The sequence below is a fragment of the Lithobates pipiens genome, unplaced genomic scaffold, assembly GCF_037356315.1.
Source record: "Lithobates pipiens isolate NorthernLeopardFrog02 unplaced genomic scaffold, aLitPip1_a1.2 Scaffold_13, whole genome shotgun sequence".
In the NCBI taxonomy this organism is placed as follows: Eukaryota; Metazoa; Chordata; class Amphibia; order Anura; family Ranidae; genus Lithobates; species Lithobates pipiens.
In genome coordinates this window covers 484,893,345-485,037,523 of record NW_027507718.1, presented here as the reverse complement: position 1 = coordinate 485,037,523, position 144,179 = coordinate 484,893,345, and the positions used below count along the sequence as shown (strand labels likewise).

Below are 144,179 nucleotides of genomic sequence, written 5' to 3'. Positions count from 1 at the left end.
TCGGTGGCGATGGAGTGTAGATTGCCGGAGGACAAATTGGTGGCCTTGAGACATGAGGTGAGTATGGCCAGTGGCAGGCGTAAGCTTCGCTTGAAGGAAGTGCAGTCCTTGCTGGGCAAATTGAATTTTGCTTGCAGGATTATCCCTGTAGATGATTGGCGGCTGCCACGGCGGGGGTGTGCATGCCGAATCACTTCATGCGATTGAGGAGGGAGTTACAGGAGGACTTGAAGATTTGGGATTCCTTTTTGGCAGCCTTCAATGGGAGGGCCATTTGGCAGGTTGGGTCGGTCAGCAATGTGGATCTGGTCTTGTTCACGGACACGGCTGGATCGGGTGGCTATGGCGCGTACTGCCAGGGTAAGTGGAGCGCGGGTCCGTGGCCGGAGAGTTGGAGGGAGGCGGTTTCCTCAAAAATTTAGTTTTGCTGGAATTATTCCCCATGATTTTAGCTGTTGAGTTGTGGGGGGATGTATTGGGGAACAGGAAGGTGCGGTTCAATTGTGACAACATGGGGGTGGTGATGGCTATTAATAACATCTCGGCCTCTTCTCCCCCGGTGATAAGATTGTTGCGGCACTTGGTGCTTGGCATAAATGCGTTTATATATGCTGTGCATATCCCTGGGGTCGACAATGGCTTAGCGGATGCTTTGTCTCGTTTCCAGTGGGACACGTTTCGCAAACTGGCACCGGAAGCGAATCAGGCATTGGAGTCGCCGCAGGATTGATCAGACAGTCTCTCAGCGCGGGAACGTGGAAGGCTTATCAGAAAGTATGGCAAGAATGGTTGGTCCTGGTGAATGAGGTAGGAGGTGCAGGGTGCCCGGACGGGATGGAGATGCTGGTGTTACTTTTTGTATGTAGTAATCATGCCAGAGGCGTGTCTGGGGCAGCCATGGGACGGAAGATGGCTGCGTTGGCGTTCTAGTTTCAGATGGAAGGTAGGGTGGATGTCACAAAGTCTTTTTTGGTCCGCAGGGCTCTGCGGGGTTACAGAAGGGGTTCCCACAAACGGGACTCCAGGCGCCCTGTGTCTTTTTTTTGCGGTGCTGGGGTCAGTTTTAATGGTGTTGGGGGGGTCTGTTCATCTGGGTTTGAGGTCATACTGTTTCGGGCGACATTTGTGTTAGCGTTCTTTGTGGCCTTTCGGATTGGGGAGCTGGTCTCTCCGTCACGGCGGGTAGCAGGTGGACTGCGGAGGAGTGACATACAGTGCTCTGAAAGGAAGGTAAGGATCTGGATCTGGAAGTCGAAGATGGACCAGGACGGAAAAGGGCCTGGGTGGAGTTGTTTCAAGGGGTGGATAGGCAGCTTTGTCCAGTTACGGCTCTGCATACGTTTTTGGCACTTCGCCCGCCTGGGAAGGGGGCGTTGTTGGTACATCAGGATGGCTGCCTGTCCAGGTTTCAATTCTCTGCCGTTTTTAAAAAGTGTCTGCAGGCGGCTGGTCTTTCTTCAGGTGAGTATGCATCCCACTCTTTTAGGATAGGGGCGGCTACTGAAGCAGCTCGGTGGGGACTTCCGTTGGAAGTTATTAAGAAGATCGGTAGGTGGGAATCGGCTAGGTACCAGTTATATGTTAGGCCACAACTATTGTAATGATGTGCTGTTCTATGTTTTGGTGTTTTTGTTTAGTAGTACCACTGATGGGTTTGAATGTTTTTCTTTTGGTTATGTCTTTTCAGATCCCCCACGATGTCTCGTTTGGATAATGGGACATTCTTTTGTTTTTTGGGGGGCCAGGAGGGCGGATGTCAGGCCTGACGGTAGACAACTCAGGGTGACCAGGGAGGAAGGCACAGTCAGGTGGATAGGGATTCCGGGGATGATGTGGCATAAGGTAGTCCTCGAGGTGCATCGTTTTGCTGCATTGGACAGGTCCCTGGATATTCTGGTGCTCCATGTTGGGGGCAATGATCTGGGGGTCCGGCCCATGCGCCAGGTGATCAAAGATATCCAGTGGGATTTCTTGAGGCTCCGTACCGCTTTCCCGGATATGACGGTGGTGTGGTCCGATATAGTGGCCCGCATGACTTGGAGAGGGGCTCGGTCCTGGGAAAAGCTAAATAAAACCAGGATTAAGGTGAACAAGGAGGTGGGACGGTTCGTTGCCCGGAATGGAGGGGTGGTCATTCATCATTGGGAGCTGGAGGTGGACACCTGGAGGGACTTGAGGGGTGACGGGGTTCATTTGAACCCTGTTGGCATTGATCTTTGGGCCTTAGGGCTGGAAGATGGAGTACACCGGGCTTTGTTGGCTTGGCGGCGGTCACAAGTCTAAGGTTTCACACTTGTTCCACGGTGGCGTTGGGTCCTTGACGACTGCTATATATATATATATGGAAATATATATGTAGAATTGCATGGGTCATTTGAAAAGGTTGGGACCCATGCCAGAGATGGAGTCATTATGTTTGGGCTGGTGTCAGTCCAGATTAATGGCTAACATGTGTTGGGGGTCTGTGGTCAGTTAGTGAGTCCTCGAGGCGAGTTGGCGGCTGGGGACAGATGCTGACGAAGAGGGGATCACAGGCTCAAAATAATAAGGGGTCGTCAGGGACCAGCTGAAAATCACTTAGTGTCTTTGGGTAACTGGAAGATGTTACAAGTTTTTGTATTGTTGAAAAATATTTAAAATAAAGTTTAGTTTTTTATTGTTATTTAATAAAGTCCGTTGAGGCCATTTTCATCCAAGCAGGTGTCCGAGTATTTATTTTAAGGTAATAGTTAAGGTCTACATGTATTGGTGGGGAAGTAAGTTATCTGGCTACCCTAGTCAAGGAACTGTTACATTTTGTGTTAGGAACTGTTAAAGACCATTACGGTAGGAGACATCATTTCTACACATGCAGATGTGGCATCTTGCTGGATGCCTTTCCTGCATGGCTGTCCTCCTGTTAAAGTCTCAGAGTCTGCTAATTAATTTTACAACTACCTAAGGGGGTCCTGGCCCTAACCCTCTCTCCCAATGTTTTGTTAAGATAAATAAATCTCTTTTGCATTCAAGAAGTGTCTGGGACCCAATGACAGCTGTCTCTGACCCTGGAGGTTCTCATTTGAGCGAAGGAGGCTGGGGACCTTGTTACATGTTTTTTTTCAAATTTTTTATAATTATGGAAGTTGTTGCACATTATGTATATGTTGGTGCACTGTATATTCACGGAAGCCACTTTATGTATATTATTGATTGAGTTAATTATTTATTACATGTAACAATATTCAATATCAAGATTTAGCATATACTCTTATGCCCTGTATACACGGTCGGACTTTCCGACAGAAAAGGTCTGATCGGATTATGTTGTCGGAAAATCCGATTGTGTGTGGGCTCTATCGGACTTTTTCCGTCTGAAATAGTTTGAGAGCTGGATCTAAAATTTTCCGACAATAAAATCCAATCTGACTTTTTCCGATCGTTTGTAGAGAATTCTGACAGACAAAGTGCCGCGCATGCTCAGATTAAATTATGAGACCAAAGCTATTGGCCACTACATAGTCCCGTCGTACGCAACAAACGTCACCTTGTTCCGAAGTATTGGATTTTCTGACAACTTTGTCCGACCGTGTGTATGCAACACAACTTTTGGACAAAATCCATCGGAAAAAATTGATTTTGTGGTCGGAATGTCCGACCCTGTGTACAGAGCATTAAACAATTTTTGGTTTCATAAATTAGAAATCGTAAATCTTGTTAAAGCGGAGTTCCACCCAAAAATGGAACTTCCGCTTTAAAGTGGTTGTAAACCCTTACAAACCACTTTGACCTACAGGTAAGCCTAAATTAAGGCTTACCTGTAGATCCAAGAAATATCTCCTAAACCTATATGGCTTAGGAGATATTTACTAAAAGACAGTCATAGCTGTCTACGGCGCATGTGCCTTAGACAGTGGCGAGCAGGCGCACTATCGCTGTTAGCGGCATTCCGCTGCTAACGGACGTCATCGCTGCTCTGGCGCTGTGAATGGCCGGAGCAGTGATACCCGGTAGAAGATGGATGCTCCGGACCACAGGGGACAGCGGTGACATCGCTGGCTCCTGTGTCAGGTAAGTGACACATAATGGGCTACTATGCGATACATAGTAGCCCATTATGCTTTACCTTTGCAGGGAGACAAAGAGGAAGTAAACCCAACCACTTAACAACCGGCCCATAGCCGAATGAGGGCTACAGGGCGGTTGTTTAACTCTGGGAGGACGTCATATGACGTCCTCCCAGAATTCCGCTCTCGCGTGCCCCCTGGGGCGGGCAACCGAGAGCATCCGTGAATGCCGGGTCCACAGGACCCGGCGCATCACAGATCACGGTAAACGGCTGCTCATCACGGCCGTTTACCACGTGATCACTCCGTCAAATGACGGAGTGATCACTTGTAAACAAACCGGTGTCATGTTATGACACTGGTTCCTCCCTCTCCCTCTCTGTGCCGATCAGTACAGCGGAGGGGGAAGAGATCGGTGTCAGCAGCGCTGTGGGCTGCATCTGCAGTGCCCACATCGCTGCTCACCGAAAATTAACCCCATCATACCCTGCCATTACTATGCAATACTCTGCAATACTCTGCAATACCCTGCAACAACACTCTGCAATACCCTGCAACACTCTGCAATACCCTGCAACACTCTGCAATGCTCTGCAACACCCGCCAATACCCTGCAATGCTCTGCAAACCCACCAATACCCTGCAACACTCTGCAATGCTCTGCAACACCCGTCAATACCCTGCAACACTCTGCAATACCCTGCAACACTCTGCAATACCCTGCAACACCCGCCAATACCCTGCAACACTCTGCAATGCTCTGCAACACCCGCCAATGCTCTGCAACACCCGCCAATACCCTGCAACACTCTGCAATGCTCTGCAACACCCGCCAATACCCTGCAATGCTCTACAACACCCGCCAATACCCTGCAACACTCTGCAATGCTCTGCAACACCCGCCAATACCCTGCAACACTCTGCATTACCCTGCAACACTCTGCAAGGCTCTGCAACACCCGCCAATACCCTGCAACACTCTGCAATGCTCTGCAACACCCGCCAATACCCTGCAACACTCTGCAATGCTCTGCAACACCCGCCAATACCCTGCAACACTCTGCAATGCTCTGCAACACCCGCCAATACCCTGCAACACTCTGCAATACCCTGCAACACTCTGCAATGCTCTGCAACACCCGCCAATACCCTGCAACACTCTGCAATGCTCTGCAACACCCGCCAATACCCTGCAATGCTCTGCAACGCAATACTCTGCAACACCACACTCTGAGATACCCAGCCATACTCGGAGATACCCAGCCATACTCGGAGATACCCCGCCATACTTGGAGATACCCAGCCATACCCAGCCATAGTCGGTGATACCCTGCAATACCCAGCCATAGACACCCCCCCTCCCGCCGCCCTCCGGTGCTTCTACCGACTCGCCAATACGATCAAAGCCAGAATCTTTTTTTTTTTTCTTTTTTTTTCAGGCTTCCCAGCTTAGAGGTGAGATGCGGGGTCTTATTGACCCCATATCTCACCGTAAAGAGGACCTGTCATGCCATATTCCTATTACAAGGGATGTTTACATTCCTTGTAATAGGAATAAAAGTGATAAAAAAAAAAATTTTGGGGGAAAAAAATGTCAAACTAAAATAAATAAAGTAAAATGAACAATAATTTTTTTTTTTTTTTTTTTTTTAAAGCGCCCCTGTCCCCATGTGCTCGCATGCAGAAGCGAACGCATACGTAAGTCCGGCCCACATATGAAAACGGTGTTCAAACCACACATGTGAGGTATCGCTGCGAACGTTAGAGCGAGAGCAATAATTCTAGCCCTAGATCTCCTCTGTAACTCAAAACATATAACCAGTAAAAAAAAATTAAATCGTCGCCTATGGGGATTTTTAAGTAGCGACGTTTGGCGCCATTCCACGAGCGTGTGCAATTTTGAAGAGTGACATGTTAGGTATCTATTTACTCAGCGTAACTTCATCTTTCACATTATGCAAAAATTGGGCTAACTACTGTTTTTTTTTTTTTTTTTAAGCACAAAATTGTTTTTTTTTACAAAAAAAAGCATTCGAAAAATTGCTGCGCACATACCGTGCGAGATAAAAAGTTGCAACGACCACCATTGTATTCTCCAGGGTGTTTGCTAAGTAAGATTCTATGTAATTTTCTAGCAAATAAATGATGATTTTTACATGTAGGAGAGAAATGTCAGAATTGTCCTGGGTGCTCCAGAACGCCTGATGGTGCTCCCTGCATGTTGGGCCTCTGTATGTGGCCACACTGTGTAAAAGTCTCACACATGCGGTATTGCCGTACTCGGGAGTAATAACAGAGTAATAGCAGAATATGTTTTGGGGTGTAATTTGTGGTAAGCAAATGCTGTGTGTGAGAAATAAACTGATAATATGACAATTTTGTGGAAAAAAAAAAAAGTAAAAAAAAATCTTGATTTGCAAAGAATTGTGGGAAAAAATGACAACTTCAAAAAACTCATCATGCCTCTTGCTAAATACCTTGGAATGTCTTCTTTCCAAAAAGGGGTAATTTGGGGGGTATTTGTAATTTTTTGGCATGTTAGGGTCTCAAGAAATGAAATAGGCCGTCAGTACTTCAGGTGTGATCAATTTTCAGATATTGGCACCATAGCTTGTGGACTCTATAACTTTCACACAGACCAAATAATATCCACCAATTTGTACTTATTTTTACCAAAGATATGTAGTAGTATAAATTTTGGCCAAAATGTATGAAGAAAAATTACTAATCTGCTACATTTTATAACAGAAAAGAAAAAATTTTTTTTTTACACAATTTTCTGTATTTTTTCTTTTATAGCACAAAAAATAAAAAACCGAGTGGTGATTAAATACCACCAAAAGAAAGCTCTATTTGTGTGAAAAAAAGGACAAAAATTTCATATAGGTCCAGTGTTGCATGACTGAGTAATTGTCATTCAAAATGTGAGAGCACCGAAAGCTGAAAATTGGTCTGGTTATTAAGGGTGTTTAAGTGACCAGTGGTCAAGTGGTTAAGGGAGGTGACTCCCTGACATGCCACATTTGGCATGTCATTTTTTTTGGGGGGGGAGTGGGTACCCTCTTTTTAGAGGGTCCCAACTCCCACTTCCTCCCAGTGTACAGCGGCACCGGAAGGGAGATCACATCTCCCCCCTTCTTGGCAATCATTAGGGACACGTCACAGGTCCCAGATGATTGCCCGTCAGCCAGAAGGTTTTGCTTTGTGGCCTCAGCAAAAATGAATTACTGATTGGCCAACGTACATATATAAACGTCCTGTCATCAAGTAGTTATTACAAGATCACAGCTACATCCATGAATTCGGTCATGTATTTTTCAGCCTCTGATCTTCCGTTTTGATCACTTTTACAGTGCTGGAAAAGGCCGCCCCTCCCTCCCTCCACTGCTCATGGTGGTTAGCGGGCTCTCCTGTTCCTCCGGGGAGCACAGGGCCACAGGAAGCAGCTAGGACAGCTTTCCACAGAGAAGATGGAGGGACATCCATTCCTTGATCTCCTCTGTTACAAATGAAACTGGAAGCAACATTTTTGTCACTTCCAAGTGGTCAGCATGCTGCATTTAGTAGGCGGTATCTCTGTCAAACACAACCCATTTAAGTGTATGGTACTGCGTCGCAACCACCCTGCACCCAACATATTGCCTCCATAATGTCTGTCGAACCCTGAAAAGTGATGCACTGCGGATCACTTTTCAGAGGGGTGGAAAGGGCTGCTGTAAGTATGAACGAGCCCTAATGGGGACACTGACAGCAATAAAAGCCGACAAGGGTTCTAACCCCATCACCACTCTAAATTCCAAATAGTCTTTGGTTTTTAAGTCTCTTTTTAATTTTATGATTCTTTAATAAAAGGTGACATTTATAGTCAGACCGACTGTCACTCATTTAGGATTTGACGCTCAGATCAAAGGCTGGAAATTGATGCCTTATTACCGTATTTGTTGTTTAGTTTAATGCCTTTAAATGTTTATGTTGTCTCAGGCAGGTGATCCATCACAAACTGGCAGCTTTGTATCCTCTTTGCCTCTGGAGAAGATCCATTTTCGTAAATTCCTGTCACACAAGCAGAGATGGACCTGCAAGACGGAGAGGCCACCAAGCTTTTCCTATGACCACTCTACCAGTCCGTCATGGTGATAAATCAAAGGGTGGCAGGAACTTTCCTTGACGAAATCTTGTTGAGAAAGACATTTGTTCAGTCATTCAGAAAGGACGGTGGCAAATTGCAAGACGGATGAGGTCATCCATCACTGAAGACTCCTAACCAACAAGGAGAAGTGGATGCTAGCTGGAAAGCTTTGGTTTCAAGGTGATAACAGACATGAGCTTCTTTAAAGAGCCAGTTCAACCAGCTCTACAGAGGTCCTGGGCTGGTAGGACATCATTGGAGTCATCAGAATTCCTCCAAAACCTCTACCAGACGTAAAACAAGTAAATACTTTTGTAAGGTCGGGTTCACACCATTGCGAATTGGATCCCCTCATTCAATTCGCAATAGCAGGAGATTTTGACTGGCTCCCTATGGAGTCGGTTCACATATCTCCACAGCGGGACCGGTGCGTTTTGCACAAAAATGCTGTGCGTCTTTTGGTCCGTTTCAGGTCCAAATTCAGCCCAAAATTCAGGCCGAAATCGGACCTGTAGCGGTGAACGAGCACGCACCGGACCCCTGCTGTGATACGGATGCGGCGATGGTGTGAACCAAGCCCAAAAAAGATGTTATTCTCTAATATATATCTTACGTGAATCTAAACCCAATCACTAAGGCTGCATTCATACCTGGACGTTTTGAATCGCAGCAATTTTGCCCGCAATTTCAAAACGCTCTGCTAAAATGACAAATCACACAGCTCAAAATTCATTCATTTTAATTGCACCTAAAAACGCGGGGTGGTTCTGCGTCAATCGGCACGCAATAATAGCTGCTGCAATCGTGGCAAACCGCATTGCGCAAAGCTTGTCACCCGAAAGTAGCTCCTGATCCTTTTTGGTTGACAATTTTGACGCCATACAGTTTGCCGCAACTGCAGCGTGATTTACTGAATGACGATTGCAGCTGAAGCACACCGCTTTTTTAGGTGCCATTAAAATGTATGGCATCTGAAATTTTCGTTGTGCAATTTGTCATTTTTGCAGAGCGTTTTTGAAATCCCGGGCAGAATCTCTACGATTCTGCCAACAATTCAAAGTGCCCAGGCGTGAATTCAGCTCAAAGGGCCATTAACACATTAAACCCAGGTTCTCACCGGAGCAGCTTTGAAAATACACTACTTAAGCACATTTCAAACCCACACATCCATGCGATTTGCACTATAGATTAATTGCAGCTTGCGACTTCATTTAACGGAAGTCTATGAAGTCGCAATGAAATCAGTAAAAAATTGTGCAGGAACCTTTTTCATAATCGCTGCGACATGATTCACAGCAATAAGGAATGATTCCACTGCCGGCATGCAGGATGGGACTTGTCGCACTTGTGTGAACGAGGGCTTAGGTTATTTTCACACCTATCAGTTTTGCAGTGCGTCTTCAGTTTTGCAGAAACGCACTACATTCCATTTAATACTCTTTCCTATGGGTCACGTCCACATCAGTGCATTTTCAACCAGTGCATTTTTTAGAAAGGATCAGAGACTTTTTTGCCTTCAGCAGGTTGCGTACTTTGTTCTATAGACTTCAATGGAAACGCAGCAGAAATACACCAAAAACAAAGTGCTTGCGATTTTGATGTGTTTTCACTGCGTTTTTGCTGCTGGTTTCTCCCACATGACAACACAAACCTCCCAAAAACACAAAACGCATCAAAAAGGCTTGTCAAAAAAACTACCAGGAAAACGCATCAACCACAACCTGCATAGGTGTAAACTTAGCCTAATGTCATTTCAAAAGTGGGTTTCAAACTTTTTAATATGTAGCTTTCATTAAAAGAATACCTGTTGATCCTGCCATAAAGGTTGGGGCACTTTCTGTTATGGGGGGACAACTGTCCCCATTTGTGACCCCGTCTTGGAACCTTGCCACCCTGCGTAAACTACAAGAAACCATGAAACATATTGTGCAGATATAGACCACCATTGTCAAAAGCCGCTCATAACCAATGACATTCAGCCCATTCTGCAATGGTTGCATGTAGGCAGGAAGTGGCTGAAAGAGGTTGGAGGAGCCGAGCACCACTGAGATAAAAAAAATTGTGAAAACTATATTTTTCTTTGCAAAAAAATAAGGCACCAGCAGTGTATTATACACTGTGCTTTGCAAATTAAAGGGGTTGTAAAGGTTCGTTTTTTTTTTTTTCTAAATAGGTTCCTTTAAGCTAGTGCATTGTTGGTTTACTTACCTTTTCCTTCGATTTCCCTTCTAAATGTTTTTTTTCTTTGTTTTCTTTGTCTGAATTTCTCACTTCCTGTTCCTCCCCAGTAAGCTGTTCAGTAAGCTGTTCAGGCTGACTAAACACCGCTCGGGTGATGGTGTGAAGTTTACTGAGAAGAAACAGGAAGTGAGAAATTCAGACAAAGAAAAAAAACATTTAGAAGGGAAATCGAAGGAAAAGGTAAATGAACCAACAATGCACTAGCTTAAAGGAACCTATTTAGAAAATAAAAACAAATCTTTACAACCCCTTTAAAGGCTAGGTTCACACTACTGCAGCTGCGACTTGATTCAATTTTCAGTGTGATTATTTAATGCGACTTGGTTGCATTTTGGATGTGGTTTGTATATTCAATGGGGCCAAAATCACACCAATGTGGTACAAGACAGGACCCTTTTCCAAAATTGCACTACATGGCTCTGCCTTAATGTAAACAGCCACCATTGAAAATAATGTGATTTCCATTGTCATGCAATTCTGTGCAGCTCAAGTCGCATCTGAAATCGCATTAGTGTGAACCAGGCATAACTGTCATCCAGTAAGGGTTCTTTCAGACAGGCAGTAAGAATATTGCTCCCTAGGAAAGTGATTTACGGTGGATCATTTTTAGAAGGCAGTATAGCAGGCGGCTGACAGACATTCAGGAGGCACTACTGCCACCTCCTCTACCCCAAAGCACCTTGTCCCCATGTTGATGGGGAAACGACCTCTTCCCCACAACCCTGGGCTGTGGTTGTGGGGGTCTGCAGGCAGGGGGCTTATCGGAATCTGGAAGCTCCCAGATCCCCCCCCCCCCAATGTGAATGAGTAGGGGTATATTGTACCCTATACTCATTCACCAAAGAAAGTGTCAAAAAGAAATAAAAACTCTGTTTCTGACAAATTCTTTGTCAAAAGGATAAAAATATAAAAAAATGTCCCCCGATGTAGATCCATCGTCAATCACACCGCCCGCCGGCCGCTGCCACCACTGTACCAGAAAAAAGAAAAATCCACGCTCCGCCTGCAACAAAGGCTAACCGCTGTGTGCCTGCTCCACCATCGACAGTTCTTAAAGAGGAAGTAAACCCTAATGAGTTTACTTCCTCTTTCATTCCCTGCAAAGGTAAAGCATAATGGACTACTATGCATCGGCTAATATCTCCTAAACCGTGTAGGTTTAGGAGATATTTCTTGGACCTACAGGTAAGCCTTAATCTAGGCTTACCGGTAGGTCAAAGTTGGTTGTAAGAGTTTACAACCACTTTAAATAGGTAAGGGGCGCCCCTATGTGACGTCACCGACCCAGCATGCACCAATCAGTGACATCACAGGGGGGCGATGCCCTGTGACATCACAGGGGGGCGATTGCATAGATACATGTCCCCCAGGGCAGTACCCGGACCCTCATACCCTTTTTATGGCCAATAACTTGCATATAAGCCTTCAAAAAGGGCACTTTTGACTTTTCAAGTTCAGGTCCCATAGACTTTAAAGAGGAAATAAAGCCTGGAAAAAAAAATACACCCTGCAAGGCAAAGGCATAATGAGCTAGTATGTATAGCATACTAGCTCTTTAGGAATAACTTACCTGAGATCGAAGCCCCCGAAGCGACCCTTGTCTACGTCCTCCGTCACTGCCATGATACCCGGAGTGACTTACGGGTATCACGGCTCCAGCGCTATGACTGGCCGGAGCCGCGATGATGCCACTCCGGTGCATACGCATGGGAGCCGTCAGTGACGGCGTGTTCGCCCTCACCTGTGGCGCGCTCAGTGCCTGTCTTTTTTTAAATATCTCCTAAACCTTGCACCTACAGGTAAACCTTAATCTAGGTTAAAGTGGTCCCAGAGGGTTTACAACCACGTTAATAGAGTTTGCGGCTCGGGTCTGAACTTTTTCCATTTTAGGGAGTTCTGGGAACCGAACCGAACTATACTAAATACTAAAGGCAGAGTTACACGTGGATATCATATATTTTCCAGCGCGGCGGATGACTAATGCAAGCAGTCATTCCAAAATGTTCAGTACTTCCATACCTCCCAACTTTCTGAGATGGGAATGAGGGACACCTATCAGCAAAAGTATGCAGGCATAGGACACACCTTTTGCCACACCCCTTTAAAGGAGAATTGTAAAAACAAGATTGGTTAAACCCACAAGTGCTTTTTTTTACCACTAGTTAGTAAGGTTGAATAAAGACACCAGTCCATCCAGTTCAACCTGTGAGTTTCTACAATTGTCCCTGTACATTGTACACTCACATCGGTCCCTACCCTCAAGGAGCCCTCAATCCAAGGTCCCCATTCATATACTAGGGCCATTTTTGGACAGAAGCCAATTAACCTACCTGTATGTCTTTGGAGTGTGGGAGAAAACCGGAGTACCCGGAGGAAACCCATGCACAGGGAGAACATGCAAACTCCAGGCAGGTAGTTTCATGGTTAGGACTACTATTCCTTTATATTGGCATTTGGAATTTACAAATGCAGCAATTTAGAAATCAGATGAAAGGTTTCGCACTTGGAAACACTTTTTGATAGATAAAAAGTGCATTTTATATACATCTATATAGATCAGACCAAAATGAGGGGCAAATGAGGGTGAATGAGGAACAGAGGGACATTGTTCCAAATCAGGGACAGTCCATCGAAATCAGGGACAGTTAGGCGGTATGAGTCCTTGGGTTAGGTGATAAAAACAAGATTTGGTTGGTTTTTGCCATAAGTAATGCTGACATTTTCCATCCACTGCCTGAATATATTGTGCAGCATTATCGTGTGTGTATGACTTTCAATGATGAGCAGATTGTTTCAGCAAAGCTTACAATCATTCTTCTTTCTGTAATTAGTGCCAACCGGACGTTTGTCACTGATCCCTGGTAATTCCTTCCATTTTAATCAGAGGTGTCCTGTAGGCAGTCCCCATGCTTTGCCTTTCACTCAATGACCTCAGGTCAGCAGATAATCCGGGTTTTCTTTTAGTGTAATGTATGAATATAGTACCTTCTCTTGTCCCCCTTCCCCAATGATCAACATGAAGTTAAACATTTTGAAACTTTTGAGGCCCTGCAATGTCATGACTATATGTGTCTGCTGATCTTTGCTCTGAGTTTGGTGAGAAGAGCACCCAGGCACCTGCACACATCACAGCACCCTGCCTTAGATCTTCTTTCAAGATTATTATATGAAAGAACACATCCCGGGCATCCCTTTAGATTGCCTTTCTTCTGGCCACTGGGTGCTGCAGGATTTAGCTGTGCAATCTGCTTATCAGTTGCTTGAGCATGTACATCAAAAGGCATGCTGGGAATGTGTTCATTTATACAAAGCGGGGGAGGAGGAGGAGAAAGGATTGATGATGATTGACAAAAAATGAAGGTGGACTTAAAGGGGTTGTAAAGTCAGAAGGTTTTTTTATCTTAATGCAGCGGCGGAACTTGCAACTGGGCTAGGGTTGCCACCTTTTCTTCAAGCCAACACAAGCCAACACTTTAGTGGCCTGGGACACCTTAGTGTGACCCTAGGGAAGTAGTAATGCGGTGCGCAAAGCGTGCCACATCGAACAGTGGGTGTGGTCAAATTGCTCTTGCTAACATCATCACCCTGCCCCCCAGCTATGCCAAACCTTCCCCAGACAGCTGCCCACAGCTCCCAGACAGCAACAGATTTGTGAGTGACTATCTCGGTTACTTGGGGAGCCACAACCCGCCTGAAACCCAGACACATGATTCAAAACTTGGACTGTCCGGGTGAATCCCCGACAGGTGGCAAAACTAGACTGGGCCCTGCCGTTCTGCTGCTGTGGGGGGGCCCCAGGACCCAGCATCTCCCCCTGCACCTCTGACTGTCCATTTAGAATGAAGTTGGGGAGGTGGGAGGTGACAATCAGCAGCTCTGCCCGTGGCCGGTGGGATCTCCCTGGGACTTGTAGTTCTCTTCCTGAGTCTATACAGTGGAGAGGGGAGGGGCCTCTGACCCAAGAATCTATCAGTTTCACTCTTCAGTGTACAAGAGAGTCGCCCCTGCTCTTGCATTGTTACTAATACATACTCGGGTCAGAGGCCCCTCCCCTCTCCACTGTATACACTGGGGAAGAGAACTACTAGTCCCAGGGAGATTCTGCCGCCCGTGGACACCATAGAGCTGCTGATCGTCACCTCCCACCAGAGATGTGCTGGGGGTTGGAGGTGCAGACAGTGGAGACCAGCCAGGTACAGGGGAACCTCTGGGGGGGGGGGGGGGTCAGCGGTCTGGCGACCCTAATGTAAAAGGAGGTCCCTCTGGGGATACTGATGTAAGGGAGAGCTCTCTGGGGAGACTGATGTAAGGGGGGGCTCTCTGGGGACACTGATGTAAGGGGGGACTCTCTTGGGACCCTGGTGTAAGAAAGGGGCCATCTGGGGATACTGATGTAAAGGGGGGCTCTCTGGGAACACTGATGTAAGGAGGGCTCTCTTGGGACCCTGATATAAGGAAGGGGGTGAAAGGGGGGGCTCTCTTGGGACCCTGATGTAAGGAAGGAGCCCTCTGGGGACACTGATGTAAAGGGGGCTCTCTGGGGACACCGATGTAGGTGGAGGCTCTCTGCGGACCCTGATGTAAGGAGGGGCTCTCTGGGGACCCCGATGTAAGGAAAGGGCTCTCTGTGAACCCTGATGTAAGGAGGGGTTCTCTGGGGACCTTGATGTAAGGGGGGGCTCTCTGGTGACCCTGATGTAAGGGGGGGCTCTCTCGGGGCCCTGATGTAAGGAGGGGATCCCTGGGGACCTTGATATAAAGGGGGCTCTAGGGACCTTAAAGAAATTAGGGAGGCACTCTGGGGACCCTGATGTAAGGGGAGGCTCTTTGGGGACCCTGATGTAAGGGGAGGCTCTCTGGGGACCCTGATGTAAGTAGGGAGGCTCTCTGGGGACCCTGATGTAAGGGGAGGCTCCCTGGGGACCCTGATGTAATGAGGGGGGGGGTTCTGGGGACCCTGGTGTAAGTGAAGGATCTGCACTCAGGTATGTAACGATAATATATATATATATATATATATATATATATATATATATATATATATATATATATATATATACACACACACACACACACATGTATATTACATACATGTGTATGCCCGCCAAAGTGTATGACTCTTTACTTCGCTGCCCGAGATCTTTTGTAGACTCAGCAATGCCCCTGGTGGGGGCCCTTCATGGTTTCTTGCACCGGGGCCGTGAAGATTCTAGTTACGCCTCTGTTTTAATGCATTCTATGCATTAAGATAAAAAGCCTTCTGTGTGCAGCAGTCCCCCCCACCCCCTCTAATACCTACCTGAGGTCCCTCTCTGTCTAACGATATTCGCGAGTGTCTCAGCTGTCTGAGATTCTCCCTCCTGATTGTCAGAGACACAGCAGCAGTGCCATTGGCTGCTGCTGTCAATCAAAGTCAGCTAGCCAATCAGGAGAGAGAGGGGACAGGGCCTAGTCTGGGTTTCCATGTCTGAATGGACACAGAGAGCTGCGACTTGGCTCGGGTGCCCCCATAGCAAGATGCTTGTTGTGGGGGGCACTGAACAGGAGGGAGGGGCCAGTATCACAGAAGAGGGACCCGAGAAGAGGAGGATCTGTGCACATCTACTGCAACAGAGCAGGTAAGTATAACATGTGTGTTATTTTTAAAGGAAAAAGATAAGCTGCTGCAACTTCAAATGCTTATGGAGCGCTACTCCCGTAGGAGCCGCAGGGATACTGTCCAGATCCTCCCCACAAGCTTTGCCCCGCAGCCAGGCATACAGGCTTATCCATACATTTCTGTACAAGTTGAGGACTAAGTATTTTTTCTGGACAAGCTATATTACAGTCCGTGCTTGTAGCAAACAGTAGACGTAGAGTAGAAGTAGTAGTGGTTACTGGAAACTCCTTTCTTACAGCCACAAGAGCAGAGCCCATTTAAACAGAGGATAAGATGGACAAAGCTTTTCAGGACACCAGCCGGAGCCCCCTTTTCTAGACCCACAGCTGACTTTCTAGCAGCAGAGGGGTGGCAACAGCACAAAGGTCCCCAAGATCTCTCAGAAACATCTGTACTAACACAAGGCCCAAGGACAGCTGGTTGCCTTTTTCCAACTTACAAGCGACACCTTACTCTGGTGATACCAGACTCGATCTTCGGTGGACAGCCCCCCACAGTCATCTCTCTTTCTAGCTCCAGGGTCTCAGCATCCAGGCCTTCAGGTCACTCACCTCAGGCCTCATGACAACAGACATAACAGCATTGTCTGGAAGGGCAGTGTGCCCTCTAGATTGGACTAATCCTCTCCAGGAAAAGACCCAGAGCTCAGTGTGCTCACAGAATGTATACAGTTTCCTAGTATGATTTCAGAGCCTGTCTCTCTTGGATTGGCCAGGGCTGTATCAATATTTATGCTGCCATCTGCAAGCTACACACCTATCATCCAGAAACTTCTCAAGCTCTCTGGATGCAGAGGGAGCTATCGGGCTGGCAGCAGCTCAAAATACTGAGCAGACCTGCCTAACAGTGAGCAACTAAATTTACCTTACCAAACCAATTAAAGTCTCAATTACTACAGTAAGGCCGCATACACACGGGCGGATTGTCTGCCCAACTTAGTCCGCTGAACCGTGTTTCAGCGGACAATCCGCTCGTGTGTGGGCTTCAGCGGACTTTTTCAGCGGACAGTCTGACGGACTTTGTCTTTAGGAATTTCCGTAATTTTGTCCGTCCAAACTTGGTTTTGTCCGTCCAAACTTGGTTTCAGCGGACAGTCCGCTCGTGTGTAGGCAAGTTGGACGGACTAAGTATGGCGCATGCTCAGAAAGGATTTACACGGCCGAAGGTTGCATTGCAGTGTATTGGACGTCGTTTTTCTAGTCCCGTCGTACGTGCTGTACACGTCATCGTGCAAGTTTTCAGCGGACTGTCTGTTCATCGTGTGTGGTCAAGTCCGTTCATTCAAAATTTGGACGGACTGTCTGTCGGATTGTCTGACGAACTTAGTTGGGCAGACAATCCGCCCGTGTGTACGCGGCCTAAGGCAACTAAATATACCTATCCAGAACATAGCTTTACAAAATACAGTGGGCCGCACCAAATCTTTCTATCTAATCCTGGCACCTACCTAGGAAGGGACTACACTTATAAATTGTGGAGCTGCAAGTTTGCAGGGAATTTTGAGTTATCAGTTTTAAAGAGAGGGCTTGCTACAAGCGTGGGAAAAAAGGTAAGGCTGGAGTACAGTTTTAAGTCAGGAGTACTTTAATTTACCACCTTATTAGGACCCACCCTTATAAGAAAATATAGTGCATGCTTATTATGTCAGTTACAGTATACCACAGGGGTCAGAGAAGTGCACACTAGGATTATTTTACAGCTCATTCTCATTGAATCCTATTCAGGTTAGTGTGTGAAGCGGGAAGCCTGCACACAGGACAATGCTTGATATACCCCAGTAGGGGGTCTTGGGGAAGGTAAGTATGAGCACTGGAAGGAATGGGCTGCCAAGAAAATCTGATCAGGTAATGTACCGGTGTGGGCGGGGCTTACGTGTGGCTATGGCGCATAGGGAGCAGGCAACACAAGTCTTCCTTAAAACTTTCTTACTGTGCAACAGATGAAAATAATGTTTCACTTCTTTCCATTAACAACTTTATCAACTAAGAACTTATCCACATCAAACATAGGGCAATTCTGTAGTGCAGTAGGCATATAGTGATGACATTTCATAGGTTGCCAGAGACTTGAGAAGAAAGCTCCATTGGCCCACAAGTACAAAAGCTTGTACTTGTGGGACAAGAAGTTCCTTCTTCCTATCACCAGTTACAAACAGAAGGTGCCTGGTAAACGGCAGTTGTCTGGTTGTGTGGTCCTCTGGATGGAAGACAGCAAGGGGGAGTCCGCTGATATTCTGAGATGCACATTAGGGAGTTGTAAATTAATGTGCCTTTTAAGTTTCCATGTTATTATAGGTGGACATGTTTAGCTACCCATTCACTGTGAGGTTGCATTCACCTAAGGTTGCAAGATGGTGAAGAGTCCCCCATCAGTAAAGGGTAGAGTTAGCTCAACCTCTGGTGTCCCACAATCTACAGTAGGACCTGCTTGGCCCGGTGTTGGTGGCCCTCTATTCTCTTCAGTCAATATCAGTCAGAAAGACCGAGATTTGTTGTTTACACCCAGGGTAAAGTCATAACACAAGCTCCAGGATTTAGCAGCTTTCACACGTCATTGCGTCAGCGCTGCTCAATCCTGGAAGAATGCTCACCCCTGCAGAAAGAAGAGGAAACTGTCGTGATGTCACTGAACAGGCTAAAGAAAGAGAAATTACTCCCAAAGAAGTGTGGGACTTTAAAGGCGACTAAAAGACAAATAATAGGAGTTACATAAAAGCGTAAAGTTTATTACATGCTTAAAAATGTATAACTACAATAATGGTTAAAAAGTAGTATTTAAAAAGTAACGGTTGGGTATGTAATGTACAGATACATGCAACATGTGAACATATCTCCTCTTCAACTGACGTGTTTCAGGAAGAGTTCCATCCTTTCATCAGGGGTAATTTAGAAGAGAGATGACAAAATCGTTTCATTAACATTAAGCAATTTCTAGTGCAGCTGTTTACAGTAAAAAAACTGAGTTCATTCTTGCTAACAGGTGGAGATCGTCCACATACCCCCCAGGAGTGGGGTCCCCGGGCGACTCACGCTGAGATCCCCCAACAAACCGTCAATCACATCAGAAGAATAAATATGGGGAATCTGTATGTGCCACTATGAAGACTAACAGAGGAGGCATCTCCATCCAGTAGAGGCAATGGTGCGCAATCTATAGTAGGACCTGCTTGGCCCAGTGTTAGTGGCCCTCTACAGTATAAAAATAGAGTTAATTCCTGCTAACAGGTGGAGATTGTCTGCATACCCCCATGAGTGGGGCCCCTGGTAACTCACGCTGTGATCCCCCAACAAACATTCAATCACATCAGAAGAATAAATATGGGGAATATCTATGTGCCACTATGAAGCCTCACAGAGGAGGCAACTCCATTCAGTATGTAACTCCTATTATTTATAAATACAAAAAACAACCTGCGCTTAGTGAAATGGTGTTCCAAAATATATGAATTGGACAGCTGCACTAAATACTAATAGATCCAAAAAAAACATATAAAGCTGTGTTGCGCTGTCACTGATATAGTGATAATGGATCAACTCAGTAAACCTAATTAAAGTGCGAAGTGATTATTTACAATTCATAATATATTTCATAATTAATATATTATATAATTTGCAAATATGCAAAATTAAAGTGCAAAGAAATGAAGATGTATGAAAAAACTGTATGAAAAAAAGTCATAAAAAAGTCCATCTAGTGATAGTCCAAACTGTGCCGAAATGATTCCTTATATCCTCCAGAGGTAATCCTCCAGTGCTCCCCTTTCAGGTCAATAAATACAGTGGTGTGAAAAAGTGTTTGCCCCCTTCCTCATTTCCTGTTCCTTTGCATGTTTGACACACTTAAGTGTTTCGGAACATCAAACCAATTTAAACAATAGTCAAGGACAACACAAGTAAACACAAAATGTAATTTGTAAATGAAGGTGTTTATTATTAAAGGTGAAAAAAAATCCAAACCATCATGGCCCTGTGTGAAAAAGTGATTGCCCCCCTTGTTAAAACATACTATAACTGTGGTTGTCCACACCTAAGTTCAATTTCTCTAGCCACACCCAGGCCTGATTATTGCCACACCTGTTCACAATCAAGGCATCACTTAAATAGGAGCTGCTTGACACAGTAAGGTCCACCAGAAGATCCTTAAAAGCTACACATCATGCCGAGACCCAAAGAAATTCAGGAAAAATTGAGAAAGAAAGTAATTGAGATCTATCAGTCTGGAAAGGGTTATAAAGCCATTTCCAAAGCTTTGGGAATCCTGCGAACCACAGTGAGAGCCATTATCCACAAATGGCGAAGACATGGAACAGTGGTGAACCTTCCCAGGAGTGGCCGGCCGCCCAAAATTACCCCAAGAGCGCAGCGACGACTCATCCAAGAGGTCACAAAAGACCCCACAACAACGTCCAAGGAACTGCAGGCCTCACTTGCCTCAGTTAAGGTCAGCGTTCATGCCTCCACCATCAGGGAAAGACTGGGCAAAAATGGCCTGCATGGCAGAGTTCCAAGGAGAAAACCACTGCTGAGCAAAAAGAACATCAAAGCTCGTCTCAATTTCTCCACAACACATCTTGATGATCCCCAAGACTTTTGGGACAACATTCTGTGGACCGATGAGACAAAAGTGGAACTCTTTGGAAGGTGTGTGTCCAAGTATATCTGGCGTAGAAGGAACACTGCATTTCATAAAAAGAACATTATACCAACAGTAAAATATGGTGGTGGTAGTGTGATGGTCTGGGGCTGTTTTGCTGCTTCAGGACCTGGAAGACTTGCCGTGATAAAAGGAACTATGAATTCTGCTGTCTACCAAGAGATCCTGAAGGAGAATGTCCGACCATCTGTTCGTGTACTCAAGCTGAAACCAACTTGGGTTCTGCAGCAGGACAATGATCCTAAACACACCAGCAAGTCCACCACCGAATGGCTGAAGAAAAACAAAATGAAGACTTTGGAGTGGCCTAGCCAAAGTCCTGACCTGAATCCTATTGAGATGTTGTGGTATGACCTTAAAAAGGCCGTTCATGCTCGAAAACCCTCTAATGTAACTGAATTAGGACAATTCTGCAAAGATGAGTGGGCCAAAATTCCTCCAGGACGCTGTAAAAGCCTCATTGCACGTTATCGCAAACGCTTGGTTGCAGTTGTTGCTGCTAAGGGTGGCCCAACCAGTTATTAGGTTTAGGGGGCAATCACTTTTTCACACAGGGCCATGATGGTTTGGATTTTTTTTCACCTTTAATAATAAACACCTTAATTTACAAATTGCATTTTGTGTTTACTTGTGTTGTCCTTGACTATTGTTTAAATTGGTTTGATGTTCCGAAACACTTAAGTGTGACAAACATGCAAAGGAACAGGAAATGAGGAAGGGGGCAAACACTTTTTCACACCACTGTATAGCCTCTTACGGAAACATTGGACCTAATACAGGTCGATAGTTGCCTTAGAGAGCTTCGCAACTCACTCTAGGTTTAGGCTACTCCAGCTTTATTCAACCTCCCTTTTGATGGAATTAATGGGAAGCACCACACAGACTTCTCAGCAATGTAAAGACCAGATAAACGGCATGGTAACAAGAAGAGGAAAGACTCATTGCGTAACAGCCAATAAAATGCACGTGTTTTCTATTTAAATCCTACTTTCAGCAGTGAGGATAAAACAAGCATGGGAGAAAAATAATCTGTCCTATGCCCTTGTGTTGCCATCACCACTATTTCCTATGTCTTGCCTGAGGTACATTTTGTCCTGTCAAACGTTTTCTATGAGACAAGGGAGCTTGAGAGTAGGAGGTCTTGAGAGGACCGAGAGAAGGCGTTTGGCTTTATCCATAATCCCGAGGTCCATTCCTCGTACATGGCGGCCATATTCTCAGAGCCCAGCCCCAGTCTAATGGCCAGAACCATACAACCTAAGACATAAAGCAATTAATATAAATTTCATATCCCATCATGGATCCTATCTACTTTCTTTTCATGCCAATAACCTTTCAAATAAAATATTGTAAAAACTAAAGCCGCGTACACACGGGGCGGACTGTCTGGCCAACTTAGTCCGTCAGACAATCCGACGGACAGTCCGTCATACTTTAGAATGAACGGACTTGACCACACACACCACTTTTTGAGCGGACTAATACGGCGTACTAAGTCCGCCATACTATCCGCCCTACTTTTGAAATGAACGGACTCGCCCACACACGCGGAGGAAAGTCCGCTCATTTCGAGCGCGTCTCCAGGTAGGCGGGGCCCGCGAAGGAGACGTCGCTGGCCCCGCCGCCTGGTATGGACTTAAAGGGGAACCCCAACGCCGAAAAAAATCGGCGTGGGGGTCCCCCCCAAGTCAACAACAGACCCTTGTCCGAGCACGCTACCCGGCCGGCCAGGAAAGGGGGGCGAGCGAGCGCCCCCCCTCCTGAGCCGTACCAGGCCGCGTGCCCTCAACATGGGGGGGTGCCTTGGGGAAGGGGGGGCCGCGCGGCCCCCCCACCCCAAAGCACCTTTTCCCCATGTTGATGAGGACAAGGGCCTCTTCCCGACAACCCTGGCCGTTGGTTGTCGGGGTCTGCGGGCGGGGGGCTTATCGGAATCCGGGAGCCCCCTTTAATAAGGGGGCCCCCGGATACCGGCCCCCAACCCTATGTGAATGAGTATGGGGTACAATGTACCCCTACCCATTCACCTGTAAAATAAAAGTACAAAAAAAAACACAACACACGAGATAAAATACTTTATTGCACAGCTCCGGGGGTCTTCCGTCTTCGGGGGTCTTCTCGCCGGACTCCTCCGCTATCTTCTTGTAGCTCTTTTGCTAGCGGAGGAGTCCGGCTTTCTTCCTCGCCGTCGGCCTATTCTCCCGACTTCGGTGGTCTTGTCCCCCTCTTCGGTTCTTCTGCCGGGCCACCGCGCCTTCTTATAGCTCTTTTACAGGCGGTGGCCCGGTCTTCTGTCGCCGCCGCCGCCTTCCGTTCTTCTTCTTTTTCTTCTTCTCCAGGAGATGTTGCCTCGACGATCTCTCCGGCCGGAATGCCAGGGACGCACTGCGCGGCCACTTATATAGGGACAAGGGGCGGTGTCACATGGCTTTATGTCACATGGGTTGGTCACATGGGTTGATGTCACATGGGGACTATGACATCGTAAGGGGGCGGGGTCACCATGTGACACCAACCCATGTGACATAAAGTCATGTGACACCGCCCCTTGTCCCTATATATGTGGCCGCACAGTGCGTCCCTGGCATTCCGGCTGGAGAGATCGTCGAGGCAACATCTCCTGGAGAAGAAGAAGAAGAAGAAGAAGAACGGAAGGCGGCGGCCTGCTGTAAGTAGGATTTTAAATAAACACTTATTCGTTATTGAATGTAGCACAATGAGTCTTTCCTCTTCTTGGTGCCATGCCATTTATCTGGTATTTATATTGCTGAGGAGAAGTCTGTGTGGTGCTTACCTTTAATTCCATCAAAAGGGTGATTGAATAACGCTGGAGTAGCCTAAACCTAGAGTGAGGGGCAAAGCATACTAAGGCGACTTTCGACATGTAATAGGTCTAATCTTCCAGTAAGAGGCTATATTTATTGACCAGAAAGGGGAGCACTGGGTGATTACAACTGGAGGATATATGGAATCATTTTGGCACGGTTTAGACTATCACTATATGGACTTTTTTAGGATTTTTTTCATACAGTTTTTTTGCACTTTCATTTTGCATGTTTGCACATTATATAATATATTTGGCTGTTATTTGCCATTAGAGTCCCACACGTTTTGGGGGGCAATTTCTTTTTCTATCCAATAGGGGGATATTGGCAACAACCTAATGGTTTTCTCTGGTGGATCCTCTGGACAGGCTAAAGTATGGTGGTCCTACACACACTCCAATACTGTCTCTGGCTACCTCCTCAGCGCTTTCCTGAACGAATGCCTACCCCTGCCAGAAGAAGAAGAAGAGAAAGGTGCCCTAATGTAACCAGACCAACCAAAAGACTATAGGAAATAGGCATGTGTAGGGTTTTTTCTTTTTTTAGTTAAAAAGACTAGGGAGTACATCAGGGTTAAGGCTGGAGTTCCACTTGAATTTTCTCATACAGTGTAGAAAGAAAAATTGCACAAAGCTGACTGCAAGAATCAGATTTCTGATCTAAATTTACCGCTTGTATCAGAGCAGATAGCAATCGCTGTGGAAGCTGTTGTTCATATTGTGCAAGCCAAATTATCCATGTGTTCCAAAGCAGCTGGGTTACTGCTAAGTTGGGTCATTCTTCACCAGGATTTAGGAATGCGGGTAGATATGTATAAATACGGCAGTTCATCAGGTCATATGAATTCCTCTCTCTTATTTACGGTGGAGAGATGATAGAAGGCTCATAACATCCTAGGCAGAAGCCCAGGGACACCTTACAAGGCAGTAGCACAGCTGAATCATTACCAGGATGGAGAGGATGGTGGGATGATGACAGCTGGATCCTGTGTATAGAGCTGGCTGCTCACTCCGGGGCCAGGAAGGTTCAAGTTCAATGACCATGGACTTTGTAAAGTGAGTAAAGCACTCAATATCCATAAGGGTAATGAAGACTTGGCTTATACAGGTGACTCTGTAAAATCGGAATTGGAAAACTTTATTCCTGTCCGGGGCTAGCTGCAAATTCTTCTGGGCATCTTGTTGCAGATATCTGGTAGGGTCTGTCTTTGACTTTTAGCTTAGTTACAAATAACATATAAAAGGACAGCCTCTGATGACAGGTACAGATGTGCCAATAGCTGTGCCCATCTCACTGCCAGTCCGTGTGTTTACAACACTGCTGGAAACAGTGGGTCTCATGAATTATAGTTGTGTGAAAAAGTAAGTACGCCTCATGGGAATTGCTGACTTTGTCAACATATTTGAACAGGTAAACATTAGAGCTTTATTCAAATAGTTTGGTAATTCAGTTGTTTGTGAAAAACTCAAGGGAAATAAGCTGAGGATGTCACACATTTCTTTGTGGTGGTCCCTGGAGAACATTAAGGCTCCATTCAAACTTGTACGACTCCTAAGTTGCAACAACTTTGACATAACTTTGGATGGGTGCGACTTGGATACGACTTTGACTTTGACCAGTGATAATGGACAACTGTTGCATTGTATAACATTCAGGTATGACTTTCATGCAAATTTTGAGGGTTAACATTGAAGTCTACGGCCTCAAGTTACATGAAAGTCGGACCAAAGTAGTGCATGAACTACTTTTGAAGTCGCTGCAACATTAAGTCGCACGTATATGAATGGGTATAATATATACACTATATTGTACCTTACATATTCCTACACTATATTGTACTTTACATACTATATATAGTGCAGGAATATGTCATGGACAATACAGTAAAACATTGGTTTGAGAGTAACTTGAGAGCATTTTGAGCACACAAGCAAAATGTTTTAATAAATTTTGACTTGATAAACAAGTGATGTCTTGATATAGGAGTAGTGTCACGTCACAACTGTGTATAAAAGAGAAGAGAGACACCTCGAAGTGTAGCAATATGGTTAAATTTAATGAAGGTACAACATTTAGCAACTCACATGGTTAATGATTAAAACAGGCACATCTAAGTATGCAGGCTAGCGATGACCCAACGGTTCGCCCGGCGGTCGTTTCGCGGCGAATTTCGGCTGTTCGCGGTCCGCGCCGTTCGGCAGACTATTGGCGCCGTTCGCCAGGCGGACTTCCGTGTTTACTGTGTAAAAGAACTTTGACCTATGATGACACATCCATCATGGGGTACAGGACAGCCAATTGAGACATTACAGCACATGGACACTTGGACATTCCCCCTAACTTATAAATAGACCCGATCCGGCGGCCATTTTACATTGTTTCTTCTGTCACTATAGGGAGAGGTTGCTGTGTGGAGCAGGGAGAGATTGCAGTGACCCAAATCGCTAGCTATTTGGTACACAAAAGTTCTTTTCAGGACTGGTAAAGGTGTTAGGTGTATATAGGTTTGCTGTGCTACTGATTGTTGCAGCAGCCTGAGTGTCTTTTGTCAGTTTAGAGAAAGGGACAGGACGGTGTGTCTGCTGTAGGGACAGTCAGTTTAGTCATCATCATTAGCTGTTACTATCAGGTCCACAAAAGTGCTACTCCAGTTATTGTTCCAGTAGCCTCTGTTTTGTCAGTTTATGGGACAGGCAGGAAGCAGTGTGTGAGGCAGTGAGGGTCAGTTTAATCAGTAGCTGTTACTATATTAGGTCCACAAAGGTTCTTTTCAGGACTGGTATGGTAATAGGCTTGTACACTTATAATATTCTTTCTTCCAAATATAGAAAGAATATTATACTTGACTGCTGCCCTTCTGCTGCAGTCTGCTAATCATTCACAACCTACTTGTTCCACAAAGGTCCTTATAAGGACTGGTAATAACCTGGTGTAGGGTGCTACAGTACATAGGGTTGAGTGAGGTACAGTCTGCCATTCTTTAAGGACTGGTATAGGTCCACAGTACATAGGGTTGAGGTGCACTACTGCTGACCGTTGCCCTATATTGCAGCAGTCCTTCATCGGTATAGGGACTGACGTACAGTCTGCTAATCACTCACACACAACCTACATGTTCCACAAAGGTCCTTATAAGGACTGGTAACTTGGTCTGTCTAGGGTGCTACAGTACATAGGGTTGAGTGAGGTACAGTCTGCCATTCTATAAGGACTGGTATAGGTCCACAGTACATAGGGTTGAGGTGCACTACTGCTGACCGTTGCCCTATACTGCAGCAGTCCTTCATCGGTATAGGGACTGACGTACAGTCTGCTAATCACTCACACACAACCTACTTGTTCCACAAAGGTCCTTATAAGGACTGGTAACTTGGTCTGTCTAGGGTGCTACAGTACATAGGGTTGAGTGAGGTACAGTCTGCCATTCTATAAGGACTGGTATAGGTCCACAGTACATAGGATTGAGGTGCACTACTGCTGACCGTTGCCCTATACTGCAGCAGTCCTTCATCGGTATAGGGACTGACGTACAGTCTGCTAATCACTCACACACAACCTACTTGTTCCACAAAGGTCCTTATAAGGACTGGTAAGGTATAGGGTACTACAGTACATAGGGTTGAGTGAGGTACAGTCTGCTATTCTATAAGGACTGGTATAGGTCCACAATACATAGGGTTGAGGTGCACTACTGCTGACCGCTGCCCTATACTGCAGCAGTCCTTTATCGGTATAGGGACTGAGAGTTTTGTCACAGTTTTTAAATTTAACACATTTAAAAAATGACAGGCAGAGGAAGAGGCAGGCCCTTCCGCAGGGGTGGTAGGGGTAGGGCAGGAGCAACAGGCTTGAGCCAAAGTGGGAAGTTGCAGAAGGTGCGTTCAATTACTTTAAAGGACACACCAGACTTGGTTGAGTGGCTCACTCAGCCTTACTCTTCTGCACCCTCCTCATCCTCTTGATCTGCACCCTCTTCTTCACTCTCTGCTATGTGCACCCCCAAAGACACTACCACCAACAACACCACCACCACCACCACCACATACCTTCCGCTTGAGTCACAGGAATTATTTTCCGATCAATATCAAGACATTTCTGATGCGCAGCCACTCTTGGTATTGGATCAGGAAGAGGAGGCAGCAACAACCGCTACTCAGCAGTCTGACGACAGTACCCAGATCAGCCCAAGGAGTAGGTTGGTCCCCGGTGTTGCTGCCTACTCCGAGATCTCTACTTATAGCGGTGGGGAAGGTGACGTCGATGATGACGTGTCTAGTGATGTCACGTGGGTGCCCACAAGAGAGGAAAAAGAGGGGAGTTCAGAGGGAGATATGGACCAGCAGATAGGGAGGAGAAGCAGGAATAACTTACATTGCACAGGAGGGACAAAGCAGACTGCAAATTTATCAGGAGCGAGTCATCGACCATGTATGGTCACATCTGGCGCTCCCAGGACACCGGCACATGGCTCCGCAGTGTGGCCTTTTTTTAACGTGTCCGCTGCTGACAATAGCGTTGCCATCTGCAATCTTTGCAGTCAACGCATTAGTCGCGGTAAGCCCAACACTCACCTAGGGACGACCGCCTTAAGAAGGCACATGAGCAGCCATCACCGAGCCCAGTGGGAGCAACGGAGCACACAAAGCCACACTCCAGGCTCTCACCGTCCAGCCTCGTCTTCTACTTCTCCTTCTCCTCTCTCCTCACAATTGTCCTCCACTCCACCTTCCATCACGCCAAGCTCACTTTTTTCTGCAAAAAGGCAGGCTTCCGTGGGCCTAATGTTCGAGCGTAAAAAAATTATGACGCCAGATAACCCTCTTGCCCAACGGTTGACGGCTGGCTTGTCAGAACTCATAGCCCGCCAACTACTGCCCTATAAACTGGTGGACTCGGAGGCCTTTTGCAAATTTGTGGCCATTGGAACACCACAATGGAAGGTCCCAGGAAGGAAGTATTTCTCAGAGAAGGGCATCCCAGAGCTATATGGCCATGTTCAGCGGCAAGTGAATGTATCTCTGGCACACAGTGTCGGTGCCAAGATACATCTGACCACAGACACGTGGTCTAGCAAACACGGGCAGGGAAGGTATATCACTTTTACTGCCCACTGGGTGAACCTTCTGATGGCCGTCAAGCATGTACCCCGTGGCACCCGTGTAGATTTGGTTTTACCGCCACGGATTGCATGCAGGCCTGACTCTTCTTCTCCTCCTCCTCCTACTCCATCCTCCTCCTCGGCTGACTCCTCCTTTTCCACTGCTAGCGTCTCTTCCGCTGCGCCGTCCAAGCTCCCCAGAATCTATTCGACATGCTAGGTGAGACGTTGCCGTGCTGCGTCTGTTGTGCCTGGAAGCCAAGAGCCACATTGGCCCGGCACTCCTTTCAGCTTTGCGTTCACAGGCAGATCAGTGGCTTACACCGCTCAATTTGACAGTTGGTAAAGTGGTGTGTGACAACGGTGCCAATCTGCTTAGCGCATTGAAACAGGGCAAAATCACGCACGTGCCATGCATGGCACACGTCTTAAACTTGGTCATGCAGCGATTCCTTGTCAAATACCCTGGGGTCCAGGACATCTTGCGGCAGGCAAGGAAAATCTAGGCCCATTTCAGAAGATCTTACACGGCCATGGCTCGCCTTGCTGACATTCAGCGGCGACACAATCTGCCGGTCAGACGTCTTATTTGTGATTGCCCGACGCGATGGAACTCAACCTTCTATATGCTTGATAGGCTGCTCCAGCAGAAACGTGCAGTTAACGTCTACCTGTATGAACTCTGCGGCAGAACCGGTTCTGGGGAGCTGGGTTTTTTTCACCGCGCCAGTGGCTGCTCAGGCGCGACACATGCAGACTTCTGCGCCCATTTGAGGAGATCATCAAACTGGTCAGTCGCAGCCATGGCGCCATCAGTGACATGGTACCTTATGCCTTCTTTATGGAGCGTGCATTGCGTCGTGTCATTGATCAAGCTGTGGAGGAGCAGGAGCGGGAAGATGAGGAAGTCGCAATGCTGGATGAATTCCCAGGGGGGGCTACTCTATCTGGGACAAGTGAACAACAGGAGTCTGAAGAGGAGTCAGAGGAGGATGGTGCCGGGGCGGATGAGGAGGAGCAAGAAGAGCATGCTTTAAACCTTTCTGGGATCCCTGTTGTGCGTGGATGGGGAGAGGAGAATGAAGAGGATGACATTATCCTGGATGATGACTTAGACCCCCGGTACAAACACAAAATGGCGGAAATGTTACCGCCTTCACAGAGGGCTGGCAGAATGGAGCACTTCCAGGCCTTGCTTCGAGAAATGCTGCATTCTGCCTTTGCGTGCACTGGCAGAGGAGCAATTCCCACTCCCAGAGAAGGAGTTGCGGGTACCAATCCAACAGCGCCTGCAAGAAGAGGCCGGTTTGAAGATGTGTTGGTGACTTCGGATATGAGGTCATTCTTTCAGCCGACAGGTGTCATCCGGATCCAGCATCAGGGAACGCCTAGACCGTCAGGTGTCCGACTACATTGGGTTAACGGCCGATGTGGACGCTCTGAGGAGTGATGAACCCCTGGACTACTGGGTGGGCAGGCTTGACCTCTGGCCAGAGCTTGCCCAATTTGCAATCGAACTGTTGGCTTGCCCCTCATCCAGTGTCCTGTCCGTAAGGACGTTCAGCGCAGCAGGGGGGATCGTGACCGATAAGCGTACTCGCCTAGCTCACGACAGTGTTAACTACCTCACATTTCTAAAAACGAATGAGGCATGGATCTCGGAGGAATTCAACACATGTGACCAGTAGACCATGTATATGTCTATAAACAATTTTTTTAATCGAGCACAGAGACCTTCTTTCTTCATTTGGCTCACTTCCTTGTCCATAAAAAGCACACCGTACTATATGCCTGTAACCTCCTCTTTGAAGAGGTTGAGCGGTGTCATATTTCTACTGGGGCTGCTTATTATGAGGGGCTCCCACCATCCCTGTGCTGTGCTGACATCCTCCTGGGGCTGTACCTCTGCTGTGCATATTATGAGGGGCTCCCACCATCCCTGTGCTGTGCTGACTTCCTCCTGGGGCTGTACCTCTGCTGTGCATATTTTGAGGTGCTCCCACCATCCCTGTGCTATGCTCATTATGAGGGGCTCCCACCATCCCTGTGCTGACTTTCTCCTGGGGCTGCTTATTATGAGGGGCTCCCACCATCCCTGTGCTATGCTGACATCCTCCTGGGGCTGCTTATTATGAGGGGCTCCCACCATCCCTGTGCTATGCTGACATCCTCCTGGGGCTGCTTATTATGAGGGGCTCCCACCATCCCTGTGCTATGCTCATTATGAGGGGCTCCCACCATCCCTGTGCTATGCTCATTATGAGGGGCTCCCACCATCCCTGTGCTATGCTGACTTCCTCCTGGGGCTGCTTACGGTGCAGGTGTCAGTGCTGTATATCACGGTGCTGATGTCAGTACTCTCTTTCATGGTGCTGCTGTCAGTGCTGTATATCACGGTGCTTGTGTTAGTGCTTTATGTCACGCTGCTGATGTCAGTGCTCTCTATCACGGTGCTGTTGTCAGATGACTCTATCACGGTGCAGGTGTCACTGCTGTATGTCACGCTGCTGATGTCAGTGCTCTCTGTCATGGTGCTGCTGTCAGTGCTGTATATCACGGTGCTGGTGTGAGTGCTTTATGTCACGCTGCTGATGTCAGTGCTCTCTATCATGGTGCTGCTGTCAGTGCTGTATATCACAGTGCTGGTGTGAGTGCTTTATGTCACGCTGCTGATGTCAGTGCTCTCTATCACGGTGCTGTTGTCAGTTCTCTCTATCACAGTGCAGGTGTCATTGCTGTATGTCACGCTGCTGATGTCAGTGCTTTCTATCACGGTGCTGGTGTCAGATGACTCTATCACGGTGCAGGTGTCATTGCTGTTTGTCACGCTGCTGATGTCAGTGCTCTCTATCACGGTACTGGTGTCAGATGACTCTATCACGGTGCAGGTGTCATTGCTGTATGTCACGCTGCTGGTGATCATCTCCTGCACCCTCTTCTTTGCCTACCCTGGTCCCTGACCTTCCCTCTCCTCCATTGCCTTCATGCTCTCCACAGTCCTGAATTGTCACAACAATTTCCCATATAAAAAAAGAATGCTTGTAGTTGTCGATCCCAGATTCACCTCATACATGTGTTATGTCATTGGCCATGTGGTGGGACTATGTTTGCACAGCAATTAATTATTTTGTGGCTGCAAATTTGACCTGTAGGTTTGCGAAGTTCGCCTCCCATTGAAGTCAATGGGGCCCGCCGCGAACGTTCCGGTTCGCAAACTATCGGCCGCGTTCGCGAAACGTCCCGTCGGAAGTTCGTCCATCACTAATGCAGGCATCCGAGGGAAACATAGACCATCCTCCTTCATTCAATGTAACCATTTTGCTAGACTTAGAGGCGCCTCTCTTCTCTTTTATATTCTGTAGTTCCTGCTGGATCCTGCTTCTAATCCCTTGTGGAGGCTTCCATTAGGACATTTTATAGTTACACAACCTATCACATTGCTAGACTCTTTTTATGTGGACTATAAACTGAAAGACCTATAAATACATGGTTGTGGAACTAATCATCTGAGTTTCCATTGTTTCTTATGGGGAAATTCACTTTGATATACAAGTGCTTTGGATTACAAGCATGTTTCCGGAACTAATTATGCTTGCAATCCAAGGTTTTACTGTATAGTGTATATAGTGCAGGAATATGCAATGGACAATATACAGCTAGACAATATGAGGGACACCTATCAGCAAAAGTATCCAGGCATAGAACACACTCCTTGCCACACCCCCTTAAAGGAGAATTGTACAAAAAAAAAAAAGAATGGTTACAACCACAAGTGATTTTTTTACCACTACTATTCCTTAATATTGGCTTTTGGAATTTACAAATGCAGCAATTAGAAATCAGATGAAAGATTTAGCTCTGGGAAACACTTTTTGATAGATAAAAAGTGCATTTTATATACAACTATATATATCAGACCAAAATGAGGGACAAATGAGGAGGAAAGAGGGACAGAGGGACATTGCTCCAAATCAGGGACGGTTGGAAATGTGTTATGGACAATATAGTGTATATAGTGCAGGATTGTGGAAAAGAAAAACCTTGGATAAAAACGTGGCCACACACAAGGACAAAACGGGGCAAAACTGTAACTATAGCAAACCATTCTAGATCTAAGCTAAATGAATAAGGCCTTCACCCTTCACCATTAAAAATTGGCAGCATTGTCAAACTGCACTCTCTATAATGGGTGGACCTCATTCAGCCTCTAGAAATCTCAATGTCTATACCTTCAATAATGATATATTAAATATCATGAATATAAGTCTCCCTGAAAAGCTCCACAGAAATATCCTTCCGAATCCACCAAGAATCAGTTCAGCAGCAATCCATCAATCCTGTACATATCACCCAGCACTGGTCATATATAGAGGTGCTCTCATGTCAATGTACATGGTCTGAGGAAAAGAAAATGAGTGCATGCTAATACTGCTCTTACTAGATTTGTCAGTAGAAAGCAGATACTTTATTCCTGTTGATATATCAATTTACTGCCAGCTAACATGACACAGCATGGAGTAATAGATCATTGGAGAAATAAATAGCTTAAAAATATAGCATATCCATAGACAGCCAGGCAGTGCTGTTTGTGACTTGACTAGAGTCCTGATGTGTTTCTTATCAATGGCATAAGATATTGTGGCTCTACTATAGCATACCTCCCAACTTGATTTTGAGGGACTGTCCCTGATTTGGAGCAATGTCCCTCTGTCCCTCACTCCTCCTTATTTGTCCCTCATTTTGGTCTGAGCTATATGGTTGTGTATAAAATGCACTTTTTATCTATCAAAAAGTGTTTTCCAGCACTAAACCTTTCATCTGATATCTAAATTGCTGCATTTGTAAATTCCATAAGCCAATATAAAGGAATAGTAGTGGTAAAAAAAAGCACTTGTGGATTTAACCAATCTTGTTTTTTTGTACAATTCTCCTTTAAGGGGGCGTTGCAAGGGGTGTGTCCTATGCCTGCATACTTTTGCTGATAGGTGTCCCTCATTCCCATCTCAAAAAGTTGGGAGGTATGCTATAGTCAAAAAATAACGTTATCTCTCCATATTTCAATCACATCGGATCCTCAGGTAATGATTCTGGACCCTCAGGTCAGCCACACCAGAGCAGGAAGTTAAAGGGCAATACAAAATAACTTGCAAACCAAGATAATGGGAGAGAAAAGCTGCCAGGGACTCTAATCTTAAATCAGAGGTACAAAGGAACCCCTTCAGTCACTATAGAGGGTGACTGACTGCACTGTTACTAAGGGAACCCCTATGAGTTCACAGCTTTCATTCAGGACTAGTTTTGCTTGATGTTACACTTAGTGCAGGGCTAACCACCCGATGTAAAGCTGATTCTCACAATCTTCACTGATCCATTTAGACTTGTACATTGTTTTCATCTGATATTGCTGATGCCCAGGGGCGGACTGACCATTCGGCCACTCGGGCACTGCCCAAGGGCCCCAGGCCACTAGGGGGCCCCATCAGGGTTGTCAGCCTCAGTAAAACCAGGGACAGTATGTAAAAATCTGTGGTTTTTTTACATCTGTCTCTGAAATGTCCCTTGCCGACATCCTTTTGGTCTAAAAATCCTGAGATTATAGCTGCCCCACCTCTCCAGTACCTTCTCAGCAAATAGAAACATGTCTGTGTATACTGTGTGTACATGTATATGTATACTGTGTGTACATGTATGTGTATACTGTGTGATTGTATACTGTGTGTGTGTATACTGTGTGGTCCCATAATCTCTAATTGCCTGGGGGCCCCATAATCTCCTATTGCCCGGGGGCCCCATGAGTTGTCAATCCGCCCTTGCTGATGCCCCTCAGGCTCACATATTTCCTGCTGCTGTCTGCTTGTCCCCCCTCCCCGGTCAATACTGTACTGTAGTTGGGAACTAGTATGGGCGTGCCTGATGTCACCTGACATAGTGACAGCTGCCTGCTGATCTGGAACAGCAACAGGTAGCGGGGAAAAGAGCAGCGGGACACAGCGGGCAGTGACAGGAATGTCTGCTCTCCCTCTCGTGTCCCTCAGTCAACACTTGGGCAGTGAGGAAAAGTCGGGCATGGGCAGCAGAAGAAGATTGCAACAAAGCACTCCCACTCTGAGAGCATGTCACCGAACCGGAGAAGAGGAGGAGGTGGGTGGAGCTAAGAACTCGGCACGGAGGGGAAGAAAGTTAAATCCTCCTCTGCTGTGAATGCTGGGGCCGCTTCAGCCTCCTTCTGTGTCTGCTAGATGCCAGGCGGCAGCGGCTAGCAACCAGTTTGGGATTTGGGCAATATAGCTGATAGGGCACATGCTCTCGATTGTGAGAGCCAATGTGTACCTGTGTCAGCTCAGTGGCATCCAGGGAAAGATGCGGGGACGCAGGCACCCGCTACCCAAAAGAACAAAAAAGGCATTTCTGTCACTGAAACCGGCCCACTGAGAAATTAGCAGACCAGGAAACTCCCGGTAGTCCCGATGGCCAGTACATGCCTGCTTACAGGTCCCCTCCTTCCCCCCGTCCCTGTGACTGGACAAGGAAAAAAGGGGGCAGCAAAGTGATAAGCTCATCGCTCTGTCACTCTGCACTCCTCTCCTATCAGTATACTTATTACACTGCATAATAATAGCTTACAGTGCCTTAAAAATGTATTCATATCCCTTTTTCAAAATTTTATCATGGTACAACCAAAAACCTAAATGTATTTTATTGGGATTTTATGGATAGACCAACACAAAGTGGCACATAATTGTGAAGTGGAAGGAAAATGATGAATGGTTTTCAAAAATGTTTACAAATAAATATCTTAAAAAGTGTGGCGTGCATTTTTATTTAGCCATCCTCAATACTTTGTAGAACCTTTCACTGCAATTACAGCTGCAAGTCTTTTTGGCTGTCTCTACTAGATTTACACATCTAGAGAGTGACATTTTTGCTTATTCTTCTTTGCAAAATAGCTCAAGATCTGTCAGATTGGATGGAGAGCGTCTGTGAAGAGCAATTTTCAAGTCTTGCCACATATTCTTAATGGCCCAAACTTTGACTGGGCCATTCTAACACATGAATATGCCAATAGCATTGTAGCTCTGGCTGTATGTTTAGGATCGTTGTCCTGCTGGAAGGTGAACCTCCACCCCAGTCTCAAGTCTTTTGCAGACTCTAAAGCCGTGTACACACGACCAGACTTATGTCCGACAGACTTTCGAAGGAGTTCTGACGGAGTTCCGGCAGAGTTCTGACGGACTTTCTGAATGAGCGGACTTGGCCACACACAATCACACCAAACTCCGACGGATTCGAACGTGATGACGTACGACTCGACTCGAATAAGGAAGTTCATAGCCAGTAGCCAATAGCTGCACTAGCGTCGGTTTTAGTCCGTCGGAATAGCATACACACGAGCAAATTTCTCGGTAGGAACTGGGTCCAGCAGAGTTCTGTCGGAAGAATTTGAAGCATGTTCCATTTCTAAAGTCTGTCAGACTTTTGCGAATCAAAAGTCCGTTGCAGCCCACACACGATCGAATGGTCTGCCGGAATCATTCTGTCAGACTTTGGATGTTGAAAAGTCCGGTCGTGTGTACGGGGCATAACAGGTTTTCTAAGATTGCTATGTATTTGGGTCCATCCAACTTCCCATCAACTCTGACCAGATTCCCTGTCCCTGCTGAAGAAAAGCATGCCCACAATATGATGCTGCCACCACCATGTTTTAATGATGGGGATGGTGTGTTCAGGGTGATGTGCAGTGTTAGATTTCCAACACACATAGCGTTTTGCTTTTAGGCAAAAAAGTTACATTTTTGATCTCACCTTCTTCTACACATGGCTTCTCATCAACTGCAAACAGAACTTCTTATGGCTTTCTTTTCAACAATGTCTTTCTTCTTGTCACTCTTCCATAAAGGTCAGATTTGTGGAGAGCATGACTAATAGTTGTCCTGTGGAAAGATTCTCCCACCTGAGCTGTGGATCTCTGCAGCTCTTCAAAAGTTACCATGGGCCTCTTGGCTGCTTCTCTGATAAACGCTCTCCTTGCCCTGCCTGCCAGTTTAGGTGGATGGCTATGTCTTGGTCTTGGTAGGTTTGCAGCTGTGCCATACTCTTTCAATTTTCAGATGATGGAGTGAACAGTGCTCCGTGAGATGTTCAAAGCTTGGGATATTTTTTTTATAACCTAACCCTGCTTTAAACTTCTCCACAACTTCATCTCTGACCTGTCTGGTGAGTTCCTTGGCCTTCATGATGCTGTTTGTTCACCAAGGTTCTCTAACAAACCTCTGAGGGCTTCACAGAACAGATGTATTTATACTGAGAATGAATTAAACACAGGTGACTTCTGAAGGCCTTTTGGTTCCACTAGATTTTGGTTAGGGGTATCCGAGTAAAGGGGGCTGAATACAAATGCACGCCACACTTTTCAGATATTTAATTGTAAATATGTAAAAACCATTTATCATTTTCCTTCCACTTTACAATTATGTGCCACTTTGTGTTGGTCTATCCCATAAAATCCCATAAAATACATTTACGGTTGGTTGTAACGTGACAAAATGTGGAAAATTTCAAGGGGTATGAATACATTTTTAAGGCACTGTAGCTTCTTTTGCTACTTTTCCCTCACCCTCTGTGAGCTCTGCTATACTTTAAACTGCAAGAGGCTCATATTAAGTTAAATTCAGGTACTTTCACTGCCTGCATCTAAAAAAAAATCTGCAGCTGAATGTTCTTGGTGCTTGTGTTTTAAATAACAGCGACTGATTCACCACCAGAGAAAGTTTAGTGAAAGTCACATTCACTGTTTTATAAATATGTTCCTTAGTCCCTAGCGGTCTTTAAAGGAGAAGTAAACCCATACATAAAACAGTTTCATTTCCAGCACATGCCGGAAATGTAACACTCCCATTGGTTGTGCTCTCAACCAAACTGTCAAACCACCCAATGGCTGGTGTCATAACTGATCACATGTGCAACAACATGGCATTTGTAGATTAAACAGAGGCAAAGATGGCAGCTTCCTTGGCTGAAAACGATAGGGGGGTTTTACTTACAATTGAAGGCTGGGCTCACCTATGTGCGTGTGCCTTTGTGTGTGCACATGGCAGTTACTAGATATGTGTGATTTGTTTTGTTGCAAATTGAAATTTGGACAAAATTTGCTTGATTCAGAGATTCAGATGTATCATAGTAGTAACAAATTTCAACAAATCCGAAAAAAATATATAACAAAAACAACAAATTAATTTGTATTCATTATTTTCAATGGGATAACAGGATATACGATAGTTTGAGTGTTTACATTTGAAGTATCCGAATAACATAATGACATACCGAATAGTCCAAATGAAGTCTAGTGAGCGTAGCGTGAATATTCTAATAAGATTCTTTTTGGATTGGGGTTGAATTTAAGAGACCATTCTTTTAATTTGCATGTGTCCGGCCCAACAAAGTCAGTTGGGAATAAAGAAATGAATTCAACTCAATAACATAAGAAATTAATATGTAATTTGTATTGGACCTGCATGATTAATCGTTAAAAAATCGTGATCTCGATTCAACTCCCAACACGATCTTAATCCAGCATTTCCACGATTCATGTAAGGAGTGCAGAGCAGTTCTCTGTTCACAACTGTAAAAAATTTAAAAAAAGAGCAGCCGGCAAAATTTATCACAACATTGCTCAGCGTTGAGAGATAAAAAGAAACATTGTATCATTTGGTTCTTTTAGATCAGGGGTCTCCAAACTTTCTAAAAAAAAAGGGCCAGTTTACTGTCTTTCAGACTTTAGGAGGGCCGGACTGTGACCATTGGAAGTAGAAACTGTCTCGACATCATTGGGAAAAAAACAATGTCACATCATTGGTTTAGTGGGAGGATTTGTGCCCCTTCGTTTGTGTCATTGGGGTGAATTGTGTCCCATCATTGGTGTTAGTGAGAGGAATTGCAACCCTTCATTGGTGTCATTGAGAGGGATTGTGTCCCATCATTTGTGTCACTGGGCCCCATTGTTGGTGTCATTGGGAGAAATGTTGCCCCATTATTGGGGGAAATTGTGACCCATCACTGGTGTCATTGGGAGGAATTGTGGCCCATCATTGGTGTCATTTAGCCACATTGCTGGTGTCATTGGGAAAATTTTGCCCCATTATTTGTGTCATTGGGAGATATTGTGCCCATTCATTGTTGTCAGTGGGGGGGGGGGGGATTTGTGCCCCATTATTGGTATCAGTGGATGAAATAGTGCCTCAAGATCCGGATAAACGCATGCAAAGGGCCACATCAGGCCCCCGGGCTGCTGTTTGGAGACCACTATTTTAGGATCAAAGGGATGAAATTAGGTAAGTTTAACCACTTAAAGGCTTATGCCACAAACACACATTCGGAATGTTGGATGTGAGCTTGTTGTCGTAAAGTCTGACCGTGTGCATGCTCCATCGAACATTTGCTGTAGGCTTTCTGCCAGCAAATGTTGGCTAGCAGGTTCTCAAATTTTCTGACAACAAGACTTTGTTGTTGGAAAGTCTGATCGTGTGTAGACAAGTCCGTCGCACAAAAGTTCACGCATGCTCAGAATCAAGCAGAAGGAGCCGCACTGGCTATTGAACTTCATTTTTCTCGGCTCATCATACGTCTTGTACGTCACCGCATTCTCATGTTCAGAATTGTTGGTCAACATTTGTGTGACCGTGTGTATGCAAGACAAGTTTGAACCAACAACCTTCTAACAAAAATCCACAGTTTTGTTGGCGGAAAATCCGATCGTTTGTACGGGGCATAAGCCTTTTTCTGACACTTGTTGCTTACAAGTTAAAATCAGTATTTTTTGCAAAAAAAATGACTTAGAACCCCCCAAACATTATATACACATATATATATATATATATATACATATATATATATATATATATATATATTTTTTTTTTTTTAGCAGAGACCCTACAGAATAAAATGGTGGTCATTTCAATATTTTATGTCACACTGTATTTGCGCAGCGGTCTTTCAAAGCTATTTTTGGGGAAAAAATAAACTTAATTGAATTAAAATAAAAACTAAACAGTAAAGTTAGCCCAATTTTTTTTGCATAATGTGAAAGACGATGTTACACCGAGAATCGTGATCTTTATTCTAAGCAAAAAAAAAATCATGATTGTCATTTTATCCAGAATCGTGCAGCTCTAATTGATTCTAAATGATTTATTTTTCAGATGAGAGCAGTACAGTACAGTCTTTGACTCTTGGATAATCAGCTGAATCTTTTTGCATTAACATTTTTCATTCTTTAAAAAAAGAAATGCACTACATATAAAAATTGAAACATATTGCAATAAATACAGTAAGGTACAAAAAAGTGAAATAAGATGATTCCCACTTGCTGTGTTTGGGTTGGATAGAGTAGGATCCATCAGAATCTCAGAATCGTAACCTAACAAATGAATCTAAAATAATTAAATTACTTTGCACGCGGCTCCAGTCTATATCGTCCAACCATCTCATTCCATTTCTCTTTGTGGGTTGGGTTAGCAAGGATATAGCCAATCTTCTGAAATAACTAAAGAATAACAGAACTTTGGAAAATACCAATTGATTCGGAACAACTATACAAAACGAATCTGAATATACGAAACAAATACCGAAAACAAATCATTCTAACATAATGAATATGACAAAACGAAATGATTTACCTAACAAATGAAAACAAAGCGCAATGCATTTTTCCATCGTGCACATCTCCAGCGGGTACAGCAGCTCATTCATATGAATGGGTGGCCATACCCACGACAATCATGGGAAAAAGGTCATGATGCCTTTTTTTTTTAAACCCTCTGCATGCTGTTCATACTCACTCAGTCACTATGAGATTAGTTCTCTGTATCCTGCAAAAAAAAACCTGGTTGATCCTGCTGCTCTCTATCTCCATCTTCTGTTAATGTCCCCAATTCAGCTAGGGATTTTTCAGCTGTGGTGCAACTTTGCACATGCTCAGTTTTAAGAGTTTCTATGCTGAGCATTTCCTCCTTATCACATCTGAGCAGCCCATGGGGCTATAGAGACACACATGTGAGTGCATACACAGTGGTAAATGACAACCTACTCCCTCCCTCCTCCTTCATGTCTACTAACCAGCTAAACAAGATGAGGTGGGATATTACATGTAGATTAATGGAAACTTAGCCTCCCTTTTATTCGAAGACACAGCCGGTGACTGGCAGAAATCCAACCACATCATGTTATTGCCAAAATTAATAAAAAAATTTATTTCAAATATATGTATGTATATCAACATGTTTACAACAATTTAAAACAGTTAATTGATATTAATTATTTTTGCTCTGTATTTCAAAGGCTGTTTTTATTTTTGTTTTGTTTTGAACACGTGACCAGCAGCAGAGGGCTAGAAGCTCCTCCTGCTTATGTTTCCCTGCAGACAGGCTAGGAAAGATCTGGGTCATGTGACAGCTGTATATAAAAAAGGTACTTAGAGTTTTTATTTTATTCAAATAATTACAGTGCCATCATCCATATACAGAAATAGAAGGGACGGTGTATATGTATATGTGTATTTAGAATCACTTTAAGAATGAATGGCACCCCTGCACTTATGCTAAAGAGCAGTGTGTTTTTGTGCAGGTCGGGAACGTGTGCTATTATTCCAAACTAGCACGTATGTGAAACATACCTCCCACCTTTTTGAGATGGGAATGAGGGACACCTTTCAGCAAAAGTATGCAGGAATAGGACACACCCCTTGCCACGCCCCCTTAAAGGAGACTTGTACAAAAAAAAGATTGGTTAAACCCACTAGTGCTTTTTTTTGCCACTACTATTCCTTTATATTGGCTTTTGGAATTTACAAATGCAGTAATTTAGAAATCCAGTGAAAGGTTTAGCGCTGAAAAACACTTTTTGATAGATAAAAAGTGCATTTGATATACAACTATATAGATCCAACTAAAATGAGAGATAAATGAGGAGGAATGAGGGACAAAGGGACATTGTTCCAAATCAGGCACAGTCCCTCGAAATCAGGGACAGTTTGGAGCTATGTGTGAATCAACCTAAATGTCCAATCCTTGACATCATTTGGTTGATACTTTGGCACACATACCCTGTTTCCCTGAAAATAAGTTCTACCCCAAAAATAAGACCTAGCATGATTTTCGAGGATGGCTGCAGTATAAGCCCTGCCCCGAAAATAGCCCTAGTTAAAGTCTCTATAAAACATATAATCTGTTGTAAAAAATAAAATAAAAAAATATATATATATATATATAATGTGCAGTGTGTCTCCTTGTGTAACTTTATTGTGGAAAATACCTTATTTACAGCACCGCTGGGCGCTCACGTGACCCACCGGAGATCTTCTCCTCTTCTCCCGGATGACGTCAGTGGCTCCTCCCTCTGCAATGCTCAGAGCAGGCTGACGTCAGCGGAATCTTGGCCCCTCCCTCTACAGTATTCGGAACGAGTAAAAAGAGCTCCGGCAGGTCACGTGAGCGCCCAGCAGTGCTGTAAATAAGGCATTTTCCACAATAAAGTTACGCAAGGAGACACACTATGCATTATATAATCTTTTCACAGAACGGATTACATAATTTTACAAGGACTTTAATCAAGGTTTTGGGAAGACAGAATTTCAGAATGCTGAGTCCGGACCTAAGAGGGGGACAAACCTTTAAAAAAAAAACATTTTATTGTTTTATTCCAGGTTTTTTAGAACATAGAGAGGGGTAAATTATACAGCACAAGCACTGCGCTATCATGCGTTAAAGCAGTGGTCTCCAAATTGCGGCCTTTGGTTGATTTTATCTGGCCCTTGGGGCACTATTTCATTCACTGACACCAACAAAGGGCACAGTTTTTCCCAATGACACGAACAATGGGGCCCAATAACACCAATGATGGGGGACCATTCCTTCCAATGACACCAACGATGGGGTACAATTCCTCCCAATGACACCAAAGATGGGGCACAATTCCACCCAATGACACCAAAGATGGGGCACAATTCCACCCAATGACACCAAAGATGGGGCACAATTCCACCTAATGACACCAACGATGGAGCACAATTCCACCCAATGACACCAACGATGGGGCACAATTCCACCCAATGACACCAAAGATGGGGCACAATTCCACCCAATGACACCAAAGATGGGGGCACAATTCCACCTAATGACACCAACGATGGAGCACAATTCCACCCAATGACACCAACGATGGGGCACAATTCCACCCAATGACACCAAAGATGGGGCACAATTCCACCCAATGGCACCAACGATGGGGCACAATTCCACCCAATGACACCAACGATGGGGCACAATTCCACCCAATGACACCAACAATGGGGCACAGTTCCAGCCTATGACACTAACGATGGGGCACAATTCCTCCCAATGACACCAAACATGGGGCACAATTCCACCGAATGCCAAAGATGGGGAACAATTCCACTCAATGACACCAACAATGGGACACAATTCCACCGAATGCCAAAGATGGGGCACAATTCCACCCAATGACACCAACGATGGGGCACAATTCCTCAGAAAGGGCATCAACAATGAGGCCCGATGACACCAGTGATGGGGCACAATTCCTGTCACTGACACCAACGATGGGGCATTGTTTACACCAACTGATGCTGGAACTTTTTCTACTCCCGATGTCCACAGTCCGGCCCCCCCAAAGTTTTAAAGGAAAGTAAACTGGCCCTTTGTATAATAAGTTTGGAGACCCCTGCTTTAAAGCATCAGGATATTTTTATTTTATTTTTCCAGAAGAAGATGACATGGCTGCATTTGAATAAATGTAAATCATTGTAAATACTGTAAATAAATAAGACATCCCCTTAAAATAAGCCCCAGTGCGTTTTTTGTAGCCAAAATTAATATAAGACTCTGTCTTATTTTCGGGGAAACACGGTACTGTGCCTCATCGCTGAAGTTCCCAAGAGACACCAGAAGCTGGCAGATGGTTACTTTGCAACGGTTAATAATGGCCATTTTACACGTCTATTTATCTGTTTGTTTATGTCCCTGTACAGTAAGTTAATTCACAAAATAGGCTTTATTATCCATTGTGTTTATTTTTCCTGTATAACTAATTTTTCTCCACGCAATTCTAGGAAATGATGCTGTTCAATAAGCAGTTATATATATCAGAATAAATGATTTCCCTCCCTCTGTTCAGTCTTAGCTGTCAATGATTTCAATTTTTTCTCGTAGTGTTTCTTCCCAATCGTTATCTCTCGGCACATGTAAATAGCTGCAATTTTTATTCCACAATGCCTGGATGTCGGCTGGGGGGTCGGGGGTAAGATCGGCTTGTAGAATGACTTCTGGAAATTTAGCAGCTGAAGCCGGAGCCAGACAACATCGGGGCCTGTTGATGGAAAATGAAAATAAAAAGCCTTTAACCCAATCACTGCCGGGGCCAATTTTGCATTTTATTTTTATTTTTTGGCACGCAGACCTGAAAATTACTTAAAACAACCAAAACATTCGATCTTTTCTGAAAGCAGAGCCCCTATGGAAGTTTTTTTTTTTATGTCACACGTTATTAGCGCAATCGTTTACGAAACACAACATTGCAGTAAAAAAATAAATGAAACACACAGCTCCGGAAGATTTACCCCCTTAATGACCCGGTTGTACGATGCTGTGCCCAAAAAAAAATTGATGCCCATTTTTTCCCACAAGTAGAGCTTTCTTTTGGTGGTATTTGATCACCTCTGTGGTTTTTATTTTTGAAAAAAAAAAAAGAAAAACAATATTTTTTATTTTCTGCTATAAAACATAAAAAATTAAAAAATAGAAAAAAAAAATCACATTTCTTCATCAATTTAGGTCTATGTGTATTCTGCTACATATTTTTGGTAAAAAAAATCCCAATAAGCGTATATTGGTTGGTTTGCATAAAAAAAGATATAGGGGGTTATTTACTAAAGAAAAATCCACTTTGTACGGAAAGTGCACTTGGAAGTAAAGTCACTGTAGATCCGAGGGGGACATGCAAGGAAAATAAAAAACAGCATTTTAGCTTGCATATGATTGGATGATAAAATCAGCAGAGCTTCCCCTCATTTCAAATCTACCTCTCAGATTTACAGCGACTGCACTTCCAAGTGCACTGAAAGTGCAAAGTGGATTTGCCTTTTCGTAAATAACCCCCATAGTGTCTACAAACTATGGGATATATTCATGGAATTTTTACTTATTTTTATTTTTTGACTGGTAATAGCAGCAATCAGCGACTTATAGCAGGACTGTGACATTGCAGTGGACAAATCGGACACTAAGTGACAGTATCAACATTTTTTGTGGGAACCAGTGACACCAATAGAGTGATCAGTGCTAAAAATATGCACTGTCACTGTACTAATGACACTGACAGGGAAGGGGTTAACATTAGGGGTGATGAAAAGGGTTAAATGTGTTCCTAGGGAGTGCTTGCTAACTGTGTAGGGGTGCATTTATTGTGGGAAGGCAGAGATCTGTGTTCTTGCATAGCAGAAACACAGGATTTCTACCTTCCCTTCTCAAAGAACCACAATCTGCCTGTGCACATAGGCAGACCACCGTTCTGTTAATTTCTGAAACGATCGGTGGGTCCTGGCAGACATCGGGTCACTGGACCCGCTGAATGGCTCCCGTTGTGTCCAATCCCAGTGGGAGCGGGTCACTGGCGGCGTGCGCCCCAGATCCGGAAATGTCAGATCACGTACTGATCTGTCACAGAGTGACTGCGTTACCTCAGTATATGTGCGGGGGGGGGGGGGGGGGGAGAGGTCGCTAAGTGGTTAACCACTTCCCTGATCACCTGCCTGCAATGTACTGCAAGCAGGTGGTGTACACACCGGCTTTGTACACAGCAGGAACCTCTTAGCAAGTCCAATGATTCACGGCTGGGACATGCCATCTGTTAGTTTTGCAGGGATGAGAAACTGAGAAAATCTCTCTCTCTGTCCCTTCTCTCATCCCTTTCTCTCTTCCTCCTTCTCTCCCTCTCTATCTTTTTCCCTCTCTCTCTTGCCTGTTCTCTCTCTCCCCCCTCTATATTTCTCTCTCTCCCCCCTCTCTCTCCCCCCTTCTCTCTCTCTCTCCCACCCCCTCCTCTTCTCTCTCTCTCTCTCTCTCCCCTCTTATCTCCGTCTCCCCCTCTTCTCTTCCTCCCCCCTCTTCTCTCACTCCCCCTCTCTTCTCTCACTCCCTCCTCCCTCTTCTCTCCCCATTCCCCTTCTCTCTCTCACTCCCCCTCTTCTCTCTCTCCCTGCCCCTCTTCTCTCTCTCCCTCCCCCTCTTCTCTCTCTCCCTCCCCCTCTTCTCTCTCTCCCTCCCCCTCTTCTCAATCTCTCCCCCCTCTTCGCTCTCTCCCTCCCCCCCTCTCTCTCTCTCCCCCCTCTTCTTTCTCTCTCTCCCCCTCCTCTTCTCTCTCTCCAGCTCTCTCTCCCCCTCTTCTCTCTCTCTCTCTCCCCCCTCTACTCTCTCTCCCCCTCTTCTCTCTCTCTCCCCCTCTTCTCTCTCTCTCCCCTTCTCTCTCCCCCTCTCCTCTCTCTTCCCCCCCTCTTTTCTCACTCCCCCCTCTTCTCTCCCCACCCCCCCTTCTCTCCCTCCCCCTCTTCTCTCTCTCTCTCTCCCTCCCCCTCTTCTCTCTCCAACCCCCTCTTCTCTCTCTCCCCCCCACTTCTCTCTCTCCCCCTCGTCTCTCTCTCTCTCTCCCTCTTCTCTCTCCCCCTCGTCTCTCTCTCTCCCCCTTCTCTCTCTCCCCCTCTTCTCTCTCTCCCCCCCCTCTTCTCACTCCCCCCTCTCTCTCCCCCCCCCCCCTCTCTCCCCCCTCTTCTCTCTCTCTCTCCCCCTCTTCTCTCTCTCCCTCTTCTGTCTTACTCCCCCTTCTCTTTCCCCCCTCTTCTCTCTCTCCACCCCCCTTCTCTATCTCCCTCTCTCTCCTTCTCCCCCTTGTTTGATGTCTGGAGATCTGGTGACCCGATTTGATGTTGGAGTCTTCACTGCTGATCAACTAAGACGAGCATCGAGAGTAACCCTGTACCCATCTGCTGTATCTATGACTCCTGTAATGGGGGTCATATAAATCTGGTGAGTAGCCTGTGTGGTTGGTGTTGGTGAAGGAAGACTTTGAGATACCTGATTGTCGGATCCATGAGATCAGATGCACCACTGAAACCATTTGATGAGAGTTTTTTGAACTTTTCACTTTTTAACAACATCTTTATTAAGTTTTTTTGGACACTGCACTTTATATTTGTCACCTACTGGAAACACTAGTTGGCAACTTTTGTTTATTAGCACTTTATAGTATATTCATGTAATTGTATTTCACATTGTATTGTATTTTTTTGCATAACCAATTCACTGGGGACCTCTAGTGGTCGTTCATGTTATTGCACTCTTTGCACTTTTTTGTTTATGTTGTATTATAGGGTGCACGGTTCACTACCAATTTTTCATTTATTAGGTTTAAACCTCAAAACGAGCAGCCCCTAAACCAATATTACAATCATATATATTTGCGCAGGTAAAGGGAATAACATTAAGTGTACGCCCCCATTTATTTTATATATATATATATACTATATACATCTATATATATATATATATATATATATATATATATATATATATATTATATATATATATACATATATATATATATATATATATATATATATATATATATATATATATATATATATATACACACCATATATATATCATATATATATATAGATAGATAGATAGATAGATAGATAGATAGATAGATAGATAGATAGAAGCTCATTTCATTTTTTACCTGGCAATTTTTGCGGAGTTGTACAGAATCCTCTCCTGTACTGAGATTAATTTAATTTCATACGGTGAGCTTCTTACAGTGTGCATTAGAAGCTGCAGCAAGTCAGACAGAGCCAACACCATTTTTCTGGCAGAAGTATATCCAGCATCACCCAGCCTTTTCCGCCCCAACTTTATTGTCCCTGGGCCACCACTTTAATTAATTGGCTTTAACATTAATAAGCCTAATAAACTTTTTTTTGTTAAATGAAGCTTCTCAAAAGATCTGGGATACTCAGCATTCTCTTGATTTTGCTGGGAGGATTGTGACTAGGTGTAAGGTATACTTTTTACTTTTCTCTACAGGTGCTCTTTTTTTTGTAATGCTCCGTACAGTTGTAATGTTGCAATTGCACATGGAGAGGTGGGCCATTGCTAGAGTGTTAGACTGGGTTCACACTCATGCGGTCTGCTGCATCGCATGTCATTTGTGCAGGAATCGCACCGGATTCCTGTACAACTGACATGCAAATTCAGTGCATTAAGAATTGAGCCATACATTATGTATGGTTCAATTTGCACTGGATCCGCACCAAAAACACGCAGGGCCCTTTTTTTGTCCGCACTGGAACCTGGTGTTCAGACCCATGCAATTCAATTCCACTTTTTTCCACGGTTCGTATTTGGGGGCGTCATTAACTTTATTGTGATACCTGCAGTGGTGTGAACTACCTGCGATTCTGATGCGGTGCGGGAACCGCACAGGAATCGCTGCGGTTCCCACACTTCATCAATGTGAACCGGGCCTTACTGCAAGATCTCCTTATTGTGTGGAATATCTGACTGTGTGGAAGAAAACCTGAACGAATCGCTGGACCATTGTTACAACCTGCTGTCTTCCCTTATTAATATAATAACCATTATGAATGCTATAAATGTGAAATACTTGTTCTGGTTGCTGTCGGTTTGTTGGTAATGGTAGAACACCCCAACCGCAGAGTGGGGGCAGAGCTGGTAATGGTTCTCCTCCCAGCAACGTTTAATCGTCCTTATAATGTCTTCATCCTTAATGGAGCAGGATGTCATCATTCCCTGCAGCTGTGGAAGATTGGAACACGATACAGAATATCAGTGAAGAAAAATAACTGGTCGCAGCAAACACGTTTGTTTCAAAATTAGTAGTGGAGTTCTGCTTAATAAAAAAAAAAAAAATTGAAGTCAGTAGCTACAAACACTGCACTGCTGACTTAATAATCGGACACTTACCTGTCTCAGGGTCCAGCGATGCGAGGGAATAAAGCCTCGCTCGTCTCCCCCTCCTCTCTGCGGCACCAGCATTGTCACTGTGGGCGCCTGGCTATGGCTTCACAGCCGGGCACGCACTGCGCATACGCAAGCCACACTGTGACTGGCTGGGCAATCATCTGGGACCTGTGACTCTCCCCCCCACCCCAAAAAAATTACATGCCAAATGTGGCATGTCAGGGGGTCACCTTCCCTTAAAATGCAAGTTCCATTTTTTGGGTGGAACTCCGCTTTAAGGCTGGGTTCCCACTGCTGTACGGAGTGGCTCACAGCAGGGGTCCGGTATGTCCCTGTTCACCGGTTCAGGTCCGATTTCGGTCTGCGCTTTTGGCTGAATTTGGACCTGAAACAGGACAGAAGACCCACAGGACTCTTGTGCAGTTTGCACCAGAGTCGCTCCGGAGATGTGTAAACCGGCTCCATAGAGAGTCAGTCACAATCTCCTGACATGCAAATTGGATGCAGGGCAAAGGCACATCCAATTCGCAATAGTGTGAACCTAGCCTTAAAGCCCAACTGGGATATGTGAAAATCCTCCCTTGCAGTAGGGGGGTGTGCTTGCACTGTAAGGGTTCTCTGCTCATCTAGTCTAGGCAGGGTTGGACTGGGCCAGGGGGCAACTGCCCCCCAAGCTACTCTGATGCTCCGTAAAAAGGCTGCACCACTTCCTTCACAGACATGTCTAAAGGCTTCCTGGTTGAAGAATAAAACGTCCCTGCCGCTGTCCTACTTAGTGTAGGATGAGGATGAGGACAGAGCGCAGGCCGCACCCCCTGGATGGTGTATGCCCTGTTCAAGAAAAGGCAGGCTCCGTGCTCCACTGGAGGCTCTCCTCCCCAGCCCCTACCACGTCGCCCCGACTCTGCCCTGTGGCCCCCGGACGGCCAGTTAGTGGACTTGGAGTCGGTTTAGCATGCGCTGCCCAGCCCGACTCACATGCTGAGCAGAGAGTACCTGGAGCAGAGCTTCAGCCTGGGATGGGAGGCAGGGAAGAGGGAGAGCGGGAGAGGGGCAGAGTTACTGCACAATGGGCCTATGGGTTGTACTTGCCTCCTGGGCTAAAAGTTGCCAGTCAGCCTCTGAGTCTAGGAGAGAGTAGAAGCACTTTAACTTACCTTATCCTTTATCAAAGGATTACCCTTTAAAAGAGGTTACATGTGCAGTGATGAAACGCATCAGTGGCGGGGCTTGTGATGTTATTGCGTCATCCTAGGAAGCATACGATCACTATAGCTCCTAACTGTCCCTGATTTGGAGAAATGTCCCTCTGTCCCTCTTTCCTCCTCATTTGTCCCTCATTTTGGTCTGATCTATATAGATGTATATAAAATGCACTTTTTATCTATCAAAAAGTGTTTTCCAGCACTAAACCTTTCATCTGATTTCTAAATTGTTGTGTTTGTAAATTCCAAAACCAATATAAAGGAATAGTAGTGGTAAAAAAAAGCACTAGTGGGTTTAACCAATCTTGTTTTTTTGTACAATTCTCCTTTAAGGGGGCGTGGCCAGGGGTGTGTCCTATGCCTGCATACTTTTGCTGATAGGTGTCCCTTGTTCCCATCTCAAAAAAGTTGGGAGGTATGCAATCACCCAGGAGGGCAGTAGGGCCGAGGACTTGCGGATGATTCTGTGACCCCAGGGATGGATCTGTATATGCCAAAGTTCATCACCTGTATGCACCAGGGCTAGTGCATTTTTAAATGTGAGTGGAACAGTTGCATGTTTTTTAAATAATGTTACGCTTACAGTACTACACTATGTTAGTTCCTTCTTTACCCATATGTTGTCATCATCTATTAGAGACCACACTTGCAGGAGCCCACTGATGGGAGCTTAAGAAGACATCTTGGATTGTGGCCCCAAGAGGGGAATGTGCTACTAGGCCTAATTGGGGGCCATTCTGGGAGGTGAGCGCATAGTGTGACTGGTGGAGGGTCCACTTGGTGTTTATCACTTATTAGCCATTTATTCAAAGTTGGATACCTTACGGATTGCACCTGTTCGCAAGAATATTGCACTTATTATATGGACTTTGTTTTATTTGTTTACAAGTGTCAAGTGTAATATTTATTACTCCCACTAGGGGTCACTGTTGTGCACTTATTGTTTATATTGTTAGTGAAGCATCATGTGTGTGTGATTTGGGGTAGGTTTGGGGTTTCCCTTGGCAGAGGGCACTTCCCCATGCTCCAGTGGTGGGCTGTCCCTTGGCATCATCACATACATTTCAGGGCTTCCCCTCTGTTTTGGTTCAGAATTTTGGATTTCCCTTATTTTCAGTTCTACTGACAGCATTCACCAGGACAAATACAGGAGGGTGAATCTCCCAAGTGGGTACAAAATATAAAAACTTGAGGGGATCTAACCTTTCCACATGAGAACCAAGACTAAAAAAGAAAAGATTTGGCTTTGGATACATTTAATAGGAATCCACCAGGGGAATGATATATAGAAAACAAACTATATTACAGAAAAAAGTACTTTTTGTTGTTTATTCTAGATAATATAGGGTCCAGATTTAAAGCGGTATTAAACCCCAAACCAAAAATGTAATACATTGCAGCTTACCAATCATTAGATGTGATGGCTGCATTCATTTTTTTTTTGATTTTTTGTTTTCACCTGCTGTATCACACCTCCCCCACCCTGGATGAAGGAGAACAGGGGGCACCTTTGGACAGCAGCATTGTTAATCTGGGGGGAGCTAATACTTTATAAGCAGTTGAAAAACAGCTTTGGTCCTTTTGGGATAAAGGTTTTTACATAGATTAAAAAAACTGATCATTGTAAGCACCCATGTCAGTGGTAAATTATTTGTCTCAACCCTTTAACTTCTACATTTGCAGGACAGCTTGTTTTGTTGAAAAACAACAGACTTACTGCCTGAATCGCCAGGTAAAAATAAAGCAAAGAAAGCCTAAAAAAGCAAACAAATTCAGCCATCACATCTAAGAATTAGGCTAAATATAATAAATGTTTGCTTTTGTGGACAAGCTAAAAACCAGAACGTTGGTAACCCAGTGGGGTTGATTTACTAAGGAAAATAGATTGTGCACTTTGGAAGTGCAATTGCTCCAGAGCTTAGTAAATGAGGAAAAGCTCTGCTGAGTTCTATCATCCAACTATGTGCAAGTAAAAAGGTTTTTTTTTTTTAAACTTTTTTTTATTTTCCTTGCATGTGATTGGATATTCTTTGCAAAGTGAAGCTTCACCTCATTTACTAAGCTCTGGAACAACGGCTCTTGCAAAGTACACGCTCTAGTTGCCTTTTGTAAATCAACCCCAATATCTAAAACTGAATCCATAGTGATTAAATAACAAAACCGTCTAATTAAAAAGCTTGTAATCTACCTTTTTGTGAAGCTCTGCTGGTAATCTGAGTTGTTTCTTAGCGTTGAATTCTTCCATCATGGCTTTAATTGTTCCACTGTCCCCATCAGCAATTAGCCACAATATCCTTTCCACGTTGTAAGGCTCCTGCAAATGTAAAACATGAATTATTGTTCTGTTTACTAGACCAAGAACATTGTCAGTCAAAAGACATTTGGCTTCTTTTGTTTCAGGATTAATCAGTTTTAGCAGCAAGACTGCCCTACAGTATGTGCAAAATATGAATTGCATTCTGCTATTTCTCCACTAGATGTCAGCACTGACCAGATTTTTTTTTTTTCTTCAAGGTATGTGCTTAGTACAGGCATACCCCACTTTTAAGTACACAATGGGGTTTATTTACTAAAGCTGGAAAGTGCAGCCTGGAAGCTGATTGGTTTCTATGTAGAAGTGAACCTGATTTTGCACTTTCCAGCTTTAGTAAATAAACCCCATTGTGTACTTAAAAGTGGGGTATGCCTGTAGTTATATTGATCCATCTTGGACCAATCTAAGTATACAGTATATGTGCCATACCTGGAAGATAGATCTGCTGCGGGTGCCAAAAGCTAACAATACCCCAAAAGCAGCTCACAAAATGCAGTGCTTTTGCCTGAACCAAATTGCATGGGTATGAAAATCGCACTGCACAGAATTGCATTTGATTGCACAAGAGTGCAATTCTTGTGCGATTCACATGTGATGGGACAGTGTGAACTGGAGCTGAAAGTGTCTGAAAACCTTAACCTTAACATTGAACTTTTCTTATTGGCTCCCTTTTTTTTTTTTTTTTTTTTTTTTTTTTTTTTTTTTTTTTTTAGTTTTCAAAAAGCTTTATTGAAAATAAGAAATGAAGTACAGAGTAGGGCATGAAAGAAAACATTATTGGCTCCCTTTTTATCTGTTAAATATACCAGTGAAAGCATTTTGTTACATCTGTTGGATAATATCACTTGATCCTGTCAATATTGAGCCTAAGTTCACATATGTGCGATCTCAGACATTGCATGTGATTCGCACCCACACAGCAGGTGCCGATCACATGCGATGTCTGTGCAGAGCGAGTTCAGCCATGCAGTTGAACCCGCATTGGACTTGCACCAAAATAGTTCAGGGACTGCACTAGAATTGGATCGCATGGGTGTGCTCACTCATGTGATCCGATTCATGTGCGAGTTCACAGTTTGCACTGCAAAATGTGAACCGATCTGGGGGTGTCATTAACGATGTATTGATACCCACATCATTGTGTGAACTGTGAACTACATCAGCGTGAATTGCCTGCGAGAGCGATGCGATGTGGGAACCGATGCTGAAATCGCGCTGGTTACCGCATCGCACATATTTGTGAACCTAGTAGGCTCAAGGCTGTCCTATGCATACTTCCTCTGTTAGCTCAAGAAATTAGCCATCCTAGTTTTTATCTTTTCACTACAGAATAATTAGTGTCTATGGGGGTTATTTACTAAAGGAAAATCTACTTTGCACTACAAGTGCACTTGGAAGTAAAGTCGCTGTAGATCCGAGAGGTACATGCAAGGAAAATAAAAAACAGCATTTTAGCTTGCACATGATTGGATGATAAAATCAGCAGAGCTTCCCCTCATTTCAGATCTACCCCTTAGATTTACAGCGACTGCACTTCCAAGTGCACTTTGCACTTGTAGTTCAAAGTGGATTTGCCATTCGTCAATAATCCCGTGTCAACCATTCTCAGCCAAGGGTTCCAGCAGAGGTTGATAGGAGTTCCTTGAGCTGATTGCCCTCCCTTCTGATGGTACCTTCATAGCAGTACCGGAACTATCAGGGTCACAAAGGTAGCACTTGCAACCAGGCTCTGGAGTTCCGCCACTGTGTGTCCACAGCTGCAGTTGCAGTTGGTAAGCAGAGTGTCTATCCAGCTTGAGCACTGACAAACTCCCCCCCCCCCCCCCCCCGGAGTTTGATCTACTCCTCCCGCCCCCCTCTCCTCCTGTGTGTGCTCACAGCCCTGCCAACATTCCATTCCCTGCAGAGCTGTGCTCAGAAATGATGAGTAGGTGGTGGGAAAGCCCAGCAGCTGCAACTACATTGTGGAGTATGAGCTTTTGGTGAGCCGAGACCCCCTTACACCAGAGTTCCTCTTTACATTAGGGTCCACAGAGCTCCCCCTTACAGTGAACTTCTTCAGACTCTGATGTAAGGGGGGGGGGGGCTCTGCAGAATGCAAGTTCAGATGTAAAGGGGAACTCTGCGGGTCTGCTGCGGGACATGTGAAGGAGTCACACTGTGGGACCATAATGAAGGGCCCTGCTAAGGGAGTAAAGACTCCAGAGATCAGTGGGAAGGCCCTTGGGATCAGAGGTCAAGGGCGCCCTTCATGGTTTCTTGCACCAGGGCCCCGAAGGTTGCTCTTCTTCATAGCTCCAGGTCCATCACCACTTGGCTGAGTCAGTAGCATGACACCAATGATCTTTTAGCTGTCAGTAAGGGTGTCATTGTAGTAGAGCTGAACGATTAATCATTAAGAATCAAAATCGCGATTTTTTCCCTTACTGATCTTCAAAACAGCTTTTCACGATTCTTTCTAAGTGCAGAGAGCTCTCAAAGCTGAAGAAAAATAAATCCAGGCAGCCTGCCAAGTTTTATCACAACATTGCAGATAAGTATATAGAAAGTAACATTTCTTCTTAGATCAACAGAATGAACTTCTGCCTGTAGATGAGGGCAGATTAACCACTTAAAACCCTTTTCACAGCAGCGGTCTTCCAAACACAATTTATTTAAAAAAAAATACAGTTTAAGGAATTTAAAAAAAACGAAACAGCAAAGTTAGCCCAATTTTTTTGTATAATGTGAAAGATGATGTTACGCCGTGAGAATCGTGATCTTTATTCTGAGCAAAAAAATAGATTCTCATTTTAGCCAAAATCATTCAGCTCTACATTGTAGCCACCATTCTAAGAGGAGCATTCTTCCCACTGACCACCAATGGAAGAGGAATTTTTCTAACAGACCCAATTGACTATTCCTACCAAGGGTTCCTTGAAACCTAAAAAAAAATATTTCACTGATTCCTCTGGGAGTGAAAGTTTGAGAAAAGCGGCTCTATAATGTAGCGATGAAGAGGGTGGAAGATGTTGGATTGTTTAGTAAAAGACAACTGGGCCGGGCTGACACCACTCAGTCCACAAAGATGCTGCGTGTTGTCATCTCACAACAGGAATTAGGAGCTGAGAGCAGGGGCATTGCTAGGGGCCAAAAAGACCAGGGGCTTCAGCCCAAAGACTGAGCCCAGCACCGGGGAGGGGTGAGGGGGGTGTTACCTACCTGACACACACTGACCTACCTGACATACACTGACCATTACACTCACCTACCTGACATACACTGACCATTACACTCACCTACCTGACATACACTGACCATTACACTCACCTACCTGACACACACTGACCATTACACTCACCTACCTGACACACACTGACCATTACACTCACCTACCTGATATATACACTGACCATTACACTCACCTATCTGACACACACTGACCATTACACTCACCTACCTGACACACACTGACCATTACACTCACCTACCTGACATACACTGACCATTACACTCACCTACCTGATATATACACTGACCATTACACTCACCTATCTGACACACACTGACCATTACACTCACCTACCTGACACACACTGACCATTACACTCACCTACCTGATATATACACTGACCATTACACTCACCTATCTGACACTCACTGACCATTACACTCACCTACCTGACATACACTGACCATTACACTCCCCTACCTGACACACACTGACCATTACACTCACCTACCTGACACACACTGACCATTACACTCACCTACCTGACACACTGACCATTACACTCACCTACCTGACACACACTGACCATTACACTCACCTACCTGACACACACTGACCATTACACAAGAGAAAGAGAGATAGAGACCTTTAATCTTCTCTTCTGTCCCAGCTAGCCACCACGGCCATTATTCTATTCTCCTGCTGGCTGCTTTAGGTATAAACATAGTGTGACGGACTCTGGAGGGAGAAGGGGGCATCACCACGCCAACTTCATACAAGTAGAAATCGAGCACCACCACTGTTCTCCTGCTGCTTTTCTCGGGCAGAATATCACTCCGCCAGTAACAGTGCAGTGGGCGGCACCACAATGGCCGTATCACACACAAGGTTAAATGCGGCTGCCGCCACTGCTGTACATCCTTTCTCCCTTTCTCAAAGCTGGACCCGCTTAGACATTTGATGCTATTGACCCCACATCCCACATTCGGGGGCTCCAGCCTCAATAGCCACCCCTTAATGATGCCTATGGCTGGGAGAATTTCTGCAGATCAACAGGTATTTTTTGTACTTGCAGGGTCTTTAACGACTTGAGCACCTGTCTGTAGTACCCCTTCATACAGGGTCATTTCCAGTTTTCATTGATAGTTTGACAATTACACTGTTATGCCACCCATATTCATTTTGTATACATTTTTTGTATAGATAGAGCTTTTTTGGGGGGGTATTTAATAACACTATTTTTTTATATATCCTCTTAACGACTTGCCGACGGCGCATGGCGATGTACGTGGGCAGAATGGCATGGACAGGCCAATGGGTGTACAGGTAGGTCCCTTTAAACTTGCCGCCATGCCATTGCGTGTGCCCCGACGGCGGCGCACGTGCACGCCGGTCGGGACCTTTGTTAGTCCGAACGCGGGTCCCACGGACTCGATCACCACAGGGATACCCATGATCCTCTCACAGGGACGAAAGAACTAATGTAAACAAGCATCTCCACATTCTGCCTAGTGACAGTGTCACTGATCACAGCTCCGTGTGATCGGGAGCAGAGATCAGTGAAGTGTCGCACACAGCCACGCCCCCCCCCCCCCCCACAGTTAGAATCACTCCCCAGGACATACTTAACCCTTATCCTGCCCCCTAGTGGTTAACCCCTTCACTGCCAGTGTCATTTACACAGGAATCACTGCATTTGTATAGCACTGATTGCTGTATAAATGGCAATGGTCCCAAAAATGTGTCAAAAATGTCCGATATGTCCGCCATAATGTCGCAGTCATGATAAAAATCGCTGATCTCCGCCATTACTAGTAAAAAAAAAATAATAATAAAAATGCAATAAACTATCCCCTATTTTGTAAACGCTATAACTTTTGCGCAAACCAATCAATAAGCGCTTATTGCGATTTTTTTTTTACCAAAAATATGTAGAAGAATACGTATCGGCCTAAACTGAGGAAAAAAACTTTTTTTATATATATTTTTGGGACATATTTATTATAGCAAAATTTTTCAAAATTGTCGCTCTTTTTTTGTTTATAGCGCAAAAAATAAAAACCGCAGAGGTGATCAAATACCACCAAAAGAAAAGAAATCTCTATTTGTGGGAAAAAAAGGGCGTCAATTTTGTTTGGGAGCACGACCGCGCAATTGTCAGTTAAAAGGACGAATCACAAAAAAATCACTGGTCTTTGGCCTGCAAAATGGTGCAGGGCTTAAGTGGTTAAACTTAAACTGCAGAAAGATATAAAAGACAAAAGTTAAAGTGTTACTAAACCCACAACAGTAAAATTCATCTGTATATGCAGTAAAGCATGTTTGTTATACTCACTGTAGAACCTAAGGGGTTAATCCTCCACATTGTGTAAAAAAGCTGTTTTATCCTGTATTTCTGATCCTCATCTTCTTTTACTTTCCCCAAATGATAGAACAGAGCCTTGGGGTACTCTGCACATGCTCAGTTTGGTTTTGGTGTGTATTACTAGAGAACTTTTTTTTGGGAGAGTGCATGTGATCAGCATAGAGCCAATCAGCACTATCCAGACAGAGGGTCAGGGGTTCTGCAGGTCAGTCAGAGGAAAATGAAGACTCCTCATGCAAGCTTCAACCAGACACTGATAGAAGTCCCAAGACTGCTATATACTGCTGATGAGGTATTTAGAAGTTTATATTTACTGAAATAACTGCACCTCCATGTTCTGTGTAGTGTGAGAGACCAGATATAGTGAATGCAGGGTCCTGAGTTTAGTAACACTTTAATGCATCACTGTAATCAGTAACACATCCATAAATGCATTTTAACTGAACACACTGTAGGTACCTATATCTGATTCTATCAGTCTTCTGCAGTCCCTGTACAGCACAGCTCAGACCAAAGGTGGAAGAAGCAGCAAAGCGGGCAATCAGATGTATTGCAAGTAGGATACTGATAGGAGGAGAAAGCAGAGTGACAGAGAGATGGGCTCATCTGTCTGCTGCTTCTCCTTTTGCTGTCAAATCACAGCAGGGGCGAGGTGGGGTATAGACCGGTAAGTGTTATGTAAGTGGAGATGAATGTCAGCTGTATAACATTTAATACCTGGATATCCATTGCAGAAGCCAACGTCTTCTCTGTATCTCCTAATGTGAAGTCTCCATGTTGAACGGCTCTGTGAATGATATCATTTTTATTTACAGCAGCAACCAGCTGGATGGGTAGCCCCATCTTCTGAGCGATGCAGCCCGCTGTCAGAGAAAACAGAACAGAAAAAGGTAAATCTATATAATAGTTCTGCCTAACTCAGGTAACAATCGGATAAAACTAAAAGATCTTCTCACTAAGAAAATAGCTGAGGACCAATATCAGGGGTGAGACTATAATGTGACAGGACCACGTGAAGTCTAATGCCCTGTACACACAGTCAGACTTTCCGACAAAAAATGTGCGATCGGATCACGTTGTCGGAAAATCCGATCGTGTGCGTGTGCTCCACCGGACTTTTTCCGTCGGAATTTCCGACACACAGTTTAAGAGCAGGATCTAAAATTTTCGGACAACAAAATCCGATCATTTAAATTCCAATCGTGTGTAGACAATTCCAACGGACAAAGTGCCACGCATGCTCAGAATAAATTACGAGACAAAAACGATTGGCTACTGCCCTTTTTTTAGTCCTGACGTACGTTTTACATCAACTCGTTCTGAATGATCAGATTTTTCCGACAACTTTGTGCGACTGTGTGTATGCAAGACAAGTTTTAGACAAAATCCGTCTGAAAAAGTCAGACAGATTTTGTCATCGGAATGTCCAACCGTGTGTACACGGCATAACTCATTCCTTACCAGCACAGGCAATCCATGGACACTCTGGGGCCCCTTAGTAGGAGACTAAGTCCAGACATCACCCTCTGAGACTCCCTGTAAGCAACCCAGCTTGGCCTAATCGGAACCCAGGTCCTCCAATTTAACCTGCAGTTTCTTCCAGCCATTCCCCTGGGCTAAATCCAACAGTAGTCCTCCATCAACAAAGTCCACATCAGGCTCCCCAGAAAAATGTTTGACTTTACTAAAGAAAATTTGGTGAAAAGTTAGCCATGTAGGATAATGGTGGCTTGATACTCAACTAATTGAAACAATTTTTGTAATACGCGTGTCAGGATATTCTGCCCAAGTGGGTGGATTCGGGGTGCAATGCTCTGCAATTTTTAAGCCAATTAGAGCCTCACATGGAGCGGAATCTGTCAAATAGATTTGCCTGCTCAGCGGGGGATCTGTCTGCTGATCCACACTGAGCAGGTGGATGACGGGTCCCCGTTGCTCTCTATGGGGCGGTCGGATGGAAACGGACCGACTGTCCATTACCGTCCGATACCATCTGATCCGATCTGCTAGATGGGTGGGAAATGGAATCCTCATCAGTCTGTTTTTTTCCCGACTGGATCGGATGCAGGCAGGTGTAAAAGGACACATGTCCATTTACATGAGCCTCTCCATAGAGAACAATGGGTTGTCCGATTGGGCCCAGTGGCGTCACTAGGGTTGGTGTCACCCCCTACGATAAAACATGATGCCACCCCCCCTCCATCAACTTTATTCACCCCCCATTACAGACCCCCCTCCACTAAGTAAAGACCCTCCTCTGTCAGTGAAGACCCTGTACAAAGTATAAACCCCCTCCATCAGTATAGACCACCCCCCTTGGTACAGACCCCCCTCCCTCAGTATAGACCTCCCCCTCCCTCAGTATAGACCTTCCCCTCAGTATAGACCCCCCTCCATTAGTACAAACCACCCCAGAACAAACCACCTCCCTCCATAACAAACCACCCCCCTCCAATAGTACAGACCCCCCAGAAAAAATCACCCCCCTCAATTAGTACAGACCCCCCCCAGAACAAACTACCAACCTCCATTAGTACAGACCCCCGCACAGAACAAACCACCCCCTCCATTAGAACAGACCCCCCAGAACAAACCACCCCCCTTCATTAGTAGAGACCCACCGAACAAACCACCCCCCCTCCATTAGTACAGACCCCCCCGACAGAACTAACCAAACCCCCAGTACAGACCCCCCTCCACTAAGTAAAGACCCTCCTCTGTCAGTGAAGACCCTGTACAAAGTACAAACTCCCTCCATCAGTATAGACCACCCCCCTTGGTACAGACCCCCCTCCCTCAGTATAGACCTCCCCCTCCCTCAGTATAGACCTCCCCCCTCATTATAGACCTCCCCCCTCAGTTTAGACCCCCCCCCTCCATTAGTACAGACCCCCCCAGAACAAATCACCTCCCTCCATAACAAACCACCCCCCTCCAATAGTACAGACCCCCCAGAACAATCCACCCCCCTCCATTAGTACAGACCCCCGACAGAAAAAGCCACCCCCTCCATTAGTACAGAGCCCCCAGAACAAACAAACCCTCCATAGGGTATAGCTGTGACCAGCAGCATAAACTAACCTCATCAGCAAGCCCTTCCCCCTCACAACACCTAACCTCGGGTGGTGGAGGACATCTCTCCCCCCCAATCTGAAGCCGACACCCACTGCCCGTTACTGCACCAGCTTGGGTGGCTCAGGTACACAAAGCACCCGGGTGGCAGCTGGAGAGGACAGTGTGCAGCCGCACCACCCGGGTGGAGAGCAGATCGAGACAGGCTTGGGCAGGAGTGAGAGGCAGAGGAGGAGTCAGGGCTTTCATTACCATTGGGATGGTGTCACCCCTCTAGCGGGGGGCACCCAGTGCGGACAGCACTCTCCGCCCCTGCCTAGCGACGCTACTGATTGGGCCCGCCTGAAAAACGGACAGGCAGACACGATTGGTCTGCTTGTGTTTAGGGGCCTAAGGCCTTGTTCACACAGGGTATACACAGCGTACCTTTACAGGGATGCACAGGTGTTTTGTGATGATGTAATTTGGGATGTGGCAACTGCACAGACAGAGCCATTGTTGCCAATTTTACATGCATTTAGGTCCACATGCATGTCCCTGAGCTCACACTGTCTGCATTCAGGGTCATGTACCCGCACCTACACAGATGTCAATTGTCAGATTGGGAACAGCAGCTATGTCTGTGCAGCCGCTGAATCCCAATTGACATAAATGGGACTGCCTGTATGGGGATGCATGGAACACCTGTGTATCCCTGTGCGGGTAAACATGGTCCTCTATGGGCATACACTTTAGTATGCCACATGTGAATGATGCTTTAGTACTAACTTAGCAGGAATTTATTATTTATTAATGATTTTAGTGTAATATTTAGTGAAAATAGCGGTATGATGAACATTTGTTCAATTATTGTAGGGCCCAAAAAATCATTAGCACTTTTTTTTTATTCTACATTTTTTAGAAAATGTCTAGTTTGAGGGGTCTTTTCAAATTCTGAAAGCTGTAAGTGAAAAATGGTACCCTCTGAATTTTTTGAGTAAATAGTTTTTATTTACAGTTTTGCGTCTCTTCAGTTTTCACCATTTCACAAAAAGGTGCAATTTGAAATATACAAATATTTGTTATTTATTAACTCAATACAGTTTTAACTTTTATATTCAATAGGAATTAAGCATAAATGTACATTTTGCAATGTATGAATCCACTATTTAGGATTTTAGTGTATTTTTAGCAAAAATATTGTTTGATAAACATTTGCGCAAATACAGCCCAGCCTAAAAAATCAGTAGCACCTTTTTTTTTATTGCAGAGGTCATATGCAGATAATATATGGTTTGGGGGTTCTTTTACAAACTCTGAAAGCTGTAAGTGAAAAATGAAAACCTCCTGATTTTTAGAGAAATTTTTGGGTACATTCGATTTTCATTATTTTGCAAAAAGCGCGATTTAAAATTTACAAATATTTGTTATTTATTAACTGAATACAGGATAAGCTTTTATATTTAGCAGTAATTTTGCAAAATTGTGTGTTTTTTATCTGCTAATAATGGTTTTAATGTATTTTTAGTGACAATATTGTTTTGATAAACATTTGCGCAAATACAGTGAGGCCTAAGAAATCAGTAGCACCTTCTTTTTATTCTAGAGGTCATATTCTTTCAGAAGATATATGGTATGGGGGGTCTTTCACAAATTCTGAAAGCTGTAAGGGAAATTTTAAAGCCTTCAGATTTTTAGAGAAATTTGTATATTTATATTTTTGTGTTTGTTCGATTTTCACCATTTTGCAAAAAGGCACAATGTAAAAAGTAAAATGTTTTGTTATTTATTAACTCCATACAGGTTAATCTTTTATATTTAGTAGGGATTTAACGAGAATTTTTGTAAAATTAGCTGTGTTTTTATCTGCTAATAATGGTTTTAGTGTATTTTTTGTGAATATATTCTTTTGATAAACAGTACGCAAATACCATGGGGTCTAAAAAATCAGTGGCACCTTCTTTTCATTCTAGAGGTCATATGCTTTCAGAAAATATATGTCTTTTTTTTTCTTTCACAAATTCTAAAAGCTGTAAGGGAAAAATTAAAACCTTCAGATTTTTAGAGAAATTTGGATATTTACACTTTTGCGTCTGTTCAATTTTCACCATTTCGCAAACAGATGCAATTTAAAGGTTACAAATACAAAATTCTACCTACTGGGATTTTTTTTTTTAAAGTTCATTACCACCTTAAGACCCCTTTCACACTGGGGCGTTTTTCAGGCGTTTTCCAGGCGCTTTAACGTTAAAAAAAGCGCCTGTGAAGCGCTTGAAAGAAGCCTCATCTGCAATCCCAATGTGAAAGCCCAAGTGCTTTAAGAGCCCTTTCACAATGTCAGCGCCCGAAAAACGCTCGTAAAGCACCGCTTAAACTAGCAGTGCTTTATTTGCATTTTTCGAGCGCTATTGGGGCACTTTTAACCCCTGCTAGTGGCCAAATAAAGGGTTAAAAGCGGCCACAAAACGCTGCTGCCAAAAGCGATTTTCAGGCGCTTTTCAGGCATTTTGCATGTGCTTCCCATTGATTTCAATGGGAAGGGGCGCTTTAGGAGCGGTGTATTCACCGCTCCAAAAGCACTGCAAAGAAGCTGCTTGCTGGACTTTTTTGACGCCCTACTAGCGCAGCGCTTCAGTGTGAAAGCACTCAGGCTTTTACATTGGGATTGCAGTTGCAGCTTATTTCAGGCGCTTTACAGGTGCTTTTTGTAAAGCTAAAGCGCCTGAAAAATGCCCCAGTGTGAAAGGGGTCTCAGTGTGAAAGCACTCAGGCTTTTACATTGGGACTGCAGATGCGGCTTCTTTCAAGCGCTTTACAGGCACTTTTTTTAATGCTAAAGTGCCTGAAAAACACCTGAAAAACTTCCCAGTGTGAAAGGGGTCTAAATATGGTCAAAAACAAAAGAAGCTTTCATGGGCAAAAATGGTACTGGCAAGTGATTTGTGGTTCCTATGCTCACAGACAGGACTCTAACTTTTAAAAGCTGAAAATAGCTGAAGCTGAAGATTTATTCTACTGTAAACTGTTGCTTGTGGCATCATATTACCCATCTCATACCTGTAATATTCCCTGCTCCACCTGTTGGTACAACTATCTCCACAGGGGGCAGTGTGTCTTCCTGTGATGCTGGAGCACATCGGAAGTACCCATAAATGAAATGGGCTATCTGAACCATCACTCGAGCCCAGTTTACAGAGTTAATGCTCATTAAATTATGCTTGCTTGCAAAACTTGTGTCTCTGAAGAGTTTCCTTACAGGTACGTCCAGCTCATCCGATGTTCCTTCAACTGCCAAGGAATAGGAGAACATTTAGAGAAAATGTAATTTAGTGGGATTGTGTTCATGGAGGTTGTACAATATTTCACACATTTCAATTTTTTCACCTTTTAATCAGAGTGTTTCCATTTTGAGATCTATTTTTGGGCATGTTTTTAAATTACTTTTTTTTAATTACTTAAAATTAATTTACAGTGTATAGTATAAATGCTTTTTTTATTATGTTCATGTATAAGAAAATAAATATCTTCTAAATATTTGTAGAAATATACTCTAACATGTTTTCAATGTAAACCTTAACCGCTTGCCGACCGTATACTGTAAATATATGGTGGCAAAGGAGCTCCCCTAGGCAGTATCACATACCTGTACATGATCCTGCACTTCTGGGTCTGTGGTGCGCACACGCGCCACCAGCGACCCGCTCCCGGTGTGATTGTACACAGCAGGAGCCAATCAGTGGGTCCGGCGGACGTGATGTCCACTGGGACCCATGGATCATTCGGGAAACACAGGCAGAACGACGGTCTGCCTATGTAAACATTGCAGATTGCCGTTCTGTGAGAAGGGAAGGTTGTGATCCTGTGTTCCTGCAAAGCAGGAACAGGGATCTCTGCCTTTCCCATAGTAAAAGCACCTACCACACAATTAGCGAGCACTTAAGAAAAATAAGCTGCGCTGAAGATCATAAAAATATGTGATGTATGCTCATATGCCATAAATCGTGAAATATGTTTTTTCACGGGGGAAATGATTTATTTTAGCACTATTTATGGCATATGAGCATATATCACATATTTTTATGATCTTCAGCGCAGCTTCTTTTTCTTAATTGGTTTTCATTGTGTGTATCTCACATTAAAGCGGAGCTCCACCCTAAAGTGGAACCTCCGCTCATTGGAACCCCCCGCCCCCCCCTCCGGCGCCACAATTGGCACCTTTCAGGGGGGAGGGGGGTGCAGATACCTGTACAGTACAGGTATTTGCACCCACTTCCGGCATAGATATCCGCAGAATCTGCGGATATTTATGCCACTTCCTGCGGGTCTCCCGCTGTCTGTTGGGACACACACGGATCCCAGAGACAGCGGGGACCATCCTTATTGCGCAGCGTGACGCGCGCATGCGCAGTAGGGAACCGGGAAGTGAAGCCGCAAGGCTCCACTTCCTGATTCCCATACCCAAGATGGCGGCGGCAGCACCCGAGAGACGATCGAGAGATTGGTTTCGGGTGCCGACATCGAAGGCGTGCTGGGCGGGTAAGTGTCATTATTTTAAAAGTCAACAGCTGCTGACTTTAAAAAAAAAAAAAAACGGCGGAACTCCCGCTTTAAGTTGCAGCAGGAGTTTTCTAATATTTTATTTTGTTCACGGATATTTATTTATTTATAGACAGCGCTGTTTTTTTACTTTTTAATTAGCAAGCACTCCCTAGGCACACATTTAACCTTCTGAGTGCCACTAATGTTAACCCCTTCCCTACCAGTGTTATTAGTACAGTGACAATGCATATTGATAGCACTGATCACTGCTCCCCAAGAAGTGTCACTTAAGCCACGTACACACAATCGTATTTTCTGACGGGAAATGTGCGATGATAGGCTATTGGTGGAAAATCCGACCGTTTATACGCTCCATCTAACAGTTGTTGTCGGAGTTTCCATGGACAAATGTTGGATGGCAGGCTTTAAAATTTTCCACGGACAAATATCTGTTGTCGGATTTTCCATGCTCGGAAGCAAAGACGAGCCAGAAGCGGTCGATCTTGTAAATTAGCGTCCGTAATGGAGAATTAACATTCGGGACATGGCAAATTATGAAATCTCGCAATGCGGTGCACATTCTCTTCTTTAATGGGATAATAATGAAGCTGCTTTGCTGGTGATACTGATGGAGTTATTGCAAACAAATTTTCAAAGGCTTTTTTTTCTAGTGATATCAGGAATAATATTATTATGCTTGTTATTTTGTTTTTTGGTGCAAGTTACCACAACACCATTATCCCCTAGTTTTTAACATCAAAGATACAACTATTTTGGTGTCCCTTGTTAATTAACAATTATATTTATTACATTATAATATACAATTACATTGTTATTTTAAAATGTAACTGCCTAATCCCAAAGTAAAACACATAGCCAAGTATTATTCTACACAATTTTTTTATCGTGCATTAAAAAAAAAAATAATAATTTTGACATGTTATCTGCCAATAGTACTTAACCAAAAAGTGCATTCTATGCATCCAAAAATATAGAAAATATACCAAATCAAATCATTATTCAACCAAAAAATAAAATAAAAGCCTCATGCATGTGTCCTGTTTCTTATTATAGGGGGTCAACAATGCCAAGAAAGTGGGTGAAAGTAGGGGTCCGTCATCTGGAGATAATAGTGAAAATCATCCGGAGCTCCTACTGCAAAGGCATATGACATAATTGGTCATGATTAATAAAGCAACCAATTTTTGGTCCAAGAACTCCTCCTCCTGTTCCTGGACTTGGGTGAAAGCAATAACTCCAAAGCGAATAATAAATAACACATTATCTCCTCCGACTCTGCAACATGTCTGGTTGACGAAAAGGCCGTTCAGAAACGTACTGAAAAGTGCGTAATGAAAAGTGCAAATCAACACTCAAACTTCTACTAACACGAAATTAGCAGAATGAGCCCAAAGGGTGGCGCTAAAGAGCTGAAAAACCAAGTAGTACTTGACTGCGTTCATGTTTGTTGGCAGACAATTCCTTGCCGTTTGTATGCAAGACAAGCTCCTGGCTTTTGTCTGTGAAAAATCCGTGTGTACGAGGCTTAAGTGTCCGGTTGTCTGCTGCAATTTCGCAGTCACGATAAAAATCGCAGATCGCCGCCATTGCTAGTAAAAAAAAATATATATTGATAAAAATGCCATAAAACTAACCCCTATTTTGTAGACGCTATAACTTTTGTGTAAACCAATCAATAAACGCTTATTGTGATTTTTTTTTACCAAAAATATATCGAAGAATACGTATCAGCCTAAACTGAGGGAAAAATAGTTTTTTTATAGATTTTTTGGGGATGTTTATTATAGCAAAAAGTAATGCGTTCTTTTCAAATTTGTCGCTCTATTTTTGTTTATAGCACAAAAAATAAAAGCCGCAGAGGTGATCAAATACCATCAAAAGAAAGCTCTATTTGTGGGAAAAAAGGACATTAGTTTTGTTTGGGAACCACGTCTCATGGCGCGCAATTTTCAGTTAAAGCGACGCAGTGCCGAATCGCAAAAAGTGCTCTGGTCTTTGGCCAGCCAAATGGTCCGGGGCTTAAGGGGCTAAATAACATACATGTCATATTCACTTGCTTTGTGCAGTAGTTTTGCACAGAGCAGCCCTGATCCTCCTGTTCTCGGGTTCCTCATTGGCACTCTTGGCCTGTATTAGTGTCACTGGTCCCCAAAAAGTATCACTAAGGCCGCGTACACACGCGCGGACTGTTCGCCCAACTTTGTCCGTCCAACAGTTTCGGCAAACAGTCCGCTCAAACTTAGCATGGACGGACATGGCCACACACGACGGACGAACAGTTTGCTGAAACCGTGCGCGATGACGTGAACGGCACGTACGACGGGACGAAAAATACGACGTCCTATACACTGCATTATAGCTTTCGGCGTGAAAATCCTTTCTGAGCATGCGCGCAACTTTGTTTGACGAACAAGCCTACACACGGGCGGACTGTTCGCTCAAACAAGGTTTCAGCGGACAGTTTTTCGGAATTTCCGAAAAACCTTGTCCGTCCAACTGTCCGCTGAAACTGTCCGCTGAAAGCCCACACACGAGCGGACTGTCCGCCCAAACACTGTTCAGCGGACAAAGTTGGGCGAACAGTCCGCCCGTGTGTACGCGGCCTTAGTGTTTGTTTTGTCCACTGCAATGTCGCAGTCCCGCAAAAAAAATGCTGATCGCCGCCATAACATATACAATGGACTTGTATTTGCACAAAGTGGTGGATTTAGCACATAAATACGGGGGGGGGGGTGCATATACTACGATTATCGTCTGTCTTTCTCAGCTAAGGTGGTGGCCACTTGGGCTCAGTTCCAGGTAGGTTTTGTGCAGGCATTTTGTCAATCAAAAGTCCCCGGTGTGTAGCAATTGCCAGTCCTCAGCACATACTTCTGCATGGTGTCCTATATTTGAGGCCCCGGGTCAGTCAGGGATCTGCAAGCAGGCGGCCGGTGTGTCCTCCACAAGACCTTCTGGACAGGTGGATAAATTGGGCAGCCTATCCGTTACCTGGGCAAAGTGCAGGTGTGCAACAATTTCAAACATTCAGGATACAATTACAACTAGTGTAGGCTCCTGCATGTTGCTCTAATTGTTTTAGGGCTCATCCTAAATCCTCCTGTCTGGTCAAGCCCTTTAGTTCTTCCTGACTAAGCCAAGTCAATATTTCCGCACCAGGGGCTTATTTAGAAGTTCACCCATCCTCAGGTTTCAGGCAATTCCCATTGGATGGTTTCTCTGTTGGGTTTCATACAGGCTTAGTAGATAAATTGCTGGAAGCTGAAGTGGCCAAAGGATTTATAATTGGTCCTTTTAGTTCATCACCTTTTGGCATGTAGAGGGTCAGCCCCTTTGGGATAGTTTGTGGGAAATTTTCTAATAAGTATACAGTCTAATACTGTATACGACTTGTCCGCACCTCATTCTTCACACATTCCTAGTCTCAATTCACTGATTCCCTCAGAGGAATTTTCTTTAAAGTATTCATCAGTGGATTCAGACATACAGCATATTCTGCAGTTGGGCAGGGGACTTGGTTGTCCAAAGCAGATATTGCCAATGCATTCAAGCTGCTTCCTATTAGTCCTGCTCTTTGACAATGGCACGGCATTAAATGGCGTGATCGTTACTACTTTGCCACTAAATTAAACTTCGGGTCAAAGAGCAGTCCTTGTTTATTTAATATCTTTTCCCAGGCACTCCATTGGGTTTTGGTCAACTGCAAAGGTTGTCAGGGGATTGTGTATTACCTTGATGATTTCCTGCTCTTGGAGGACCCTGGTTGGCCACCTAAGGATTTGAAGTGTCTTGCTGAACGGTTTGCATGTTCCACTGGCTGCTTGCAAGGTGGAAGGTCCAGCCAACATCATACATGTTTTGGGTATTTTGGTGCTGAATGGCTGTCCAGCTGGTGGCCCATGGAGGTTTTCCGCATGCCCAAATTTGCGCAGACTTCGGCATTGTTTGAAGTCTACCCAATTTTGGCGGCAGCTGTCACTTGGGGGCCAGGTTGGTCAGTAAGTTCGGTCATTTTCTTCACTGACAATCTGGCCACCGCCAAGATCATCAATAAGGTCGGGGTCTCTGATCATCATGTCCATTATGCGCAGGTTGACTTGGCTGGGGCTGACATACAAATTCCATTTTCAGGGGGAATTCATTCGTGGGAATTACAATAGTGCGGCCGATGCGTTATCTTGTTTTAAATTCAAACTATTTTTCTTGCAGCACCAGGAAGCAGAGCGGGTGGGCAAGCCGGTTCCTCTCTATTTCCTGCTCATCATGGACTAACCAGGTTCTGGACACAGGCGATCAATTTGGCTAGCAAGTCTCTATCCAGCAATACAATCAAGACGTACGCCATGGGTTGGAAGACATTTCACAAATTCTTGATTCAACATCCTTGTAGTTGTCCATGGGACATTAGGTATGTGATGGCATTTGCGGCATATTGCCACAGCGAGTTGGCATTATCCACTAATGCCATTAAATTGTACCTATCAGGCATTCAGCATTTCAGGGCACTTTAAAACTCTGTTAGTCCATCCATTTTTGCTGCTCGCCCTCTCAAGGCCATGTTGAGTATTCAAAGGTCACAGGGACAGGCTCAGGTATCAAGACTGCCATTTACTGGCCAGATGGTCCGGGAAATTTCAGACCTCTTGTCGTCATCCCCTTTTGGTATATGTCTCAGTTTGGTGCTCAAGGCAGCTATGTATTTGAGTTTTTTTGGCTTCCTCAGACCTGGGGAAGTTTTGCAGGTTAGTCGTCATGCTCCTTTCCTGGTTAAAGGCAGTCTTAACAGGTGCGCTGATTATTACCCTCTACAGCTCAATAACAATAAGACTAGACAAATGGGCTAGGGTTTTTCGTGGTGAAATATTATAGTACCAACAGCAAGTTGTGTCCGGTTGAGGTACTTGACTCACTTTCTAGGTTATTGGCAGCATCCCCACTGGACAGCCCTTTGTTGCCGTTTCTCACAGATCCTCTTACATCAGAACAGTTCGTGTCACATGTCAGGATCTTGAACGTGAAGTTAAACTTAAATCCAAATCTGTTTTGCAGACATTCGTTCAGGTATGGGGCGATATCTGCAGGTTGTAAGCAGGGGTTCCCTCCTTTCATCATTAAATATATGGAATGATGGAGGTCCTCCTGTTTTGGCAGGTATATACCAGAACCCCATACAATCTTTGTTACCTAATTTTCATTAAAGCTTTCATTTTTCATACCTACTCATGTGTCTTTTTGGCCTCTTTTGGCAGGTCTAGGTAAGTTAGGGGATATCGTTTCAATATGAAGACTCTGACTACAAATACAAGCTTATGGTGGTTACTTGTGTAGCACTAACCCCCGAAGGAGCTGCTTACCGTTACCTCACCTGCTCGCCTCTTTGTCTTAGGGGGATCCCGATGGAAAGTAGCCCAAATTATGATAAATCCGACACTTAGTCCTTTTTGAAGATTTATTTAGGGATAATACAAAAGAAAGAAAGAAAACACAGTCCTTCAATAGAGGGTTAGAGGATAAGGGGGAGTTCAGGCACCTGGTAATTGTGGGTTAGAGATATTAGTCAGATCCAGAGGACAAACCGCTCCACAGACCGGATCCGGCAATCACCCGATAGGCCTCTCTCACTTGACCTAGCAGCTGATGAGATGCTCAACAAAGTCTCTGCCACAGACTTGTCAATTGAACTTAGAAATCTTGAGAGTTTTAGAAGAACTACCATACAGTACCAGATTCTTTCAGCCAACCCGGCAATACTGTAAGGGTATTGATCCGTGTTGCATCCTCCAGGCTCTTCTTGAGACACCAGCCTTACGCTTGGTCCTCCATCTGAGAAGGCCTCCCCTGGATCCTCCAGTTTTCTTGGCTTCTCCCTGCAGGTGAGACAGCACAGGACCACCCCTGGATCAGCAGGCCCCAAGACTTTCCTGGGCCTACACTCTCAGTTGCAAAGCCTCAGGCCAGCCGGCCCCAAGGCGCAGAACCATGTGACACAGACCCCCAAGGTCGGGATAGAGGACCCCAAAACAGGGACCGGAAAACAGACCCACAAAAATGGCGTCGGTACCTTAAATACCCTCTCCCAGAATGCATAGCAGGGAAACCACACCCACTGAGCTATTTCCAAGCAAGAGATGGCATTCAATGCATCCAGCCTGCTGCTTTTCCACACTTACCGGCAGTGACAGCGCCACCTATGGTCAAGTGGGAATCAGTGCAACCCAGCTGGACTGGTACAGAAACCAGAACTTTTAGAGAGAATTAGTCTGAGCCAAACTACAGCCTCAGACAACAAAATTTTAAAAAATAATAGGGTCTGCCCATCAGAAGCAGGGTGCTACACTTGTTTTAAATGCTTCACTCTCTGGATGTGCATAGTACATAGTGATTAAACTCTGAATAATAGTAATGTACAGGCAACCTACCCCCTAATAGATGAACATTATCTTCAAACACGGTTATCATCTGCAGCTCCTGGATCTTAGTACAGCGTCCAATTGGGTACAGAACAATAATATCAATATTTGGATTTTCTCGAACACCCTCAATTGCAGCACTTCCTGTGTCTCCAGATGTTGCTGAAACACAAATTGAATGCATACCACTAAATAATACAGAAAGCTCTTCGTCTGGTCAGTAATTAAAACAATCAGTCGGTATTTTGTTATGACTGATCGGTGTATAGCTGACATTAACCACTTGCTGACCACCCGCTGTCATTATACTGCAGCAGGTCGGCACGATCCCGCGAGCTGTTGTAGCTGTACTTCAGCTCCTTTAAGCGGAATAGCAGGCACATGCACGCCACCGGAGGCACGCTCCCCCCTGCACTGCAATGCTCATGGCCGACGGTCACGATGACCACCGGCCACAAGCGATCGTGGGCACAAGAGGCAGAACAGGGACATGTGTGTGTGTGTAAATACACAAATCACTGTTCTGTTCTGTGAGGAGAGACAGATCGTGAGTTCCTAATAGCTAGGAATCACGATCTGTCATTTCCTCTAGGGCAGTCCCCTCCCCCCACAGTTAGAAACACAAACAGGGAACACAATTAACTCCTTGATCGCCCCCTAGTGTTAACCCCTTCCCTGCCAGAGACATTTTTACAGTAATCAGTGCATTTTTATAGCATTGAGCGCTGTATTAATGCCAATGGTCCCAAAAATGTGTCAAAAGTGTCCGATGTGTCCGCCATAATGTTGCAGTCAGGATAAAAATCGCAGATCACCGCCATTACTAGTAAAAAAATAATAATAATAAAAATGCTATAAATCTATCCCTTATTTTATAGACGCTATAACTTTTGCACAAACCAATCAATATATGTTTATTGCAATTTTTTTTTTTTTTTTTTGTACCAAAAATATGTAGAACACATATCGGCCTAAACTGAAGAAAAAATTTGCTTTAAAAAAAAAGGGGGCATATTTTTTTATAGCAAAAAGTACAAAATATTGTGTTTTTTTCAAAATTGTCATTCTTTTTTTGTTTATAGCGTAAAAAATAAAAACCGCAGAGGCGATCAAATACCACCAAAAGAAAGCTCTATTTGTGGGAAAAAAAGGACGTCAATTTTGTTTGGGTACAACATTGCACGACCGAACAATTGTCAGTTAAAGCGACGCAGTGCTGTATCGCAAAAAATGGCCTGGTCATTCAGCAACCAAATCTTCCAGGGCTGAAGTGGTTAAGTTCAATTTACTCTCCAAATGACAATACTTAAAGTGGGGTACCCCCTAAAAAAAAAATGAATAAATCGGACACTTACCTGTCCCAGGGTCCAGCGATGCAGGGGAACGAAGTCCCCCCTCGTTCCCTGCTTCGCTCGCGGCGCCGTCATGCGTACTGTGGACACCCAGCTGTGACTTCACAGCCGGGCACCCACTGCGAATGCGCAAGCGGCGCAGGGCGCCGTTATACGCCTTACAGTCACCTGGGACACGTGACAGGTCCCAGGTGACTGTGCGGCGCGAGGGGAAGTGATGTCACCAGCCCAGGCAAGGAAGAAGGCAGACTACGAGGGACCCCCTAGCAACAGGTATTTAGAGGTGAGTAAAAAATTATTCTTTTGCCAATTATTTTTTTTAAAGAATTTTAAACAACTTTTTATTTTTTGGTGGCAACACCACTTTAAAGGTAACCTGTACACTGAAAAATATGGAAGCTGGCACTCCTTTCCTCCTGAGATTGCCAGTTGCCTGGCTGTCTGTGTCTTCAAAAGTTTCAGAGTCTTTAAGCCACAACAAGCACACAGTTTAAAAAACCATGGTGAAGTCAAAGAATCTGACCTGCATATTTGTTTCTGACCAGTGACTCCAAAAATATTGAAGCCACTAAATCATCATGACAGCTATTTCATTCCTCTGCTATCAGCATGAATAAATTCTGATGAGTTTTCCTGACACCAAGAGGAAAATGGTGACGGGGAGGGATCTTCAGCTGATTGACATTCTCAGCCCATGTTCCTGTGTGCTGTGTGAGGAAGGTGTGTCCCTTCCCTCCAATCAGCTCTCAGAGCTCTCACTGATGTAACTTCAGCTCTCCACCCCCTGCTTTTCAGAGCTGAGAGATCCTGTGTAAATTCTGCACTTTGAATGGATGTAGAGGAAAGATGGATGCAAATGAACAGATATAATTTATGTGGGAGGATTTGTTTCATCTCTGTGTATCACCTGAGGCCGTCACTTCATTGGGTATATGTGAGGGTTTACAACCACTTTAAGGTTCTTTACACATTTTATGAAAGATATGAAAAAAAGTGTCCCTCTGTAAGATAACAATGATATATGGCTGACAACGTACCAACCAGGATGTTCACATGTCGATTATTTTTCTTCAAAAAGTAATCCAGAAACTGTCCCACGCAGGACATGGCGAGGTCTTTAAAAGCGTATGTTGGACCATGCCACATCTCCATCACATTCAACCCATTTTCCAGCCTGGTAATTGGAACTATATCTGGGTGTCTGAAGCGGAGTAAAGCTTTGTCAATCAGACCTATACGGGGAAAAGATATACTGTATGACTGCACTCCACATGTCTAAGACAAAAAACAAAAACTATTTTGAAACTTACCAGTCCTTAGATGTAGTGGCTGCATTTGTTTTCTTATGTTAATTTTTTTTTTTCCCCTTTACTTTTATCTGGTGATCTGCCAGAAATCCACCTGCTGTCTTAGGCCTCATACACACAGATGCAAAAAATGTTCCACCTAAAGAGCTAAATAGTGCTGTACACACTATATTGTCAAAAGTATTTGGACGCCTGTCTTTACATGCACGTGAATTTTAATGGCATCCCAGTCTTAGTCTGTAGGGTTCAATATTGAGTTGGCCCACCCTTTGCAGCTATACCAGCTTTAGCTCTTCTGGGAAGGCTGTTCACAAGGTTTAGGAGTATGTCTATGGGAATGTTTGACCACTCTTCCACAAGCGCATTTGTGAGGTCGAGCACTGATGTGGATGAGAAGGCCTGGTTCGCAGTGTCATATCTAATTCATCCCAAAGGTGTTCTATTGGGTTGAGGTCAGGACTCTGTGCAGGCCAGTCAAGTTCCTCCGCCCCAAACTCGATCATCCATGTCTTTATGGACCTTGCTTTGTGCACTGGTCCAAATTATTTGGTGGAGGGGGGATTATGGTGTGGGGATGTTTTTCAGGGGTTGGGCTTGGCCCCTTAGTTCCAGTGATGGGAACTCTTAAAACATCAGCATACCAAGACATTTTGGACCATTTCATGCTTCTAACTTTGTGGGAACAGTTTGGGGATGACCCCTTCCTGTTTCAACATGACTGTGCACCAGTGTACAAAGCAAGGTCCATAAAGACATGGATGAGCGAGTTTGGGGTGGAGGAACCCCAAACCTCAACCTGATAGAACACCTTTGGGATGACTTAGAGAAGAGACTGCGAGCCAGGGCTTCTTATTCAACATCAGTGCCTGACCTCACAAATGTGCTTCTGGAAGAATGGTCAAACATTCCCATAGACACACTCCTAAACCTTAAGGACAACCTTCCCAGAAGAGTTGAAGCTGTTATAGCTGCAAAGAGTGGACCAACTCAATATTGAACCCTACAGGCTAAAACTCGGATGCCATTAAAGTTCATGTGCGTGTGATGAGGATTGGGATAAAATTATGGAGGATGTGAAAAGAGTTCCTCCTAAGACCACCTCATGCAGTTGTATATTATACATAAGACGTATCTGACTCCTCGGAGGGTAGCGCGTTACAAACCCACGTACAATCCAGGGTGCCGCCTATGCGAGTTTCCTTCTATCACCTCATATGGTCCTGTCCAACTATTCAAGCGTACCGGATACAGGTGATACGCTTCCTACATGACCAGGTGGGCTCTCCTGCTACTCTAGACCCAAAGATGTGCCTGCTCAGTCTACTGCCCGACTTAGACGCTGACAAACCCCTCTGTACCTTTTTACATGAGACGCTATTCTTGGCGAGAAAAGTCGTGGCCCGTAATTGGATGCAGGCCCTGCCCACTACAATCCAGTGCTGGAAAAAAAAAAATTAATGATACTCTTCCAAAGTTGATCTATATACATAGAGGGTGCCAGCTTAAGTATGAAAAGGTCTGGGGCAGATGGTTGGCAGATGGTGAAATGTGTCCTTGATACGCTTATCCCCCACCCCTCCCCCCCTCCTCCCCCCTTTCCTCCCCCCTTTTTTTTTCTCTCCTTTTCCTAATTATGTACTGGTTCTGCCACTGGTGGGTATTTTGCCTTATGTCACACAGATATTTCAATGTGTTTATGTATATACTACTGCTTTGGCCATGTTGGCTTACATTGATTTACGCACCATGCATATACTTTCCAATAAAGTTGTTTTTTTTTTCAATAAAAAAAAAAAAGTTCATGTACGTGTAAAGGTAGGTGTTCCAATACTTTTGACAATATTGTGTATATTGACTTGCCCTTACTAAGAAACTGGAGCTACTTCTCCTTTAGCCACCAATCAACCTTTGTGAGCAGTTTAGCAGTATCAGTTTATACATTTCTCTGAATTCTCTTTAATGTATAACTTACCATGTAGATCATTCCTGGGAATGAGCTCAGAAGGAATAAAGAGAGAGCACACTTCCTTCACTAATTCCTTGTAGGAGAGAGAGCTCCATGATCTCAAAGTCTGCTCATCCAGCTTTGGGATCTGCTCCGGCATATACAGACCATCATCTGCTGCAAACCCGGAAAACAGGACCTCTTCAAACCCCACACCAGACCCGGCTCCTCTTGTGCTGGTGTACTTCATTCTTTCAGCTGTAAAGGAAAAAAACAGTCCTATGTGCACACGACACGCATCGGGGTTTACAGCGCATTTACTCTAGGCACAAAATAATAACACATTAATACGACTTAACCCCTTAACATATTACGTGATTATTACTGCAAAAAAGCTAAAACCAAGATCCACTATTGTAACAACAATATATCAGCTGTAGGCCAGTGGTAATTTTTTTTTGGGGGGGGGGGGGGTGGCAAACAATAACACTCCCGCGCCCTCGGCCCGAGGTCGCTCAGGTCTGGAGCACTTACCCCCTTCTATGGTGGCCATCGCTTCTCCCGGGCTTCACCGGCGGCGGCTTTCCGCAATGCCTGTGTAATCTTTAAGTCTATGGACCTCAAGTTGCATCAAAGTCAGACAAAAGTAGTGCAGGGACTACGTTGAAGTCGCTGTGACTTGAAGTATGAACAGTAAAGCCCCGTACACACGAGAGGACTTATGTCCGACAGACTTCCGAAGGAGTTCTGCCGGAGTTCTGCCGGAGTTCCGACAGAGTTCTGACGGACTTTTCGCTGAGCGGACTTGGCCACACACAATCACACCAAACTCTGACGGATTCGAACGTGATGAAGTACGACTGGACTCGAATAAGGAAGTTCATAGCCAGTAGCCAATAGCTGCCCTAGCGTCGGTTTTAGTCCGTCGGAATAGCATACACACGAGCAAATTGTTCGGAGGGACCGGGTCCGGCGGAGTTCCGTCGGAAAAATTTGAAGCATGTTCCATTTTCTAAAGTCCGTCAGACTTTTGCGAATCAAAAGTCCGTTGCAGCCCACACACGATCGAATAGTCTGACGGAATCATTCCGTCAGACTTTGGATGTTGAAAAGTCCACTCGTGTGTACGCGGCATAAGAGTAAGTAAGATATGAACAGTACTCATTGGAAATCATGGGGTACGACTTGTCATGCATCTTTGCAGTCCCAAATCGCAGGACAAGTCGCACAAGTGTGAATGGGGCCTAAATTATATTTTCAAATTTCCAGAGGAAAATAACGTAGGTTGCTACTACTGGCTTTCATTTGAGAATGTGGTTTTCCTGGCTGTTACACTCACACTCTGGGGTTGATTTACTAAAGTGTAATGGGAATTTATAGATAGGGAACTCCTATCCTCATATTGATTGGTTGCAGTGGTTCCAAATTAATAATAACTACTGCAATAGGGAACAGACACAAAAGATACACTCCGCATCTTTCCAAATAACTGTTCTGTTTTATTATGACGCAATTGAAGGTTTTTATACACATGATTACGCAGGAATCACATTAATATTACAATTGTACTTTTATGGTAACAAGGGGCGTAACATAGGCAGACTAATTCTAATCAGGACTCGAAAGAATGCAAACATGTACTAAAAACATTATTAGTGCCATGTGCACAGTGAGGGCAGTGTGCAATACATACAAAATAGAATACAATTATATACAGAACTTACAAATTTCCTTTACAAAAGGCAAATAGGCTGTGCACTCTGCAGGCGCAGTTGCTCCAAAGCTTAGTAAATTCACAGAAGCTCTGCTGACATCTATCATCCAATCATGCGCAAGCAAAATTACATTTTTTTTTTCATTTCCTTGCACATGATTGGGTACTCTTTGCAGAGTGAAGCTTTACCTCATTTACTAAGCTCTGGAGCAATCGCACTTGAAGAGGTCAACTGCACTTCGCAAAGTGCACAGTCTATTTGCCTTTAGTAAAACAATCCCCCTGGCTTCAGTGCTTTCTGAATTTCTGACCCGGGGGATAGATGTGAGGAGCGGAAGATTTCATTTTTGTGTTTAGGATTTTCTGTGCAGTAAAAGCTGCAATAGTTAGCAACCGTGTTCTGTAAAAAAATGTTTGAATTCAATTTCGTTGCCCGTTAACAAATGATTGTAATGGGGGTTATTTACTAAAACTTGAGAGTGCAAAATCTGGTGCAGCTCTGCATAGAAACCAATCAGCTTGCATGTTTTATTGTCAAAGCTTAATTGAGCAAGCGGAAGTTAGAAGCTGATTGGCTACCGTGCACAGCTGCACCAGATTCTGAGTGCTCCAGTTTTAGTAAATCTCCCCCAATGTGTTCTGAGCTAGGCTGTAGTACTGTAGTAATGGAAGGCACCTCTTCACATGCAGGATGAAGATTTTGGAAATAAAACAAACATTTCTAGTCTTCCCTGATAGTGATTTCTCACCCTGGTGACGTATGATGATTATCGCACCGGGGATCCTCCGCTCGTCTCACAGGTTACAGAAGTTTTATGTACAGAAATAAAGTCCGCTGTTTCTGATATGCATTTCCATGAAGCTCTTCCCTCCAACGCTGAAGTGCCCTCTGCTCCCAGAACCATGTGACCGGATTCTTAAAGGGGCAGCTGTGCTGACAACGCACACAGTCAGATGTCTAGTATGAGTACACAGGAGTGTCCTTTTCTGTGCAGAGTAGTTTGATCTCCAGAGCTTGAGCACAGTATACTAAAAGTCATACATAGGATTTGATTTTCGAATAGAGTGAAGATTGTTCTTTCTACAAAGTTTGTATTGCTTAAAGTATAACTAAGGGCAAAACTTTTTTTCTTGACCTCCTCACGCCCTCACTATAGCCGAAACATGGGGGGTCGGGCGGATGTCCTCCCATGCAAGGGCTGCCTGCACATGTCAGTGACACTCGGCTGATCACAGATCAGAGTAAGGGGCCGATCACAACCCCTTACCACATGATCAGCTGTCAGCCAATGACAGCTGATCAGGTGATGTAAACAGAAGATCGTAATCTGCTTTTTTTCCTCACGCCGATAGCACGAGGAGAAAAAAAGGCCGATGACCGACTTCTGTCAAAGGGACATCGGTCCCGCACACGGACACCCACTGCTGCTAAGCAGTGCCACCTACCAGTGCATATCAATGTCGCCAATCAGTGCTGCCAATAAGTGCCTCATCATTAGTGCCACCTATCAGTGTTACCTATCAGTGCCTCTCAGTGCCACCTATCAGTGCCCTTCAGTGACACCTATAATAGCCGCCTATCAGTGCAACCTATCAGTGCCCTTCAGTGCCACCTATCAGTCCCCACCAGTGCCGCCTCATTAGTGCTACCTATCAGTGTCACCTACCAGTGCCTATTAGTGCCCAGTAGTGCCACCTATCATAGATGCCTATCAGTGCCCTTCAGTGCTACCCATCAGTCACCACCAGTACCGCCTCATCAGTGCCCATCAGTGCAGCCTCATCAGCGCACATCAATGAAGGAGGAAAATTACCTGTTTGCAAAATTGTATAACAGACTATAAAACTGTTTTTGTTTTTTCTTCTACATTTTTTGAGGTATTTTTTCATTTATTTAGCAAAAAATAAAAAACCCAGGAGGGATTAAATACCACCAAAAGAAACCTCTATTTGTGTGAACAAAAGATAAAAATTCCATATGGGTACAGTGTTGCATGATTGGGCGCAATTGTCATTCAAATTGTGACAGCTCTGAAAGCTGAAAATTGGCCTCGGCAGGAAGGGGGTTTAAGTGCCCAGTAATAAGCAAATGGTTAAGGGGCAGTTCACACCATATGCAGTCCAGTGCAATTTTTTTCTGCATTAAAAACACATGGAAAGTAGGTTATATGGTTCCCAATGGCATAGTTCACACCAGTGCTTGCAGTTCCGGGACTTTCCAGTTTCAGACAAAAAAAAAAAGTAAAACATGCTACATTTTTCCTGTAAAATGCATCAAAAATGCACTGAAACGCACATAAACACACCAAAAATGCACTGGAACACACATGTCCTTGTTTAAGGTTAATAAAAAAGAGGGGGGAGAATGCACTGGACTGTATCAAAAACACACCAAAAAACGCATCAAAAACACTCATGCAGAAAAGCATCTGGAACGCATCCGGACTGTGTTTCTATGATGTGAACTGGTCCTTAGAATTATAGAGTGGAGCATTAAACATGCACAAATATATAGTTAGTTACATAGTTGAGTTGAAAAAAGACACAAGTCCATCTAGTGCAACCATAAAAAAAATATATATATATATATATATATATATATATATATATCATACAATCCCATATACCCAATCGTATACCCACAGTTGTGAGATTAGAGGCGTTTTTTCTGCCAATTTCTGGCAGCATATTTGACGCATACCCGTGTACGATGAGGCCTTACGCTCCTGAACGCTATGCATGAATACACATTTACATACCTGTATGTGCATTGGCACATTAAATAACATGCAGTTGCATTCACAAGCATACAAAAAAACTTCAGAAGCACCTAGCAGCAGCATTTTTAACCACTTTCAGACCGGACCAATTTGCTGGTCAAAGACCAGACCACTTTTTGCGATTCGGCACTGCGTCGCTTTAACTGACAATTGCGCGGTCGTGCGACGTGGCTCCCAAACAAAATTGACGTCCTTTTTTTCCCACAAATAGAGCTTTCTTTTGGTGGTATTTGATCACCCCTGCGGTTTTTATTTTTTGCGCTATAAACAAAAATAGAGCGACAATTTTGAAAAAAACGCATTATTTTTTACTTTTTGTTATAATAAATATCCCCCAAAAATATATAAAAAAAACATTTTTTTCCCTCAATTTAGGCCGATACGTATTCTTCTACATATTTTTGGTAAAAAAAATCACAATAAGCGATTATTGATTGGTTTGCGCAAAAGTTATAGCGTTTACAAAATAGGGATAGTTTTATAGCATTTTTATTAATAATTTTATTTTATTTATTTTTTTTACTAGTAATGGCGGCGATCTGCGATTTTTATTGTGACTGCGACATTGTCGGGGACCCATCGGACATTTTTGACACATTTTTGGGACCATTGTCATTTATACAGTAATCACTGCTATATAAATGCAGTGATTCCTGTGTAAATGACACTGGCAGTGAAAGGGTTAACCTGTGGGTGGCAATGTAGGGGTTAAGTGTTCCTAGGGGTGTGTTACTAACTGTGGGGGGGTTGGGCTTTCATTTAGTGTACACTGATCTCTGCTCCAATCACATGGAGCAGAGATCAGCGTCACTAGTTGCTAGGCAGAATGGGAAAATGTTGTTTATACAGCATTTCCTCCATTCGGCCGCTCCGTGAGACGATCGCGGGGATGCCCGCGGCGATCGAGTCCGCGGGTCCCGCGACCGGACTCACGGGGGTCCCGACCAGCGCGGGAGCGCGCCGCCGGCGGCGCGCTCCCGATGGCACGGCGGCAACAAATATTGGACGTACATGTACGCCAATATGCCTGCCCGTGCCATTCTGTCGACGTACATCGTCGTGCGCTGGTCGGGAAGTGGTTAATGGCCATGTGTGTGAGCCCTTAGGCTCGATTCACACCTATGCAGTTTGCTTTTGATTGTTTCTGCAGTGCTTTCTGCTGTACGTTTTGCATTGTTGCACACGTGATTTTGACGCGATTTGCATTTTGCTTTTTATATGCTTTCTTTCCCATTTTGTTGTTGGGCAGATTCGAAAAAACACGAATCGCGGAAAAATCTATGTAAAATCGGCACAAAATCACTTTAAAAACACACTATATGCTTTTTTTCCACTTCTCTATAAAAGTCTATTGAACCAAAAAAAGCAAAAGAAAGCACAATTTTGCTTAAAGAAAAGTCCCTGACCCTTTCCAAAATCGCAGTGGCTGCCTCAGGCTTGGTTCACACCTATGCAGTTTGCTTTTGATAATTTCTGCAGTGTTTTTTGCGGTGCATTTTGCATTTCTGCCCACACATTTTTTGATGCATTTTGCATTTTTTAGGCTTTTTTGTGCAATTTGTTGTTAGACAGAATAATAAAAAAAAATTGTGGCAAAAACACTCTACGTTCTTTTCTGCAGCTCCACTTGAACCAAAAAAGCAAAAAAAGCAATGTTTTGGATTTAAAGAAAAAGTCCATGACCCTTTCCAAAAACACAGCGGCTGAAAAAAGCATAGATGTTATTTGTCTTGTTGGAAACCATGCTAAATAAACTGCAGTGTGTTTCTGCAAAAAGCGCAAAAAAAAACACTCATAGGTGTGAACCATTCCTGAGCCTGGGTTCACACTATAGAAATGCAGGAACCAGTGCGATTCCAGCGTCGGTTCCTGCATCGCATCTCCCCCTCTGCGAACCACTGCGGGTGTCAATACAATGTTAATTAAACCCCCAGATCTGTTCACAGATTGCAGTGTGAACTGTGGATTGGGACAGCAATCGGATTCCATGGGTGTGACCTGATTCCAGTGTGGGGAAAAAGGCTTCACCTTGATGCGCGGCGCTGAACAAGATGGCAGCCTAGAGTGAGAGCTCCGTGCAGACCGGGACTTAATCAGTGCCCTGGGGGCTACAAAACCTCTTTATCGCCCTAACATCGACACCCCCCAGGTCCCCTCACCACGGTGCATGCCTGCAAAAAAGAAGAACTCCCGCAAATCGTGCCAACATACGCTAACCCACTATCTTCTCCGGACGAGGGACAGCGGCGGGATGTTTCAAGATGGCGCGGATCAGGGCAGTTTCGCCGCCGCTCCGGCCTCCGCGCCGCAGATCTCTTCGGATCTCTTCCCACCACTGACGAGGGCTGGTGAGTCTAACACTCTTTCTAAGGCTGATCTGGATGCTAGCCTAGAAGCCATATATGACAAGATGGCTGCTAAGTTCCAAACTGAGCTACATAAAACGTCTCACACGTTATCGCAGGAAATAGCAGCTTTAGGCTCCAGAACAGAGAGACTTGAAAGTAAACATGATGAGCTAGCAATAGCTCACAATGATTTAAGCAGAGAACACGAAAATCTTGCTTCTGCTTTCACCATGATACAAATGCAAGTCGAGGACCTCGACAACAGGAATAGGCGTAATAATTTGTGTCTCCGAGGAATCCCAGAAACTGAAGTGGACCTAATCCCCACAGTGATTCGCCTGTTTAAATCACTCCTCCCCGACCATGATTCTGCTGCGTTTAAGTGCGACCGCATTCACAGGGCCCTCCGGCCGAAACCACCAGCAGACAAACCCCCAAGAGATATCATCCTGTGCCTTAGGGATTTCTTGGTGAAGGAGGAGATCCTACGAGCTGCCAGAAACAAACAACGTATTTTTCTTGATGACACCCAAATCCAGATCTTCCCAGATGTCTCACCCGCCACCCTCGAGAGACTACGGTCCCTCAAAGAAATCACCTCTACACTCCAATCTGCTCGCATTCGTTATAGATGGGGCTTCCCGTTTCGGTTGATAGTCCCTCATAATGGCAGCACTTACTCAGTATCTACGCTTCAAGAGGGTCAAGATTTGCTAGTGAAATTGGGCCTCCTAGATGCTGCGGAAGCCCGGAGACCCCCGCTGACCCCAAGACTGGCTCCTATCTGGCAAACACCACCGTCACGGAGGGATAGGAGGCGTATTCGTTACGGGATCGGTGAACCCAACGAAGGAAGTCCTCGCTGAAGTTCTCTACTCCACTATGCTTTTCTTTTGACATTTCTCCCTCTGTGTTGCTGGAAGCAGGTATGCCCCCCATCTTCCTCTGTTCCCGTTATGACTGCTCCATGCTGGTGTCCTTTGGTGCTGCGACATGCTTCCCCCCCCAGCGGAATACCTGAACGGCCTGTTGTGCCTCCCTTTTTTTTTCCTTTTTTTTGCCGTATCGAGCTGGGACTGAGACCTTGGTGTCTCGGAGTTACCTTTTTTTTTCCGGTTGTTTGTTCTTCTCAGGTGCTCGGGGACCTGACGGTTCTCTTTTTGTTGCTGTTGTCGGCTCCCCTGACTACCTGACCCCCCTGATATACATATTCTGACTGGACTCTACGTACTCTGGACTATGGTTTGGTTCAGGGGTTTTGGTTTCTCGAAAAAGTTTCCTTTTTAACTTTTATATGTTTTTCCCCCACTTTTTTTTTTCTTTTTTCTTTTTTCTCTCTTCCTCCTTTTTTTTGGGGGCCCAGCACTTTTTAATCAATCTCTTTATTCTCAACGCTACAGACATTGCCACGTTTCATTATGCTTATGGACTATGTTACGCATATATGTATTTCTTAATGGGATAATGGCTGCACCCCTATCTGCTTTCCCTTATTACGGTCCCCCCCAAATTATAATTCCCAATTATTGTTTTGTGATTGGGGCTTCTTGGCTGATCACTCCCTTTGTTCCTGCTTATGGCGATCACATGTGTGTCCCATAATGTTAAGGGATTTAATTCCCCCACGAAAAGACGTAAGGCGTTTGATTTTTACAAGGGAATGAATGCCAAAATACTTCTCATTCAGGAAACCCACTTCTCACATAATTCCCATCCTAAATTTTTTCATAGGAACTTTCCTCAAGCGTTCTACTCTCAATACCACTCTAAATCTAGGGGTGCCGCCATTTTCCTACATTCCTCTTTTCCTATGGAGGTGAAACGGGTTTATAAAGATGTGGATAGTAGATATGTTATTATCAAGGGATTAATACATAACAGGGAATTGACAATCGCAAGAGTGTAAGCCCCCAATGATGCCCCAGCAACTTTCTTTAAATCTTTTTTTGCTAAATTAGCTTCCTTTCACTCCCCTCACTTAATTATAGGTGGGGACTTTAATTTGGTAGCTAATGCTAACTTGGATCGTTCCTCCCACACCCCCCTCACTAGGGCCTTCCCCAAATCACTTACCCATGGTCTATTGGAGTGTCAACTCTCGGACACCTGGCGTGCACATAACGTAGGGGTTCGAGAGTTCACTTTCTATTCCCACCCCCATAACAGTTCTGCCAGGTTGGATTACATCTTTGCCTCTCCCATTGTCCTAGCAAATTCGACGCAGAGCTGTATTTACCCCTGCGTCTGGTCAGACCATGACGCCACAGCTTTCACCACCACTTTCATTAAGTTGTCCCCCACATTACACTCTTGGAGACTTAATGAGTCTCTCCTGACAGATGCAGACGCAGTGTTCAAGATAGAAGAGGCGATAGAGGAATACTTTTCGATCAATGCCCTACCAGAGTTATCACCCTCTACAATCTGGGTCGCGCATAAGGCTGTTTTAAGAGGTAAACTGATAGCGATATCGGCTGCCCGTAATAAATTATTAAACGGTAGGATTCTAACCTTGACGAGAGAGATTGATCACTTGTACAAGAACACGTCCTCATTACACTTAGACTCTACCAGACAGGAGATTGATCGTAAACGCTTAGAACTTGACTCCCTTTTAACAAATAAAACAGAAAAACTCCTCAGATTTGCAAAAGCACGACACATCCTATCAGATGGTGCGGCCTCCTCAAGGTTCGCACGCAAACTACAACACTCCCAGAGACCAACGCATGTCTATAAATTGACCTCTAGGGAGGGCCACCTCACTTCTCACCCTAAAGAAGTTTTAGCCATTTTTGAAAAATTCTATGCTTCCTTGTTAGCTCATGACCCGAATGTCAAAGTCCCAGAGCTTATCTCTTGGCTGGATGAGGTGCCATTGCCAACCCTATTTGAATCCCAAATAGCACACCTAAACTCCACCATCTCTACGGCGGAAGTCTTAAAAGTTATTAAATCCCTTAAACGGGGTTCTGCCCCAGGCCCTGACGGTTTTGCTGCCATCTATTACAAGAAATTTGCTTCAGTCTTAGCCCCCAGACTCACCTACCTCTTTAACTGGGTGATGCAGGGCGGCAGCTTCCCAGAGGAAATGTTATTGGCAAACATGTCCCTGATCCCCAAACCAAACAAGAATCACGTGCTCCCCCAAAATTATAGACCTATTTCAGTTATGAATAATGATTTAAAAATCTTCAGTAGAATCCTTGCAGATAGACTTGCCACCCATATCCCCTGCCTTATCTCCCCATTCCAATCTGGTTTCATTCCCCACAGACTAATTACTGATAGCATTCGATTGGCAACTAATATAATTCAAGATGCTAATGAACACTCGCGTAGTCTTCTGTTACTTAGCCTCGACATTCAAAAGGCTTTTGATAGTGTCTCCTGGGCCTATCTTACTAATGTCTTACAAAGACTAGGATTCCGTGATGAATTCTTGCACTCTTCCCACACCCTTTACAAGAACCCTAAAACTAGGATAAAGATCCCCGGTTGCTGTTCAGACTTCTTTAGTGTAGGTAGGGGCACTAGGCAGGGTTGCCCTTTATCCCCGCTACTGTTCGCCTTGGCCCTCGAACCCCTGGCTATAACTATCTTGAATAATCCCAACATCTCTGGATATACAAAAGGAGCCTTAACAAGCAAATTCTGCATGTATGCGGACGATGTCCTGATGTTTATGTCCAAACCATTAATCTCCCTCCCCAATTTATTTGAAGTCTTATCGAAATTTGCTAATGTTTCGGGTCTATCCATCAATTTATCCAAATCCGAAGCTCTTCCCATAGGCATTCCCTCGTTGGAACTCTCACATCTTAAACTGACTTTTCCCTTTCATTGGTCTTCTACCCACCTCTTCTATTTAGGGATAGCTCTGTCCAACAATTATAAACAACTCTTCTCATCTAATTACCCTCCGTTGTTTGTTAAAATTAAGTCTACCCTGAAATCTTGGTCTAATTTACACATTTCTTTTATGGGTCACATAACGGCCCTTAAGATGGTCATACTCCCCCGCCTACTATATGTTTTCCAGTCTCTCCCAATAAGAATTTCCAAATCGTATATTAATAATATCCAATCATATCTCAATAAGTTTATCTGGCAAGATAAACCTCCCAGATTCGCTAGGGACGTCTTGTACCGTTCTGCTACGCACGGGGGTCTGGGAGTCCCTCAAATTTGGCTTTACTACCTGGCAAGTAGATTTTCCCAACAGGCTCAATGGTCCATTAGGAACTCTAGGGTGCCGTGGGTTCAGTTTGAACAGGAATCTATACTTCCTTGAGTTCTGCCAAACATTATGTGGTCCCCATATTTACCGAATTGCTCTCATATCCATGCAAATCTTATTGTTTTAGATGGCCTACGTCTCTGGCATATGTATGGTAATAAGTATGGCCTGGTACCCCAGACACCTATAGGGGCCTCATACCTAGGTGACCCTAGATTCACATCGGCCCACAATCCCCAAATTGCATTCCGTACTTGGATTGAACTTGGCTTGGTCGCCTTAAAAGACTTCCTTATTGATTCCCATTTTGCCACATTTCAGGAGTTGCAGTCCAGTTTCCAAATCCCAAATACTGAATTTTTCCATTACTTGCAAATTCGCCATTTTTTTTCTCAACACTACCCTGGCCCTTACACCTTACCTCCAGGGTTTTTTGAAGATATCTGCCACACAGCCCCTAGACAGAGAGGCCTAATCTCCGGTCTCTATAAGACTTTGGCGTCAGCGGTGGTGGTAGTAGGACTACAATACAGACTTAAATGGGAAAATGAGCTGGAACTGGATTGTGACACTATAGATTGGGATAGAGCCTGGAGGAACATGTGCCAGTGCTCAAAAGCTCTCTCACTTAGAGAAACCGCAGTTAAGTTGCTCACTAGATGGTACTATACACCCCTTCGGTTGCATAGTATGTTTCCCCAGGTTTCCCCCACTTGTTTTGGGGGATGCCCCTGCCCAGGCTCCTTTAAACACGTATTTTGGGAATGCGACCGGATTCAGCCAGTGTGAGGTTTACTTTTTGACTTAATCAATAGAGTAGCAGGTTATACTATCAATATCGACATTTCTCATGCTCTATTATTTGTAGCCCCACCTGATACTCCTAAACATTTAAGATGCCTGATTCATTCAATTTGTCTGGCCATGCTCTGGTCTATCGCACTTAACTGGAAATCTCTCTCCTTACCATTTGCTCAGATCCTTTCACGCATAGACCTAATGATGCACATTGAAAAAATTCATCGCACACTACATGATTCTATCCCATTATTTGATGCGAAATGGAAACCGTGGTCTGTATTCAGGCTCCTGCATTGAATGTGCTGGTCTCTCTCCTTCCCCTGGTTTAATAACCTTTTATTTTCTTTTATCTCATTTTAATTTTGAGTTCTCTCTTTCTCTTCTCTATATTATATCAAAAAATCCTTCTTTAGAACCATGTGGTATCTTGTATCTAAGATGTTAATACTCACTCTATCCATATGGATCTTACAGTTCATGAATGATTCACATGCATTGACTAGTTCTTTCATCTTTGATTATATGTGATGCTTACTATGTAACTTGCTTCTCTTGTTCTATATGGTTGTATATGCTCTACCACGAATTATTTTTGTTTCTGATTATTATTTCTTAATAAAATATTTGAAAACAAAAAAAAGGCTTCACCTTTTTTGTGCGAATACAATGCGAGTTCAGCCATTGTATGGCTAAACTCGTATATTGCACAGACATGACATGTGGTCAGCACACCAATGCGAGCGCGAATCACATGCTATGTCTGTGTTTACATAAGTGTGAACCCAGTCTAAATGTACCAAAAATACTTTACTTGTTTATCTGTCAGAAATCTTGTATCCAGTAAGGAGACAGGAGGTCTCACCAAGGCCTCAAAGTTGCCCAGCCAGAAGCCAAGACACAGAGGGTCTCACCAAGGGGTCAGAAGGCCCCAGCCAGAAGCCAAGAGACAGAGGATCTCACCAAGGTGTCAGAGGGCCCCAGACAGAAGCCAAGAGACAGAAGGTTTTACCGAGGGGTCAGGGGTGAACCAGCCAGAAAACAGGAGGTCTCACTGAGAAGACAGAGGGCCCCAGCCAGAAGTCAAGAGACAGGAGGTCTCACAAGGGGTCAGAGGGCCCCAAACAGAAGCCAAGAGACAGAGGGTCTCACTGTGGAGTCAGAAGTGCCCCAGCTAGGAGACAGGGGGTCTCACAGAGGGGTCAGAGGGCCCCAGCCAGAAGCCAAGAGACAGGAGGTCTCACGAGGAGTCAGAGGGCCCCAGCCAGAAGTCAAGAGACAGGAGGTCTCACTGAGGGATCAGAGGTCCCCAGCCAGAAGCCAAGAGACAGTGGGTCTCACCAAGGGGTCAGAGGTAACCCAGCCACGAGATAGGAGGTCTCATCCAGGAGTCAGGTGGGCTGCTATTGGGAGTGTCAGAAAAGCCCCTATCCAGAAGCCAGAATTGGGCTATGCAGCAGGATTCTGCAACTAAAGGCTAAGAGAAACAAGTGAAAAACACAGTCAGAGGGTCCAACAACAAGGGAGCCAGGTGGCTCAGCATTTTCATTTAAATGTTCATATTGATGTGGAAGAACCCCTGCGTGGGCAACTGATCTGCATATGAACTTTCTGTTTTATTTAATAAAAGTGGGCCGCCTCATCCTTAAATACAGTTTGTCTGTGGCAACTCATTAAAAAAGCACCTACCACATGAGTTTAATCTTTCCATTACTGCACATTTGTATGAGTATAAATGATCCAAAAATAGGAAAAGCAGAGAGGAAAAATGGCAGATTTACACTTTAGGAATCTGTTGCAATGTAACACATGTGTGCATCATGGCACATGGTAATATGTGTTGCATTAAGGCCATCCATTCTTTTGTTAAAAAAAAAAAGGCCATCCATTAGTTATGCAGACACACCACAGCATGTTAACCTAAAGTCACCAAACATTAATCGTTTAGTACACAATAACAAAGTGCATCATTGGGGGGGGGGGGGGGGCATTAGAGGCATCAAAAAACACTTTGAATTATAGTTAAAGTATAAAAGATTTTTTTTAGTACAAACATACTAAAATTGAGAGAATTTCATATCTACAGCAAATTTTTTTTAACATATATGTCCTTCTCTGGTTCGACATAAAAAACAACAGTGCCCCGTGAGTCGGTTAGACCTCCCATTTGCTGTTGCATCAGAGGAAAGGGTGGGTTGATGTGATAAATATTAGGAGCAATGTTTCGACTTCAAAAATGTAACATTCTCCATTTACAGTAAGCCATGGTCGCCATATGTGAGAAGTCTAGTCTGCCCTCTCTGAGTTCATAGCTAGGATCTGTTCATATGAGTGATGCGTTTTGGTTAGGTCTATCACTTCTCATAGAGTGGAAGGTTCAGGATTTTTCCATCTGCTGGTAATGCTAAGTTTGGCGGCTAGAAAAATATGGGTAATGGTATATTGTGATTTGCGAGGAAGCAATTCCACTTCCAACGATAGAAGCGCTAGGCTGGGAGATGGAGGGACAATTTTGTGAGCCACTTCAGAAATAAGTTTAAAAATAGATAGCCAATATGATATCAATTTATGGCAGCTCCATAAGCTATGAAGAAGGTCTCTTTTTTGGCCATGGTTTCTCCAGTATTAAGTATTTATGCATTTACCAAATCGAGAGATTCTGTGGAGGGTCATGTACCACCAATGTGTCAGTTTAATAAAGAGTTCCCAGAGGGTAGAGCAACTAGTGACTTTATAAGTAGAGTTATAGGTTGTGGTCCATTGTTTGTCAGTATGTGTATGACCCGGGTCGTTTTCCAATCTATGAAAAGGAGCAGATTTAGTAAAGCTGCATTTTTGTTGGAGGATGGTATAAAAGAGCTATATCCCTTTTCGTTGGGGAGAGAAATGCCCAAACTGGGGAGGGTATTTTACAAGGCCATGAGGAGAGTGCCGACAGGCAATGTTTTATGAGGAGGCACTGGAAAAGGTCTGAATTGGGTAGGAGAAACTCTTTTTTGAAGGGTTGTAAAGGGCTTGAGGGTATCGTTCTCAAACAGGTCATTGATGTGTTGTATGCCTTTCGATTGCCAGGATGTAAAGAAAATAGATTCCATGATGTGATGTAAGGCTGAAATGGGGATTTTAAGGATGGTGGAGTTTGGGTAGGAGTGAGAGACGTGGAATAGAGATTTCCATGCTTTTACCAATGCTTGCATAGTTGGGGGTATGTCAAGGCGTGTGAAAAACAGCGCTGTCTAATAATCCTTATGATATACTGTGATAGTGAAAAAAATAAAAAAGTAAAATGAATGAAAAGAAAAAATCCTGCTGCAACTTAACCCTCGAAAGTCCCACGTTCGCCCCTGACGTCCTCTTGGCTGGAGTGGATGGATTGAAAGCAGCGCAGCCATTGGCTCGCGCTGCTGTCAATCACATCCAATGACGTGGCACGCCGGGGGCGGGGCCGTGTGATACAGCGAGCGGCTATAGCCACCAGCTGTATCACGGGAGTGCTCCTGCAAGTGCTTCTCACCATGCGAGGGAGCTCGCATGAACGTGAGAAGTACTTGCGGGAGGAAGCCGAGACAGCCGCCGAGGGACCCCAGAAGAGCAGGTTCGGGGCCACTCTGTGCAAAACGAGCTGCACAGTGGAGGTAAGTATGACATGTTTGTTATTAAAAAAAAAATAATAATAATAATAACATTACAAGCCCTTTAAAGAGGAAGTAAACCCTGATGAGTTTACTTCCTCTTTCATTCCCTGCAAAGGCAAAGCATAATGGACTACTATGCATCGCATAGTAGCCCATTATGTGTCACTTACCTGACACAGGAGCCAGCGAAGTCGCCGCTGTCCCCTGTAGTCCGCCGCATCCATCTTGTTGATGGGGTCTCGCAGCTCCGCCGCTGTCATTCGGCGAAGCCGCGATGACGTCACTCCCGTGCATGCGCACGGGAGCCGACACACGCGGCAGCTCCGTCGCTGAGAATGCCGCACTCAGTGCGCCTGCTCGCCGCTGTCTACGGCGCATGCGCCGTAGACAGCGGTGCCTGTTTTCGGGCAAATATCTCCTAAACCATATAGGTTTAGGAGATATTGCTTGGACCTACAGGTAAGCCTTAATCTAGGCTTACCTGTAGGTCAAAGTGGTTTGTAAGGGTTTACAACCACTTTAAGAAATATATAGAAGGCTCTATACTTACATTATTGCTGTACATACATAAGTGTAAGTGCATAATAGACGCATATGTTTGATTAAAATTGTTTTTATGGAATTACGCTATGGGATCCCTTTTGTTTTTGTCTGGCTAATAAATACCTATCAATATGGCTGTGAGGAGAAGTTAGAACGGGAGTGTTTATGCCGGTTCAAGTGGAACATCGGAAACACATTGTACATAACCCTGTACAGAAACCCAGGCTTGGGGATAAACCACGTGCATGTTGGATCTCCTTAAAAAGAGATCTAGCTAGCTGGTAAGCGGCAGTGATTCCATTGGTGGAGGTCTTTCCCTTGGTGTACCCTGTAACTTCTTTGAGGGTGTTGTGTGCGGTGTCACTATTGAGGACTGAAGATTCACCTCTCCATTTTTATTGTGGACTATTTTTTATTTCTTTACTTATTTATTTAGTTAGTTTAATTTATTTATCATCAAATTTTTTATTATTTCAATGTTAGCGTGCTAATTCACAACTATATCTATAGTGATTAAGATTATCATTTTAATTTTTTATTGCACGTTGAGATCAATATTTTGCAGTTGAACGTGTAGCATATATATATCCGTATAGAGTCTTCTATATATTTCTTAAGATTCAGCGCAGCTTTTGTTTATTGATATAGTTGAGGGGATGTATGAGGGAGGTCGAGCTCCCAAAGACACACTAATGAACCAAGTGGATAGAGAGTATTCTGAAATATAAGTGACTTTATTTGTCCCCAGAGTGTAGAGTGGGGAGGCCAAAACCATTCATTAAGTTGTGTAAGTAAAGAGGCTAAAAAATAATAAAAGAAGTCTACGCATTCAGTTCCACCAACTGAGCAGTGTTTAGCTTTGCATGAGCACATCAATATTTCTTTCCTTGCCAGATGAATCTGGATAGAATAGACTGCAGTGATTTAAAGTAGTTAGCTGGGATTGGAATAGGCTTTTTTCTTTTTTTTTTTTCTTTTTTATTCAATAGATGTTTATTCATTTTTGCATTTAACATGACTAGTGTAGTCTGAATGTTCCCCTTATACTATTCCTTATCTATTAGAAACGAGACCACACCATAGGTTGGAGTAAACTGGCCACAACAGCCTTTATTAAACATAACTCAAAATTACTCCAATAACTTGTAAATATGAAAATATATAAATATATAAATATATATAAATATATAAATATAAATATAAATAACTTTATTAACATTAAACCACATTTTAATTAACATTAACTGCCCATTCTGGTGATCTCTGACGGTGACCACACTTAAACCAATACCCAATCACTGCGGTACACCTGACCAACTTCCCAAAGGCCTCCACCTGTGACCGGTCGGAGACAACTTCCGCCAGTGAACATAACCGTATTCCCTCCAACGTTCAGGAATACCCAGAGGGGCCGATCGTTAGATGAGCCCCCCACACCCTCAGATCCCTTCTGAGTACCTGTCTACCGTCAGAAACCACCAGAAAACACACCGCCAACAAGAAAAACTTTCAGCTGCTGTGACAACCGATGAACCTGAAAAAGAAGAAAAAGACCAGCAACAAAACACCACAAAACAAACACCTAACAATAGGGCGGGAGGGTGGGAAAAACTGCCTCCTCTGTGTCACACTGGGCTCCGAATGATTCCTTAAAGCCACACCTCTCCCTTTTATGTGACCCCTCCCCTACACTGAACTTGTTTCCTGCAAACCTTTTCCTGAACTCCACCCATAAAGCTTAACCCTCTGTGTCCCTCATCCACACTGTCATGTCCAGCACTCCTTATATCATTGCATTCTTAATCCGTGCTTCTCTTGACTAGTGTAGTCTGAATGTTCCCCTTATACTATTCCTTATCTATTAGAAACGAGACCACACCATAGGTTGGAGTAAACTGGCCACAACAGCCTTTATTAAACATAACTCAAAATTACTCCAATAACTTGTAAATATGAAAATATATAAATATATAAATATATATAAATATATAAATATAAATATAAATAACTTTATTAACATTAAACCACATTTTAATTAACATTAACTGCCCATTCTGGTGATCTCTGACGGTGACCACACTTAAACCAATACCCAATCACTGCGGTACACCTGACCAACTTCCCAAAGGCCTCCACCTGTGACCGGTCGGAGACAACTTCCGCCAGTGAACATAACCGTATTCCCTCCAACGTTCAGGAATACCCAGAGGGGCCGATCGTTAGATGAGCCCCCCACACCCTCAGATCCCTTCTGAGTACCTGTCTACCGTCAGAAACCACCAGAAAACACACCGCCACAGCCCGAAAGGGTGACCCCCTCAACCTTGAGGGCCGCCCCACACCCGAAGAGCTTTCTGTATGCCCTCCTGTAAGCCAAAGGACCAGAGGTCAATCCCCACATCCGATAGATGAACGCCATCCCGCCTAAGATAAAGCCCTACATTCACCTCCAATTCCCTGTGTCTTACCACAATGCCCCCGTTCTGCACTACAAACCGCCCAACAACCTTATTAACCCTAATCCTAGTTTTCTCGAGGCTGGCTAAAGACCTGGCCCCCCGCCACACCGTTCTGGCCACAATGTCCGACCACACCAAAATGGTGCCCGGGAACAGGACTCGCATGCGCAACACATCAGCCTTGATATCCGCCAAAATGTCCTTCACTTTCCGAACTCCCAGGTCATTGCCCCCCGCATGAACAACCAGCACATCCGGGGGCCTATCCCTCAAAGCGAAGCGCTCCACCTCCCTCATGACACGCTCCCACCTCATGCCCGGGAAACCCAACCACATCACCCTAGCAACCTCCCTGGGGATACCCAATTGCCTGCCTGCTGGTAGAGAATCACCTCTCCTGGCCCCCCAGCAGACGTACGAATGCCCCAGGATCCAAACGAGGCGTTGAGAACCTCCATCTGGAATGAAAACAAGAGAAATAACACAACAACCAAAGGAATGTTACAAGCACAGTCCTCCCCCCCATAAATCCCACAGCAAACAACCCCCAGCCGCACCCTCCTTACCCCAGTAGCAACTGCGGCCGGACATAGGACCGGAACCTCCGGGACTCCCATCTACCAATCCGGCGCACCACCGCCTCCTCCAGCCCACATCGAGCCGCTTCCGTGGCCGCCCCAATCCGAAAAGAGTGGGACGCGTAGTCCCGCTCATCCAAACCCACCGCCCTCAGGCATTGCCGAAAGACCGACACAAATTGAAAACGGGATAGAAAAGAGCCCTCCTCGTGCACCAAAAAGGGGCCCGCCCCCACAGGCCGTACCGCCCGGAAAGCCCGTACCGCCGCCACCGGGCACACTACCGAGCCCGGCAGGGCGAGCAGCGTAATCGCCACTCCCCTGCCCCGTTGATCAGTCTTAGACCTACGCAACCGTATACTCACCCGATCCGCAACCACCTGCACATCCTGATCCAACAGACCCCCAGCCACCCGTTTTGAGCGACACACCAACTCCCCGATCCTAAAAGCCCCATAAACGCCAACGAAAACGCTGCCGTAAACAGAACGGTCTCGTAAGCAGACGAGCAAACGTCCACCAGCCGAGAACAAATTGCCACCAAATTGTCAAATGACACCGGCCGGCGCGCATCCCTACCCTTCCAATCCCTCCTGTACCCTTTCAACGTTTGCCTCACCCAAAAATCCTTCGTCCCGTCCGGCTCCCCCCACAGTTTGAACAAAAATGCCAACCCCGCCAGCTTCCGCTCAATAGACGCGGGAGACAGGCCCGTCTCAATGTTCCGGGCAACCCAGTACAATACCACCCAGCGCCGGTCGGAGCCCCGACCAGCCACTCCAACCTCCCGCAGGAACGCCCACCATTCCGCCCACACTCTAGAATAAGCGGACCATGTAGCCTCACTCAACGACCTTTTTAACCAACCTGCGGCGATTCCAAGGGAAGTTCCCACATCCACCCGGGGCATGGCGCCCCCGACTCCTCCGCTCCCGGCGCCAGCTGCCGGAACTTGTCCCACTGAAAACGAGAGAGCGAGTCAGCCAAAGAATTCTCCACCCCAGGTATGTGCACAGCATAAACGTAAACATTGAGCCGCAAACAGCGAAAGACCAGGTGTCGCAGCAGCCGGATGACCGGGGGGGAGGAAGCAGTCATCCGATTGAGGACCTGGACCACCCCCATGTTATCGCAATTGATGCGCAACTTCAAATTACGAAACTCCGCCCCCCACAGCTCCAATGCCACCACTATCGGGAACAATTCTAGCAAAACCAAATTGCCCAACAACCCCGCAACCTCCCATGAGCGTGGCCAAGGTTCCGCACTCCACCGACCCCGGAAAAATGCCCCATAACCCGTTGAGCCAGCCGCGTCAGTAACCAACTCCACATCGAAGTTGCTCACTGGCCCCGACATCCACATAGCCCGCCCATTATACGACTCCAAAAATTCATGCCAAGCCCGCAGGTCCTCCCGGTGTTCCCTTCGCAAACGCACAAAGTGGGTAGGGGCGGTTACCCCGGCAGTGGCCCCCGACAGCCGTCGGCAGAACACACGGCCCATAGGGATGATCCGGCAAGCGAAATTCAGCTTGCCCAACAGGGACTGCAGGGCCCGAAGCTGAACCTTCGGCCGGCCCTGCATGCCTGCCAACTCCGCCTGCAGATCCCGTAATTTATTCTCTGGCAAGCGACACTCCATTGCCATAGAATCAATCACGATTCCCAAAAAACTCAATTCCGTCACCGGGCCTTCCGTCTTATCCCCCGCCAACGGCACCCCGAACCTGCCCGCAATGTGCTGCAACGTGGACAGAAGAATCGCACACACATTGGAGGCAGGCGGGCCCACGCACAGAAAGTCATCCAAATAGTGGATGACCGACTCCAGGCCCGAAACATCTCTCACCACCCATTCCAAAAATGAACTAAAAGCTTCAAAATAGGCGCATGAAATGGAACAACCCATGGGCAGGCACAAGTCCACATAAAACTTGCCCCGCCAATGGCATCCCAACAGCCGGAAGCTGTCCGGGTGGACCGGCAGAAGGCGAAACGCCGATTCCACATCCGCCTTGGCCATGAGAGCCCCACGACCATACCGCCTGACCCACCGTACCGCCGCGTCAAAAGACGTGTAGGAAACCGTACACGCCTCCGGGTCAATGAAATCATTGACCGACCCCCCTTTCGGAAAAGACAGGTGATGAATCAAGCGAAACTTCCCCGGCTCCTTCTTAGGAACTACACCCAACGGGGAGACCACCAGGTCCCCCCACGGCTGCACTTCGAAAGGACCACCCATCCGGCCTAGCGCCACCTCTTTACCCAATTTGTCATCCACAACCCCCGGGTGATCTAAAGCCGATCGCAAATTCCTGGCCAACGGCGGCACCCCTCCCAAAGAACAGGGAATCCTAAAACCGTCCCGAAAACCCAGAATTAACCCACGCGCCGCCGCACCATCCGGATACCTATTTAGGAAAGGAAGCATCCTTCCCAGGTTCACCGGCGTCATCCCTCTTGTGACCGGCGGCACTGGCACGCTGACCTTTTTTGAAACAGCGAGACAGGGGGTGGGTGCCGCCGCACCCGGAGCACTCATGCTTGAAGCGGCACGCGCCTCCGAATTTACAAGCCCCTTCATTAAAGGGCCAGCACACCCCCCACTTCTTTCCGGCCGGCAGTCCCGAGGAAGACGCACTCCCGGCCCCCCCCTGAAGAAACGGAGTGGGCGCCCGCGGAGCAGACATAAGCCTCATCCAGAGGCTTATGTCCTTGTGATCCCACCGCAGGTCAGCCCGCACTGCCTTACGCTGACGAAACTGCTCATCATAGCGCAGCCAAGCCAGCCCTCCATACACTCGGTGAGCCTCCCCAATCGCGTCCAGGTAACAAAATAACGCCGAGCAATGCTCGGGGTTCTTTTCCCCTATCACGCTAGCCAATATAGCGAACGCCTGAAGCCAATTTGCAAATGTGCGCGGGATCAGCCGATACCTACGTTTCTCCTCGTCGTCCTTCTTGGAACTGTCCGGCTTAACCCTGTCCAAATTAAATTTCTCGAGGGGGAGCAAGGAGAAAATCTCCACATACTCACCCTTGCCGATCTTGTCCCGCACCTCCTGCTTCAAATGCGCCCCCAATGGGCCTTCGAAACAAACATAGACTTCGCACCGGGCAGCATCCGCGATCCTAACCAGGTCAGACCGCGCCCCCGGGTCCGCGGGCACCGGGGGGACCCCCGAGCCCACACCCCCCGCATCCGTGCTCCCCGACACCGCAGCAGGCGGTGCATCCCGCGCAGGAATGACCTCCGCCCCCCCGGCCCCCCCCACAGTACCCATCCAGGGGGCCACCTGAGGCGACCCGGAGCCCCCAGCAAACTTACCAACCAGGGCCTGCAGCCCCCCCAACAGCTCCTGCAACTGACCTGACGGCCCCCCCGGGGCCACAGGCCCCGCCCCCTGCGCTGAACCTGCCGCAACCCCCCCCCAATACGTCCCGGGATCCCGTGGGCACCGCACCCCCCTGCGCCACCCCCATCAGATCCCGCAAGGCATCCGCCAGCAATGTAGACTCCCGCAACTTACCCGGGCCCCCAGGGGCCTCGGCGACCGGTACCGGTCCGGGTGTAGAAAAGGACCCCTCCTCCTCCTGGGACAGCTCGCTCTCCGAACCGACCTCTCCAACGCGCACCGGGGACGCGGCAATCCCCCTGTGCTCCGCGCGGTCCATCCGGTCCCTGCGATCCGGGACTGCAGGCAATGTCCTCCTCCCCCCGCCGCCCCTGGCATGCCGGCGTCTAAAACCAGCCCTGCCAGGCACCTTGGCAGCCTTCTGCGACCCACCCTCCCCCCCCTCCGGCATGCGACCCCCCCGGAGCGCCCCCCTCCCCCCCACCGCGCGGATGCTGGCCCCAGACCCAGCCTGCCGCAGGTCCCCCGCCACGTGCACCCCCCCCCCTTGGCCTGCCGACCCAGAGCCATCCACACTCCCCCCCACCTCCACCGGGCCCCGTGCGGTCCCGGCGCCATGTCCATGCGGCCGTGAAGCCCCGCCCCCCTCCGTTCGGCGGCGCAACGACCGCCCGGACCGGGGGGAGCCGATAACCTGCCGTTTTGCCGGGGGGACCGATCGGTCCACCCCCGGGCTCCGGGAGTCACGAGGCGGCCGAGGAGTAGGCCCAGGAGAAAAACGCGCCGGAGGCCGAGACCTCCGCGCGCGCAGTGGAACCTCACCTGTCCCGCCGCCGTCCACATCGCCGTCCGTCAGGTCACCCACACGTTCCCGCAGCCAGTCCGCACCGTGCACCTCCGCCGCCCGTCGCAGCCGCGCGAAGAGTCCCTCGAGGTCCGCCATAGCAGAGGAGCAGCGAAAAAACTGCCTCCTCTGTGTCACACTGGGCTCCGAATGATTCCTTAAAGCCACACCTCTCCCTTTTATGTGACCCCTCCCCTACACTGAACTTGTTTCCTGCAAACCTTTTCCTGAACTCCACCCATAAAGCTTAACCCTCTGTGTCCCTCATCCACACTGTCATGTCCAGCACTCCTTATATCATTGCATTCTTAATCCGTGCTTCTCTGGAAAGAAACAATAACAATTGTACATAGAAATTTCAGGTATGCTGTACAAGTATGCATGGCGAGTTTTTTGAAGTTGTAATTTTTTGGGATAATTTTTTGGAAAATTAAATAAAAAAAAAAGTTCACTTTTTTTTTTTTACATATTGTCACCAGTGCAGTACAACGCCATCATATAATTGGTGTGGCAATGATCAGAAACACTGGCTGGTGACAGTACGAGAAAAAAATATTTATTTATTTTTTCATTTTGTTTATCACATGTTTTTTTTTTTTTTTTACGATTTTTTTTTTTCAAATAACGTTTTATTCACTATCAGTGATAGCATGGGTATATAAACAGTACAGAAGTGCAATGAAAGGCAAACATTTATAGGGCTATTCAAGAGTAAATATAGATATGTGACAGGCAGCACCAAAGCACAGGCATGTGCAATAGAATCCAGTAGTTCGGGCGACAGAGTATCAGGGGGCGGAGGACACCAAAAGTCAGCCGTCCACCCCATAACCCCCACGACCCAGTGTGAGCTGCCATGTGGCCCATGCAAGACACAAAATGCATAGCAGATGAGAACCGCTATAAAAACAGGAGAGGTGAGAAAGAAAAAGAGAGAAAGGAGAAAGAAAAGAAAGAGAAGAAAGTGCCAGAGATCCAGGTCGTCATACCTTAACCATTTCGCCCCTAGTCTTCCCGCAGCCGCCATCTCTCCCATACTCGGTCAAATTCCTCCAGCCTGTCCCTCATTCTGGCCGTCATCTTCTCCATTAATTCCACATCCTTAATCCTGGAGTAGAGGGCCTCCATAGATGGGGCCAGTCGACTCTTCCAGTTAAGGGCTATTAGACAACGGGCTGCGGTAAGAATATGCCGCAGGAGTTGCCGGGACGGCTTAGCCATCCGCGGTTGGGACAGGCCAAATAGAAAGAACTTGGGCGCAAACGGGACAGGCACCTCAAATACCCGGCCAAGGAGCTGTTGGATTGATGTCCAGAACGGGGCTATCAAAGGGCAAGTCCAGTATATATGGAATAAGGTACCCCTGTCCTGTAGACAGCGCCAGCATCGATCAGAGGCGGAGGGATAAATTTTGTGGAGCACAGCTGGGGTCTGGTACCAGTGGTAGAGAATTTTATAAAAGTTTTCCTTATAAAGGGTACACAGGGAGGATTTGGCCGCCTGCCTCCATATCCCCTGCCAAGCTTCCAGAGGAAGTTCCTCACCCAATTCTCTTTCCCATCGCAGCATATACTTGTGCTTGCCCTTTGCGTGAAAGTGGTGCGAGTTAAGGATGCGGTAGATGTCTGATATCATTCCCCTGCGGTTCCGTCCCTCGAGTACAATCAGTTCAAAGGGAGTGGGCGGGGAGAATTGGAGTCTCGGAGCTATTGTTTGCGCAAAATGTCTGATCTGTAGGTAACTGTAGAACGTCCGCTGGGGGATGTCGTGTTTAGTCTGTAGCTCCGAGAAAGACAGCAGTTTTCTCGATCTGGGGTCCACTAGGTGTCCCAGATGAAATAAACCCCGGGACGCCCAGGGCCAAGACATCTGGTGGGTAAGGCCGTCCGGGAGTTTAGGGTTACAGAGAAACGAGGTTAGCAAGGATGCCTCCGAGTGGAGCCTGTGTTCCCGGGAGATTTTCCTCCAGAGCTGATTAAGCTGAGCCATCGACCCCAGTAATCGGTTCGTATCAATCTGTGTTTCCGTGCCCCAGAGCAGGCTATTCGGGTGCATCGGAGCCAACCATAGCCTCTCTATCTCTGACCACTTGTTGTACGACCGCTGCGTGTACCATGAGACTATAGCCCGTAATTGCGTCGCTTGGTAGTACCTAACCAGGTCGGGGAACGCCAGGCCCCCGTCCGAGCGCAAGGCAGTCATAACGGAGGCAGGAACCCGATGTTTTTTATAGTTCCATAGGAACTTCAGCAAGTCCCTCTGGAGCAAACGGAGGTGCGCGTAAGGGATCGGGATCGGGAGCGTCTGGAACAAGTAAAGGAGTTTGGGGAGAATTACCATTTTAATAGACGCAAGCTGCCCTAAGAGCGATATTTGGTGAGCCTTCCATTTATGGATAAGTGCCCTGATCTCCCCATAGAGGGGGGGGAAGTTGGCCTGGTAGAGGGTATGGAAGGACGGGGTAATGAGAACCCCCAAGTATTTAAGAGAGGATTTCTCCCATCTGTAGGGAAACACCGAACGTAAGTGAGTTTCCTCCGCCACTGGCATATTAATCGGGAGGGCCACTGATTTGGAGGCATTAATTTTGTAACCCGAGATCTCCCCGTATCGCTGCAGCTCCGCACTCAAGTTGGGCAAGGACGTCCTAGGCTGAGTCAGGGTAAGGATGACGTCGTCCGCGAATAAAGATATTTTAAATTCCCTATCCCGAACCAAAATTCCCTTGACATCTGGATTGCTTCTAATGGCCTCCGCCAGGGGCTCCACACAGAGAGCAAACAGCAAGGGAAAAAGGGGGCACCCCTGGCGGGTGCCATTGGCAATAGAGAAGATCGGAGATGTAGCATACGGGGTTTTAACTTGCGAGGTGGGGGTGGTATAGAGATGCTGTATTGCTTGCATGAAAGGACCCTGAAATCCCATGTGGCGTAGAGTCGCCATCATGAATGGCCAGCTCAGGCGGTCAAGTGCCTTTTCTGCGTCTAGACTCAGGACCAGGGAGGGGAGAGCAGTCTTGTTAGCTACGTCAATAAGGTCAATGACTTTCCTGGTGTTATCGCCCGCCTGTCTGTAAGGTACAAAGCCCACCTGGTCCTTATGGATCAGAGCCGGAAGAATCGCGTTGAGGCGGTTCGCTAGGATTTTTGTAAAAATTTTTAAATCTGAGTTCAATAGAGCAATAGGCCTATAGCTGGCACAGAGAGTCGGGTCTTTATCTGGTTTTGGGATGACAGAGATAAAGGAGGCCAGCATCTCAGTCGGGGCCGGGGTACGTGTGAGGAAGGAGTTGAACAGCTTGATCATGTAGGGACTCAGGAGAGGTAGAAATGTCTTATAATACTCGTACGGGAATCCGTCAGGTCCCGGGGATTTGTGAGCCGGGAGTGCTTTCACAGTCTCTAGCAGTTCCTCATCTGTAATTTGGGCGTTAAGGTCCGAGTCCTTCAGTCGGGGCAGTGTCATGTTTTCCAGGTACCTATTAATGTGGGCAGTCAATGCGGGGGATGGTGGATTGTGGGGTATATCCTGCTTGATATAGAGATCAGTGTAAAAGGCCGCAAACGTGTCCGCGATGGCCTGCGGGTGAGACAAAAGGTCTCCTTTATTGGTTTTGATTTGGGAAGGCGTAGAAGCTTGTGTTTGATCAGCCAGTTTCCGAGCCAACAGGGTCTGCGCTTTATTCCCCTTATCATAATAGAGCTGTCGCAGACGGATAAGCGCCTTCTCCACTGATCCCAGAGCAAGATCCCTTAGAGTCATTCTCGTCTGTACAATTTCCTTAATCAGTGTCAGGGAAGGGGCTCCTTGAAGCCTAGCCTCGAGGGTCTTCAATCGTCCCTCAGCCAGCAGCCTGGCGGCCTGTGCGTCTCTCTTCAGTGCCGAAGAGAGGGCAAGGCAGCGGCCCCGTATGACGGCTTTGTGGGCAGCCCACAAGGTGGGGAGAGTAACGTCTGGAGTATAGTTTTCAGCGAAATACAGTTGGAGCGAAGACTCCAGCTCCGCTTTGGACGGGAGATGCTGCAATAGGTAGCTATTCAGTCGCCAGTTACAGGGCTTGCGAAGTGGGACCCCAATGTCTAGCGTCATGGTTATCGGGGCGTGGTCAGACCAGGAGATAGGCAGAATGTGTGCGGAGCGGACAGCCCTCAACGTGTTATTGTTTACAAAAAAGTGATCAATGCGCGAGTGAGTGCGGTGGGGGGCCGAGTAGAACGTATATTGGCGATCCTGGGGGTGCAGGGTTCGCCAAACGTCAAATAAAGCCCGTCTTCTGGTGATCTGGCGGAACAACTTAGAGTCCCTCAGGACTCTGGGCTGGGGCGCCTGCGGATTCCCCACATGGCGATCCTGTGGGACTGACGGAGCAAGGTTGAAGTCCCCCCCTATCACCATAAGCTCGGAGGGTGTTCTAAAAAGGCGGGACAAGACGCTGGACAGGAAACGGTGCTGGCGTGCGTTAGGGGCATAAAGGGCACAAAGGGTGAGAGCCTGCGTGTGCCAGGTACCTCGGAGTATGACATAGTGGCCCTGCGGATCTAGGTATGTCGATGTGCACGTAAAGGGGGAACCCTTCCGGACAAGTATAGCCACCCCCGCCCGCTTGCGTGTGCTGAAGGCCTGAAAAGCCTGGGGGAAATGTTTAGAGGCAAACTTAAAGGAATCACCCCGGTTAAAGTGAGTTTCCTGGACCATCACTATGTCCGCCCCGGATTGCCGAAATTCCCGAAGCGCAAGATGGCGTTTTTTGTTGGAGTTTAGACCATGGACATTGAGCGACAGTATCTTAGCCATAGTCGGGGGGATGGTCGGGGGTAGTCATACTTAACTGAAACCGATGGACGATTTTTTTTTTAACGCACAGTGTCCAAAGCAATATAATGTTACCATAGTACTCTTGGGAGGTGATCAAAATTTTTTTAACATCATGATTGCTTATAGAAGTGAATAGGGATGAGCCGAACACTCAAACATTTGTAGAAGAATACATATTGGCCTAAACTGAATAAGAATTTATTTTTATTTTTTTTTATATTATAGCAAAAAGTAAAAAAACATAATTTTTTTCAAAATTGTGGTTCTTTTTTTTGTTTGTTTATAGCGCAAAAAATTAAAACTGCAGATGTGATCAAATACCACCAAAAGAAAGCTCTGTTTGTGTGAGAAAAAGGATTTCAATTTTATTTGGGTACAGCGTTGCACGGCCGCGCAATTGTTAGTTAAAGCGGCACAGTGCTGTATCGCAAAAAATGGCCTGGTCATTAAGAGTGAAAATCTTCCAGGGCTGAAGCGCTTAAACCCACAAGTGCTTTTTTACCACTACTATACATTTATATTGGCTTTTGGAGTTTACAAATTCAGCAATTTGGAAATTGGATAAAAGGTTTAGCGCTGGGAAACACTTTTTTGAAAGATAAATAGTGCATTTTATATACAATTATATAAATCAGACCAAAATGAGGGACAAATGAGAAAGAAAGAGGGACTTTGTTGTTTCAAATGAGGGACAGTCCCTCGAAATCAGGGACAGTTGGGAGCTATGTGGCTGTAGAATCGCCCAATCTTTTCTATGGCATTGTAAAGTTGTTTGGTATCTTTTTACTCAATGAAACCCAATCTTATACAGTATGTTTTATGAAAAAAAGAGGGTATTATATTTTTATAAAAATATAGATTTCATAAACAGTTGCATAACCATAAGATTTTACCCCCTTCATGACCAGGCCATTTTTTTCTATTCAACACTGCGCTATTTTAACTGGTAACTGTGCAGTCATGCAACGCTGTACCCATATTTGATCACCACTGAGTTTTTTATTTTTTTGCAATATAAATGAAAAAAGACTGAAAGTTTGGGGAAAAAAAACAATGTTTTTTACATTCTGCTACTAAACATATATCCAATAAAAATATAAAAAAAAATTGAATTTCTTTATAAATTTTGGCCAAAATGTATTTAGCTACATGCTTTTGATAGTGCGGCAGACAATTTGACTGCGGGGGTGGGGACTGACTAATTAATACAGTGATTATTATTAATGTGCAGGGACATTAATACAGCGATCAGTTATAATACTATACATTGTCACTGTACTAATGACACTGGCTGAGAAGGGGTTTACATCTAGGGCAAACAAGGGTTTAACCACTTAAGTCCCAGACCATTTTGCTGGCCAAAGACCAGAGCACTTTTTGTGATTCGGCACTGCGTCACTTTAACTGACAATTGTGCAGTCGTGCAATGTGGCTCCCAAACAAAATTGATGTCCTTTTTTTCCCACAAATAGAGCTTTCTTTTGGTGGTATTTGATCACCTCTGCATTTTTTATTTTTTGCGCTATAAACACAAAGAGCGACAATTTTGAAAAAAATGCATTATTTTTTACATTTACTATAATAAATATCCCCCAAAAATATATAAAAAAAAACATTTTTTTCTCTCAGTTTAGGCCGATACGTATTCTTCCTATTTTTGGTAAAAAAAAAAAAATCGCAATAAGCATTTATTGATTGGTTTGCGCAAAAGTTATAGTGTTTACAAAATAGGGGATAGTTTTATGGCATTTTTATTAATAATTTTTTTACTAGTAATGGCGGCGATCAGTGATTTTTATTGAGACTGCGACATTATGGCAGACACATCGGACATTTTTGACACATTTATGGGACCATTGTCATTTATACAGCAATCAGTGCTATACAACTGCACTGATTCCTGTGTAAATGACACTAGCACTGAAGGAGTTAACCACTAGGGGGCAGTGTAAGGGTTAAGTATGTCCTGGGGAGGGATTCTAACTGTGGGGGGCGTGGTTACATGTGACATGTCACTGATCTCTGCTCCCGATCATAGGGAGCAGAGATCAGTGACACTGTCACTAGGAAGAACGGGGAGATGCTTGTTTACATTAGCATTTCCCCGTTTTTCCTCTCCATGAGGCGATCGTGGGTAACCCTGCGGCAATCGAGTCCGCGGGACCTGCGACCCGACTCGCGGAGGCCTGGGCTGACGCGCGCCGCCACCGGCACACACGCGATGGCACAGCGGCAAATTAAAAGGGACATGCAGGTATGCCCATTTGCCCAGCCATGCCATTTTGCCGACGTACATCGGCGTGCGCTGGTCAGGAACCAGTTAAAGTGTGCCTAACTATGTGTAATGTGTGTAAAGTGTGCTGCTTTTACTACTAGATCTCTCAGAAACTGACAGATTGCTCCCTCTTTACAGAGCTCTGGGTTGTTTATCAACACAGAGCTCTGAGCTGTAAATGTACACAGCCGCTCAGCAGGTCCCAGCTGTAAATCATTGGCCGGGACTTGCTGACAGGCTCCCGCTGCGTACAATCACAGCTCATGCGCACACCCTAAACCCAGAAGTTTGCCTATTCTGGTCGCTGGCTCACAGTACATTGCAGGTGGGTGGGAAGTGGATAGTTATGATGCAACATAAAAAAATAGCTTTCAGAAAATATAATTGTTTGGGGTTTTTAAGTGATTTTCTAGCAAAAAAATAAATAAATAAAGTTTACTGTGTGTGAAACATGTTAAAAATTACTGCAGAAGCAAAGTGGTTAATTAAATGTAATAAATATTATTTGCCATGATTTTACAATGCAAAAAAAATATTAAAATGTTTCTACATAATACTGTGAGAGCGAATCTGATTTCTTATTTTTTATTGATCTGACCTGAGCTCAGCTGATAGTAATAGCATTTCAGTTAAAACCATGTTGAATCTGCAACTCTGATGCAGCTGAGTTGATGTTAGGAGGGTTTACTCTTCACCAGGACTCGGGAATGCGTGCAGATATGTATAAATACGGCAGATCATTGGGTTAGTTGAATTTCTTCATTCCTAAATAAAGCTTAAAGAATCGTAGCCAACAGCTGGATACGGATACAATAGAAAGCAGCAGCTGAGCTGAAACATCACCGGGATGGAGAGGATGGAGGGATGATGACAGCTGGATCCTGTATAGAGCAGGCGGCAAGGGCTGAGGACGTTCAAGTTCAATGACCATGGACTTTGTCAGGCGTAAAATGCTGATAAGGGAAAACAAGACTCAGCTTACACAGGTGACTACATCAAGAAGACTTGTTGCTATTTTATACCTTACAAGGCAGCAGATACATGCAAGCCCAGAGATAGCAGCAAACTCTACCTGCATTATACTGCAGATGATTGGTGGGGTATTCAATCTTTGACTTTCCTTTCACTGTTTCCCATTTGCCTTTATTTGTCCCTTTATGGATATATTACCCTTACTATTGCGATGCATAGTAGTCCATTATGCTTTACCTTTGCAGGGAATGAAAGAGGAAGTAAACTCATCAGGGTTTACTTCCTCTTTAATTAGGAAGGAGGACGATAGTATATCCAATAAATTGATCAACAATACTTCAATCCCATCCTTTTAGCTGTGTGTATGTCTGATTGTGTGGATGTATTGCAGTTGTGATCCCTCTTTTTAAATGACAATGTTGTCTTTTGTAATATTTTTGGTATTTTGTCATATTTTATATTATGGTGTGTTTTTTCTAAATAAAATTTAATTAAATTCAACCGTAGTGTTCAGTTACTGCGACCCCTTCGGAAGGTCTAGTCCTTTTTTTTTTTCTTACCTGCCTACTTAAAGAGGAAGTAAACCCTGATGGGTTTACTTCCTCTTACATTCCCTGAAAAGGTAAAGCATAATGGACTACTATGCATCGCATAGTAGTCCATTATGTGTCACTTACCTGACACAGGAGCCAGCGAAGTCACCGCTGTCCCCTGTAATCCGGCGCATCCATCTTCTCGGTGGGTCTCGCCTCTCCGCCGCTGTCATTCGGTGAAGCCGCGATGACGTCACTCCCGCGCAAATGCGCATGGGAGTCGCCACTCACGGCATATAGCCGTTGACCGTGGCGCGCTCAGTGCGCCTGTGCGCCGATGTCTACGGCGCATGCGCCGTAGACAGCGGTGCCTGTCTTTTCGGCAAATATCTCCTAAACCGTGTAGGTTTAGGAGATATTTCTTGGACCTACAGGTAAGCCTTAATCTAGGCTTACCTGTAGGTCAGAGTTGGTTGTAAGGGTTTACAACCACTTTAAGCTGTCCAGTCCAGATGATCTCTGCCTTCACCTTGGTCATATCTCTAGAGACGCTCTCCTGTGTTCCTGTTAAAGACTTGCTTGGCTGACATTCCTTCTGGCTTCAGATCCTGCTTGCTGTTCTACTAGGCTCATCTCTGGCTTCCTGATGTTTTGGCTTGTCTGAATATCCGTTACGGTTCCTGAACTCTGGCTATGTTTTGACTACGTTTACTCTGTTTACCTTTTCTTATTATTATTAAACAAGTGTGATTTAAAGCGGAGGTCCACCCTAAAGTGGACCTTCCACTCATCGGAACCCTCCCCCCCTCCGGCGCCACAATTGGCACCTTTCAGGGGGGAGGGGGGTGCAGATACCTGTACAGTACAGGTATCTGCACCCACTTCCGGGATAGCTCTCTGCGGAAAGGGGCGTAGATTACGCCCCTTTCCGCAAGTGCCTGCCCCTTTCCACAAGTGCCCCTCTGCCTGCTGGGAAACACACAGATCCCAGAGGCAGCGGGGACCGTCCTTATTGCGCAGCGCGGCTCGCGCATGCGCAGTAGGGAACCGGGAAATGAAGCCGAAAGGCTCCATTTCCTGATTCCCATACCCAAGATGGCGGCGGCAGCACCCGAGAGACGATCTAGAGATCGGCTTCGGGTGCCGACATCGCGGGCGCGCTGGACAGGTAAGTGTCACTATTTTAAAAGTCAGCAGCTGCAGTATTGGTAGCTGCTGGCTTAAAAAAAAAAAAAAAAACGCGGAGTCCCGGCGGACTCCCGCTTTAACTGTACTTCTGTCTCAGTCTGATTCATGGTTTCTGACAGTAGGCGAAGGCCATGAATTCAGAAGATGCAGTCAATCCACTTGTTGGTAATATTTTTTACAGATTGGATGAGCAGGATCACTGCATGGATCAGTTTGCCATGGAGTTACAAATGCTTCTGAGTCACACGGCTCACCTGGAATCTCCCGCTGTGGCTGCTCCGATACAACCTGTGTTGCAGGCCATCCCTGCTTCTGCTTCAGTCTCTGTGCAGGCACCCACCTCACGTATTACCTCTATAAAGAGTTATGTCAAGTTCCGCTCCACTTCTCCAGTGATTTGGGGGCGATCCAGTCAAATGCAGAGGGTTTCTCAACCAGGTTGAGATATACTTTGAGATGCTCCAGGCATTTTCCATGGACAGAAGCAAAGTAGGTTTTGTGATATCTTTGCTTTTTGAGAGAGCCTTGGCCTAAGCAAACCCTCTATGGGAGATGCAAAAACCTGTTGTCTTGAGTTAACCTGAGTTTGTGACTTCTTTTAAAAGGGTATTTGACATTCCCACATGCTCTGCATCTGCTGCCAAGTACCTCATTTCCATCAGAGTATGAGAACTGTTGCCGATTACGCCATTGAATTACGTACTCTTGCAGCAGATTTGATTGAAGACCTCTACAGCCTGCCCATGTGACTCATGAGACTGTTCCATTGTCCATGGCCGTAGGGGCTCTTCACCAATAGATAATCCAATTCCAAGTTATTTCCTCACCTAAGTTTCCGCTGGTTATTTGTTATCCTTGGTTACAGAGGCACAACTTCTCTTTTGATTGGCTGTGTGTTGAGGTTCCCTCCTGGTCGCCACAATTCAGTGAGACATGCTTCCAGAAGGTAGCCAAGGTCCTGTGCACCTCATCACTCTCCTCCCTGCCGGAGGAGTACTGCGATTTTAATAATGTCTTTGACAAAGGTCAAGCCGGTAGTTTGTCTCCACACTGGTCGTATGATTCCGCAATTGACCTTCAGCCTGGTGCCATACCCCCTCGTGGCCGGGTTTACCCTTTGTCGGTCTTGGAGGATAAGGCCATGGAGGAATATGTTGCAGGCGCACTTTCTTGAGGTTTCAATCCTCGCCTCTTGCTGGTGCTGGTTTCTTCTTTGTGAAGAGGAATGGTGAACTGAGACCTTGTACTGATTATAGGGGTCTCAATCGTTCCATGATTAAGAATGCCTACCCGATTTCATTGATTACAGAGTTATTTGACCGCCTCAAGGTTTTCACAAAGCTTGATTTGAGAGAATTAAGGAGGGTGATGAGTGGAAAACTGCGTTTTAATACCAGAACAGGCCATTATGAGTATCTCGTAATGCTTTTTAGCATTTCTAACACCCAGGCATTTTTCCAGGAACTTATTAAGGATGTCCTCCAAGATTTGTTGCAGTTATGTGTGGTGGTTTATCTCGACGATATCCTCATACTTTCCAAGTCCCTGGAGAGCCACCACACAGATGTCCGTCGTGTACTTTAGAAACAAAGAGAACAATCTCTATTGTAAATTGGAGAAGTGTGAATTCTATCATGAACAGGTTAAATTCCTGGGTTATGTCATTTCCACTGCTGGTTTTTCGATGGACCCAGAGAAACTTTCAGCAGTCCCACAGTGGCCCCGACCCATGTGTTTATGTCCTCTGCAGCGTTTTCTTGGCTTTGCCAACTATTATCAGAAATGTATTCATAACTTCTCATCTCTGGTAAAGCCCCTGACTCATATGACCAAAAAAGGACGGTAACCCACAGAGTTGGTCTCTGGAGTCCATTAAGGCCTTTGAGAGTCTCAGACCCCTTTCAGACTGAGGCGCTTTCATGCTAAAAAAAAGTGCCTGAAAAGCTTACGAAAAAATATTTCCATTCAAATCAATTAATGCTTTCACACTGGGGCAGTGCACTGGCAGGGCGGTGAAAAAACACCCCTCTCCATTGAAATGAATGGAAAGCTCTTCAAAAGTTCCTGAAAAGCTCTTCAAAAGTGCCTGAAAAACTCTTCAAAAGCGCTTAGTGTTTTACTGGCAGTTTAGAAGCGCCCCGGTGTGAAAGGGGCCTAAAGGCTGCCTTTGTTTCTGCTTCTGTGTTGGCACATCCTGATTCTACGTTACCTTTTATCCTTGAGGTTGATGCTTCTGAGACTGGAGTGGCGCCCTTCTGTCTCAAATGTCCTACCTCTGAGAGCGCTATGCATCCTTGTGGCTACTTTTCCAAGAAATTGTCACCTGCAGAGTGCAATTACGAGATTGGTGGCAGAGCTGTTGGCGATCATTTTAGCCCTAAAAAAATGGAAACATCTCCACTAAGGTACCACTGTGCCGGTTCTCATTCTTACCAACCATAAGAATCTCACATTCTTGTCTGAAGCTAAACGCCTCTCTCCCAGAAGGGCTCTTTTCTTGTCTAGTTTCAATTACATTGTCTCATTCTTACCCAGTACTGAGAATCTACCTCCTGCCCATGAGTATGGTGGTCTACCCCAAGATCTTCCAATACATCTGTATCCATGCTCCAGATGCAAAGGTACTATGCCTTGCTGCCCTCTCAAGACTGGTGAAGTCCAACACAACACTGAGGAAAACACAAACAAGAGAGGGTGCACCAGCCTAATGCATTACCTCAAGACCATTTATAGATAAAAGGAAAATGTATCTACTTCTGTATCTACACAAAGTACAATAGGCAAAGCTCATCAGGAAAAAGTGGTTGCACCATCCACTCTGCATGCTCCTGAGGCTTGGGAGGATGTGCCCTAGATCCAATTGTCTTATGGTTTTCGAGGGTTGTACCCTTTTCTTTATAGAGAAAACCTCCTTCTTTAGATCCAAGGCACATCATCCCAAGCCCCAAGAGAACGCGGAATGGATTGTGCAACCACATTTTCCTGAGGAGCTTTGTCTGTTGTACTTTGTGTAAGTAGATATAAGTTTTCTTTTTACCAAAAATTCAGATACCTGGCTGGGACCATTTGGAGCAGGAGAAGAAGGTTAACCATGAAGCCCACAGCAGGATTGGCCAGGCAAAAGTAGCATTTTCGCCTTGCACAAAAAGGCCAACATCTCCACCAGGAACAACCTTTGCTTCTTTTTAAACAATGATGCTACCAATTCTCATGTCCTCATATTACATAGTTTGAGTAAATCTAAAGTATTGTAAAACCAGATTGTATAGTGTAATGCCAACTTTACTGTTTAATACCAGTTTTTACGTTGTCATTAGCTATGGGCTTTTGATACAGTGTTTCACTGCTAAAGCAAGCAACAGGAAACCCACCATGAAATGGTATAATTGTATCTTTCAAATGGTACTGCTTAAAGCGGGAGTTCCGCCGTTTGTTTTTTTTTAAAAGCCAGCAGCTACAAATACTGCAGCTGCTGACTTTTAAAATAAGGACACTTACCCGCCCAGCGCGCCCGCGATGTCGGAACCCAAAGCCGATCTCTCGATCGTCTCTCGGGTGCTGCCGCCGCCATCTTGGGTATGGGAATCAGGAAGTGGAGCCTTGCGGCTTCATTTCCCGGTTCCCTACTGCGCATGCGCGAGTCGCGCTGCGCAATAAGGATGGACCCGCTGTCTCTGGGATCCATATGTTTCCCAGCAGACAGCGGGGGACCTGCGGAAAGGGGCATAGATTCTGCGGAAAGGGGCGGATATCTATGCCGGAAGTGGGTGCAGATACCTGTACTGTACAGGTACCTGCACCCCCCTCCCCCCTGAAAGGTGCCAATTGTGGCGCCGGAGGGGGGGAGGGTTCCAATGAGCGGAAGCTCCACTTTACGGTGGAGCTCCGCTTTAAGACTACTTTAACACTTTAGTGATTTTTTTTTTTCCATGACTTTGGCCAGGTGCTATTGCTCAGGTGCAGACACCAAAGACCATAGCTTTTTCTCAAGCACCTTAAAGAGGAGAGGTCTAGGCTCCTTCAAAAAAATGTAAAGTCAGCAGTGGCGGGGGAAGGAGAAGTGGGACCAAACTTCCGTGTGGAGTGGGAGCGGGTACCTGTCAAAACCAAGTACCCACTCCCCCCCCTCCGAAAGGTGGTAAATGTAGCACCTGAGGGGGGAGGCAGACAAGTGAAGTTTTCCCTTTTGGGTGGAGCTCCACTTTAAGTTACAATAAACACCAGATATACTTACAGGGCACTCCCATTACTATATCTGTAAGTGACTTTAGTCTCATAAACCAGTAAATTATCAAAAGAGATAAGTCTCATGAGAGGATCATATGAGATTTAAGGATATCATCACTACTATGTTCCTTCCTGTTCTCCTTACTGAAGGGACTGACATTGGGAAGCAAACCCCTGCATCTACCAAGGCTGCCTCCACACAGAGACACAGTGCAGAACAAAGCAAAGGATGTAATAGGGGTAATAGGGGAAAAATTAGCTGCAAGGAGACCAATATTGATGACTGGTCCTTTGTCCTCTACCTGCCTTTTTTTTAAACAGCTTTCTAAGTTTATGTTCTTATTTAACCGCTTCAGCCCTGGAAGATTTTACCCCCTTCCTAACCGGATCGCTTTTTGCGATTCGGCACTGTGTCGCTTTAACTGACAATTGCGTGGTCGTGCGACGTTGCACCCAAACAAAATTGATGTCCTTTTTTTACCCATAAATAGAGCTTTCTTTTGGTGGTATTTTATCACCTCTGCAGTTTTTATTTTTTGCGCTATAACCAAACAAAATAGCGACAATTGTGAAAAAAACACTTTTTTTTTACTTTTTGCTATAATAAATATCCCCCAAAAATATATAAAAAAATGATTTTTTTCTCAGTTTAGGCCAATATGTATGCTTCTACATATTTTTGGTAAAAAAAAAAAAAACTCACAATAAGCCTATATTGATTGGTTTGCACAAAAGTTATAGCGTCTACAAAATAGGGGATAGTTTTATGGAATTTTTAATATAAATTTTTTTTTACTAGTAATGGCGGCGATCTGCGATTTTTATGAGGACTGCAACATTATGGCGGACATTGGGAACAAAAAGATAAAAAAAAAGGAATTCAAAGAAAAATCGTCAGACGCATTAGGGCTCACATCATGTATCGATTTTTATCTGTATATGTGATTTGTTTCTTTCATATCTCTGGTCTTTATACTATATGTACTTTTCAATAAATCATAATACATTTTTTGTATTCCCAGTGTTTATTGTGCCTTTAAAGTCCGACCACAGGTTTTCTTTGAATTACTTTTTTTTTCTTTTTGTTCCCAGTATTCGTAGATGAGGCAATGTGAGTGCTTTTTCTCTCTTTGTTCCTGGCGGACATGTCGGACAATTTTGACACATTTTTGGGACCACTAGCATTTACAGCGATCAGTGCTATAAAAATGAATTGATTACTGTAAAAATGTCACTGGCAGGGAAGGGGTTAAGACTAGGGGCGATCAAGGGGTTAATTGTGTTCCCTAGTGTGTGTTCTAACTGAAGGGGAAGGGGACTGTGTAAGGGAAGAGATAGATCGTTGTTCATACACTGTATGAATAGACGATCTGTCACTTTTCCCTTCAGAGAACCGGAAACTGTGTGTTTACACACAGATCCTGGTTCTCCATGTGCCCCAAAGCGATCGTTGGAGCCCGGCGGTGATCGCGATCATGGGAACCCGGCACTCGCATTGGCTCCGTGGGCGAACAGGGGGCACGCAGGCACCCCTAGTGGACACAAAGTGAAGCGCCGTAAAACATTACGGCGATTCGCACAGCCGAGCCATGTTGCCGCAGTACAACTGCAGCGGCTGGTCGGCAAGCAGTTAAAACCCAATTTTGAAATTAGCAATTTGCAGCAACTGTAGATTGAGGCCCAGATTTGCACAAATTTTCAACTAAGCAGATTTCATAATATTCACTAACAGTGTCCTGCTGGTGATGCAGCATGCTGAAGTCACAGGTGTTTTTCCATAGTGATAATGATAAGTTCTTACTTTACCATTCAAGGAGATGTCACACTTCAGCCAGTATATCATTGAAGTACAGTTAATGTGTTCTGATATCTCGATTCAAGGACTAGACACATTTCTGTTAGTATACCATTACAGGTATTTATGATAAAGATCTCTTCTGACATAACTTTTCTACCATTCAAGGAGCAGACGCATGTCTGCTAGTAAACCAGTATTACTATATATAGAAATGCAATTCTGTAATCTTTAACATATGAAGATAAAATGTATTTACATTGCAGTATTACTCACATGTACTGTATACCCATATTGATAAGAAATTTTCATTTGATACTTTGGAATTGCTCAGTGAGGAATGGCTGGAGATTTAAACATCAGTTATACCTACATAGATAGCAGACGGAAAACAAAAATGTCAAAATTAAAACTCAAGTTTAAAAATGTTTTTTCCTTAAGCCTTGGTGCATACTATAAACCACATGTGAATTGCACAGGAACCGCACCGCTTACCTGTTCAATCACATGCGATTTCAGCCCATTCATACTGAATGCATGCATCAATTTTGGAACCACACTGAATCGGATCACATGGTGCTTTTGTTTGTGACCTGCGCTTGGGGTGTCATTAAGATTGCACTGACACCCACTGCAGATTACAAGGGGAGTGTGATTTGAATGAGGTTTGGGAAATGCACACAGATCGTGGGGTTTTCCCGCACCGCATTAGTGTGAAGCTAGGCTTAAACTAATACCAGGGACAGTACTTACATGAATGATAATTGTCCTGTGTGCTGATGCCTGTGTTTCGTCATATATGACGACCCATCATATTTGGCTACCCGCTGGACTGCACATGTGCAACGTCGCCATATGCGTTCCACCCCTCAGTCCAGGTTCAAGCCACACCATTCAAGTGGACAGAGTTAGATTATATTTATGCTGAGCAAAGCAAGGCCGGGCCTGATGCGTGGCGAGCGAAGTGAGCCTGCGAGGGCCCCTGTGTTGGAACGCATATGACGGTGTCGCGCATGCTCACTCCAGCGGGTAGCCGAATGTGATGGGTAGCCGAATGTGACGTGACACACAGAGAGACAGCGCATCCCCTGCTATCAATCTATCCAACCAAGAGCGGAGAACCCTGGGCAGAGAGACAGCGCGTCCCCTGCTATCAATCTATCCAACCAAAATCCGAGAACCGCAGGCAGAGAAACAGCACGTCCCCGTGGGTCAAGTTCGAGGGTTCAGGTAAGTAAAATGGGCAGGACCGGTCACTGACAGCTGTTTTTTCACCTCAATGCATAGGATGCATTAAGGTGAAAAAACACAAAGGTTTACAACCCCTTTCAGCTTCCATGTAATGTAAAGAACTTCCTTCTTCTAATCACATAACCGTTTGATTCCCAATAGGGCAGAAAAGCTGATAACACATGATGTTGAGTTTAATAGTTCACACGAGTCATAAAGTTCAAAATGACTCAGTTATCACCTCGTTGCTATATAAAGTAATACAGCTGACAGACATAAATGCAGAAATAAGAGATGTACCATATTCTTACAAATGTAAAGAATCAATTGTGGATGGCCTTATTTGGGTATAAATTTGCCTTTACTGTGCCATGTGATCTGAAATCTTCTGTAGCAATCATAAATGTATGAATGGCACAGAAGTATTGCTCTTTTTGGATGGCAAACAATCACAGCAGTGTAGTAGTTGGTGTGGTGGCATTGATGTCCTGAAGAATTTCTGGATGTACTATTCACTTAGGTGGTAGGTCACAAAAAGCCAACCAACTCTACTTGCATGCACTATGAGAGAGATGTCTTTGAAAGTTTTAGTATATTTAAGTCACGATATAGCTCATAGCTGTTAGTCACATTCACCTGGATTTGTTCTGGAGAGTTCAAGACTTCAAGGCACCGTTCATCCAAGTGGCCTCTGCAGTTCAAATATACCCCAGTATTTAGAGCCACACACGTCACACCTTCAGTCATGACTCATGTAACTTAAATAAATCTGTCACACACTTCATAGCATCAAAGAGATTGGTTTTTGTGAAAGACGGTTTTATCTCATCATGAAAACTCATTTGAAAGATATGAAGGAAGAACCTTACCAGTTTTAATCCATACATTGCATATCAGTCTAAATGGCATTTTCTCAACCAGGGTTATGGGGAACCCTAGGGTTCCTCCAGAAATTACTAGGGGTTCCTTGAGCAACTAGAAATTTCTGCCTATCTGCATTCTGTAGGGAGGCATTCTTCCCAATGGTCACCAATGTAGGGAGTATTCCTCCCACCGACCTCCAATGTAGGGGACGTTCTTCCCTCTGACCACCAATGCAAGGAACATGACTAGTGTATAACATATATGCATTTTGCTACCAACCTATACTCCACTTACCTCCCCATTATATAATAAATAAGACCATACCACTTTTGGAGTAAAATAGGCCGTAGCAGCCATTAATTTATTAAACAAACTGTATAAAATATCCAAAAATATATAACTCTTTAAATAACATAAACCATAATAAAAACAGTAACAAAACAATAACAACATCAGTTATGACGAAAACATCAGCTCCCTCTAGAAATGGTCTTTGCAGTTACACCAATAACCCTCAGGTTATATCCAAAAATTATGACACTGCGGTCCCTCTGACATGGGTTATTGGGCCTCAAGCCGTCAGGCTGACTCAGAGACACCCACCTACCGCAATGCCCCCATAACCAATTACCAGATAACCTCCGTTAACTGGAGTACCACCCACAGGACCCGTACCACCGACAGGATCCTGACTCTTCATTCAGAACCCTCTTCCTCACCCACAAAGACCAAACACCAGCCACTGCCACGACAGTCCGTGATCTAGTCCTGAAAGAGAAAAACACAAACACACAACACAGAAAAAAAAACACCCTTCGACATATACCACCCAAGCTTAGGGAGGGAGGGTGGGAAACTTTTTTCTTGAATGCTGCCTCGTGGAGGGGGCGGGATCAGCTTCTCTGCACTGAATAACCCACCCCTACTCCCCTCTGCCAATCCCCCGCCCCCTATCATGCAGGGCTGACATGCACTGTTCACACAGTCATGCCAGCCCTCTGCCTACGGGGTTTTTTTAACCCCTGCGGCGCCGGGCTTTTCTTTCTTCTAATTTTCCATCAATGTAAAGTGCATTCTTCCCACTGACCACCAATGTAAGAGGATTTCTGGCGACTAAACACCAACGTAAGGAATATTCTTCCCAATGGCCACCAATGTAAGGGGCATTCTTCTCACCGGACACCGTGTTAATCTACTTGGAGCTGCACAGTATAAAAAAGGCAAAAAGGAAAAGGTTTGATGTCACCCGCAAACCACCCCCATCCCAATTAATACAACAAAATACAAGAAATCACCACGGGACTTTAAATGAGGTGAATTAGGGTAGCCAACAATTGACAGAGTAAATGCAGTTTCAAAATATATTTAAAATTGTCATGCAAACATAAACAGCATGAATTATAGCCAAGCCACTGAAATGATACATACAGTAAAAAATGTAATTACACGTATCATGGTATAAAATGTAATTTGCAATGTACACAAACATAAAAAGTAACCCAGCGTGTTTTGCAAGACCATGCTCGCTTCATCAGGGGTAGATGCATGTGTAGTGCATCTGTAGGGGGTATAATGAACCGAATAAGTATCAACACAGAGATGGTATTGTGACAAATAGTTAAAAGGACCAAAACTCATTGCCCTATGCTCACCGAAGGCTGGATCGGACTACCAAATGCTGAGTACCCAGAGGAGGCAGTAATGAGCGACTGACTCGGGAGCTGAGGAGGCAGAAGAAAAACCAGCCCAGAGCACAAACGGGGGCAGACATGGCCGGAATGGGGGTGTCTGTCATCAAAGATCTCCCAATATCCATTAATAATGTCAACTGAAACATAGATGCATATGTATCAAATGCTGCCATCACAGCATGAAAGTAAAGTAGTATATGATATAAGTATGTATATGCATGAATCAATCTGGTTCAATAATGGTATGGGCTTAGAATGTGGGGGATGATAAAGAAAATGTATAAATAAAAATATGACAAAAACGGGGTGATAAAGTGTGTTTCCTGCCATGGGTGTCCGCAAGTAGGGGCAAGGGGAGTCAAGTGCTCCCCCCGGAATCAGGAATCAGATCTTAAATTCAACACAGTTCCATCTCTATCGGGGTGTGAGCAGCCCACACCCGTGTGCAACCTGCCAATGGGGTGACACCATCAAGGTTCTGTCAAGCGCCCCTATCAGTGTAGTGTGACTGCTGGCTCTTTTCCCTGCTCAGTCCAGCAGAGAACTCTGAGGCGCTGTGACAGGAGAAAGGCGGGCGCTATCAGGTTTCCCCCGTCACCCCCCCCTTTCTCCTGTCAGGGAGAAGAGACAATGACTCTCACCAGGTTCCTCACCCAGCTTCCTGCCCAGCTCCGTTCCTTCCCTATTGGCCATAACTGAGGGCCAATCAAAGGAGATTAGGAGATGAGAGCATCATGGGGCATGTAGTCCCAAAGATTGGTGGCCCCATTTTCCACAGGGAGGAGGCTACATCTCGATCAAGAGAGATTGAGAGACTGCAGCCTGGAAAAAAGCTGAGGGAGAGAGTGCTACAGGAAAAAGAACAAGGAGTGTGCTGGGTAGAAGCCTGACAAAGAGAGAGCAACACTGCCCAGCATCACCAGAGAGAGAGCTACACTGCCCCATGCCACCAGAGAGCGCCATGCTGTCCAGCGTCACCAGAGAGCCACACTGCCCAGCACCGCCATAGAGAAAGACTGAGCCACTGCCAGGGTACAGACATGCTACACTACTGACCATAATCGGCCCCCGGGGAACCCAGAGTGAGCGATCGTCAAGCCGGAGGGATCACTGCTGTAGTTTCACTGGGACTGGTAAGAGGGCCTGTTGGCCATTATCCATTACTTATCCTAGGGACTGTACTATGTCTGCAGTCTCTGACTGGGCTTGTGCAATTCGTTTCGTAACGAATCGAAATTCGGCCGAATTTGGCATCTTTCGGACATTCGGATGCATCCGAATGTCCGAATAAAAAAATAACGAATAACAACGAATACGAAAGAAATATAACGAAAGAATTCGAATTAATTCAAATGAATTTGGTAATTCTTTAAAGATCTAATGAAACAAAAGGTCAGCTCAAAGTAAATCTTATAGTCCAATTAGCGAATTAATTTTGTGTCGGAGGTTGGATTACTGGCAATGTGCATTCCTGAGAACTGAGTTAGAAGGGTGTTGTATTGTATTTGAGCCGAGGAGAAGTGTTTGTGTTAAAAGATTCAATAAACAAACGACTTTCCAAACTACGAATCATTATCACGAATGTCTATACATACATAAATAGCGAATTTCAACGAATATGAACGAATGAATTTGACAATCTACGAATAATAACGAATTATCCAAAAACATATTAACCTAACATAACGAATATAACAGAACGAAATGATGTATTTTACGAATGACAACGAACCGAAACTAAACAAAATTTTCCATGGTGCACAAGTCTATCTCTGACCATGATAATGTGATAATGACATTGTCGAAAAGGGGCGGTGCATGGGTGACCCTAAAATTATGCCCATCCTATATATATATATATATATACAGTGCCTTACGAAAGTATTCGGCCCCCTTGAACTTTTCAACCTTTTGCCACATTTCAGGCTTCAAACATGAAGATATAAAATTTTAATTTTTTGTGAAGAATCACCAACAAGTGGGACACAATTGTGAAGTGGAACGAAGTCTATTGGGTAATTTAAACTTTTTTAGCAAATAAAAAACTGAAAAGTGGTGCGTGCAAAATTATTTGGCCCCCTTTACTTTCAGTGCAGCAAACTCACTCCAGAAGTTCAGCGAGGATCTCTGAATGATCCAATGTTGTCCTAAATGACTAATGGTGATAAATAGAATCCACCTGCGTGTAATCAAGTCTCTGTATACAGTATATATGAACCAATGTTGTTCAAAGCTAAATGGACTTGGAAACTTGGAGACAGCGAAGGAAATGAGATGAATGTGTAATGGCCTGTGAATGAATGAACCATGTTAGTGAACAAAATAATGTGTGAGATAATGTACATGGCAAACCATATTAAAATTAAGTGCTCAAATGTGAAGGGAGTGAGTGGATGATTAGCATCCATCAAGGAGTGTGGACCTTGAATGAAGTGAAACTGCTGCGTTAAACAGGAGATAGGAAGTGACAAAATGATCCTAGCCCCCAATTTATATCCACAGAGGGCCCAGTGAGCTCCTCCTTCAACACCATGTGTGCGTGACAAGGCATGCAAACATGGATAACGCTCACCGCCAGGTAGGGCTGCGTCTGCGCAAAGTCCCCAGTCACACGTGCTGACATATAAATATCTCAGTACAGCGCAAAAACATAAAACTCTTTACAGTGAAATACTAAATGCATAAATAAAAGTCCATATAGTGAATGATACAATATACAGTGATCAAAAAAGATCAAAAAGAGTCCACTTGTGCAGTGTGTCTTTAATCAATATATCCAGTGACGATGTGATCCCTTCACCAATGAACTAGTTGGACTCTCACCTCATCGAATGGACCCCTGATAAATCAGATAGGTCAAACACACATGTTCCCATCAAGGGTGAAGTATAAGGCTACAGCAAACCAAACGGAAGCATTTCCAGATAGAATCTCCTCAATGTCATCAGGTCAGGATAATGTCATATATGAAAAAGAACAAGCAAATCTAGTGCTCTCCGTTTGATAACAATTTATTAAAACAGATGAATAAAAACAAATTTCCACTCACATTTCTAAGCACTGATCTCCAGTGCTGAGTGCAAAGCAGGAAATAACATGCATGGATCAGTGTGTCAGCTGGCGGATGACGTCACGACGCGAGTGCTGACATACCACGCAATAGTGAGCTGAAGCCGCATCCGCAGACGTCACCCGGTGGGTGTGGTTTCATGGCGGATGTGTAGGTGACCCCGCCCGCCAGACAGGGTTGGGGGGAGAGAAAGAGGTATGAGAAACCTCCCTTGTAAACATCGCAGCTCCCGAGCCGGACGATGACCAACGCCACCAACAGGGAACAGCACCAAGAATCTAGATCAGCCCATGGGAGATGTGGTACCTGCGTGTTGGACAAAATGGCTAAAAGGCCTACAGAATAGAATAATGGTATGTAATGAATGATTGGCTAATGGTGGCAGCAGACCAGTTTTGGGCTAAATAGATGTCTTCCACCCGGGTTCAATAGACAAAAAGGAAAAGGTCTGATGTCACCCGCAAACCACCTCCATCCCAATACATACAATAAAATACAAGAAATCACCCCGGGACTTTAACTGAGGTGAATGCGGTTAGCCAACAATTGACAGAGTAAATGCAGTCTTAAAATGTATTTAAAATTGTCCTGTATACATAAACATGAATCATAGCCAAGCCACTGAAATGATGCATACAGTAAAAAAAATAATTACATGTATCATGGTATAAAATGTAAATTGCAATGTACACAGGCATAAAAAGTAACCAAACACGTTTCGCAATACCATGCTCGCTTCATCAGGGATAGATGCGTTTGTAGTACATCTGTTGGGGGTATAATGTACCCAGTAAGTATTAACACAGAGATGGTATTGTGACAAATAGTAGTATAAAAAAGGGAAATTATCCTTCTTGACCTTCTCAAGCTCTTTCTGCAGAGGGGTATTGTGGGACTTTTCCTTATTCCTTATGCAGTTTATTTGTTTATATGTTTCTCTGTTCATGCTGCTTTTTGCTGCTGAAATCAGGTTAGATTTACTTAGTACCATGGTGATCTAGATTACCTGCCATATTAGCCTAGTATTCTCATCAGTTCGTTTATTGCATTCAAACTCACTCCTTTACCTGTTCATTTTTTTTCTGTGCATTGACATTTGTTTGCTTGTTGATAATATATTTATTGTATTTACTACCACATAACCTAGTGCCTATTTCCTATATTCTACTACAGTGGAGAGCAATATACTACTAACTGAGCTCATAGGTGTTTGTAGCATCTCATTACTCAACTAGGTGTGTCAGAGGGGCCGGGGCAGTTCTCAAAGTTGTTGCAAAGAACAGAGAGCCCATCATACCAAGCGGCTCCTCCAGTGATAAGCACTACACACACATTACAAATATTGCAGGTATTATTCGCTACACTTGCACAATTGTTGAGACATTTACAAAGCAATTCTTTAAAAAATAGACACCTAGATGTTCATATGAGATCTGCAAAGAAAAATATGATTTCACAGTTAGCTTGTAAGGGTAGGCGAGTGACACTTGCTCCATGTTCCCCTGCTCATTGGGCCCCAAGTGTGGTCACATAGGAGACCTACCCTGGGATGGGTTCTTCTGGGATACACCAGGCACCTTGGATAGAATCACTGCCTTACACATGGGGTACCTTTACTTGAACAGACAACTGAACGCTAATAATCTCTCTGTATGTCAATATACACCAACACGGTCTCTTTTGCTTTCAGGAGGGACACGCAGAGCCAATGCCCTCTCCACCTGTCCATCCTATCTCCACTACCAGTAATAAAATGGGCCCCACCATGCACCTAGCATGGGCTCCACTTAACTCTTTCTCTTCCATACCAGTGCACAAGCTGAGGTGGTGGTGCTGACCTGCTCCCGTTGCTATGGGAGATGGACTGTTATGTGAAAGGGGCCTTAAAGTGAAGGTAAAGGCAAAACCTAACTAACTCTAAACCTACTCCCACCCACATTCTAAGTCTAATCTATCTAATCCTGTAAAGAAAAAAATCATTATACTTACCTATACTGAATCCACTCTGGTTGTGTCCCAGGCTGAGCTGTCAGTGGTGGCTTTAGTGTGTGTGTGTAGGAGAGGCAGCCAACAACATAAAATCCCATAGTAACTCTATGGGTGATGTCCCTTCCCAGGCATTTCCCCGCAGTTGTCTGCTTTCTACTGCACACAGAAGGCATTGCTGGAGACCAGACAGGAGCAGCTTTAGAATAATTAAGTATAGCTTATCTTTTCTTTACAGGGCTAGATAGATTAGGCTTAGAATGGGGCTGGGAGTAGGTTTAGAGTTGGTTAGGTTTTGCTTTACTTCCACTTTAATGTCTGTGTAAATACAGTGGTCCATTGACATCCTTGACTGTGCCCTGGCCTGTTGAAATAGCCAGTATTGGGTAATGATCATTTAATGTCTTTGGAGGTGTTTCACATGGCCAGCATCACTGTGGGTATGAATCTTTGTTTTAGGTGGGGCAATGTAAGGATTTGTAAGAAAAAATGCTTCATCTGCTGAAATAGTGACAGACTTTAGAAAAAACATGTTGATTCAGGCAATAGATTGCATACATTGGCTAGTAGTGATTTTGGAAAGAGCAAGTCCTTTATCAGGTACAGGCTCTGAGGGTAAAATGTTAGCAGGAGGTACACACCTGACGCCCTCAGATGGGCAAAAAGGACTAGGAATTTGTGCAGGAGTGCTACTAAAAATGACCTGTATGCTCCCAGGCTTAGAGAAATTATTCCTATACCTCCCTTCCCTGTGTTCAGCTTCAATTAGAAAAAAAGAGCCTGAAAGTAAACATCTTCTGCCCTGCTCTTTCCTTGCAAAACCCATAATACTCTTTAAATGCCCCCTGCATTGCAAAACAAAGATTTTATTCACATAGTAATAAAACGTAAAGCATCATTTTTTAACAAACTCAACTTCAGTTTCATATTCTTTCTAATTTAAAGTCCATTCACATGGCACAAAAAAACCTTTTAAGCACTAGTTACCCTCTCTATGCTCCAGGGTTTTCATCTGTGTTTTACTCTGCTGCTGTGCACCTGTCTCCTTCCAGGTAAATGATACCAGCTTCACTCAGTCACTTTTTGTAAGCACAGGACATCATGAACATACCCCTTGGGGGGCCTGGACTTGCCCTATTACAACATGATTGATGTCCTCTGCAGCGTAGAGGACTGCCCAAGATGACTGGATGGAAGACAGCTGAAATCTTTTGATGCATGGAGTGAGAGGGAAGGTTTAGTGGAGCTAGGCTTAAAAAAAAGTATTAAAGCGGGAGTAAACCCAGTTTCAAAAAACACTTACATTCCCGGCATGACCGAAATGCTAACTTTTACATTGGTTGTGCTCTCAACCAAACTTTCAAACCATCCAATGGCTGGTTTCATAACTGATCACATGTGCAGCATTATGGCAGAATCATTAGAGGCCAAGATGGCAGCTTCCTTGACTGAAAATGATAGAAGGGTTTACTACCACTTTAACTTAAAAATATTAAAACACATCTCTGGTTACAACAAACCCTGTTCTCTCCCCACACCTTCACCCCTCAAATATTTATTTAAAATTTCCTTTATACATATCCTAAATTCAGGAGTCTTCTGACTGCTAACTTGATGTCTCAAGCTCCTCCTCTTCATTTGGTGGCAGAAGGCAATGGCATCTTTCAATATTGCAAGAAGCTTCACTAACATTATGACATTAGTGGTATTGTACTGTAAGCCTAGACCATCTTGGTGACCTCAGGAAATGGGTCCATGACAACCGGAGCTCACAGGAAGTGGACAACGACACTTGTTATCTTTATATGCAGAAGAGGGTAGTCACTGGACCTCAAAGTGGTGACGTCTGTAAGGAACAGCACCCGAGCGCTAATGAGGTATGTAGCAGAAGGTGCCTTTCATTTTTTTAAAGTGCCAGTCTATTTTTTTGGGGGAAAATGTTTTAAATTAGAGTTCTGCTTTAAAACTCACCTAAACTGTTATAACTTCCATTTATAGACATTTCTGAGACAAGCTCGTCTGTTTTTATGTTTGCTACCAAACATGGCTTATCACAAGACGTAAATACATAAAGCTTAGCATGACCATGCAAGGCAGATAATGTTAATGTTTGAATGGTGTTGTAGATCCGGTGATGTAATCTCACTACTGGTCACAGATTAGAGCAGCTGCCTATAAGAAGGAGAAAATTAAGGTGTAGCTCATTCTCTCTCTAACCCTCTGGTGGAGATCAGTTCCCGTTCTGCAATGGCTTTCTCAGGAACCTATGAGCTGCAGTCAAAGGAGAATTTTGAGGCTTTCATGAAAGCAATTGGTAAGAACAATCTGGTTCTTTAACTTCTATTAATATTATTATTATCATTATTATTGCATTATAATTAAAGTGAACCTGTGCTCAATGTAAAAAAAAAAAAATTTTTAGGTTTGGAGGTATAAGAGGATACAGATGGTTTTTCAAATAGACATTTATTGTTACGAGGTTATTTACATCAATGCTATTCAGTTTAGAACATGCTGCATGTTTGTGCATTTACACATGTAAGAGGAACCTCAACCCCTTTGGGATTCATTTTGTTTTATCGCCTTCTTTTGTCTGCTGGGTTGAGCTCAAAAAGCATACTCACCTGCCCAGTGAATACAGCATTGACGTGCTGCCATCTGCCGATCCCTTGTTTTACACTGGGTCCCGCAATGCCATCTTCCTTTCTGATGTCATCGGGAGCCATCTGTCTCTTCTGGCTGGCCACTGATGACTTACCGCTAAGTCCGTCCTCCTCCAGCCACTCTGTAAGCTGATGCCTTCTGACGTTTTATGACGTGGATTTGCCAGAAGGCTGCTGGAGTGGGGTACATGTCATTCTCACCTAGGTGAGAATAGAGTGAGGGAGACAGCCTGGACCAAATTTTTTTTATAAAAGATTAAAAAAAAATGTGGAGGAAAGGAAGTCTATAATGATCCAAAAAGTGGGGAAATGAAGGTCAGCTTTAAAGTATATCTTAAGCCAAAACAATTTGTTTTCATATTTGATAGGGTAAGGAGGAGTTAAAGCCCCCATTGTTGTTTTCTTCTATTTACTTTTGGGAAATGTATTTCTACTTCCAGTCCTATGGAAAAAATCTCTCCAAAGAGATCTTTTTATCTATAAATTCCATAGAAAACAAAATAATTTTTGCAAAACAATGTTGCCAAAAGAAAGTTGAGTTTTTCTCAAAAAAATAACAGCGAGCAGAAGTGGTTAATCCCATAGTTTTGAAATTGGATGTTTAACAAGTTTGTATAGGTGTAATGGTAAGGTGTCCTCAAACGTATGACCGTCTAGTGGAGTGGTCTCCAAACTGTGACCTTGGGACCAGATGCAGTCCTTGGGGCACTGTCATACACTGATATCAATAAAGGGGCACAACTCCTCCCAATGACACCAACAGTGGGGCCCCATGACACCAATAATGGAGCACAATTCCTCCCAATGACACAAACCATGGGGCACAATTCTTCCCAATGTCACCGTCACCAACAGTAGGGCCCAATGACACCAATAATGAAGCACAATTCCTCCCAATGATATAAACCATGGGGCACAATTCATCCCTATGACACAAACAATGGGGCATTATTCCTCCCAATGGCACCAAAGATGGGGCATTGTCAACTTCCACTGATGCTGGGACATTTTCAACTCACGCTAGCCACAGTCTGGCCCCCCTAAAGTATAAAGGACAGTAAACTGGCCCTTTGTTTAGAAAGTTTGGAGTTCCTTACCTTCTATCTATTCATCTGGTGTTCAGATGGCCATACTCCATTCAGAATTTAGTTCAAACATTTTCATTTTAAGAACTTTTGTTTGATTTTATAATAGCTAGTGGATCAAACCAACATTTGTTTTTTGATCACAGTGATGAGAAAATTGGAAGGAACAGGATGGAAAATTTTTCTCAAGTGTACAAATTTCTAACAGTGCATGTGGTTTTCGTTTTTGGTGAAAAAGTCCATGCATTCAAAAATCGAATGTCAAAAGCAAACAAAATGTAAAAAGTTCAGAAAGAACCTTCAAATGACATTCGTCAGATTATTTGATATACTGAGAATTTTAGTAATAATATTAAAATAAATGTGCTTTTGAAAATCTATTAGTGCATGGCCAGCTTTAAACTATACAGGAAGACAAGATAAATCGCCTGTATCAGGGAATGGACAGGTATTCTAAGCCTTCCCCACTCCGTCCAAAATTAAAAAGCTAAATGTGATCTTTAAATTTAAGCCTAACTCCAGCTTTCTTTGCACTTTCAATAGTTGAAATAGTTAGAGGTGGGTGAACGATGTCACGATCTCCACCTCAGCCAATCAGAGGAAACCTTGTATTCACTGACAAAAGTTCAAGGCTTCCTTTGAATGGCTGAAAAGCTCTCAGCCCAACTTCATTTTGTTCTGGCAGCAGACAGGAAGTCCTGTACCACCGCCGAAACACAGCACCACAAACTGTATGTAGCTAATGCTACATACAGTTTATACATCGCTTACAGTCGCCACGGCAATTACTAAAGGAAATAGTTTGTTTGAGCCAGCTTTCCCAAATTAGCTATTTAAAGTGAAAGGAAAGATGGATTTTAACTTAGTAAAATTATGCAATCAATAAAAATAACTAAATTACCCTAAATGTACCCACAGACAATCCCCCCCAAAAAAACACACCTTTTAAATAAAGAAAAGATTAGTAGTTATATTTCATATGTTGCACTTTTAACCATTTCCCATCCAAGGCTGTCATATGTCATCCTGGACTTTGAGTGGAGATTTCTGAATGATGAGTGCAGGTACAGGCATCATTCAGATATCATCTTTTTTAGTCGTCGATTCCCCTCCCGCCGCACTCCGGTGCTTCTACTGCCTTGCCTGTGCAATCGGCGAGCCTGAGAAGGAATCAGCCAGTGGTGGAAGTTCACCATAGAGAATACAGCCAGGCGGTCCCCGGCAGTCTCTATGACCTTCAGAGGCCTGGGCGCGACATTATGATGTCACGTCCGGCCTGGCAGATGTAAACACTGTTTGGTACTCAGCTCGAAGACCCCACATCTCTCCATAAAGAGGACCTGTCATGCCCTATTCCTATTACAAGGGATGTTTACATTCCTTGTAATAGGAATAAAAGTGATAAAAAAATAAAAATAAATTAAGGGAAAGTGTAAAAATAAAAAAATTAAAGTCAAACAAACAATTAAAAAAAAACTTTAATGCGCCCCATCATCGAGTACTCGCACACAGAAGCAAACGCATACATACGTCATGCGCACATTTGTAAACGGAGTTCAAACCACACATGTGGGGCATCGCCGCAAACTTTATAGCAAGAGCAATAATTTAAGTGCAAGACTTCCTCTGTAACTCTAAACTGGTAACCTGTAAAAAAAATGTAAAGCTTTGCCTATGGAGATTTTTAAGTACCGAAGTTTGGCGCCATTTCAAGAGTGTTAGCAATTTTAAAGCGTGACATGCTAGATATCTATTTACTTGGTATAACATCATCTTTCACATTATACAAAAAAATTTGGCTTTTTTTAATTCATGAAGCATTTTTTTTCCCAAAAAATTGCGCTTGAAAAATTACCGCGCAAATACTGCATGACAAAACAACCGCCATTTTATTCCCTGGAGTCTTTGCTAAAAAAATATAATATTTGGGGGTTCTGAGAAATTTTCTAGCAAAACAATTATGATTTTCACATGTAGGACAGGAGTGGCAGAATAGGCACCGTATGAAATTGGTTATACCAAAAGCTATGTGTTTTTTTTTTTTTTATAGCTAATAGAGATGCACTGAAATTTTGGTGGCCGAAACATATTGAAGCAAAAATGGCGTTATTGGCATTTTGCCGATAAGAGACAAAGGTGTCGATAATGGTGTGTGAAACGCATGCAATTTTTCCAAGATTTTACAGTGCTTATGGTTTGTTTTTCATAGGTCATGTGACTCAAAAACCGCATCTAAAATGTAACACAGGTGCGCTATTGATGCGTTCTTGCTGTGTTTTCAATGCATTTCAACCGAGAGGTGTGTTTTTTTTTAACTGACCAAAAATGCAGCAAGCATGATTTTTAACACCATAATGGAAGTGCAACAGACCAGTATGAAGACATACATAGAATTTAAGGGGATACATTTTTCTAAAGATGCCAATAATAGCCAACAATCAATTCATATTTAAATTCATAATATTAATTAAAAAGTTGAATATAATACAATTATATGTAAAAAAAATAATTTTTTTTAAAAACTGCAAATTTCGGTTTCAGCACCAAAATTTCCATTCGGTGCACCTCTACTTGCTAATCAGTAGGGATGAGCCAAACACCCCCCGGTTTGGTTCGCACCAGAACTTGCGAACAGACAAAAAATTTGTGTGAACATGCAAACACCGTTAAAGTCTATGGGACACGAATGTGAGAAATCAAGTACAAAGTACTCATTTTAAAGGCTTATATGCAAGGTATTGCTATAAAAAGTGTTTGGGGACCCGGGTCCTGCCCCAGGGGACATGTATCAATGTAAAAAACTTTTTTTAAATCAGCTGTTTTTTCAGGAGCAGTGATTTTAAGAATGTGAAACAATAAAAATGAAATGATCCTTTAAATATCGTGTCTGGGGGGCCCCCTTAGTCTGCCTGTAAAGTAGCACATGTTTCCCATGTTTAGAAAAGTACTGCAGCAAAATGACATTTCCAATGGAAAAAATGTAATTAAAAATTTCTCCCGGCAATATACATAAAAAATTATTTTAAAAAATAGCGTGGGGTCCGCCCCCCAGTCCATACCAGGGCCTTTGGGTCTTATGTTCGACTCGAACTTGAAACTCATCCCTACTGATCAGTATAGTAATACAAAGTATCAGCACATCATACTGTGCAAGCTACAGTACATCTCCCACAAGACACTTAATACAGAACATCTTGTCACTATGAAGTTATTAAAATATTAATAATAATAATGGTAAAGGTACACAGGCAATGTTATGTTTAGGGACATCAGTGTAGAAATATAATTTAGTGTGTTAGTGCTGGTTTGTTACCAGAAAGTATATTACATTTAGGCTTACCTACAGTTTTCTTGTCCCAACCTATTAGACTATCCTGCTTTGTGAACTTTACTGTTAAGTTCTTTCTAATAGATGGACAGGATCCCAAACTTTGTAGCCTCTGAAAACATATGTTATGTCCCCTTGGATTAATGAGTCTGTCAAAAGCTAGTGGACAAGAATGGCTTAATTTTCAGAAAAGTATGCCAGACATCCATCAAATTGAACAAGAACTTGCGACTTTTTGTCTTCTGCTTTCAGCATTCTTGATGTCAGAGAAGATACACTACCTCTATTAAATCACTAGTTATCTGCTGGGACTCCATTGTCCCTGGGCACCCATAGCCATTGCTTTCTTGCCATCTTGCCATCCTGGCACAATGTGCCGTAACAAACAAAAATGTCCATCTTTTATTATCTGCTTCAATCTTTGTCCCAGTCTGGGCAGGTATTCAAATGAAAAAAAAGGTTGCAGAGTATTGGTGAACCAAAAGGAAGGCTTAGGTGATCAACACACCTAAAATAACCCATTAAAGCACCATAATTCTTAGAGGAAGAATTTCACTGGTAGCCTAGGAATTTGGGCATATATTTAACAAATTGCTAACACAGTTATTTAATTGTGTAGTCTTGGATGATCTCCAGTGTAAATTGTCAAGCCTAGACCCTTGCTTTCCAGTACATTATATCCTACTGCTATTCTCTGGTTGTTTAGGTACAGTATATTTACTCACCATCCGATATCCCCAATTTTGATCTAAAGTAGGTTCTCACTTTAAAATAGTTTTATTACTGTAAACAGGCAATGCTGTACATAGATAGAAGTAATTCTCCCAGAAAATAAATCTTCTCTTCACTTATTTTGTGTAACCAACAGTCCCTTTGACTGCTAAATACAAAGAAGCTTGTTGAAGTCAGACTGTTTTCCAGATCCATGCCACAGTGTAGGCAGGTGTAGTCTGTACTGCCCACTGCAGGTGGTGCTCGACCGATGTGGCAATGCAGATGGGAAAGGAAGTTGAGGAACTTGGTTTCTCTATGACTTTCTGCAATCACGGAGAGACAGCTGTCCAACTAGATGCTGGCACTCCATGTGACTACAACAGCCATCTTGGGTCAGGTAGAGTCTATTTAAGCAGTCCCAGGTTTAGCACGCTTTATGCAAGTAGCTAGTGTAGGGACAGGTTCCCCACCTGGCATGGACAGTGTTTAGAGGCATAGAAAAGGTTCCAGGGGAGCTGGGATAGTGCAGGGACTACTTAATGCTCTTTTTAGGAAGCCTCTACTTTGTGTGTAGACTGGCCAGGCCGCATTCTGCTCCTCATTGCAAACACTGTAGGCATCTTCAAGTCTTCAGACAGCTGTCACAGTTTGTAAGTGGCTCTGGACAGGTGTGCCTACCCACCGAGGTTGAATAAGTTGTGTTGTACCTTTGTAAAATATACTTTGCCTAACTTGGACTCTGTGAGTTTACTGCCCAGCACACCACACTGCACCTTGCTCACAACCTGACCACTAGTTACGATAGCCTTTCTCACCCAGGTTTCTGTGGAACCCTAAGGTTACTCCAAAGCTTGCTGAGGGTTCCTCGAGCAATTAGCAATTTCTGCCTTTCAGATAAGTAACCACTGACCTAAATTATATTGTATTATATTATATAAATTATAATGTTAGCCAGTACATTTCATACTGCCAAACTGCAGCATGGGTGCAGTGCAGTGTACCCACGGTTTTCATGTGGGTTAAATGCAGTTTAGTCTAGACTTCTATTAGTGTATGAATGTTTGAACTAAATTCTTCTATTATTTTTATGTGTGTTTTCTTAAAGCATACCAAAAGCCCTGCTTGCTGCATTTTTGGTGCTCTTTTAGAAAAATGTGGCAAAAACACAGAACATAATAGATAGAAGTCTATGGGAAATTGTGGGTAGCCCACATGAAAACTGTGGGTACGCTGTGCTGCACCAACACTGTGGTCAAATCACAGCATGGCTGTGTGAATGCAGACTTAGGGGGGTTTCTTTCTACTGGCTACCAATGTAGGAAGTATTATTCCTTATGGCCATGTTGCTGGTGTACTGTGAGCTGTAGTAATTATTATCAGGGGTTTCCTGAGACAGGAAAGTTATTTCAAGGGTTTCTCAGTGTTAAAATGGTTAGGAAAGACTAATACTAAATAACTATTCTACCTGTATGTCATAGCAAACCAAGAAAGCTGTCTATGTGCCTGCTGCACTCTTTATCTGAATGACCAGTGTTGCACAATCTCCTTAGTACCAGCACTATGAGTTGCTATGTCTTGGCACCCCAAGCAAACTTGAACTATGTATGTGCTTAGCTGTTTGATCAAAGCCAGTTTGAATACACACATTTGGAAAGCACAAAACAAGAGTATTTTACTGATTGCAGGGGTTCCTGATGATGTCATCCAGAAAACAAAAGATCTGAAGACCATCACAGAAATTATCCAGACTGGGAATCATTTTGTGATTACAATGACCACAGGGCCCAGTGTCCTACGCAATGAGTTCACAATCGGTGAGGAGGTTGAGATGGAGTCACTGACTGGGAAAGTTAAGGTAAGAACACCAACAGGAGGAGTTGTAAAAGGGTGAAATGATAATGTTACTGTTGTAATTTTATCTAAAAATGAGCATAAATATGTAGCAGCCTCCTAGTTAGGCGCTAGACTGTCGGGTAAATTTCGTTCTTTTTGTGCTCCTGTGTAATCAGTGGAGCTGTTGCTGATTGCTCTGGGCTGATCAGGGTCCAACAGGCTGCACACTAGACTGCTTCTCTTTGCTTTCTGCAAACATCCAGGTCATAGGAGTGGAACAGTGAAAAGGTGAAAAATACAGCACTGTCAACTGAAAAAATGGAATTGCAATTTAAAATAATGGGGACAAGTGCAACGCTAAGTGAAAATGGTCTTATGAAATAAGACCACGTGGTAGCAAATAAATAAAGTCTAAAAGCGCTTGTAAAACAGACTATAAGTTCACGCAATGACATCAGCAAGGCTCGTTCCAATGCGTTTCGTCTAAGGAGACATCATCTGGGGTCAACATGCCGTGGTCATTGCATTTAAATAGATGTACCCCAATAACAGAATACAAACCTGTATTCAATTGATATTTAAAATGTAATCACTTCCTGGTTTTCAAAAATGGCATCCGCACTATTGGAAGCGGGTCAGCGCATCAGCGGACACGGTCTTCTGACGACCATCCTATAGAAATCAAGTACGTGTATCAAGCCTCACTTTTAGATGGCCAGTCTCCACCGGATATGAGGCTGGCAGTGCTTAATGGACAGCTGACACTCATTCACGTGCGTCCAGCCATTCACCACCACGTCATCCTGTCCGGAGATCTAGACGTCTGCGGGTCAAACCTCGCTATGGAAAGGCGGGGATGGCCTGCATCTGTCATATCATTGGCTAGACGCTGTCGATATTTACTATGGTAGTGACGTCACAAGCTTTTAAAACAAAAACAAGAAAAATGCATATAGAATAAATAATAGATATGAAAAAAAAAAAGGGTAAAAAAAAAAAGTATATATAAAAGATATAGGGCCACAATGACAAAGATGTGGGAGCAGTGATCTCTGTCGTGTTGTAGTGAGCCCATCAACCCTACAGTTAAAATCACTCCCTAGGACACACTTAACCCCTCGATTGCCCCCTAGTGTATAACCCCCTTCCCTGCCAGTGTCATTTACACAGTAATCAGTGCATTTTTATAGCACTGATCGCATATAAATGTCACCAATCCCAAAATAGTGTCAAAAGTGTCCAATGTGTCTGCCGCAATGTCGCAGTCATGATAAAAATCGCAGATCACCGCCATTAATGATAATAAAAAAATAAAAATAAAAATGCCATAAATCTATCCCCTATTTTGTAGACGCTATAACTTTTGCGCAAACCAATCAATATACACTTTTTTTTTTTACCAAAAATATGTAGAATACATATTGGCCTAAACTGAGAAAAAAATTAGTTCTTTTATATATTTTTTGGGGGTATTTATTATAGCAAAAAGTAAAAAATATTTTTTTTGTTTATAGCGCAAAAAAGAAAAACCGCAGGGATGATCAAATACCACCAAAAGCAAGCTCTATTTGTGGGAAAAAAAGAATGTCAATTTTGTTTGGGTGCAACATTGCGCAATTGTCAGTTAAAGCGACGCAGTGCCGAATCGCAAAAAGTGCCCTGGTCAGGAAGGGGGTAAAGCCTTCTGGCGATGAAGTGGTTAAAAAAAATTGAGCTTTGAGGATTGTTTAGGCCAATATGTATTCTTTTACATATCTTTAGTAAAAAAAAAAAAAATTACAATAAGCGCATATGGATTGGTTTCCGCAAAAGTTATAGCGTCTACAAAATAGGGGATAGAATGATGACATTTTTATTTTTTTATTTTACTAGTAATGGCGGTGATCAGTGATTTTTAGCGGGACTGGGATATTGTGGTGGACAGATCGGACACTCGTGACACTTTTTTGGGACCAGTGACATTTATAGAGTGATCAGAGCTAAAAATAGCCACTGATTACTGTATAAATATCACTGGCAGGGAAGGGGTAAACACTAGGGACAGATCAAGGGGTTAAGTGTTCCCTTGGAGGTGTTTCTAACTGTGGGGGAGGGGAATGACTGGAGGAGGAGAGATATCGCTGTTCCTAATCACTAGGAACAGCAGATCTCTCTCTACTCCTTTGACAGAACGGGGATCTGTCTGTTTACATTGACAGATCCCCATTCTGGCTCTCAGAGGAGCGATCGCGGGTGGCCTGCAGATATCGGGGGCCGCTGGCCACGCATTTAGACTCGGGCATCGCACTGCGGGCATGCCCCCTTTAGCTTCTTAAAACGGCCGATGTATAAAGACAGCGATTCGCACAGCCATGCCAACCTGCCACAGTACAACTGCAGTGGCTGGTCGGCAAGTACTGTAGTTAAAAAAAAAAAAGAAAGATTGGTTAAACCCACCTGTGCTTTTTGTTTACCACTACTTTTCCTTTATACTGGTTTTTGAAATTTAAAAAATCGCAGCAATTTAGAAATCAGAAGAACAGCATGTAGTGGAGCAGGTTTCAGCCGTCTGTCTGGAGGGGGGGGTGCGGTCTGGCCGCTCTGAGCCCAAAAAGGAAGGTGTCCAAGGAGATTGGGGAGCCCTAAGCTTTCCCTACTCATCTGGAACCTTTCCTAATACTGTCCCTGACAGATGGGTGACCTGTTCCTTTAATACCCACATGTGAATGTGCGCCAAACTCACTGACCAGGGTCTTAAATAGACTCTGCCATACCTAGGATGGGCAGCCAGCATCCAATAGGATCACTGCCCCAGTGACTCAGGAAACCATAGAGGAACCATCTCTCTCTCTCTCTCTCTCTTTCTCTCTCCACTGCCGCTGCAGTTGGGCGCCCCCTGCAGTGGAGACAACAGACTGCACCTGCCTACAAGCACCTGCACACATTTTCTTGTGCACGAAAAGCATTACACACCTGTGTTCTTTTTTATTGTCTATGAAATACAGTTTTATTCATTCTGTTGCTTTAAAAAACAAATTTATCAAAAATGAAAAAAGAAAAATCATTATTATTATTTTTTATTTTTCCCAGACTGTCGTTAATATAGTGGACGGCAAGATGATTTCGCGGCTTAATGATGTTCTCTCTGTCAGTGAAGTCTCCGGAGATCTTCTCATCAGTGTAAGTATAATGCCCTTCTTCTACCTGAACGCCAAATACACATTTAATGATCACATGTATAAAACAATTGGGCCTTATGTATTAATGTACCTGCAAGAGGAACCGCCAATAGCAACCAGTGTCAACCATTGCCAGTGGAGAGGAATGCCAAACCAATAAACTGAGTTATGATCAATCATATGTATATATTGCATAAATTAATACAGTTATCTGCATCATTAACCCCTTCATGCCAAAGGGTAAAACAAACGTTAACGCCTAAGCATCATTTTGCAACTTTGAGATGTGTTATTACAACAGTACATATTACCACAACTACTTTGTGTATCCAGGTGGCTTATACCTTGTTTTTTTTTTTCAGGATAAACTGGGCTTTCTTTTAGTGGTAAATAGTAATGGATATTTTGTAAATTATTATTTTTATCAAAGGAAACCTGTCCCAAAATTGTAGACAATAATTTATATATATATATATATATATATATATATATATATATATATATATATACACATACACACACACACACACACACACACTTTTTTATTTTTTTATTTAGCTGTTTGTTAATTGTTGTTTAATAATTATACATAAATATTGTGCCGTGCTGTGTAAATATCTCTATATAATACTGCAAACTAAATGCTCAATCCATAAAGTGCAAGTGTAAAAATAAATAAATGTTGTGTCCCACTACGTAAATTAATCTGATTCACACAATAAATACAAAACAATTCCAATTCATATGGTGCTAACACAAAAGAATAATCAAAATATATATATATATAATAATAATTAAATATAAATATGTGCTATAAATATTCCAGTGCAATAAATGTGAACAAATTTTACACATAAAAAATCCAATCCTTAAACGACTGATCAAGCTATATAGTGCTTCCAAAGAAGAGTCAAGGATAGATGGCGCTATATATGTGCTATAAATATTCCAGTGCAATAAATCAAATGTGAACAAATTTTACACATAAAAAAATTCAATCCTTAACCACTTCAGTACAGGGTATTTTCACCCCCTTCCTGCCCAGGCCAATTTTCAGTTTTCAGCACTGTCGCATTTTGAATGACGATTGCACGGTCATGCAACACTGCACCCAAATTAAATTTTTATCTTTTTTTCCCCCATACATAGAGCTTTCTTTTGGTGGTATTTGATCACCTCTGCGTTTTTTATTTTTTGCGCTATAAACAAAAGAAGAGTGACAAGTTTGAAAAAAAAACACATTTTTTAATTTTTACTATAATAATTATCCCAATTTAAAAAAAAGAAAAAAAAATCTTCCTCACTTTAGGCCAATATGTATTTTTCTACATATTTTTGGTAAAAAAATAATTAAAAATCGTAATAAGTGTATATTGATTGGTTTGTGAAAAAGTTATAGCGTCTACAAAATAGGGGATAGTTTTATGGCATTTTTATTATTATTTTTTTTAACTAGTAATAGTGGCGATCTACGATTTTTATTGTGACTATTTTGGGACCATTCACATTTATACAGCGATCAGTGCTATAAAAATGCACTGATTACTGTATACATGTCACTGGCAGGGAAGGGGTTAACACTAGGGGGCAATCAAGGGGTTAAATGTGTTACCTAGGGAGTGATTCTAACTGTAGGGGGAGGTGAATCACAAGGGGAGTAGACCGATCAGTGTTCCTCTGTACTGAAACACATGATCGGTCTCCTCTCACCTGACAGGATGTGGATCTGTGTGTTTACACATGGTCCTGCTCTGACATCGCGGTCGCCGGGCACGCTCATCGGCTCCCAAGTGACACAACCCCTAGACGGCCAGGAAGCCCAGGACGTCATATGACGCCGGCTCAGGATGAGAGATCCCTCCTGCGGACGTCATTTGACTATGGGCGGGATTTCAAGTGGTTAAACGATCGATCTATATACAGTATATTGCTCCCAAAGTAACTTCCTCAGTGACTTGTGATAGTGCTTCAGAATTAAACTCTTGGTGACTTTTCACATGTGCCCCCCCCCCCCTCCCCCGGTGTGATTGCTCTCAACTCAGGGGATGCGACCGCACAGTAAACTTTGCTCAGACAAGCAGTAGAACCATCATTGGGCTCAAGGTTAATGGACTCTTTGTATCATCAGGCACTTCCATATGGGAAATAGGCTAGATAGTGTGATAACATTTTAACTCCAAATTTATTGCATAAAATATGTCAATGTACTCACATGCTGTAGGTGCTACCAGCGCACCAGTCTGTATATAGCGTAAACAAAAACTAATCTCCCAATCCAGGAGGCAAAGATTCTGTGTCTCTAGCAGGCATGTTCAGAGATCACCATCTCTGCTGACTCCTCCACTGCCCTAGCCCCTCCCCTTTACTCGTATTCAACACAGGGCTTATCACGTGTCTTCATCAGGGGGATTCTATTGGACTGCTAGCATTGCTATATACAGAGTGGTAGCATCTACAGCATGTGAGTACATTGACATATTTTATACAATAAATTTGGAGTTAAAACGTTATCACACTAGCTAGCCTATTTTTTATATATATGATCTGAGGAGTTTTCTTTGGAAGCAATATATATAGATCGATCGATCGTTTAAATATTGCATTTTTTACATGTAAAATTTGTTCACGTTGATTTATTGCACTGGAATATTTACAGCACATATTTAAATATTCTATATTTTTATATATTTAAATTATTCTTTTGTATTAGCACCATATGAATTGGAATTGTTTTATATTTATTGTGTTATATTGAATCAGATTAATTTTCGTAGTGAGACACAACATTTATTTATCTTTACACTTGCACTTGATGGATTGAATATTTAGTTTTCAGTATTATATAGAGATATTTACACAGTGCTACACAATATTTATATATAATTGTTTGATTTAAAGACAACATATGGGAGTGTGACTGGTGTCAGCAGCTGAAAGGCATGATTACATTTCCTTGTGGCAGGAAAGTCTAGTCTCTTTATATATTTGCATTGCTTTAATAAGGAACTTAAAGCGGGAGTCCGCCGGGAGTCCGCGTTTTTTTTTTTTTTTTTTTAAAGCCAGCAGCTACAAATACTGCAGCTGTTGACTTTTAAAATAGTGACACTTACCTGTCCAGCGCGCCCGCGATGTCGGCACCCGAAGCCGATCTCTCGATCGTCTCTCGGGTGCTGCCGCCGCCATCTTGGGTATGGGAATCAGGAAGTGGAGCCTTTCGGCTTCATTTCCCGGTTCCCTACTGCGCATGCGTGAGTCGCGCTGTGCAATAAGGATGGACCCGCTGCCTCTGGGATCTGTGTGTTTCCCAGCAGGCAGCGGGGGACTTTCGGAAAGGGGCGTAATCTACGCCCCTTTCCGCAGAGAGCTATCCCGGAAGTGGGTGCAGATACCTGTACTGTACAGGTACCTGCACCCCCCTCCCCCCTGAAAGGTGCCAATTGTGGCGCCCCGGAGGGGGGGAGGATTCCAATGAGCGGAAGGTCCACTTTAGGGTGGACCTCCGCTTTAAAGGAAGTAATAGGAAAGAGGGTTAGGGGAGGTTTCAGATACCATTTGCAGATCACTGACCGACTCCTTGAATCCAAAGGTAAAAAGCTTTTCCTTTTAGCAGACCTTGAATACCTGGATAGGCCTCTCACACACACCTAGCAGCCGGTAGAATGTCTGGACAAGCCTCTAACAGAGACCTAGCAGCCGGAAGAATGTCTGGACAAGCCTCTCACAGAGACCTAGCAGCCGGTAGAATGTCTGGACAAGACTTAGCAGCCAGAAGCTAGTTGCCATGGTTTCGATTGTAGAATAGGATTCAGCATCACCGTGTCAGAACCTTTAAGCCATCAGGCAACACTGTAAGCCCTTGTACACACGGTCGGAGATTCCGACAGAATGTGTCCGATCAGACCGTTTTGTCGGATATTCCGATTGTGTGTGGTCTCCATCGGACTGTTTCCGTCGGAATATCCGAGGGACCAAGTTTTCCAACTTGTCGGTAAAATTTTCCGACAACATGATCCAATCGGACCTTGTCCGATCATGTGTAGAGAATTCCGATAGGACAAAGTGCCACGCATGCTCAGATCAAATTCCTACACCAAAGCTATTGGCTACTAGCGTGAACGTAGTCCCGTCATAACGAAATAACGTCATCACGTTCTGAACGATCGGATTTTCCGACAACGTGGTCCGACCGTGTGCATGCAACAGTTTCGGACAAAATCCGTCGGAAGAAATCCAACGGATTTGGTTGTCGGAATGTTCGACCGTGTGTACAAGGGCTAAGAGTAGTTTAGGTATAGGTGTTTCCTCCAAATGAGGTACCAGGCCCTCCCGAGAGACCAGCCTTCATTCTGGCTCTCTCCAGCAAGGATCCTCCCCTGGATCTCCTCAGCTTGGCTCAGCTTCTTCCACACAGGCAAGACAGCCTAAAGACCACTGCAGGATTAGAAAGACATAACAGTATCACTGATCAAAGGGGAGCAAAGACTCACTCCCAGGAGAGTGAGACTTTCTTCCACATTTTAAATGCAAAGCAAACTAGAATGTAACTTAAAAGTCCATCCCTTTCTATAAGTAACTTAGCCACCATCTAGTGGCAGAAATCAGTAAAGTCCTTAGTGGCAAAGTATTAAAATTACTGTACACATGTAGAAAATCTTAACCAAGAAGTTCTCTAAACCTAGAACTATCTGGTTATGTACCCCATAGTCCATTTAGTGTAAGAAGTTTTCTCAGTCTTTGTTCAAAGGACTGAAGTCCCTTCTCTCAGTTTTAAACAGGAACAAACTGTTGCTTTAGAGCAGAGACTGATATTTGCCAGCTGAACTATGGCAGTGCCTTTAAATGGTTACCAGTAGAAACGAGGATCTGGCAAAGTAACTGGCTTCCCTTGTTTATCCACGGTAGTAAACAACACCACTTTTCACTTTTCACTGTTCCACTCCTCTCGCATTTATTCAATTTCTTGCATAGTCTTTGAAGGAGCATATTGAAATTCCAGGCCATATTCTGTAGCAACTCTTTTGTTGAGCATTCTTTGTAAGCAAGCAAGTTTTGGCAAGGCCCTGGTAGACTTTCAGCTGGACAGATAACTTTAGACAGATGCTCACTAGTAACACTTGGCATTTCCATACTATTTGATGTCTAAAGGTCTAAAGGTGCCCAATCTGGAAAAGTGAAGGTAGAAACAACATCCTCACTATTAGCCCACAATAGTTCTTGTGACATAGATTCAAACAGTTCATCATCACCAGATAAATCAGACAAGGACTCCAGCTCAGAATCCCTTAATTCTTCGGCAGGCCTATATTTAAACATTGACCCCCACTGAAATGCTTGTCCCAGATTTCTCACCAGTTCTTGATGTGGATTTCCTAGGAGTGATTCCTTCCTCGGGTTCCAGTTCTGGTGGTCTCTAGGGTAGGCCTCGACCGCGGGCATGGGATGCCTTTACATAGCCCACCTTCTTCGGGACAGGTGCAGTGGGCACAGTAGAGATAACGATGTCTGCTAATGGCACTTTAAGAACAGTAGCAGCGACATCATCAAATGGAACACTCACAGTAGCAGGCATGATGAGTGTAGATTTCCCAGCAGGAGCAAAAGCAGCAGCCTCCACTGTAACAACACCTGCCGCCCAATCAACTCTGTAGGCACGGGGCGGCACTGTAGGGTGTACCACAGAAAACAGGTACTCCCCGCAGTGCAGGCAAGGAACAAATGGACGGAGGTGTACAGTCAGTCCTTCACACATGTGGCATAACATACCCAGTATTTCGTGGTCTCCAACAGTATACAGCACACACTGACCGGATGTCGGTTTCTGTTAGCAGGGTTCCAGACAGCATAGCACTTGCAGTGGTGCTGACAGGAAACATCTTGGACCCCACTGCAGTTTTCACAAGAGAAAATTCAGCCATGACTGGCCTGTGATCTCCCCTGTAGTAACAGCAAACTTTCTCTCTTCAGCGCCAGATACACAAACAGCGTCTCACGCGGCAGCAGGCAGTAACTCCTCCCACTTGCTCTTCTGACCACGTAGCTCCTGGGCTTCTCTCACGCCACCCACAACTCACGCAGTCAGAAATGTGATCTTGCAATCAACCCCTGTTTTCCTGGAGAAAGTGACAAAGTCCAGGAACCCCTCTTTAGCAGAGACTGTCGGGTTCTTCCGCAGTGAATAGTGCAGCACTTTGGAAACAAGGGCTTTACTTGAGGTCTCAGTTCACAATCCCGACAGTGCCATGACAAAATTCCTGAGTTGCAGTTGGTTGCTAGGGACAACAGCAAACTTGTTCCACCAGGCCCCACGTTGGGCACCAAAATTTAGCACCCAACCCCCGCCCCCCCGGGTCTACTGGGAGAAATGAGGTACCTCCAGAGACAGGGGGGCAAGCTTACATTCACCCCAGGGCTGAGTCCATAGGCTGCATTAAGGTGAAAAAACATGAGGGTTTACAACCCCTTTAAGTAGATCCCAGGGGAGGACATTTTTGCTAAGCCTTATGACATCCGGTCTATTCAGAATAATACTTTTTAAAACCATAGTTGTTAACAAATAATTTAAGTGTATATGTTTTTTTTCTTTCAGATTTTGACCTACAAAGGAGTTTCCTACAAGTCAATTGCCAAGAAACTCCCCTAGAAGAGCAAGCTGATATTTGTTCAACAGTTAACCAAATAAAATAAAAATTATGATGAAAAAATAAACTGTCGCCTTACCTATCATTAAATGTTTAAACGCTTGACTGCTGCATGGCCATTCAAACTAATAAGAATTTTTATTTTTGGGTGGAAGCAGTAGCACACCACACCTGCTGAGTCTTCACTGCTGTCTGGGACTTCAGTGTGGACAACTTTGCCCAATCCCAGCACTGCTTAAAAAAGGTTTAGTTTAGCTTTTCAGCAAAGCTACTGTCAGCTACCAGCCAGGTTAACTTTCCAATGCTGTATCTTTGAGGGCCAAATGGCTTCAATATTTTCCAGGAAAATGCTTTGGCAGCTTAACCACTTAAAGCGGAGTTCCACCCATTATTTTATTTTT

At 44.4% G+C, this 144,179-nt stretch overlaps 2 protein-coding genes and 1 long non-coding RNA gene across 4 annotated transcripts; 1 reads left to right on the top strand and 2 right to left on the bottom strand.

Annotated features, from left to right (window-relative positions):
* Positions 1–39,817: 39,817 nt before the first annotated feature.
* Positions 39,818–79,041, bottom strand: THNSL2 (threonine synthase like 2). Of its 2 annotated transcripts, XM_077477991.1 has the most exons (9): positions 78,877–79,040; positions 76,441–76,671; positions 74,199–74,393; positions 71,819–71,971; positions 63,897–64,127; positions 58,506–58,651; positions 52,087–52,212; positions 48,377–48,528; positions 39,818–44,026 (listed from the first exon to the last, which is right to left on the bottom strand). In XM_077477991.1, the coding sequence occupies exons 2-9, from the start codon at positions 76,661–76,663 to the stop codon at positions 43,837–43,839; spliced, it is 1,416 nt and encodes a 471-aa protein (XP_077334117.1). In that variant the 5' UTR covers positions 76,664–76,671; positions 78,877–79,040; the 3' UTR covers positions 39,818–43,836. The 2 variants fall into 2 exon arrangements, with proteins under 2 accessions (XP_077334117.1, XP_077334118.1); XM_077477992.1 differs by lacking the exon at positions 63,897–64,127 and having other exon boundaries at positions 78,877–79,041.
* A 14,970-nt stretch (positions 79,042–94,011) lies between these two features.
* Positions 94,012–99,280, bottom strand: LOC143975531 (uncharacterized). Its single transcript, XR_013272384.1, has 3 exons — positions 99,044–99,280; positions 96,376–96,468; positions 94,012–95,388 (listed from the first exon to the last, which is right to left on the bottom strand). It is a non-coding gene; the product is annotated as an uncharacterized LOC143975531 (long non-coding RNA).
* A 27,242-nt stretch (positions 99,281–126,522) lies between these two features.
* Positions 126,523–143,845, top strand: LOC143975529 (fatty acid-binding protein, liver-like). The gene is made up of 4 exons (XM_077477990.1): positions 126,523–126,673; positions 133,835–134,004; positions 137,052–137,141; positions 143,727–143,845. Exons 1-4 carry the CDS (start codon positions 126,607–126,609, stop codon positions 143,778–143,780), a joined length of 381 nt encoding a protein of 126 aa, XP_077334116.1. The 5' UTR covers positions 126,523–126,606; the 3' UTR covers positions 143,781–143,845.
* Positions 143,846–144,179: the final 334 nt, after the last annotated feature.

Bases quoted from the DNA above. Each gene is read 5' to 3' on its own strand.
- THNSL2 (XM_077477991.1), bottom strand. From the start codon at position 76,663: ATGAAGTACACCAGCACAAGAGGAGCCGGGTCTGGTGTGGGGTTTGAA. The intron at 48,529-52,086 runs GTAGATTACAAG...AATCTTCCACAG, and splicing joins CAGCAGAGCTTCACAAAAAG to CTGCAGGGAATGATGACATC. The intron at 44,027-48,376 runs GTATTTCACATT...TTCCATCAACAG, and splicing joins ACCGACAGCAACCAGAACAA to GCCCCGATGTTGTCTGGCTC.
- LOC143975529 (XM_077477990.1), top strand. From the start codon at position 126,607: ATGGCTTTCTCAGGAACCTATGAGCTGCAGTCAAAGGAGAATTTTGAG. The intron at 126,674-133,834 runs GTAAGAACAATC...TACTGATTGCAG, and splicing joins GGCTTTCATGAAAGCAATTG to GGGTTCCTGATGATGTCATC. The intron at 134,005-137,051 runs GTAAGAACACCA...TATTTTTCCCAG, and splicing joins CACTGACTGGGAAAGTTAAG to ACTGTCGTTAATATAGTGGA.